The sequence below is a fragment of the Sorex araneus genome, chromosome 11 (assembly GCF_027595985.1).
Source record: "Sorex araneus isolate mSorAra2 chromosome 11, mSorAra2.pri, whole genome shotgun sequence".
In the NCBI taxonomy this organism is placed as follows: Eukaryota; Metazoa; Chordata; class Mammalia; order Eulipotyphla; family Soricidae; genus Sorex; species Sorex araneus.
The window spans coordinates 25,163,619-25,274,137 of NC_073312.1; the positions used below are offsets into that span (position 1 = coordinate 25,163,619).

Below are 110,519 nucleotides of genomic sequence, written 5' to 3' on the forward strand. Positions count from 1 at the left end.
GCGGGGTTTCCTTTCCGGCCCGGCTCCGCCTGCACCCTCGGACCCCAGACTCGCCGCCGAGGGTTTAGCGGGTCGCTGCAGAGCCGGTGTCGCTCCCCGCACTCCCCAGCTCACCCTTTCACCGGGTGCCTCCCCCGGCGGCGGAGAGGAGGGGGCGGCGGAGGGGGAGCCAATCCCGGCAGCGCCCAAGGGGGGAGGCGGCGGTGACAGCCGCGGGGAGGGGGCGGGCGGAGAGGCGGCTCGCTCGGCTCCGCACTCGGCTCCGCTCCGCCGCGGCTCCGCTCTCACCTACTGCCCCGGCCTCCCGCGCCTGCCCCGGGGCCCCGGGTGGGCCCCCGACCCCAGCCCCTGTCCGCCGCCCGCCGCCCGACCCGACCCTCCGGGCCCTCAGCCCCGGCAGCACGCTCCGCCACCAGGGGGCGCCGTGTGAGCGCCCCATCCCGGCCGCCCGGCGCCCCCTCCCACGGCCCGGGCGGGACGGGAGCGGGGCGCCGGGGGCCATGCGGGGCCAGGGCCGCAAGGAGAGTTTGTCCGATTCCCGAGATCTGGACGGATCCTACGACCAGCTCACGGGTGAGTCGGTGGCTCGGGGGCCGAGGGAGGGTCGGAGGTAGATTCCACCCTGCACCCCGAGCCCCTTCCTTCTCGCTGACCCCTGCCAGGCCCTTGCCCACACACTCCCCATTTCCCAGGCAACCTCCTGGCTCTCCTGGGTGGCTGCACACTGGAGTTCCAAACCTTGGGTCCCATGGTGGGGGGTGGGGGCGCTCGGGTGGGCGCCGGGTCCGCCGGGGCAGGTGGGGAGAGGCAGCAGGAGTGGGCGTGTGTGACACAAGGCTGGGAGGGGCTGAGCACTTGTCATTCTGTGTGTGCCTGTGTGTGGATATGTGGTTGCCATGTGCCCCATGGCGACAGCCAGGCCGCGTGTGCCTGTGTATGGCTGCGTGCTCGCATGATCCCTGATGTTGTGAGGATCCTGGTTGTACTCGTGAAGTTGTTGTGAGTGTGGTGTCTGTGTTCTGTGTGCCGCAGTGTGCTCTGAGTGTGGCTCTGTCTGGAGGGATGTGTGGCCGCGTGGGTCAGGCGGCACCTCAGGGTGGTCCAGCCGACCATTCAGAAGACTTTTGGGACGGTGGGCTTGGTGGAGCTGCGTTGTGTTTTGTGACGGGGATGCCATGTGGCTGCCCTGGTGGGTGCGGAGATGCTGTGTGTTGGCGCTGTCTGCAGTGAGGGGCGCTGAGTGCCCGACACGCTTGCCCTTGCTGCCTCTCGGGGTTCAGAGCAGGCCGCGCTGCTCCCTGCATCTTCCACGAAGTGCCCGGGTGACCCAAGGAGAACTCCAGTGTCCAGCTGCCTGTCCAGGTCCCTCTGGGGAGACTTTGCTTAGTGCTGGCCCACGCCCTCTGGCCCCCTCAAAAGTTCTGAGGTCAATTCTTACAACTCAAATTCCTCCAATCCCTAAGAACCCTCCAGAACTTTGCTGAAACCCTGTTAAAGGAACCCCCCCCCCCTTTAACCTCCTCACCAGACCAGGGGCAGAAGTTCTGGGCCTGGGCGGGGCATCCCCTTCAGCTGGCCCGTCACTGCCCAGCGCCCTCTCTCCCACACCAGGACGTCTGTGCCGTGTCTACGCCTGGCTCATGTGTCTGTGTGGGAGACTGTGTCACCTGTGTACAGCTCCATGTACATGTGTGTTTGTCCCTCTGTGCAGCTCACCAGGAACTTCAGCACCCAGTCCCTGTTGTCCCGTGTTTGAAAACGCTGGCATGTGGCCAGAGGCCAGGATCTGTGTCGGCACTGAGAGGAGTGAGCGGAAGGTGGCAGTGGGAGGGGACTGGGAAGGCAGAGCTTCAAGAGTGTCTCTCCCACTCACCCAGAGAGGGCCTGGACGCTGTGCCAAGACCTCTGCCCTCGAGCAGAGGGAGCTTTTTTCATTCAGGCAGGCCCACCTGGTGGAATAGGAGGTGCCCTCGGGGTACCTGATGGACTCTTAGTGGCCACTTGTCCGCTTCTGATCATGCCCCTGGATCCCCTGAGAACCCTAAAGGTCCCCAGGCATGCACCAGCCCCACTCGGTCTTTGCTTCCTGCTTTCCCTGATGGGCCCCCTTAGAGGACTCATTCCCTCCCCATTTGGCTGTTTGAATCTGGAGCCCTGTTGGGAGAGGGGAAGCATTCCTCTCCTTGAACCTCAGTTTTCTCCTCTGTAAAATGGGGGTTGCTGCCTGCTTCCCAAGGTAGCAGACAAGAACGATGTTGCCCAAGTCCCCCATCCTTGCCATGGAGAACTTCGTACACGGCTCGGGAAGTACGAGTAGGACCTCCCGGGGCACCTCTTGGAGGAGGATTTGTCCTAGGCAGGAGAGAGACTGGGCTCCGTCCGACTTGGCCCAATAATGCTGCCCAGGGCTGTCCCGAACGTCGAGCTGGAGCGGTCAGGGGAGTCGTTGTCCGAGGTGCTGAAGAGTGAGCGGGACCTTGCAGGCTCTGGGATGCCTTCCCGGTGCAGGAACTTCTGGAATGGCCAGTGGGAGTAGGAGGTCTTCTGCCTCCGTCTTTCAGCCCAGCTCAGCTTAGACTTCTGGGCATCCTAGGACCCCACTGCGAGTCATTTCCTTCCCCGAGCCATCTCCGGCTGGAAACAAAGCTGCAGGAGACGGTTTTTTGGGGATGGGGAGGTTTGTTGGAGAGAATCTACGCTGCACCTCTTCCCGCATCTGATCCCCGCCCCCGCTCCCCAGGTTTTCTCAGTCCAGAAGGGGCAGGTAGTGTGACAGGACCACAGGATCCAACACTCAGCGGAGATCCTCCCCGAGTTAAGAGCAAAGAAAGGGCAGGTGCGGCGTGGGGAGGTCTTGGGTGCAGCCTGAGCTCCCGTCCCTGCGCCTGAGTTCCCAAGACCCGGGACCCTGCTGGTATCGTTCCCCGGAGTAGGGCGCCCCCGTGTGGTCTTAGCGGAGACGTGCCTGCGGAGCGGGTTCGGGGTGGAATTGTCCCCAAGCAAACGGATTTGCGTGGAGTTGAGAGGTGACTCTGACCTCGCCAGCGTTTGGGCTTTCTGCCCCAGCTGCGGGATCCCACCCAGAGGAATGGGGTATCCCCCCCACACACATACACACACGACCCCCGGAGGCTCTCCAGGGAGTTTAGATCCCGGGAGGGTTTACTCGGGGATCTGAGATGAATGAATCCGGGCTGGGAGTCAGGGCGGACACGAGGGACTCCTGGACGCCGGAGAGTCTGCGTGGAGCCTCAGGATCCGCAGGGTGTGACACAAATGATAACAGGGGCGCAAGGGACTTGAGGTGCAGAAGAGCGCGAGCATTCGCCGGACGGGTGCACTGGCCGCTGCCTTCGGTTCCTCTGTCTCGGTCCAGATGTGTGGGCAGAGGCGGGGTGGGGCGTGACCATGGCAACCGTGCCCGCTTTCACCGTTTCCCGGGTCTGCACCCCGGTGCGGCAGCGGAGGAAGCGGGATGCTCAAAGCCTGCTCAAAGTGTCCCCCAGGAAGCGTGATCGCGAGGGCTGCGGGGGAGTCTCTCCGGGAACTTTCAGGGCTGGTGCGGTTCGATGGGCGCGGAAGCCGCGGGAGAACTCGGGGTGCGGGCGGGGCGGGGCGGGGCGGGGCGGAGGGGGGCCGGGGCGGGGCTGCTGCGGCCTCTGCTGGCGCCGCTGACCATGAGCCGCTGCCCGCGCAGGTGCCGGAGTCCGCTGGGCCAGGCAGCGCGATCCCTCTACCAGCTGGTGACCGGGTCGCTGTCGCCAGGTATGAGGCAGGGAGGGAGGGAGGGAAAGGACTCCTCCCGAAGTGGGCCGAGTGGAATAGCGGCGGAGAGGTGAGGGACAGAGGTGGAGGCAGCAGAAATCAGGGGAGAATGGGGGAGGGCGGGGGGACAGGGTGGGTAACGGTTCTGACCTGACCGACCATGGACAGAAGTGGATCTCGATGAGAATCCCTGATCCCGAAGGCAGAGGGGATAGGAGTCTTCCAAGACAAAGCAGAGGGGCTCCCAGGGTCCCTCATGAGGTGGAGGGCGAAAGGCTTAGGTGAAGATGACGGGGTCAGCATCCAGAAGGGGAGGCCCTGAGGTGGGCTGGTGCATGCCGGGATAGATGGAGTATGACACAGGGGTGTATGGTTGGGGGTACAGGGGGAGTGCGGGGGGGGGGTCACTGGGGCACCCTGGGCTTTCATATTTCTGGGATTTCCTGGCACTGACCACACACCTCTGGAGTTCTATGCTTTAGTACTGGGTTGGGGGTCCCTAGCACCCTCGGTTGTGTCGCCTTCATGAGCCGATGCCTAGGTGTGGGGTTTGCAGAGTGCCAGGGGGGTTGTGTGTCTCCTCCTATCTCGGCATGGCTGAGAGTTGCATACAACGCACGTTTCCCCAGAGCTTCCCGGGTAAGGCCCGCGGAACCCTGCACGCCCTCTCCCCTGGGCCTCCGGAGACCAGAACAAACTAGCCATGGATTCCGGGATCTGTGGCACTCTCCATGGGATCCCCTTAAACGCTTAGAGAATGACCAGGACTTGAGTCCTCTCTGTGCCATATGTTCCCCCGAGAGAGGGGAGATGGGACTGAACCAGAGTCACGCTAGGAAATCTCTTGGGGAGCATGCGTCCCTAGAGCCCCTTGCTTGCCTGTCTCGAGTGACAGATGGCCAGAGCCAAGCTGGGCCAACTCTCCATCATAGCACGCTTGACTTCCAGGCCCCAAAATAGCCCCAAGGCTTAGGGAGGTCATTAATCACCTGAGACAGCAGAGACTGAGGTGCCTTCTGGCCTGGTGAGAGGAGGACAGGGGCTGGACCCCTGAGAAGGGCACTGAGGTCTTCACTGTCTGTGACTTAGGCAGTATGTGCAGGCGCTTCCTCCACCAGGCAATGTTTGTTCCTTGGGATTTTAACCGTGTGAGGGAAACTCGCGATAGGAGTCTATGGTGAGATTTGAGGAGGCTGGGGCGGGTCCGGCTGATGTCCCCAGACAGTCATTCCTTGAGCCCTCGCTCCAGTGAAGTCTTCACTCATTTGAGCACAGAGCTAGGTGCTGCCTGAATGCTTAGGGAGAACAGGTCTGGGTCCTGACGCGCTTCTCATGGGGTCCTGAGCCCTGAGGAAGGGAAGCAAGAGTCTCTAAGACAACTCTCTGACAGACTATCCCACCGAGAACTGGTCCATGTAGGATCCTGAGTCCCTGTGAGGTGGGTGGAGGTCTCTGAAGTAAAGAGTGGAGGTGAGAGGTGGAGGAGGAGAGTCGGGGGGGGGGGGTCTGTCCATCTGTGAACCTGCCGCAAAGAGCAGAGAGGAGGGCGGAGAAACAGGACAGCAGGCAAGGCAGTTGCCTTGCACACAGCCCAACCCAGGTTTGATCCTGGCATCCCATATGGTCCCCCAATCCCCGCCAGGAATGATCCCCAAGTGCAGAGCCGGAAGGAAGCCCTGAGCACCATCAGGTGTGGCCCAAAATCAAAACAAAAGAAATTTTCAAATGTCTGAGTTCAATTATGCATCATCTCTCCTTAGCTAGGTGGCCTTAAACAACTCCCTTTGTGTAATCAATAAACTATTGTGTGGCTGTGAGCTGCTTCTCCACCCCAGCCTGCAGCCATCACCAACAGATGCATGAAGGAGGGAACCAGGCTGGTTGGTGATCAGTCGCAATTTATCCCTATTTTGTCTCCCTCTGCCTCCTTTCAGTCTCTCCCACTCCCATATTCCTCCTGTCCCCCATGCTCGTCTCTCCGTGCCCCCTGTCTCACAGCCTTATAGAGCCCACTCTCCGGCACTGGGGGCAGTAACTACACCTAAGTCAGATAGCACAATCACCATAGGTTAAGCCCTTCCCTTCCTTCGGGAAGGGAAGAATCTCCTGCTAAGAATTTGCTCAAGGGCGGAATTTCACCTAAGGACATTCTTCTCCTTTCCTTAGTCCATAAAACAATCATCTTAGATTTACTAACTTCTTAAGACTTAAGGGAAGGAAAAAAAGCAACATTTCACTAACAAATACAAAATTCGGAGTCCTTCAAGAATCTGACCTTACAGGTCATGATAGGGTCTGATTTGGGAATAAAGGAGATTAACCACCAATAGGGGAAGCAGAAAACAGAGAAGAGGTTAAAGATAAACAGAGGGATGGGCGTGCCCCAGGAGCACTGTGATGGGTGTAACCCAATAAACCGAAGCTCCCTGTGGCAAGGGAGGAAGGACAAATCATGTCATCCCACACCCTTTACTTCCCAGGACCTTAATTACTCCATCAGTGAGTGACCACAAGAGTAATCACACTCCGTCCCTGTGGGATTGTCAGGAGATTGAGATGTTCAGGAAACAGCAATGTTTGTGGATGGGCCGGGATGTGCTGGCAGAACAAAACAAGTGTTTGTGGAAATGACGTTTTTTGGTTTGGGGATCACACCCCGTAGCTTCAGGCTCAGTGCTCAAGCGTCGGTCCAGGCACAATCTTCACATTCCCAATTTCCATAGCTCCAACTCTTTGAGCTATCTCCCAGCCCGTGTGGAAATGTTTTTCAAATTGTTAAAAGCGATGAAAGTGCACAGTGTGCGTGTGGTAGGGAGGTTTCCTGTTACTAACACTGGTAGCAAACAGTTCAAAACTTACTGTGTCAGGAGGTTTTCTCCAGCTTCCTGTGTGCTAATTCATTTGTTCCTCCCAGCATCTATATGAGATGGGAAACTGAGGTACAGTGAGTTTCAGAACTTGCCCAGCAGGCTGGAGCGTTGGCTTGGCGGACTCGAGCACATGAAAAGCAGGAGGGAGCTTTGGGTCTGATCCCTGCACTGCAGATTCCCCGAGCAAGGCTGGCATCAGCGTCCAGCCCCTAGCCAGGAGTAGCCCCTAAGCAACAACAGGTGTGGTCCGAGAAACGAGAGAAAAACTAAAATAACTTGTTCTGGGGCAGGTAAGAAAGAGTTCAGGGAGGAGTACGTGGCCTGCATGCACAGAGCCCTGAGTTCAATCCTAGCCCCCTTCGGCACCCAGCACGCTGTGTGTGACCCTGGAGGTCCCAAGAAGCACCACATCTAGCCTAGTGGCTGAGTGTCACCGAGAATGACTCGGGTCCACTGAGCACTGCTAACTCTCCCCCCATCATCGCCCGCCAAAGGAAATGACTCTGTTAAATGCAAGTGGCAGACCAGGAATTTGGACTCAGGGATTCTGACACCAGGACCTCTATTATTACCTACCTCCTTTATGGCAGATGGGGACTCGCACCCAGAGCAGTGTCCTGGACTAAGTCCTGGCTCTGTGCTCAGGGGCTACTCCTGGTGGGCTCTGGGGACCCTACAGGGTGGCCAGGATCGAACCTATGTTGATAGCATGCAAGCCAAGTGCCCTGGCCGCTGTTTCCTTTCGCTGTTGCCACTCAAGGTTGATCCTTTCACTGTTCCTACTAAGAATGTTACAGGTGTTAAGTTTGTGGCAATGAGTTCAGGAAATCTAGCTTGCTGAGAAACCAGAGAGCTGGAGGTTCTAAGAAGGAGGGAATTGGAAGAGGAGGGAGTTGGCGCTGCCACTAAAGCTGTGACCTTCAACTATGCGTCCACCTTCCTGCTGGGCTGTGCATGAAAATCACTGGTCTTACTGGAGTGCAGGACAAGTGCCACTGTGAGGTTGAGGCTGAAGAAAGCTGCTCTAAGGGCGGGGCAGAGCACACATGCCCCGATGCTCCCAGGAGTGCGGGAGTGCCCCCTCTACCCCCTTGGCTGCTGGGTTCCAAGCAGCACCTTTGAGAATGGCCCCTGTGAGCCCTGCTGGGAGGCGTCTGCCCAGAGTAGGTGCTCAGCCGAGAGGGCTTAGCACAAGTGGGAGCTCGTGCTAAGCCCCTAAGCTCCTGCATACACACACACACACACACACACACACACACACACACACACACACACACACACACACACACACACGACTTCCAGGAAGGAGCTGGTCCTGGGAAGAAGACAGATGAGACAGAGGGGTGGGGTACTAGGGGGTCTGTGGCTCCTGTGTGCAACTCACAATCCATTCCTACTCTGGGTTTCCTTTTCATTCATTTTTTTGGGGGGGGGGGCAGGGTTTGTGACACCTAGCAGTGCTCAGGAGTTATTCCTGGCTCTCCACTCAGGAATTGTTCCTGGCGGTGCTCAGGAGGCCTCCACCTGCTGTCGCTCCAGCCCCATCCACTGCATTTCTTTTCTGGCTCACAGAAACCAGCAGTGCCTGGTCCTAAAGTCAGGTCACTGGGCCCTTCCTCCTCTCTGGCAGTTGGGCTAAATGGCCTTTTTCCTGCTTGAGCTAGGGATGTCATCTTCCCTCCTTTGGGCCTCCGTTTTTCTGTCTGTAGCCTGTGGGAAGTGACTGCTTCCTGCCTTATCATCTCCGTGGCAACCATAATCAATGCCGCTGTTCCTAACCAGCGAGGTCAGTGTCTTTTCTCGCCTCGATCCCAACGTTCCATGCAGTTAGCTCCACAACCCACAAACCTGGTGAGAGGACACAGTCACATTCCCAACTTCCATAGGCACGTCCCAGTGTCTCCCGAAATTTGCACACCGAAACCCAGAAACACGCTCATGCGCCCTTAAACACAAGACACACTCAGAGGACTGACACTCTCAGTGCAGACAGACCCGGTTCTCCCCGTCGACGCCCGCCCCGCCCCCGGGAGTTGCTTCCTCACACAGGCCCTGCCCCCAGCCTGCCCTGAGCTGCCTCCTCCCTCCACCCTCCCTTTGCCCGAGAGGAGCGGTTGACTGTCCCGGAGGAGGTACCAGCCTCCCTTCTGCAACCTGTCCAGGGGAGCTTCCCCGCCAGAGGCCAAGGTGAGGTGCAAAGAGGCTGTGGCTGGGGACTGAGGCCTGTGGCTGATGAGGGGAGAGGGAGGAGACACCAGGCAGGAGAAGGGGCGGGCAGCTGCGGCCCGTCCTGCTCAGGGCCAGAGTCTGAGGGGCCGCCTGTGTGAGGCGAGCTGGCTGGGATCCCTCAGTGGGCCGGGGGCCGTGCACCAGGCCCACCATGAACCTGGAGGGGCTTGAGGTGGTTGCTGTCCTGGTGGTCCTCGCTCTGTTTGTCAAGGTCCTGGAGCAGTTTGGCCTCTTTGAGCCCGTCTCCCGGGAAGGTAACTGAGGCGTGGGGCTGTCGGGCTGCCGGCCCCCAGTGCCCTGGAGTGGGCCACTCTGCCCTTATGAAGGAGTTCGAGGTGGACAGGGCCACCTGGGGAGGGGAGCAGAGTCTGGGGCGTCTGAGGTAGGGAGAGGGAGACAGACAGAATCTGTAGGGAGGTGATGAGGGGTACAGCGTGGGAGGGCTGGAGAACAGAGATGAGAGGGACATTGGAGTTCTGAGGACCTGAGGAGAGGCCCAGGCAGGGGTGCAGGGGTGCAAGGATCTGAGAGAACTTCAAAGTTTGGGGAGTCCCTTTAGGGACCAGGAGCTGACAGTGGCTCTGAAGACTCCTTTGCGCTGGCAAATGTGTTGGGGGGGGGGCGGATGTGGAAGGACGAGGTACGTGACATTGGGAGCCGTGTGTGTCATGTCTGTATGTCTGTGATTTGTGATGGTACTGACGGGGTGTGGAGTATGGTGGAGTCTCTTCTATACCAGAGTGTGTGTGTGTGGCTTTCCCAGAGTTCCCTGGGGTGGTGCCAGCAGCTCCTCCCAGGCTTGTGTTGGGACAGGAGGACGCAGTGAGTGTTCGGCACTGGTCAGTCTCTCGCTGCACCCAGTTCCTGCCAGGATCCACGGGCCGGCGAAAAGCGCTCCAGGGCCTCGACTTTGGGTGCGGAAACCACTTCAATACCAGACTTAGGGAGGGAACATGTTCTGCCTTTCTGGGTTGTTGGTTTTTAGCTTTTTGGCCCCACCAGGCTGTACTCAGGAGATGCTCTTGGCTCTGCACTCAGGAATTCTACCTGGTGGTGCTCCAGGGTCTGTATGGGGTACCGGGGATTGAACCTGGGTTGGCTGCATGTAAGGCAAATGCGCTCCCCGCTGTACTACCGCTCCGGCCCAGTGTTCTGCATTCTGGAGGGTTTGGGCCTCTCCCTTCCACCAACGAAACGTGCAACTGCACAATGTAGCTTTTGCCCCATGTCCGCCAGGGACCAGGAGACAGTCAAGAACCTGCTGGCAGGGCTGCAGAGTGGACACTTGGGGAAAATGAAAAGACATGCAGGGTCCTGGGCACGCGAGGAAGAGCCATGGGCTGCCTGCAGGGGTTCAGGAAGAGCAGGAAATGAGCCCGCCTGGCATCCTCCGCTGTGTTTATTGAGATGGGTGGGAGAAGGGATTGGTCCTGGATGAACTGGCAAGGCTGGGTGAGTTATAGTTTTACTTTTTGTTTTCAGGGCCACACGTGTTTGGGGGGCCAGGGTTTACTCCTGGCTCCATACTCAGGGATCAGTCTGGCCGGACTTGAGGGACCATATATGGTGCAGGAGATCAAACCCTGGTCTGCCATGTGCACGGCAAGTGCCCTGCGCACTGTACTATCGCTCCTGGGCTGAGTTGTTTTTAACCTCAAGGGTAGGCTCAACTGTCTAGGCTGTCTGGTCGGGAAGGGTTCCCACCTGGGCATCCTGTAGGCTGAAGGCAACACTTTTCTGTTCCCATCTTTGCAGGAACCTGGAAATTGTGTCCTGAGAGCAGACAGGGGGATGGGTGTGTGGAAGATAAGTTGGGAGAGACCCCCATTTCACCCTCACCCCCATAGAGCAACTTTGTCACCAGAGGCTCCAGGCACAATCTGGCCTTAGCAGACCAAAGTCAGGACTAATGGAGCCCCAGGCTGGAGGCCAGGCTGCCTTCGATCCTTCCTCTACTCTCCCTCCCTAGTCTCTGTGGGTGGGGTGTGCCGAGGGGAGGGAGGCAGCAAGGACACACAGATGGAAAAGCTTTGACTTCAAGCAAGTACTTCCTTGGAGGAAGAAAATCACCTCCTGAGGGTGGAACCTTATTTGGAGGGACAGAGTCCACCAAGAAACTGGAGTAACCGAAATCAAAGTGGGTGCATCTCTCTAGTAGACTGAAGCCAGCTTTAACAGAGTACCAGGTCTCAGGGACTCTGGCCATAAAGTCTAGAGGTCTGATTGGGGGACAGTGAGACAGACAGATGGGGACACACACACACAGACACACACACACAGAGGAATTCTAAAGGTCTCTTCGTGATGCAATCAGAACTTACGACATGCATATGCAAAAATAAAGGGAAATGGGGGGCTATCATCTATGTGCTGTGATTACCCCACCAAAAAGTTCCTTCCAAGGCCTATCATGGTCTCAAAGTCTCCTCTCATTTCCCCCTCTAAGAGCAAGCCATGCTGGGAAGGGCTGGGGAAGGCACACTTCCAGATTAGTGGCTTCACTGGAGGGGGAACTCCTTTCCTTTGGCAGGAAGATTCAAGGTGCCTTGGGCTGACAGGTGACAGAAAGAGAGGCAGGTGTACCCCAGACAAGTGTGATTTGACGCCCTGGCACAGTCTTAGATAGTTAGATGGCCAGGGTCACAATATGAGTGTTGTGGTGACTGAAGGGTTGTAATATTATGGGGCATGGTGAGTCATAGTATCTTTTTTATTTTTTGCGACATCTGGCTGAGCTCAGGGCTTACTCCTGGCTCTGCACTCAGGGATCACTCCTGGTGGAAACATTCAAGGTGCTGGCCACCGACCTGTATGCAAGGGTCAGCTGTACATACTCTACTATCTCTGTACTGCAAGAGTATCTCCTTTGGCTGCTGTTGTTTTGGGGATCATACCTGTACTCTTGGTGTGGTGCTCTGGGGATCCTGTAGTGCCGTGGGCTGCTCCCGGGGTTCCCGCATGAAAGCATGAGCCCCTGCCCTTTGAGTCATCACCTTGGCCTGAGTCACCATGTCCTGAACGCAGTGTCCAGATGTCCCAACTTGTGTGGTTGGATCATACCATGTGTAAAGTGATCTTTTTGTGTCATGATTTTCTTGGTCACATGTATAATATTATCTGTTTGGTGTCCTGGGCCAAAGGTGTGTGCACATGTGATCATGGCTGTGTCTTTGCTATTAGAAATGAGTGATGGGTATGGAAATGTCACTGTATGGTACCCATCAGTGATTCTTTGTGATGTATCGTTCCAGTCGCTGTTCATGTCTGCCAGCTTGTGTGTGTGAGAGAGGCAGTCCCGCTGTGCCAGTTCTTGGACAGCACCCTCAGAACTCTCAGCCTGGGAGCCAGGGGCCCTGGACAGGCGGACATGGAGGCCGCCACCATCTCCCAAGCCACCTTGTTGTCCCTGAATTCGTCCCCTTGCACAAGGTGGCCATAGCCAGGTTGGATTTTTCCGTGTCTCTGAAAGCTAGTGGCTCCCCAGCCCAAACCCTTTGCCGTCTTCCCCAAACCCTCAGGCCCAGCCGCAGTTTGGATTGGTTGATGACTGGTGGGGATGGGTCAAGGGACAAAGGGACAGAGGGGGTTAATGTGACCTCCCGGGGTCTTCTCTCTTCTCAGGCCACCCTCCAGGGCCCGCTAAAAAAGCGCTGAAGCAGCGGTTCCTCAAGCTGCTGCCTTGCTGCGGGCCCCAAGCCCTGCCCTCAGTCAGTGAAAGCAAGTGTCTCTCCAGTGCTTCCGGGGCGGGGCCGAATGCGTGTGGGTGTGGCCCGTGAGAGCGGCGGTCCTGCGTGTGTGGGCGTGGCCAGCGCAGCCTCGGGGCGGGAAGGGGCGTGGCGACCTATTGTGGGTGTGGTCAGCCAGGGGCGGGGCCCGAGTTCAGAGTGTAGTTTCAGGGCAGAGAAATGGGCGGGAGCCTGTGTGTGGTGTGTGGCGGGGGGTGGGGGGGTCTGGGTGTGCGTGTATGTGTGTGGGGGTGTGAGGCTGTGAGGTGGGGGGTATGTGTGTGCGCTCTGGGGGGTGGGTGAGTGGAGGTGTGTGTGTGTGGGGTGAGTGGGAGCATAATGTGTGGGTGTGGGTGTGGGTGTGGGTGTGGGTGTGGGCGGGCACCGCAGCAAGCACTTGACCAGGTGGTTGTGTGAGTGGTCTAGCTGGTTAGCGGCCAGCGTCTGAGGGCGCCTACGGCCCCTGCCCCTCGCTGCTCTGAACCTGGAGGCTGGCCTCTGACCGGACTGGGTGCGTGCAGGGGTGGAGGGAGTCGCCTTCCCCCAGCGGCCGGGATTCTCGGGCCAGCCTGCTCCCCGCTTGAGAGACCTTGATTCTAGTTCTCTTTTCTTAGTTGTAGCAATTCTTTGGGGGTCGTGATCGATTTCAGGGGGTCCCTCCCGAGACAGATTGGGGGGAAAGACAGGCGTGAGAGTTCCCGCACGCACGGATGCGGGGCGGGACCCCGGGGGGCTGGGGTGCGTGCCGTGCCGTCGTGCGAGTGTGGGGACGAGTGTGTCTGCAGATGGCCGGGCCTTCCGCTTTCTCGGTGACAGTTCACTCCCTCCAGCATTAGCCGCCCCAGCCTCCCTCCGCCCCCACAGACCCCGCCCGCTGGACCCAGGTGACTGCCCCTCCTGGTGGGGCGGGGGCGCGGGCACCTGCCTGGGGACTGGGCCGGGGCGGGACTTGGCTGAGGCTTGCGGGGAGAGGGGCGGGGGCGGGGCTGGCATGGCTCGGGCATGGCTGGAGGGAAGGGTCTGGGCCGGGCGGGCGAGGCTGGGCGCCGGGTGAATCTGAGCTCCGGGAAGGCCGGGAGCTCGGACCTTCAGCCAGCCCCGTGGGGAGCCCCTTCTTTTGCTACCCTTCCTTTTCTGGGACACAGATGGGGGTCTCGGGGACCGTCCTCCCCGTCCAGGGATCAAGGGCTCAGGGGCCAGCACCAGTTGGGACCCTGGCACTGAGGCCTGTGATAGACCTCCAAGTGACCAAGTGCCGCTCTCCTTGCCCTGACGTCCTTGGCTTGGGGGTCCCAGGAGCTGGCAGGCTGCTCTCCTGATGGGACGGAGGGTGGGTGGGGAAACTGGGGGGAAGGAAGGGCCAGTGGTTTTGAGGTGGGGTCGTGGGGCCCCGGCCTGAGGCGGGGCTGTCCCGTTCCCCGCCCGCCCCCGCAGACAGCGTGGAGGATGAGTTTGAACTGGCCACGGTGTGTCACCGGCCGGAGGGGCTGGAGCAGCTGCAGGAGCAGACCAAGTTCACGCGCAAGGAGCTGCAGGTTCTGTACAGGGGCTTCAAGAACGTGAGTCTCCGGGGCGGCACGTACAAACGAAGCGGGAGGGGGCGGCAGGGGGCGGCGAGGGTTTAGAGGGGTGAGAGGAAGGGAGGGGGAGGCAGAGCCCCGCTGTGTCCCCTAAACCTAGCGGGCAGTTCTGCAGCAGGCCCCTTTAAAGGCTTCGGTGGAGACTGGCCAAGCGGCTCTTTTCCTGCGGGCCGGGGAGAAGTCTTGCTTCTCATTAGAGCACCCTGGCAGGGGCCTGCAGGCTGAGATCCCCTCGGCGGAGTCTCTGGCCACAGAGCCAGGGTCTGAGTGGAAGTGGGCGTTATCTCTGCTCTCAATCTGCTCCCCCCACCGCCACCCTAGGAGTGTCCCAGCGGAATTGTCAACGAGGAGAACTTCAAGCAGATTTACTCCCAGTTCTTTCCTCAAGGAGGTGAGAGGTCGGAAGGCAGGAGATGCAGCTGTCCATCTCGGGCTGAATGGGGCAGGGGGTTTTGGGAGGGATGCAGGAGCCCCAAGGAGGGGGCGGGAGGCCTCCTGTCTCAGAAGCCAGCTTCCTGCCCACCTCCATTTGTCCTACAGACTCCAGCACGTATGCCACTTTTCTCTTCAATGCCTTTGACACCAACCATGACGGCTCTGTCAGTTTCGAGGTGAGCCGGAGTTGGGGCTTCGGGGTTCAAACTCAGAGAGGGGAGTGGGGAAATGGGATCCAGAGACACAGTTCTCCCTGCCTCTTCCCCAGGATTTTGTGGCTGGTTTGTCGGTGATTCTTCGGGGAACCATAGACGACAGGCTGAACTGGGCCTTTAACCTGTATGATCTCAACAAGGACGGCTGCATCACCAAGGAGGTATGAGGCAGCTGCTAGAGGGGCTGTGTGTGTGTGTGTGTGTGTGTGTGTGTGTGTGTGTGTTTGGGAGGGCATGTCTAAAAGGGCATTGTGACTCACATGTGCACCACCACCTTCGAGGAGGCCCACCGGAGGCCCACCTGGGGCTGTGGACTCCTGATCCGAAAGCTGGAGGCTGAGGGGCAGCTTCTTCTCTCTTGGTCCCCTAGGAAATGCTGGACATCATGAAATCCATCTATGACATGATGGGCAAGTACACATACCCCGTGCTCCGGGAGGAGGCGCCAAAGGAACATGTGGAGAGCTTTTTCCAGGTGCTTGGGACTGGCTAGGCTAGGAGGGGCCAGGGCTGAAGGGAGAGAGGCAAGGTCCTGGGGGTTCTCACCTGAGCTCTGCTGTCCCTCTCCTCCTCACTCTGCCTGTCTCATTCCCTTTGCAGAAGATGGACAGAAACAAGGATGGTGTGGTGACCATTGAGGAGTTCATTGAGTCTTGTCAAAAGGTAGAGACCCCTGCCCTCCACGTGTTCATGGTCTGAGTTCAGGGACTGTTTCAATGGTGTAGGAGAGGCCTCCTTGGCGAGAGACCCATCTCATTCACTCACTCCCACGCCCCATCCCGCCCCACACCCCCACTCAGGTGTCACTTTCCTCTCTGTTTCTCTCTGCTTCTGAATGTCCCCATTTCTGACTCAATGTCCCGACCCAATCTCTGACAAACTTTTTCTTTCTCTCTCTCCAATCTGCCTTTCTCACACCACTGCTACAGGACGAGAACATCATGAGGTCCATGCAGCTCTTTGACAATGTCATCTAGCTCCCCAGGAGAGGGGGCCGGTTGTCCTGGGGTGGGGGGATCATACTCTAGCCCTAGTCCAGGTGGATCTCACCCTTCTTTTCCCAAGTCTGTCATCATTCAAGCCCTGCCCCGAGGGCTGTAGAGATCCAAGGGTTTGGGGATTCGGTGGCCCACGTCACTGGAGCCGAAGGGGCCAGGAAGTTGGTCAAGTTCATTTTCTGAGTGTTCCCAACTTTCATCAGCTCCCACCCCTTTCCTGCCTGACACTCAGTTATGAGAGTGCCCCTGCTAGAGGAATCGAGTGATTCTTCACCTCTCCCCCTCTAGAAACCACAATAGACAACATGTCTCCTGCTATGGTGCTCTCCCCCTCCCTGATCTTGTAACACTTTCCCCTAAGACTCCCTGCTCAGAGAGGATGGTACTGACTGGCCTTGGAGAACCCTGTCGGACGGTGGGAGGGGGGCAGAAATGTAGAGGGTTCTTAGGCCTGAAGTCGAGGTCAGGAGGGAGTTAGAACAGAGAACAGAAAGGCCTAATGATTATCAGTGAGAGCTCAGGCACGCAGGCTAAAGTTCTTCCAGTCATCTGCAACTCCACACCATCAGGAGTTCCCAGGCTCTTCAGAATACCCTGCCTTTGTAGAAACATGCCCAGAAAATGTCCCTACCCTCCGAGTATTAGAGAAGAGCCAGGAATTCTTTCTGATGAGTGGCTTGCCCTGGAATTCTATCTTCTCTTCCTTTGTTTGTGATGGCGAGAGTGGGAGATGTCCTGGTTAATTGCTGCTGTAATTTCAGCCCTGAAATCTCCTGGCTCCAACTGGAGTTTTCATTTGCCATGTCCTTTATACTTAGAGGCACTGAGTGAGTTAGGGACCATCCAGTGAAAGCAAAGAGGCAGAGGAGAAAGGAGGAGATTAGACAGGAGACAGGCATTTCAGCTGAACCTTGTGGAGGAGCACTCATTAACTTATCTGACCAACCCAGGCTCTACTCCAATCCTCAATAACCTGCGTTTCCTGCTAGGGGTCTCCTTTTGCTCTATTCAGTCTACCCAGAGATGCCCCTGAGCACACCTAGAAGGCAGGGACCATACGACCCAGGTCCCATCTTATTGTCAACACCCTTGCCACTCTTAATATATCTGCTTGTCTCATTTAGCTCACCCAGTCAGTCAGGTCTGAGGGGAAGGGCCCCCGGGGACCCCCTTTCCCATCAGAACACTGTTGACTGCTTTGCATTTTTGACTCCTCTGTATATTTTATAATAGAAGGAATATACGAGATCCAATAAAATACAATGGCTATGCACAGGCTACCGTCTCTACCTTTGTGTCCCTCCGAGCCCACACAAACAGCACGACCCATAATATGCACCTGCAGCCTTTCAGATTCCAAAGAAAGCACTTTTCTTTGGGGCTGGAGTGATAGCACTTGCCTCGCATGAAGCTGATGTGGTCTGCGCCTCAGCATGTTGGGTGTGGCCCCAAAGTCCCAAAACAAGACACCTATTCCAAGACGGTGAGGCCCCATGTGAATCTCCTGCATCCTGAGAGGAGACAAGACGGGGACAGAGTGTTCATGTCCCAAGATGTTGCCAAGCAAACTGTTTAATCACAATTTTTTTTTAATGTTTTACTAGTGAATTACTGTGAGGTACAGTTACAGACTTACAAACTTTCGTGCTTGCGTTTCAAGTCATACAATGATCAGGTACCCATCCCTCCACCAATGCCCATTTTCTACCACCAAAGGTCCCAGCATCCCTCCTACCACCCCCACCCTGTCCCCTCCACCCCACCCCACCCCACCTCTGTGGGAGGGCATTCCCTTTTGCTCTGATTAGACATTCTTAAAGTTGAATATTTTCTTTTTTGAGGGGCAAATCCGATGGTGCTTAAGGCTTACTCCTGCCTCTATTCTCAAGGATCACTCCTGGCACACTCTGGGGACCACATGGAATGGTGGGGATTAAATCTGGGTTGGCATCATTACTCTGGTCCCTGAATCAATATTTTCAAATATATGTGCTTTCTTTAAGGGGAGGGAATTCCCTTTTTATGGAAATACACTGTGTCCATACTCCAGCCGAAGGGCCAGAGAGATGCACAAAGTATATGCTTTGCATGTGACAGCTCTGGGTTCAGTCTCTGTCTGGTGCCATATAGTCCTAGAGCACCACCAGAAGTGGTCCTTCCCCCACCTCCCGAATATGAAGCATACTCCAGCCAGGAATAATGGGGGTCAGATGTAGTGGACACAGACAGGTCACTATGGAACAGGTGGTCCAAACGGTAATAGAGACTTCCTGTGTAGGGAGGGAACTTTTATTTCGCGTCTGACGGCATTCAATGGTATATTTCTCTCATCCTTTTTCTAGGGTACTAGTATGTGGTGACTTAGTTCCTCCATCAGAGGGAAGGGGGAGGTTAAGCCTTCTTTTCCATCACTATACCCACTGACAATGTCAAGGGGGGGAGATACAGTGTCTAATAAATAAAAACGCTTCCTGAGTCCACCATTTTGTCATGTTTCCTGCTTACATTATTACAGATTCTCCCCAAATCCTTGGGTTTATTTGGGTTATAACTCCTCTGGAGGATCTGAGGCATCTGATAAAAGCTATAGGTATACAGTCCAGACTGCCCCCCCACCCCAAATAGCCTATTTCCCCACACAGTTTTGTATTCCTAAAGCCCCTCGATGGGCCTGACCAAACTTTGATAGTACAGGAGGGGAAGCAGGCCTAAAGGAGGGAGAGGACTTGCTCAAGGCCTCAGTGAGTTTTTTACAGAAGAGCAAAGCCTAGTTCCCTAAGTGTGCAGTGACTCGGGCACATGAGATCTGTGTGGGAAGGACTATGATATGTCCTGCATAGCCTAGACCAGGTAAGTCTGGTTCTCATGGAAACCAGCTCTTTTTCTTCATGGCACTTATGTAACCATATATATATTTATCTCTTGTCTGATACACTGAAGCGTGTGGCGTTCCCTAGGGCTTCTGAAGTGCCTGGACTAGTTTTTTTTTTTTTGTCTCAGTATCCTATTCTTGGGCACTCACACATAACAGGCATTCAATAATTATATTAGTGGATGGATACGAGTTAGGTATGGAGACAGTTTTTTGATGTTATTTTTTGCTGCTTTTCGTGTTTCGTGTGTTTTAGAGCCACACCCAGCAGTGTTCAGGGACTATTCCTGGCTATGAGCTCAAGAGTGACCCCTGGGCATGCTTGGGGACCATATATGGTGCCAGAAATTTGAACAAGAGTAGGCTCCTTGCTAGTCAAGCACTTGAACGTCTGTACTATCTCTCGGCCCCAGCTGTTTAATTTTTGGTTTAGGGGCAACATCTGGGAATGATCAGAGCTTAGTCCTGGCTCTGTATTTAGGGATCACTCCTGATGGTGGCTGAGGTGACCATATCAGGTGCAAAGAACTGAATCTGCATCAGCATCCTACCTACTCTACTCTCTCCGGCCCCCAACTCTGTATTTTAAAAATAATTATTTTGTTTTGGGGCCACACCTGGTGGCGCACAGGGATGACTCCTGGGGTGGGTTCTGGGGGCTACTTGTGGTGCGGAGAATTCCACCAGGGTCGGCTACGTGGAAGGATAGTCCTTCACCCCTGTACTATCGATCAGGCCACACTCCCAGCTGTTTCTTCTAAATTATATTCTAGATGATATATTAAAATTCATGGTAATGAACAAATTTACTGCAACTCACCTTCAGCATAGTGTCCATGACCCTCCTCCTCACTGTCCTTATGTTATTTCTGGTGTGATTTTTCTCCTCCCACCCCTCCCATTTGTTAATTAGTTTTGTAACCCAAGGCCTTGGGTTTGCCATTGTCCAATACCATCTGTTGTTCTGTGAGGCTGTTTTTCAGGACTTCACATGTATAAAGTATATGCTGAACCGTTCAGCTTACATCCCAGGCCCAGCCTGTTTTGTTGTTTGGCAAACCTGGCTCTGTGTTCAGAGCTGACTCCTGACTGGGCTCGGGGAACCATAGGCAGAGCTGGGGATTAAACAGGGATTGGCCGCATGCAAGGCAACTGTCCTATCATCGAATTATCTCTCTGGGTCCCCGCCTCTATTTACTAGAGTAGGCCCAAGTTTAAGGGAAGTTGATGGTTGAGCCAAGAACTGAAAAATACCCTTAGTAAAGGTCAGTATTTTGACTTTTCTTTTTTATTTTTTTGTCGGGGGGAGGGGGGAGAAGGGGTGGCAGTATTATTAGCTGCTTCATCTTAAAACACATTACTCTTCTGGATGATAAAAGGTAGGGTATTTGCCTGCATGCAGAAGACCCAGGTTTGGTCCCCAGCATCCCATATGGTCCCCCGAGCACTGCCAGGAGTGAGTCCTAAGTGGAGAGCCAGAAGTAACCCCTGAGCACCACTGCATGTGACCATGAAAGCAAAAAAGAACCCCCCCCCCCTGCAAACAAAACCAAACCATACTACTCTCTGACCTTCCAGTATTTCATAATTTCCTGCATTCCTTCTACCTTTGTGGTCATATCTCCTCAGCTCTCCTTTACAGGACTCAAGACTTTTTAGGAATTTTTCCTCTACCTCCCACCACCCCCCAGTGCTGGAGAGGAAGCCAGGGCTCACCCATGCAGGGCAAGCCACACCCCTGGGAACCTGTGGAATTCTAAATGCTGGACTCCACAGCTCTTTCCCCTGTCATAACCGAACCTATGATCTGTATTCAAAAGACCCTTAATGTTAATTCATATTCACTTATTTTTTAACCAAATTTTAGTGATTCACTTTTAGTTTACAATTCTATAAAATTTGGGGCCACAACTTGGGGGTGCGGTCTTCCAACTGTGCTCAGTGGGCCATGAGGTGCCAGGGGTTGAACCCGGGTTCCATACACATCTTACATCCTCAGAATTCTCTGAGTTCCAAGACTTATATGCCCAGTTGCCTACCGGACATAATCATGTGGACCTTCAATGGTCAAACATAACACATTCAGGATGGAGCTTTGATCCATACTTTCTCATCTCAGTAAATGGTACCATCACCTTGTTGCTCAGTCAAAATTAGGGAGTTTTTATTTCTTCTACCTCTCCCCACCTTCAAGTAATCACCCAGTTCGATGGCCAGCGTTCCTCCTCTTTCTGCTGTTCCCCAGTGTGTTCCACTCTCATTGCTACCTAGATTACTACTTCTTCCATCCGAAGCAGCGACTTTTTTGCTGTGGTTACTGTTTATCTTAGCTACTCATTTCCTGCCTTCATTGCACTAACCACAAGCCATTTCTCTGTATGCACTGAATTGTTAGTGTCTGTTTTCCTGGCTAGAATGTACACTGGAGGCAGGGCCTCATCTCATTCCTTCCATACTTATCATAGTTCTTATGAGTCCTGATGTAGATGCTGGTGTGAGAGAGAGTGAATGTGTGAATGTGTGTGTGTGTGTGTGAGAAAGAGAGAGACAGAGAGAGAGAGAGAGAGAGAGAGAGAGAGAGAGAGAGAGAGAGAGAGAGAGAGGAGGGGGGTTGGAGAAAATGGGTGTCAAATGCCTTTTAAGGTGTTTTTATTTTATGTTTTTCATTTTTGGGCCACACCTGGAGGTGCACGGGGGTTACTTCTGGTTCTGCTCACAGAAATCACTCCTGGCTGCCTTGGGAGATTCATATGGGATGTTGGGGATTGAACCTGGATCAACTGAGTGCAAGACAAGCACCTTTCCTGCTGTACTCGCTGTCTGACCCACTGCCTTTTAAGTTTGAGAAGCACAGATAGGGAAGGTGCAGCGGGCCTGGCCCACAGACCCCAGAATCTGGGCCATGGCCAATAGGTTTAATTGTGACTGCTGACTTGTCAGCAGCTGCCACAAGGTGAAATGTGCGGACAGTGGACAGTGTCAGGAGACTTACTAGGATCAGTCCCCAGTTTCTCAAGCACTTCATTAACCAGGGCAGCTCTCCGGGCTCCCAACTGCTATCACAGGGAGATCTCCTAAGAAAACGCTTGTCTCAGGGACTGGGAGATAGCACTTGCCTTGCAAGTGCTCAAATGTGGGTTTGAGCCTCAGCACTACACATGCTTTAGGTCTAGAGAGATTGTTCAAAGGGCTGGGGCACATGCTTTGCATGTAGGAGGCTTTGATCCTGGCACCGCATGGTCTCCTGAGTACCTTCAAAAGCAACTGCTGAACATAGAGCCTGGGAAACCCAAATAACTGTGAATGCGGCCCCCAAACAACACAGAAAAACATTACCAAAAATGCTTGTCTCAAACTCACATTTCAACTCTCCAAGACTGAAAACGAGAAATTTAGGAGTCCTTGGAATTATAATCTGGTCTATGGCTAAAAGAGTCAGCTATGAGATTGAAGTGTTAAGGTGGATAATTCTAATTTGTTTTTATGCTTTGTTTTGGGGCACACCCAGTGGTGCTCAGGGCTTACTCCTTGGCTCAGATCACTCTAGGCAGGGCTTGGAGGACCACGTGCGGTGCAGGGGATGGAACTCCTATCTGCTGAGTGCCAGGCAAGGGCCCTACCCATCTCACCCGCCTCCAATTCTAAGTTTTAATAATCAGAATATGGACTCAAGAGTTCAATCAGACGCATGTTTTGCACGGAGAGGCCAGGGGTGATTCACCCTACGTCCCCTAGATCAAAGCATGAGTGACCCTGAGTACAGAACAGGAAGCAGGTCTTCCTATTTGCACCTTCTCGTGTGACGCCCCCCCCCCCCAAAAAAAAAAAAACTAAACAAAAATCAGAACGAGACCGAGATGCTCATTTCACATTTAGACCTCACAAGTCAAATCTTTTTAGACAAATCTTCAACATTAACGCGGGCCCTGAGACGGAGGCCAATGGATAGGGAGCGTGCCAGGATTCACCCAGGTGTGAATCCCAAGCACCATATTCACTAGAATCCCCGCACGGAGTCAGCAGTAAACCCTGAACACCTGCAGGTCTGCGCCTCCCAAACTTGAGATATTAAGTGCACATGACAGGACTCCAGGGGTCAGGACCCTCGTCTCTTAGGGGACTGGGGGGTTTGGTGGTGGTGGTGGTGGTGGTGAGCTTTCCCACCCAAGCAGGTTCCGGGGGAGGCGCCAAGGTCAGCTTGTTCCCTTACACGCGTGGCAAGCTCCTCATTTTCTCAGTCCAGCCCGTTCATCTCTTGCTCCCATTGGATTCTGGTCCACTTGCCAGCAGCGCCTCCACCTACTCAGCCTTCACAATTCAGCTCGCCCAGCCGCCTAAATCCGTTTCTCTGAGCTCCCGCAACCAGGTCACCGCGGGGGGCTGAACAGGTCTCCCCCGCCCCCCAGCACACTGTGAGCTCATAGAGGCCCAGGAGCCCAGCACGAGGCCAGCTCCAGAGGGATGGACGACAACTGCATTTCCAAAAGGGGTCGGCGCCAAGCCGAGGGCAGGTCAAACATGAGTCTAGGGATGAGGGGTGAGCTGAAGCCGTCCTGGGAGTTGTGTCTTTACACAATCGAGCCGGGGGCGGGCAGATGTAATGGACCCACCTAACACACCGAGCCTCACCCGAAAGTAGGTCACGTCCTTCGTATCTCTTTAAGAGCGAGCGGCCGCGTTTCCGCGTCTGCGCACTCGCAGAGTAAACACCGCTTTTTCCCCTCCCCCTCTCCCCGCCCTGCCGCCCCTTTTCCCGGACGAGCCGCAGCCCCCTCCCAGACTCCCCTCCTGCGGGTGGAGGAATGGTCCATTCCGGGCCGCCCGGTTCCGCCTGGAGGGAGGCGAGCGCTCATGGTACCGTCCTCTGCCTGCGCCGCCGGCCTCTTCTCGCGGCCTCTCCGTCCGCTCCCCCCTCCCGAATGCGGCGCGATGGGCCGGTCCCAAAGGAGGAGGGGGAGCCGGGCCGAGGGACCGGTCTGAGCCGGTCTCCGGCGCAGGCGCAGTGCGGATAAACAGGAAGCGGGCGGTAGCGGCAGCGGCAGCGGCAGCGGCGACCTAGGGGGTTTCGGAGTAGGGGGGAAAAACCAGTGGAAGGACCGGGGTTACCGGGACGGCGACAGACACTCGCTGAGACGGAGAGACGGCGCTGCGGCCCTCCGCCTCCCCGGGACGAGAGGTCGCCGCCTCGCTCTCCGCCGAGGTTCTTTTCCAGCTGCCCGGCTCGGGCTGTGGCAGCGGCTGACAAAGGGCTCGCGCCGGTGCCGCCGCCCTTCGCATCCGGGCATCCGGGTCCCCGCGGAGAGGGCGGGGGCAGGGCGGAGGGGGAGGGGAAGGAGCCCGCGGGGCGCGCGCGCTAGGAGCCGAGCCCCTCTCCCGGGCTCCGGGCCGGCGGCCCAACGGACGGAGGCCGACGAGGACCCGCAGAGGTGGCGGCGGCCGTGGGCAGGAGGAGGATGGTGCAGAAGGAGAGCCAGGCGGCGCTGGAGGAGCGGGAGAGCGAGCTCGGCGCCAACGCCGCCGCCTCCGCGGGGGCCTCGTTGGAGCCGCCGGCAGCTGCGGCCCCCGGAGAAGACAGTCCCGGCGGGGCCGGGGGAGCCGTGGTGGCCGGGGCGGCCGGGGGCGCCCGGAGGTTCCTGTGCGGCGTGGTGGAAGGTGAGCGCGGGGGCGCGGGCTGCCGCCCCGCCCGGGTTCGAACACATTCTCTCCTCGTGGGCCGGGGGTGGCGGCGCTGCTTTCGGGGCTTTCCTAGGCGGGGTGGGGGAGGTGGGGGTGGAGAGGGCTCCCGCCTGGACTCTGAAATTGGACCCTGCTGGGAGACGGGGCGCTCCTGCCCTCTGTATCGTTGGCAGCTTCGGGTTCCACCCCCCCCCCTTTGGCCCCCCTGGTCCCCGCCCGCGTTTGGCCGGGAGCCCGCATTCTCCAGCAGAGGCGGAGGTGCGGGGCCGGGATTCTACGCCCCGGCTGACCGCTCGGGACTGGCGGATGCCGTCCCCCCCCATCCCCCAGGAGCGTCCAAGGGGGGGAGGTGGCTCGGCTGAGATACCCCGCCCTCGGTGGGGAAAACTGCCCACTCGGACGTGCTTGTGCCTCGGGAAGAAACAGAAGCACAATGGGACATTTTTGCAAGTTGGTCTTTGCCGAGATCATTTCCTTTTCTTTGCTCTTGCTGGCCAGCCAGCCCCCCCGCCACGCGCCTTTGACGATTCATTTGCTGCCCAGTTAAAAATGGACCTTTGCCGACTGCTGTGCTTTGCACCTGAAGGATGGTCCTTTCACTTCAGTAAATAGTCTCAAAAGTGTTTGAGGTACGCGGCTTGAGTACAGTCACTGCAGAAGAGGCCTTAAATGCTCTCAGCTCCTCCCTTTCCATTTCCGTTTGAAAGGAATGATAGACTTTTTTTTTTTTTTTTGGTTGGTTGGTTGGTTGGTTGGTTGGGGAAAACTCCTAGATCATGTCACAGTTTGTGAATGTTGATGGACCAATACCGGACCTATCGAAGGCCAGATCTGTTATATTATTTCTTGAAATAATTGTATACGTTTGAATTTTCTGCTGTTTGGGCCACCCGGGATTTCCTAGCTGTCTTTAGTTTTCTCCTGTAAAGGGTCTGTTCAGATGTAATGCTGTGTGAGGATTAGCCTTCATATCAAAATGAAAAAGTATTGGAAAGGGATTGTCTTTTTGTCTGAGCTTTAGCTTTCCCAAGGATACTGGTGTATTCATTAGATGGGTGGTGATTATGATTTTATTTGGAATAAAGTTTAATTGTGGGGAAGACTGGGCTAATTTGCAATTTTCTAGAGTGAGGAGTGAAACAGTTCTGCAGAGTTAACTGTTTCGCAGAGTTTAGGGGGAGATAGTGAAAATTTTACTCTATTTGACTGTAGTCAGTGTGTTATGAAATGTGTTTGCTAATGTAATAGTTTGGGTTGTTATTCCTTTTTTGGGGGACCAGGGCTTGGTCCTGGCTCTGCACTCAGGAGTCAACTCCTGGTGGATTGGGGGGACCATATTGGATGCTGGGGATTGAATCCCTGTGGCCCCCGGCACAAGGCCGTCACCCTACCTACGGTAGTATCACTCCAGTGCTTTGGTTCTTATTCTTTGATGTACTTATTGTGCATGTTTGGCAGGACCGTCCAGACAAAGAATTATGTATTCTGTGATCAGAGACCTTGGTGTGGAGGGTAGAGAAGGAGTGCTGGGGACTGTAGAAATTCTAGAGCTAGAATAGAGTGACTGTAAGGAAACTTGCCTCATAACTTGGATGAGAAGAAAGTTTGTTTTAGCTAGATTAATTGGCTTGTTTTTCAGTAGAGTTGAAAGGGAATTATTCTTACCGTAGGGAAGAGTGCTTTTTACTTTCTACTGTTTTTCTTTTTTGGTTTTTTTGTTGTTGTTGTTTGTTTTTCTTTTTTGAACCACACCCAGCAGTACTCAGGGATTATCCTGGCTCTGTATTCAGAGATCACTCCTAGTGTTGGTTGGAGGGCCATATACAGTCCCAGGGATGTAACGGGTCAGTCACATGCAGGACAAGCGCCATTAACCCCTGTCGTATCTCTCATTCCTTCCGCAATATTTTCTTTCCTTTTTTGGTTTTGGGATCACATCTGGTCATGCTCGGGTTACTCCTGGTTCTGCTCTCATGTATCACTTCTGGTCGTGCTTGGGGGGAGCCATATGTGATTCCAAAGATTGAATCCTGGTAGACCGTGTGCAAGGTCTAGAGACAGTACAGCACGCAGTCTCTAGCCCCCTTGTGCATTTTCTTGATGATTGGGCACTTGATTTTGTTAAGGTGGGGTATGCCTGGATAGATTGTTGAGGGTACCGTATCGCAGTGGTGCTAGGGGACTATGCCAGGAACTGCTGCATCACCCATGAAGGTTGTGTTCAGGCCTATTGAGCTATCTCTCTGGCCCCTGATTTTTATTGGGGGAGAAGGCCCAGGGCAGGGGGGAACTTCTTATTTGGCACCATTCCTAAAATGAATGATAGGAAATAAAGTATTGGCAAGAGTCCTTTTTCTTTTTCTTTTTTTCTTTTGCTTACAAACCTTTGTTTTTGTTTTAGTGTGTGTGTGTTTCTGGGCCACACCCGGCATTCCTCAGGGATCACACCTGGGTCCTGGGTTGGTGGACCATATGGGGTATTGGGATTGAACCCTGGTCAGCCTAGTGTAAGGCAAATGCCCTACCCACTGTACTATAGCTCCACCCCCACCCCATTGCTGTTTTGGTGTTTGGTTTTGGGGGGGACACACCTGACGATGCTCAGGCATTATGCCTGGCAGTGCTCGGGGGACCATATGGGATACTGGAGGATCAAATCAAGTTAGCCACGTAGGCTACCTAGGCTGCCCTAGTGCGTAGGCTCCACCTCACCCTTTGTTGGTTTTTAACTCCTAAGTAACAACAGCCAAAACCTTGAAGTTTACTCTCAAAAAGGGTAGTTAGGGTCTCTGAACATTAAAAAGTTGAATACACAATCCTTATTGAAGCAACTAAAGGATATCTAATACCTAATATTTAAGAGGAAAAGAATTTTAAGTGTAGGAAAGCTGTAAAGACTTGGCATACTCTTTTTCATTGGTCTCACTGCCTTAGTGCTGTGAAGTAACCATCCTGTCTAGGGACTAGAGCTTAAAAAATACTTATTGAAAGTACAGCTCTTATGATAGCCCAGCAGGTAGGGCTTTTGCCTTGCACGCGGCCAACCTGGGTTCAATTCCCAGCATCCCATATGGTCCCCTGAGCACCGCCAGGGGTAATTCCTGAGTGCAGAGCCAGGAATGACTCCTGTGCATCGCTGGGTTGTGACCAAAAAAGCAAAAATAAATAAATAAATTACAGCTCTTTATTTTTAGGTAGACTCTGAATAGTAAGATCAGAGTATTTTGTATTCAAAATGGCCTTTAACCTTCTTCATTTCACTTTTGAGAGGTTGTCCTTTACCTTTCACAGATGGTAAGATTGGGGGTTGGTGGCTGTGGTGGAATAAAAGCAGTCAGGCCCTTGTGGAGTTCTAGTGAGCGTGTCAGGTCAGTCCCCTGACCAGTTTACATAGACCAACCCTCAGTAGGGTTTGTAACTCAGAATCCTTTGTTTTGATTGCATTGTTTCTTCTTTCATGGTAAGATTTAGATACTCCTTTCTATTTTTAAATGTTTTTGGGGTGGGGCTACACCCTTGGTTCGAAGGGTCAAGTGGCTTTTTGGCAGTGCTTGGAGGACCATACTTATGTGCCAGAGATTCTAGTCAGATTCACAGCCGAAATGACCACATGCAAGGCAAGTCCCTTTTTTTTTTTTTTTTTTTTTTGCTTTTTGGGTCACACCCGGCGATGCACAGGGGTTACTCCTGGTTCTGCACTCAGGAATTACCCCTGGCAGTGCTCGGGGGACCATATGGGATGCTGGGAATTGAACCTGGGTCAGCCATGTGCAAAGCAACTGCCCTACCCGCTGTGCTATCACTCCAGCCCCAACTCCCTTATTTCTTGTACTTTCTGCTGCCTCTAAATATTCTTCTAAAAAGATTCAGTGTGGTACAGTGTGGTGGGTAGGGTGTTTGCCTTGCATGCGGCCAGCTCAGGTTCAATCCTCCGCATCCCATCTGGTGCCCTGAGTACTGCCAGTTGTGACCTAAAAACCAAAAATTAGATTGGGAGATGATTAGTTTTTATTGGTATGAGGAAAGGAGAACGTGATTTCGCTGTGTGTGTTTATTGAGGGGAGGGACTCTCACTGGTGCTGGCTGTAACCAGTTGTGGCAATGCCCAGACCTTCCATATGCACAGCCTGCACTCAGCCTGTGGCTGACTTCTTGGCCCTGCCATAATTTTACTGTACAAATAATCTGTTTATGGAAGAAATTTACCAAGAAAGAGGAAATAAAAATCACTTCATTAAACTCACCACTCAGCGATGCCTTGGTGTTTTACTAAATATCCTTCAGATGTTGATGCAGTGTACACAATGTGTGAACATTTATTTATTGATTTGAAGTTTTTGGGTCACACCCCAGGATGCTCAGTGGTTACTCCTGGCTCTGCACTCAGGAATTACTCCTGACGGTGTTTGGAGAACCATAGGGGATACTGGGGAATCACACCTGGGTCAGGTGCGTGCAAGGCAAGTGCCTTACCTGCTATATTATCTATATATAACTGGATGTAGTTAACTGGATAGTCCTATTTATAGTTTTTTATTTTATATATATTTTTTATAAAATAGAGTTTTGTGTTTCGTAACCTCTTTTTCTTCGTGTGCATTTTTCCTTTTTGGCCAAATCCACTGGTGCTCAGGTGCTACTCCTGTCTCTGTGCTCAGGGGTCTCTTGGTGGTGCTGGGGAACAATATATATGCCAGGGATTTGAACCTATGTCTGCTGTGTAGATAGCAAGCACCTTACTTAATTGGGTCTCTACAGCTTATTTAAATTTTAATTTTTTAGAAGAGTAGGGACCAGAGAGAGAGAGAGAACAGGAGGTAAGGTGCTTGCCTTGCATGTGGCCACTTTGGCCCGAAACCTGATTCAAATCTCTGGCGCTTAATGAATGGTCCCCCAAGCACTTCGATGGGCTGACTCCGAAGCCTAGTCGGGAATAGTTCCTGTGCACTGCTGGATATGGTTTGTTTGGACAGGTCCCCAAACCAGTCACCCTACACTGAAAAGTAAGAGAGTTCTAAATCTTACTATGGTAGAAGAAGCGAAGCAATTCAACTGTTAATAATAGCAATTACTACCTAGGAAGATAATTTGACAGCTTTTGTTTTGGGACCATACTTGGAGATGCTCAGGAGTTTCTCTTGGCTTTGCACTCAAGAATCAGGTCTGGCAATGCTGGGGGCGGAGGGACCATCTGGGATGTCGGAGATGGAATCCGGGTTGGCTGTGTGCAAGGCTGTGTGCCTTACTCCCTGTAGTATTTCTCTGGCCCGAGAATCTGTGTAATACAAGTCCTATAATCTTTTGTTTGTTTGCTTTTGGGGGCCATACCCTGCTGTGCTCAAGGCCTGCTACTGTCTCTACTCAGGAATCACTTCTCCCAGTGCTCTAGGGACCATGTGGGCTGCCGGGCACTAAGCCCTGGTTCGCAGTCAGCCGTATGCAGGGCAAGCACCCTCCCTGCTATACTATCTCTCTAGTCTCTAATCTGCTTTTCTTGATTAGGGGCACCTACCACATTTTGAAACTTGAAATTAATTTAATTCTTGCTTTGAATTTAGGATTTTATGGAAGACCTTGGGTTATGGAACAGAGAAAAGAACTCTTTAGAAGGTAAGTTTTCATTGTTGAGTGTGTTGGGGGTCAGGGTGGGAAAGCGTAGACTCTTTAACATTTCCTTTTGTTTAAAAAAATACTAATATCGAAAAGGCTAGGTACAGTTTGATAGTTCTGAGTTGGAGAAATTATTGAACTGATATCTTACCTCTCTTTTACCTACGGGAAGCTGAGTCAATTTTTGGATTCACTTACCTTCTGTGGGCTCTCGTGTTTCTACTTGAACTGTTTCTCTTCTCTTTGACATTCTTTATATTATTTAATTTGGAAGGTGTTTGGATTACTCACCTGATGGTCTCAAGCACTATTCCTGACTCTGTGCCCAAGAGTGACCCCTGGCAGTGCTGTGGGACCTGAAATTGAACTGGGGTTGGCTGTGTGCAAGGCAGGGCATAGTAAAATAATATGAAAAGTTATTTCCCATTACAGGTATTAGCTCTGTAAGAGATAGGAATGGAAGATTCAAGCTATACGTGATGCCAACAATGTAGCTTAGTGGCACAGCATTGCCTTGTCTGTGTATGACCTGGGCTTAGTTTCTAATTCTGGAGGGAAGAATTAGCAGACTGCTATGGGGTCACTTGCATCCTAACTCTGGGTGTCTAATCTCTCTATAGCACTCACCTTGGATTTGCCCCTGTACTTGTTTAGGGCACGAATTTCCTTTGCTTTTGACCTTTGATCTCTCCTCTCTCCTTCCCCTCTCCATTCTCCTTAGAATTGCTGTCCTCCCTCAATAAAACTATTTTGCTTCAAAAAATAAAAACCATGCCTGTTTGCATGTATATATCTGTGTGTGTGTAACTTTCTTTCTTAAGGCTCCAGAAATGGGAATTAAATACATACTTGTATGCCCCGAAAGATGACTACAAACATAGGATGTTTTGGCGAGAGATGTATTCAGTGGAAGAAGCTGGTAATCTTTCTTTTCCTAATACGTTAATGTTAGATATATAAAATTGTTTTCAGTGTGTTTGCATAAGAATTTTATTAAGTATTTTCTTTCTGTAGTAGTTTCTCTTCTGTGTGGTGACTCTGAGTTAATGTAGATTGAAATCCTAACTGTTAAGATCACAGTGTGATTCATGTACACAACAATCTGATTCCATCTGTAGTCGAACAAACTCCTTGCCATGTGTATTCTTAGGTTAAATTAATTTAGAAGTAAGGCTGGGGATGTGACTCAGTGGTCAAGTGCCTGCCTGCCTTTTTTAACTGAATATGATCAAACACCCACCCCTCCACCAGTGCACATTCTCCACCACCAGTGTCCTCTTTCCAACTCTCCCCCTTGCCTTTATGCAGACAATTTCCCCCATATTCTCTTTCTACTTTTAGTGCCTGCCTTTCTTACATGAGATCTAGGTTTGATCACAGGCATCACGCACAAAATAGTATAAAATTAAATCACACATAAGGTAGTACCTCATTGTGTTGTGATATTCTTTTGGCACTTGAGTGAAGGGAGAAATTCTTTTATACTTCAAATTAAATGCTACACAGAAAGTTTTCTTGCATTATGAAGAAGCCATTAAAACTTTTCATCTAGTGTTGTTTAACTGCTCTATATAATTTAAGTACGTCTTCAGTTTAATCATTTTTTGGTGGTGCTGGTAATGAAATTTAATGTAGTCAGTAGTCAAAGTATAGCCAAATGAGGTACTACTGTTATTTAATGATACATTCTTGGGTATGAAATAGTATTTAATTTAGGAAAATTGTCTGCTACATTTAAAAACATGACTGTATAATTATATTTTTTGTAGTTAGAAAGATGAGGGGTCGGGATTCTTTTTTAGTTGTTGTTTCGGCACCACACCCTGTGTTGTTCATGGCTTAGTCCTGCACTCAGGGATTACTTGTACCAGTGCTTGGGACCTTTTGGTGTACTGGGATCGAACATACCATATGTTGGAGAAATTCACTTCTTAAGACAAAAGTTGAGAATTGTTTGAGCTTTCTGTCCTGCTTTTTAAAAACCTGGACTCTGTTCTTTAGAGCAACTCATGACTCTCATCTCTGCTGCACGGGAATATGAGATAGAGTTCATATATGCTATCTCACCTGGATTGGATATTACCTTTTCTAACCCCAAGGAAGTATCCACATTGAAACGCAAATTGGACCAGGTAATTTCCTTTTTAATTATTTTTTCCTAAATTGGTAATTAAAACTAAAACTTTGAGTTGCTTTTAAATTATGTTTTCTAAAAAGGTATACTTTTGTTTCTGAGCCAGTTTAAAAAAATTTTGCCAGAGGAATATTCAAAAGTAAGTTGGAAAAGTTTTCCTCCAATATCATTCACAGATGTCAGTTTGCGTAAGAATGCTTGCAGATGGTGTTTGCTGATGAATAGGCTCTCTCCTAGAGATTCTTATAGACTTGGATTGGGGTTAGGAATGTAGGTGATTCTGAAATATCACTGGATCACTGTCAATCCCATTGTTCATCAATTTGCTCGAGCAGGCACCAGTAACGCCTTCATTTGTCCCTGTCATGTGCTAGTGTAGCCAAATGTTGTCTGCTCGCTTCAGGAATACGAAGAGCACATTGTTGTTACTGTTTGTGGCATATTAAATATTATGAGATATATGGGCCAGAATCAGAATTCCGTTTTGAAAAACTACGCATATATGTACACAGACACTGTTGGACATTTGACTGAATTTGAGGTTATAGAGAGAAAAGATTTTTGCATCTTTTCATCAGTTCCTGGGGCCCAAGTGATAGCACAGTGGGAAGGGTGTTTGCCTTGCATGCGACTGACCCAAGTTCCATGCCCAGCATCATTCCATATGGTGCCCCAAGCACCGCCAGGAGTAATTCCTGAGTGCAGAGCCTGGAGTAACCTCTGAGCATCCCTGGGTATGATCCAAAAAACAAAACAAACAAAAAAAAGCATCAGTTCCCTTTGTTATACGGAGAAGACAGTTCAGTCTGAAAATGATTCACTCATTTCCCAAGATGAGAAGAAAAACAACAGGTAAACATGAGCAAATAAGAACTGGATTTTATTTTATTTTATTTTATTTTATTTTATTTTTTTGCTTTTTGGGTCACACCCGGCGATACACAGAGGTTACTCCTGGCTCTGCACTCAGGAATTACTCCTGGAGATGCTCAGGGGACCATATGGGATGCTGGGATTTGAACCCAGGTCGACCGAGTGCAAGGCAAACGCCCTACCCACTGTGCTATCACTCTAGCCCCAATAACTGGATTTTAAATATAAAGCCTAAAAATGGACTGGATCGAAGTCAGTTCTACTTAAAAGTTGCTCTTTCTCTGGTAAAATAAGCAAATTGGTTTTTAATGATCTATGTATCTTATGTATGTATGTGTTTAGACAAAAATTTTATATTGTGGGCATTGAAATACCTGATAAAAATTTTACAGTACATTTCCTTAAACATTTCCTTAAACTGTGCTTAAGTGGTTATTTTCCTGTTTGGTTAAATTCTGCTTTGTTTTGTTTCATGGCTCCATTAGATTCATATGCAATGAGATTAATTCAGATCACTGTTTCTTTTGTAATTAGAACAGACCTTGGATTTTCTATTTTTTTTAAACTATGTTTCTGAATTTTTCTGACTGGCCTCTGTAAACAGCAGCCAATAGAGGCAGGATTGTCCATGTATGTTGAACCACACTGACATACTGCATTGAAATCCAAGCGGCAAATGAGTCGCCAAACTGTCTAGTGCTCACTTTAGAAATTACAGAATAGATTTGGTTTTCAGCGTTCTACTCAGGATTAAATTTTAAGTATATATTTTAATTTCTGGATTCCCTCCCCCCCTCCTCCTTTTAAGATGGGTTAATAAAACTTCTTCCTGTTTTTTTTTTGTTGTTTGTTTTGTTTTTTTGTCTAGGTTTCTCAGTTTGGATGCAGGTCATTTGCTTTGCTTTTTGATGATATTGACCATAATATGTGTGCAGCAGACAAAGAGGTATTCAGTTCTTTTGCTCATGCCCAGGTCTCCATCACAAATGAAATCTATCAATACCTAGGAGAGCCAGAAACTTTCCTCTTTTGTCCCACAGGTATTGTATAATTTTTTATTTAATTAAAAGTCTTGCAGTGATAACTTTCAAAGACTTCACCCGGGGACTATTGGTCTCCTGCTTCTTTGCCCTTCCCTCTTCCCCTTGGTTTATAAAAGCAGTTATTTTTCTAGAAGATACTTATCAATATATATATATTTTCTCTTTTTGGGTCACACCTGGTGATGCACAGGGGCTACTCCTGGCTTTGCACTCAGAAATCACCCCTGGCAGTGCTCAGGGGACCATATGGGATGCTGGGAATTGAACCCGGGTTGGCCACGTGCTAGGCAAACGCCCTACCCTCTGTGCTATTGCTCCAGCCCCTTATCAATATTTTTGTTTTGTTTTGCTTTTTTTGGGGGGGGTCACACCCGGCGATGCTCAGGGGTTACTTCTGGCTCTGTACTCAGGAACCACTATTGGCAGTGCTTGGGGGATCATATGGGATTCTGGGGATCGAACCCGCGTCGGCCACATGTAAGGCAAACGCCCTACCTGTTGTACTATCACTCTGGCCCTTATCAAGATCTTAAGTTGGATATGTTTTGTTTTGGGGGTGTTTGGACCATACCTGGTGACGCTCAGAGGTCACTGCCATGGACCTCGGGACCATGAGGTGCTAGAGATTGAATTTGCAGCTTCCGCATGTGAAGTGTATGCTCAGCCCTTTGAGCCATTCCCTGGAGAAGTTTGAGGCTCATAAATGAATATGCAAAAGGTTTTATGTATTTGTGTTAAAAGTATGTGGGACTGGGGAGATGCTCAAAGCACATGCTTTTGTGGGAACCCTGGGTTTGAGCCTTAGCACCAGGGACTGTTGCAGAGCACCATGGAACCTTGGACAGCACTGGTAGCCACCACTGAACAGGGAGCTAGGAGTAGCTCTCGTGTGCTGCTGGGTGTGGCCCTGAAGCCAAAGATTCTCAGGATTAATGTAGAAGGTGTGATAAGATCAAATAAAAACTAGGAAAAAAATTACATTATTTCTAATTCAGTCACTTTTTGTTTCCTCCTACTTGTTTCTTTTTTCTGCCCATACATATCTATCTTTTTTCACTCCTCCTACTTCCATCTGTAGTCTCATTTCCAGTAGTCAGTAAAGAAAACAATAATTTAACTTAATTTTCATCTCTTCCCTCCTGGGTCTTATTATTGAAAATGCTTTAGTCTCCTTCAGGCACCCTGAGAGATAGGTACAGTCGGTAGGGAGGGCTTTTACCTTGCACGCTGCCGACCTGGGTTTCTATCCTGTTCCACTTGAATTCATTCTTTTTGTGTGTTTATTTTTGGACTATGCCCACAGTACTCAGAAGCTATTTCTGTCGCTGTGCTCAGGGGGGACAAGAGTGTGCAAGGCCCTTCATTCTTAAATTAACTATCTACTTGAGAGGTTTTTTATTGTCCCTCTCTCTACTTTGGGTAGTGACCAGGTACTGTTATCATTTGGATGGAAAGAATTTAGAACTGAGGGGCTGTAGCGCAGATCCAAGCGCAGGGGCTGAGTGCAGATCCAAGAGTAAGCCCTGAGTACTGCTGGGTGTGGTCCCAAAGTGAAGGGAAATAAAATAGAATTTAGAATTGATAATTTTTTCCCTATTTAAAAATTCATGATGGTCTCACATGTTTTATTTAATTTTTCCGTACATTCAGAATACTGTGGCACTTTCTGTTACCCAAATGTGTCCCAGTCGCCTTACCTAAGGACTGTGGGTGAAAAACTTCTACCTGGGATTGAGGTGCTTTGGACAGGTAAGTCTTCAGAGGTTTATACAGTAAACCTTTATCCAAAAAAATATATATATATTTTTCTTTGGTCAATTTTTTTTCCGAAAGAAATGGGTTATTTTGGTACGTTTAAAAATTGAACCTCGTGAATCAATAACATAAAAAAAAAATTAAATAAAATTAAAAAAATTTGAAACTTAGACAATTTGGTTAAGATTATTTCTTTTATAAAGTATGCATTCTTCCCTTAGTGTAAATACGTATTTGAGAATTTTGCAGTAATTATAAGTACCAGTTAACTGATAGATACATACAGAAAACTTGCTGAAGAGTTTTGTTGCTCATAGCCCTTAGGGATATATATATATATATATATATAAAGTGAAAACTGTTGTGCTAGATTGCTGGCTAGTAACATTAACTTTTAGTTTAAGGAAAGAAATCTTGTGTTTAAGCTAATTGGGGTTTGTCTAATTAGGATATGTTGAATTATAATGGATAAAGAAATTGTTAATTTACATATCTGTTCTTTACTAATAGCAATTTCAAGATTGTTGCAGAAGTTTTGCACTTTCATTTGCTGACTAGTTCCATTCCTAGAAATCTCAACTTGAGGTGTATGAAGGTTGGGGCGGGATGATAAAATTGAACAAAAAGACATGTTGCCGTGCTATTTTTTTTTAATTGTCGAGTATCCATATAACAAGGTATAATAACAATTGATTTATTGTTTTAGAGAACCACATGTGAAGATCTTTAACAAATGGTGATTATTTCTAGGTCCCAAAGTTGTTTCTAAAGAAATTCCAGTTGAGTCTATTGAAGAGGTTTCAAAGATTATTAAGAGAGCTCCAGTAATCTGGGATAACATCCATGCTAATGACTATGATCAGAAGAGACTCTTTCTGGGCCCATACAAGGGACGCTCTACAGAACTTATTCCACGGTTAAAAGGAGTGCTCACTAATCCAAATTGTGAATTCGAAGCTAACTATGTCGCTATCCATACCCTTGCCACCTGGTATAAATCAAACATGAACGGAGTAAGAAAAGATGTAGTGATGAGTAAGTAACCCTCTTCATTCTTGATCTGAATGGGGTGGGTAACTAGAGCCATTGGCAGGTTTGTACTTTTTGTTTGTTTTGGTTTGGTTTGGGGTCACACCTAGCTGTGCTCAGGGCTTGTTCCTGGCTTTGCTCTCAGGAATCACTTGTCTGGGCTCAGGAGACTGTATGTGGTTCCAGAAATGGAACCTGGGTCAGCCACCTTCAAGCGCTGACCTGCAGCTCACAAATGTGTATTTTTTTTTAAACCCCCACCCCCAACAGTATTTAGGCCACACTTGGTGATACTCAGGGCTCTGAACACAGGGATCACTCCCAGTGGACTTGGGGGGCCATATGGAGTACAGGGGATTGAACCCTGGTTGATGCATATAATTCAAGAGCCCTACCTGCTGTACTAGTGCTCTGGCCCAACACGTTTGTACCTTTTTTTTTTTTTTTTTTAAGTTTTTGGGTCACACCAAAAAATCAGGACTTCATCATTACTTTCTGCTCAGGGATCACTTATGGAAGGCTTAAGGGACCAAAAGAGATAGATGTCAAGGATTGAATCATGGTTGGCTAAGTGCAGGGCAAGTTCTATATCCTCTCTGCTTTTAAGGGATATTACCTCTGCCTTCCTCTGCATGCTTCATGGTGCTGGGGACAACTACTGGCTCAGTGCTTTGAAGTCCCTGCTGGCTGTTGAGGGCCTAAACCCATACTCTTGCATGCAAATCATATACGCCAGTACATTGAGCTCTCTCCTTGGTCCCTCTCCTGCCTTAACTACCTATGTCTGACTTTTTATTTGGAGGCCACGTCCAGCAGTACAAGCACTCTGATTCTGGCTCAGCACCTCTTTGGTGCTGGGGATGGAATCCAGGTTTTCTGTACACAAAACCTGCATTAGCCCTTTGAGCTAGCTACCCAACTCTTACATTGAGTCAGAAGCACATCAAGGTGTATTAGACATTAGCCAAATTATTTGTAGGGAAATAAGAAGAAAAGCTAAGACTTAACAGGATTTGAATGCCAAGCCAAAGTAGTTCTAACTTAAATTACTCAATTTTTCTTTTCTCTTTTTGGGGCCACAGCCAGTGGTCTTCCTGGTTTTGCACTTCGGGGTCATTCATGGCATCATGGCAGTGCTTGGGGGATCAAATGGGGTGCCAGGGCCCAAACCCTGGTCGGCTGCATGCAAGCCACTGCCCTGCCCACTATACTCATGCCGACCCCAATTTGTGTTTCCTGTTTATTTTGGGACCACATTTGATGGTACTTGGGCTGCTTCTGACTTGAAACTTGGGGCTCATTCTTGGTAATGCTTGGGGATGTGCGTGCTATAGGTTAAGCAAGCGCCTTAACCTTAGTACTGTACCTTACCTTTTACGTTATAATTATGGTGGAATAGGAAATGCTTTTTGCTTTCCTTCTGGGGTTGTAACCACAAACTGATGCTTGGAGAGAATCCCCAGGTGGTCCTGGTGAATCAGACTTGGGCCTGGCAGCGCATGAAGAGTGCATATATACAGCACCGTTTCGTGTATCTCTTCCCCCTCTCACCCCCTTTTCTTTTTCCTTTTTTGATACCCTGTGGTGCTTGTGGTCTCCTCGTGGCGATGCTTGGGGAAACCAGGTGGTGCCGGGATCAAACTTGGACCTCCTGTGTGCAAGGTCCGTCCTCCGCCCAGGGAGTCCCACTCATCGAACTATTTCTGTTTCCCTTTTAAAACCAAATTTATTGGCTGGAACGATAGTACAGCAGGTAGGGCATTTGCCTTGCACGTGGCCGACCCGGGTTCGATTCCCAGCATCCCATATGGTCCCCTGAGCACTGCCAGGAGTAATTCCTGAGTGCATGAACCAGGAGTAACCCCTGTGCATCGCTGGGTGTGACCCAAAAAGCAAAAAATAAATAAATAAAACCAAATTTATCATCAGTTTACGACATAGAATTTCAGGAGTATTACTAAAGATTCTGCTATCCATTACTCTCTACATTTCTTTCAGATAATCATAAACTTTCTTTGAATCTACAAATTCTTTTTTTTCTTGTCAATTCATTTGCTTGCCACCTGGTAGTATTTTTTCCACACACTTGCTGTTGGAGATACTTTGTTGTTGCTGGTGGGCCACACCCTGGGCATTACCTTGGGAGTTGCTCCTGAGCTGCTGGGGATCCACATCTGGCTCCCCCGTGCAGAGTGTGCTCTGGCCCTGGAACCTGCCGGGATTGACCAGTATATGTGAAAGCCGGGATTGAGCCTCGTATATGTGAAAGCCCCCCCCCCCAAAAAAAAGCAAAAAAAAAAAACATTTTCCCTAATTCTTTTTTTTTTTTTTTTTGGTTTTTGGGTCACACCTGGCGATGCACAAGGGTTACTCCTGGCTCTGCACTCAGGAATTACTCCTGGCGGTGCTCAGGTGACCATATGGGATGCTGGGATTTGAACCCGGGTTGGCCGAGTGCAAGGCAAACGCCGTACCTGCTGTGCTATCGCTCCAGCCCTCATTTTCCCTAATTCTAACATTAGTGTTACTGCAATTGAGATTTTATGTTTAGCAGCGCATTTAGATGACAGTCAAATGAAGTGAGTGAATGAAGAGTCTGAGTCTTCCTTATATTTGCCTGTTTTTTGTTTTGTGGTCAAGGATTGAATCCAGGGCCTCACAAAAGCAAGGCAAGAACTATTTCTGAACTACATCCTGAACTCATGTTATTGTTTATGGTGTGTGTGTGTGTGTGTGTGTGTGTGTGTGTGTGTGTGTTTTAATTTTTATTTATTTATTTATCGTTTTGCTTTTTTGGGGTCACACCCGGCGATGCACAGGGGATACTCCTGGTTCAGGCACTCAGGAATTACTCCTGGCGGTGCTCGGGGGACCATATGAGATGCTGGGAATCAATCTCAGGTCGGTCGTGTGCAAGGCAAACGCCCTACCCGCTGTGCTATCACTCTAGCCCCTCAATTTTTATTTAAAAGTATTCTGAAGACTCCACATTGGTGCTGGTATCCCTGTGGCAGAGAACGGAGCCTGAACCTCCAACACACAGGGCTTGTGGTTTCTAGCCCTTTGAGCCTTCTCCCTGGTCTGAGTTTGTTACTAGTCTTCACCTCTCCAGCTGTACAGAAAGGAAGCTTTTTCATTTATTCCTTTTATCAGGAAAATTTTGTAATTTTTTTTTTTTTTTTTTTGCAGCTGATAGTGAAGACAGCACTGTGTCAATTCAGATCAAGTTAGAAAATGAAGGCAGCGATGAAGACATTGAAACTGATGTCCTCTATAGTCCTCAGATGGCTCTAAAGCTAGCTCTAACAGAATGGCTGCAGGAATTTGGCGTACCTCATCAGTACAGCAGTGAGTTTGGCTCATGGGGCTTGGATCCTGTGGTTGAGACAAAAATAAAGAGCTTTTATTATGCTCTGCTATTGTTCCTCTGGGTAATAAAACAAGATAAAATGAAATTTAGGGATCTAGAGCAGTGGTTTTCAACGAACTGCTGGTCTGCAGGTATAGAAAGATAGAAAATCACTGGTCTACCCCCTTGGTTATAACTACTGGGCTGTGGACCCGTGTGCAGAACACGTGCTGGTCCACTGGTGTAAAATGATAGAAGAATGTTTATCTAGAGAATCTTATGTTCCTGTAATCCTACTTTTGGTCTTAATAGGTTTTATCTTGGTGTAATACTTGTTTTAAAAAATCTTTTTTTAATGATTATTTTAAATGTTTTAAAAATATATCTTCAAAAGACAAGATAAAGCCTGAAACTCAATTATAAATATCTTTGTACCTTTGTAATTCATAGTGATTCGATTTAACAAAAGAAACAATAGGTGTTGGCTTGCTTAGGGATGATGATCAATTTTTCCCTCCATACATCTTACCCCACCTCCCTAAAGGTTTAGAGAAATTGCTTTTTTCTCAGCGTTCAAATTATTTGGAATGCCAAATTGAATTTCAGGTTAAAGATAGGAACACCTGTTCTCTGCCTGATTTGTTCTGTTTCTAATGTTATTTTTGGCTTTTTTTTTTTTTTTTTTTTTTTTTTGTAGGTAGGCAGGTTGCACACAGTGGAGCTAAAGCAAGTGTGGTTGATGGGACTCCTTTAGTCGCAGCCTCATCTTTAAATGCCGCTACTGTTGTTACAACGGTTTACCAGGAGCCCATTATGAGCCAGGGAGCAGCCTTGAGTGGTGAACCGACAGCTCTCACGAAGGAAGAAGAAAAGAAACAACCAGATGAGGAGCCCATGGATATGGTAGTAGAAAAGCAAGAAGAAACAGATCACAAGAATGACAATCAAATATTAACTGAAATTGTTGAAGCTAAAATGGCAGAGGAATTGAAACCAATGGATACCGACAAGGAGAGCATAGCTGAATCAAAATCCCCAGAGATGTCTATGCAGGAAGATTGTATTAGTGACATTGCACCGATGCAGACTGATGAACAGACAAATAAGGAGCAGTTTGTGCCTGGTCCTAATGAGAAGCCTTTGTACACTGCAGAACCAGTGACTCTGGAGGATTTGCAGTTACTTGCTGATCTGTTCTATCTTCCATATGAGCATGGACCCAAGGGAGCACAGATGTTACGGGAGTTCCAGTGGCTTCGAGCAAATAGCAGTGTTGTCAGTGTCAATTGCAAAGGAAAAGACTCTGAAAAGGTGAGTGTGCCTAAGCTATTTCTTTAACCTGCATGGGTCTTCCCTCTGGTGATTCGGCAGTCTTAAATGGTGAATATAGTGGAAGCCAATAGAAAATTGACCACATTTTAGAATCCACTTTTCTTTTTCTTTTTTTTTTTTTTTTTTTGGCTTTGGGGCCATACCCAGCTGTGCTTAGCTTTTTAGGGCTTATTCCTGGCTCTGTGCTCAGATATTCTACTGCAGGCACCCTACCTGCTGTATTATCTCTCTCCAGGCAGAATCCACTTGTCTACGAAAAGGATGTGGTCAGTTCCATAGTTTGACATACCACAGTAGTAGAAAAAAATTAGTTGTTTAGGAATGTGTTGGTTTTGGAGAGAGACAAACCATTTTAGTGGCAGGGAGGTGGGCGAGCACTCTTGGCCAGTGCTTGGGAAACCATCGGGACCGAGCTCCTGTTCTAGCCCTTTGAGCTGTCTTCCCAGCTGGAGAAACACTGGCTTCTGATTGCTCATTTAAAGTTGTGTTTCTTAACCATTTGCCAACTTTTTTTCTTGGCTCCTTATTTTCACCTTTTACTTCCGTCTGTGGTTAGTTGCTTAAAGTGGTCCTGCATTTTACACTTTTTTACCTGTGGCCCCCTTGGAATTCAGAGGGCGTATATGACCCCTGTTGAGAAACTCTTGGTTTAGAGAGTTTTAGTGCTTTTAAAATGTGTAGATAAATTAAAGGTACATAGTAGCTTAAACAGCTCAGCTTGTGTGTCTCAGAACTGTGTTTCCCAAAGTAGGTAATACTGCCCCCCAGGGTGCGCTCGAACCCAGGAGGGGGGTAGTAGCCTGGGGTGCAGTTGGTGGATGCTTCCCATTTGTTCACTTAAAAAGGTAGATTTCCAGGGGATATGGAGTGATTTTTCTTTCTCTGAAAAAGGCTTGGTAGGCCAAATTAATTTGGGAGCTAATCTAAAGTTACCTGTTTTAGACTTTTGGTTAAGCTTGCAATTTCTTAAAGTCCCGTTCATTGATCTTTAATAGATTGAAGAATGGAGGTCACGGGCAGCCAAGTTTGAAGAAATGTGTGGACTCGTAATGGGCATGTTCACTCGGCTCTCCAATTGTGCCAACAGGACGATCCTTTATGACATGTACTCCTATGTTTGGGATATCAAGAGTATAATGTCTATGGTGAAGTCTTTTGTACAATGGTTAGGTAGGTGCACTAGGAACAGTCTCTTCTCCTAAGATATGTTGTCTCTTTTAAAAAGACAGATTATCCCACAGGGAGAAAAAAATAGGGAATTGGCAAATTTCCAATCCTGTTTAAATTCTTTGCCCAGATTTCTTTTAAAGATCTAGCCATTGTTGCAGACTTTAGGTGCAATTGTCAGTAAATATTTTGACTACATTGATTTTTCTCCCTTGGGCTAATTCAACATAAATTATCTTGAAAATGTGTTAGAAAGTACTGACTTTAACTTGCTCTGACTGAATGCTTCCTGGATGGACTCTTGTATACCACTTTGATCTGATTTGGAGACAGACACTGTGAAATGTGACTCTGTTAAGCTCTCTGCTGCTTGCTGTGTCTTATAATATTGATGCTGTGTTTAACAGAAAATTGCCGAAATGACCTAAAAGGGCCTGGCAAGAGGAAGCCGTCCTCCCAGCCCTGTGCGCATGCGAGCTTTAGTTGGCAGGCTATTCTGGTGCTACTTGGTATTAGTTCATGTGGCTTTTTCTTTATCCCTCTACCAAGTGATTGGTTTTAGCAGGGGATGAACGTTACAGTCCCCTAAAAACTATTCTCCATAAAATGGACTTCTGTATGTCTTTTAGGAAAAGTGATTTTTTTTGGAAATTTCTCAAACTTGGTAAAAGCACCAGCATGGCCAAGTTTCTCCAGGGACCTCATTTCATTTCCAGGTTTTCAATCCAGCTATAAGGAATGATGGACTTAGAGAGCACACAGCAGGCAGCAAGGCTAATGGCCTGTCATACTTTTCATAGTAGTCACAAATCTGTGATGGGTTCTGTGGTCTTGGTGTTGAGACAGACAAGTCAGAACTGTGAGCTTCCATTCCTCACACTCCCTGCTCGGGGCCAGGAGCAGTGAGAGTCCTCACTTTCTGCCTCTAAGTACTTTTGGACTCAAATATTAAAAAGTATCAGTTTTCCTGAACTGATTAGCAGCAGAAAGTAGAGTCTGTTAAATCTAAACTATAGATCTGTGTGTTCCAGAATATATAGCTCAACAGGCAGAGAATTTTGATCTTTTATTAAGGCAGAGTCTAAGATGCCTCTTTTTTTTTTGGCAGTGCTGAGGGTTTTAATTTTAATACTGGAAGGCATATGTTTCACTGTCGGCTACATCCCTGGCCCTTTAATACTTCTCTTCTGTGATAGATGCATGTCCCGTCAACATACAGGCTTCCGGCCAGGGGCCTGTAATTAACCCATACAGCCTTTAAAAGCTTTAAGTTCTAAACTAGAATCTGGATTATTGAGTTTGGAAAAGCCTCACTTAAAACATTTGGTGTTCATTTTTTAATTTAAGGATTATTAAAAATTAGATTCTTAATGAGACAGCACTGCTTTTTACTCTAGTAGGGCTTTTCCTCTGTGCTGTCTGATAATGGGGCAGCAGCTTTCTCAAACTGTGGATACCTGTTCTGGGGTCTCAAGGTCAGATACTTTAGGGGTTCATGCCATTATGGCACCCCTATAGTGTTACAAGAGCTCACAAAGGAGACTGTTGTCATTCTTCCATAGTAATTTCAGGGAGTTGCTGATTAGTACCCATTGTTTTCCTGTTCTCTCCAGTCCAGCTGGCATTCAGTCCTTTAAAGAATGTGGCTATGCAGTACTTTTGATTACTAACGACTTCTATTATCTTCTTCCCCATTGTGTACAGATGGGAGAATCCTCAGCACAAGTGTCTACTACTATTGGATGGACAGCGGCAGATGCTCACAGCGCGTCATGATTAATTAGTTTAAATTGAAAGGTTCTATCTGTGAGGTAGCTCAGGTAGATTTAAGGATAGTAGGCATGAACTGAAGTCACGTTTGCGCAGCGACTCAGGCATTAACCATGTTTTCATTTACACAGCTCTTCGTACATGCAGCTTTTTATTGTAATAGTTGTAAGTGCTAGTTATGTTGTAGTCTCAAAGTGGGGGGTAGGGGAAATTGGCTGATCTTAAAAGTTTGAGAGATAATAGTTTTTCCCTGCAGTGTAAATTTGCACTGAGCTATGGAATGGGGCAGTTTCTTTGTGTAGCCTAAATTTGGACCCTATTTCATACTTATTTTACAAATACTACATTATTATATTCTTTTAACTACCCCTACCCCTGAAAAAATGACAAACCTGGATATAATCCTAATGAACCTGAATTACCAACCAAAAATTTTTTTTGCTTTGGGACTGTCTGACTAGCACACTATATTTTGTACTGATGAGATTGTTAACTTGAACAGGAGGTAGAATGCTGTCTTCAAATGGAAAAGAACTATACTGCGCTGCTTTATCTTGTCAGAAGACTAGGCAGTTGATTTTGATTTGGCCTCTTGAGTATTTGCCTTTAATTATCTCATATTGGTTGCATAACATCTGTGAAAGTTGGTTAAGTGTTTGCCTTAATGCTGACTCCTGTAATGCATTTCCATGCATGTCTTCAGTGCACCATTAAGTTTGATTAGAGAAGCCATGTATTGTCATACTTTTAAAAAGTATGTCTTCACTCTGGTAAAATTTTAATTCTCATACGCTGACAGACTGGTATTACTACTGACCAGATCTGAATTTAGACATCCTTATCAGAAAAAATTTAAATTCTCATAATTCTTAACAGATGCTTTTTGTTTATTTGTTGACCTTAGTTTTCTGACAAGATCAACCCTTTCCTCTTTATTCCCCTCTCCTGTACCCTTCCACCAGATGTAAAATGTGACTTCAGACAGGTTTAATTCCTTCATGGGCTGTGATAATAAGATACCATTATTTTATTCATTTGCCTTTATAGTAACTATAATTTTACTTCAGAGCAAGCAGCTAGCTTAATTTTCATACTTGTATCTAGGGAATTTCTACATTTGACCTAGAGAGACTTCAGATTTTCCTTCTAATAACTTATGGTTAGAAGGATAGAATTCTTAAAAAAATTGTTTTCATTAATCAGAGGAAGATCAATGTTTAAATTCTATTATAACTGAAAAAATTATTATCACAGCCTTGTCCTGAAACCCTGGATTATTATAGTTAGAGAGCTATTTCCACAAGTGTTTGTTAGTTTGTTGGACGTGTTAGACCCCAGGAAATCCCCTTTCTCGTAACGTTCTCCGCTTGGATCTGATCTCAACAGGGTGTCGTAGTCATTCTTCAGCACAGTTCTTAATTGGAGACCAAGAACCCTGGGCCTTTAGAGGTGGTCTAGCAGGAGAGTTCCAGGTATCAATATGAATTCACAACTGAATTGACATTTTCTTTGTTTTATGAGAAACCTTATGTTGCGCATCAGATGGCTGGAAGGATTGGTCTGCCGAAGGCTCTCTAGTCCCAAATTCAATTTAGTTACATAGCTGAATTTTAAATTAAATTTTCCTCCTCTTTCACAGTAATTTCTGAAGGAGATGCTGCCAATTCCCCCGCGCCTGCGAAGCGCAAGCGGCTCTAGGTATACACTTCACATTGTTTCTTTGCAGGTCGCACAGCATTTTAATCTGCGCCCGCAATGCACAATGCGCGCATGCTTGTCTGCCAGTGGAAACTCCATGAGCAAAAAAGATGACTGATTTTGCACGATTGGTGAAAGGGCCTTTGGATACTTTCCCAGTTATCTTATAAACAAAATTGATAGACGCAAAGAGCAGTTTGATAAAACTTAAAGCCTTTTGGTGTTGGAATTTGTTCATGGACTTTTCGGGTGCTCTCCTTTTCTCCCCCCAACAGGTGCTCTGCTGCGCACAGCAAACTGAAGCGCATTGCTTTGGGGATATAGCGTCTCCTGGACAGATAACCCTCTTCAGACCAAACCTCTCCTCCTGACATTCTGTTCTGCCATCTTTTAGTAGAGATGGTTGATATAAGATTGGTTTTTTTAAAAAAAAAAAAAAATAGAAAAAAATTGTCATAATTGGAATAGTTTTTTGGTTTTGTTTTTATTTTTTTACTGTAAATTTAAATTGCTATTAATATGCAACAAAAGCTATGTAACTCAATTTGGGTAATTTCTATGCAGAAGCAACCCCCTTCCCCAGCAAAGAGGTGTTTATATTAGTAAAGCATAGTACACCCCTCCTCTTTAGGTCTGCCTGCAGTAGGCAGTTAATGTTAAGTTGGTAATCTGCAGTGTACACCCATTTAAGGGAATGACTCTCTTCTGAACACTAATTCATCTCCCTTTTTTTCCTTCCCACAGCGTTTGCTGCCAATTGATGGGGCAAATGATCTCTTTTTTCAACCACCCCCACTGACTCCCACCTCCAAAGTTTATACTATCAGACCATACTTTCCTAAAGATGAGGTAATTGTTTACCCTCTAGCTTGGTATATAATGGTTGTGATGCATACTTGTTTTTTTGAACATAATGCTTAGAAGAATCAGTTCTGTGTTTAAAATAGGAGTTTGCTTTAAGTTTTGGGGCCGACAACCAGCACTACTCTGGGGTTACTTCTGGCTCTGTGCTCAGTGATCATTTCTAGTGCTCAGAGAACCATATGCAGTGCTGGGACTGACCTAACTGGGGATGACCACATGCACAGCAAGCACCTTAATCCCCGTGCTGTCTGGACCTAAAATTTTATTTTATTTTATTTTATTTTATTTTCCCCAGCAGGAGAGGGGCGGGAAACAGCTGGTGATGTTGGGGGGACTCAGTGCTGTTCAGATCATGTGGTACCAGAGATCAAACTCGACTTCTGCATGTAAAGCATGGCTCTAGTTCATTGGGCTTACCAGTCTTAGTATTCTGCAGTTTGGGGTTGTGAAGTGTCTACAAACTGGGAAATATCTTCAGGTAGCTACAGTCAGCAACTGAGAAGCAAATCTGTGTAGAGTCTAACTTTTTGTTAGACTAAACCTAGCAGTGTTCAGAGATTTCTTTTAGCTTGGTCCTGTGTTGGGGGTATCACTGGGTAGTGGTATCAGGAGTCTCTGCGGTGTTGGGGGTCCAGACTTAATCTCCTGCCTACAAAACAGTCACCACAGCCCTATTGACCATTTTCCTCGCCCTCAAGATATGTTTAAAACATTTCAGGTGTGTAGAAAACTGGAGACTTAGCTTCATAATTTGTTGGCTTTTATGGCCATTTTAGTTTTATTTATTTATTTATTTGTTTTTTGCTTTTTTGGGTCACACCCAGCGATGCTCAGGGGTTACTCCTGGCTTTGCACTCAGGAATTACTCCTGGCGTGCTTGGGGGACCATATGGGATGCCGGGGATTGAACCCGGGTCGGCCGCGTGCAAGGCAAACGCCCTACCCGCTGTGCTATCACTCCGGCCCCTTTTATGGCTATTTTAAATTTAATTTCTTCCTAAAATTATCCTCTGCAAAATTAGTTCTCAAATGTTTACTATAACCATGCTGTTTTCTACTGTGTTTTCAAATATGACTCAATCCTCTTTTTTTTTTAGGGGTTCAGGGCATTGGGCCACATCTGGTGGTTCTCAGGGGGCTACAGCTGGCTCTGTGCTCAGGAATGACCCCTGGCCGTGTTTAGGAACCCTATGTGTGGGAGATTCAAACTGATACTGACTGAATGCAAGGCAGATCAAGAACCTTAACTCCCTTTACTATCTCCCCAGCTTCCAGTCAGTAAATCTTGACTTCAAATAGGAGTGTCATGTATGACAAGTCAGGCATTCATTACTTCTAGAGGTCCAGTAATACTGTTAAGATTCTGTGGCCATTTTTTAGATGCGTCGTTTAACTGGATTGTATTTTCAGGCTTCCGTGTACAAGATTTGCAGAGAAATGTATGACGATGGAGTGGGTTTACCTTTTCAAAGTCAGCCTGACCTTATTGGAGACAAGTATGTGATGGAATAAATTTGGATTGTATTGTTCAATTGGGAATAGATAATTTTTTGGCCAAGTTTATCAAGGGGAGCAAAGACTGAAAAGTATTTTCTTTAGAAACTTCACATTAGGGTTTTTATTTTATTTCTTTTGGGAGCCACACCTGGCCATATCTGAAGCTGCTTAGAGGTTACTCCTGGCTCTGCCTTCAGGAATTACACCTGGAAGTGTTGGAGGGACCATATGGGATGCTGAAGATCAAACCTGGGTCAGCTGCCCTGTCTACCGCTGTACTAGCCCATCGCTTTAATATGCATTTATTTGGAAAGGGGCGTTAACCATTCCTAGTGATGCTTAGGGCTTACTCCTGACTGCTCAGGGATCACTTCTGGTGGGCTCAGAGGACATAATGGTGTACTCATGTCAGCAGCATGCAAGGCAACCCTCATCTGTCTGCTGTACTATTGCTCCAGGCCCTAATATGCATATATTTTTAATGTCTTAGGCTGGATATAATTTCCACTGGTTGTCACTCGAGTACACTGGTCTTAAGTCACTAAAATCTGGAAGTGTGTATTAGTATCATGAAAACTCACTCTGTTCCTTTTCTTCTGAGCAGGTTGGTAGGAGGACTGCTTTCTCTCAGCCTGGATTACTGTTTTGTCCTAGAAGATGAAGATGGCATATGTGGTTATGCCCTGGGCACAGTAGATGTGACCCCCTTCATTAAAAAATGTAAAATTTCCTGGATTCCCTTCATGCAGGAGAAGTATACCAAGCCAAATGGTGATAAAGAACTTTCTGAGGCTGAGGTAATCTGTGGGTTAAAATTAGTCTGGAAGGTGGCTACCGTGCTGCCCTCACTCCCACCCCCCATGCCCATAGTGGTTACTATTGAAGTTGCAGGGATGGGTTTGCATACACGCCTGGCTGTGCTGCTCCTCACGGTCACAAATTGTGATGTGAGCTCACTGAGGTTTGCACTCCTTTTTATTTTTGTTTTTGTTTTTGGGCCGTCCCAGCAGTGCTAAGGGCTTACGCTTGACTCTTGTTCAGGGATCATTCCTGGCAGTGCTCAGTGGACTACATGGGGTAATGGGGATTGAACCCTGGTCAGCTGTGTGCAAGGCCAACACCCTACCCGCTGTACTGTGACTGGGCCCTTGTACTCATTTAGTTGTAGTTCTTACACATACGGTCATGGGTGGGGCGTGGGGGTGTGTCTCTTGGTTGAGGCACACAGGTTATGGCTATGGGGCCATAACCTCTTTTTGGTTACATTCACTGGTGGTTGCATCTTTTATTCTATTTTGGGGCCACACCTATGACATTCAGGGGTTATTCCTGGCTCTCCTGGTAGTGCTCCAGAGACCATACAGGATGCCAGGGGTCAAACCCAAGTCTGTCTCATGTAAAGCAAGAAGTGCCTATCCACTGTATTATCTATCCAGCCTTGCACCTCTTTTTTTGATATGTATACTTGATGACAGGACCAGAAGTCACTTTTGCAATGTTAGGGGACACAGAAATCAGCTCTTCAGATTGTGCCTGGTGCACACAGGAGGCTGGGATTTGAACTTAGGCTGTAACAAGCTTGCAAGGAGGCAGCTCAGGCACCCATTCTGTCCTTTGGAATATGGCAGCTTTTGTTTTCTCCAGTAATATACATATTAAAAAATAAGCAGAAACATTGTCAGATCACAGTGCTTTCTGAGTTTGTTACAGAAAATAATTTTTAGGACTTACTCTTAACATTAGGGATCATTCTTGAAACATTTTCATTGTTTTCTGTAATGTCCATTTTATTAAAGCAATCTTTTGTTTTCCTGTTGTTTTGGGGGATATCATGAATGGTGGTTATTGTGGGGAAGGCTGGGTATGTAGTACCTTGGGGTGTTTTTTTTTTTTTCTTCTTCTTCTGTATTTTGGGCCACACCTGGCAGTGCTCAGGACTTACTCCTGGCTCTGCACTCGGGAATTATTCCTGGCTGTACATGGGGGACCATATGGGATGCCAGGGATTGAATCCAGGTTGGTCACATTCAAGGCAGGCGCTGTCTGCTGTAGAATCTCTCCAGCCCTGGAGAGTGAACCTTGGGCCCCATGAGTGGTGAAGATGTGCTCTCTGGAGCCATATCGCAGGCCCCAACACAGATTAGGGAGTGTTAGTTCTAATTCTTGTAAAAACTCGGTAGATAAGGCCCATGTGTAGCTCAAGTGGAAGGCTGTGGCTTCAGTCCCCAGCACCTATGGCTACTGGGTTCTGGAGCACTTCTGGGTGTGAGACAGAAGCTTTTCCCAAGCTTTGAGCACCAGACATAAGAATATTACATCTTTTTTGGTCACTCAGGGTAAGGAATTCAAGTTTCTCAGTACAATTAAAATAGAATTTAGGTTACTTAAGATATGGAGGTAGAGGGAGGCGGGGTTTTTACAAAATTTATTTGGTGATTAGGCAGCTCACTTGCTCTCCCACATTGTAAGTATAGAGAACATAGGGCTAGAGAACATAGCTCAAGAGCTTGTGTACTGGCTTTGCTTGAAGGAGACCCAGGTCTGACCCTTGAGCTCAAGTCAGGAATAGCCTCTGAGCACTCTCGGGTGTGATCTAGAAGAAACCCCCGAATAAATCCAATACAGAACAGAGATTGCTCAACTCGGCGAACCAGGCTTTGTGCGTGGGAGTCCTGGCAGTACATTGTTCCCTTCAGCAAAGCCTCGATTAACCCTCAGCACAGATAGGGAAGTACGCGGTAACCCCTGAGCATTGCCAGAGAGGCGCCAAACTAAGAGTCACGGGGTAAGCTGCTCTTGGGAGTCACTTTCTGACAGGAACACGTGCATGATTGTGCTGTTCTCGCATTAGGGAATTTCTTCTCTATAAATGTTCACATTCCACATTGGTCAGTTTAGTCTACAGTTCAGCAGATCAGTTTTGGGGGAGGGACTTTCCCCAAATGGTATTCAGAGACCTAGGGGCTACTCAGCGATACTTGGCCAAACTGGACTGGGCCAGTTTACTGCAGAAGCCTAAGGTTTGGAGCTGCTCTGGCTCTGTGGTGCCAGGGACCACCGGGACTACCCTGGCAATGTGACAGGGCCTCCAGGGTCATACCCACTGGTGCTTAGGAAGCCACATGGTACCCAGGTCCAACTACATGCTTTGTATGTGCCCCTGACCACTGAAGTATCTGGCCCCAGTACATTATAAATAATTTTGGTTTTTGGTTTGTTTGTTTGGGGGCTATACCCGGCAGTTCTCAGGGCTAACTCTGGGCTCTATGCTCAGTGATTACTTCTGATGGAACCTGGGGGACCATATGCAGTGCCAGGAGTTGAACCTGAGTTCGCTGCATGCAAGGCAAGTGTCTACAATCTCTGTAGTCCCAAGGAGTTTTATTTTGATCCGGGCCTGTTAACACCTAGAGTGTGCACTCTGCCCCTTGAGCTGTCTCCTGGCTTCCTTTGAGTTGCTAAAATGTGCTTTAAAGCAGTAAACTTTATAACCCAACCTCTTGCTGCTTCAGTGAGGTGGTTCACTTGGTTGTAGTTCTGCATACATGGTTATCAGGGGTGCACACACTTTGCTGTGTTCCTGGTGATTCCAAAGAGCTGAGTTGCCAGGCAGTGATGGTGTCAAGGGTCAAATCTCATACCTGTGGTAGAGGCACACCCACTGAAACGATTCTGGGTCCTGAAGTTTCTTCTTTTTGTTTTCTTTCTTTTTAGAGGGGGGAATTGGTTTTGGGGCTCACACATGGTGGTGCCCAGGGGTTATTCCTGACTCTACACTCTGGGATCACTCCTGGTGGAGCTCTGAGGACCATAAGGGGTATTCGGGATTGAACCTGGGTCTGCTGCATGCAAGGCCAGCACCTTACTTGCTGAATTATCTCCCAGGCCCCAAGTTTTATTGAATAAAACTTGCTTACAAAGACATTGGAGGAGAGAAAGAGTAGAAATATATGTTCAAGTGAGAACATGGCCTTCTCCAGAGTGGAAGGAAAGAAAAAAGGCCACGGTACAATTAGCAAACGAGACACATGTTTAGGGGATAGCATAGGCTTGAAGAGTAAGGCACAACAAACCTTTTAGCACGGAAAATGCTTCAGCTAAAATTATCACTGTATCCCGTTGCTCATTGATTTGCTTGAGTGGGCACCAGTAACATCTCCATTGTGAGACTTGTTACTGTTTTTGGCATATCGAATATGCCACAAATAGCTTGCCAGGCTCTGCCATGTGGGCGAGATACTCTCGGTAGCTTGCTGGGCTTTCCGATAGGGGCAGAGGAATCGAACCCAGGTCGGCTGCGTGCAATGCGAATGCCCTACCTGCTGCGCTATTGCTCCAGCCCAGCTAAAATTATAAACAAATTTATCTGTGATCATTATACAATAACTGGAAGAGTTATTAAATATAAATTCTATTGTTAAATTCAATACTTGGATTATATATATGTGTGTGTCTGTATATGTGTGTGTGGTATATTTCCTTCAAGAGATTCTTCCTGTTACAGAAAATAATGTTGAGTTTCCATGAAGAACAGGAAGTGTTACCAGAAACTTTCCTTGCCAACTTTCCTTCTCTGATAAAGATGGATATTCACAAGAAAGTGACTGACCCAAGCGTAGCTAAAAGCATGATGGCTTGCCTTCTGTCTTCATTGAAGGCTAATGGTGAGTACATTTTTGTGGAGTTCTTTCTGCTTGAACATGGTAGGGACAGGATTATATTGTAGGGGTTAAAATAAAAGTTAAAGGACAGAGAGATAGACCAGCATGTAAGGTGCTTACTTCTCATGTGGCTGACCCCAGTTCGATTCTCAGCACCCCATATTTTCTTTTGAGTACCACCAGGAATGACCCTTAGCAAAGAATCAGGAGTAAGCCCTGATCATAGCCAGGTGTGGCCCCCAAAAATAAAAGCAGAGAAGAATAAATCAGAACAACCCTTTTAACTGTTGGGTGACACAGAAATGAGCATGTGGTTAATCCCCATTAGAGAATGGTTGTATGAGCATGAACACAGCTTATTGTTGCATCTTCATCATTTGCGTCATTCATATGAAGTACTTTGAACAGCTGAAGAAAGCATAATTCCTTAGAGTTGGGCTTGGAACTGAATTATTTAAGTATGAGGTATGTCTTAGAGTATATAACACTTCCAGGTTTTATTGACTAAAGACTGAAAGTTTCTGCCTTTGGTCTCGCAGAAGTTCTTGACTAAAAAAATGGTGAAGGTGTCCTTTGCTTTGAGTTTTCTTACAACCTCTTCTCCAAAGGTTTTCTTTTCCGGGGATGTTGTGCTCATGTTGAATTTTTATCTTTTCTTTTGGGGCCACACTTGGTGATGCTCAGTGGTTACTCTTGGCTCTGCGCTCAGGAATTATTCTTGGTGGTGCTCAGGGAACCATATAGGAGGTTGGATAGAACCCACATCGGCCACAATGTAAGGCAAGCGTACTACCTGCTGTACTATCACTCTGGCCCCACCTGTTGAATTTTTACAATTTTTAATGGAGGCCCTTTTGACAGTTAAGACTTTCTTTTTTTCTGGAACAGAGAGGTAGTACAGAGGGTAAGACACTTGTCTTGCATGCGGTGAACCAAGGTTCAAAGTTAAGAATTTATATATATGAAATGTAATAATTTGAATCACATTCTAAAATGGGCTGGCGACCATGTGAAAAATGAACCTGGGCTTCTGCATACAAAGCGAGCACTTATCCTGTTAAAGTATCTCTCCAGCTCCAAGAATTACATTATGGTTCCAGGGAGAAAGCTTAAAGGGTTCAGCAAACACTTACCTTTCACGAGGTTGACCCCAGCATCCCATATAGTCTTCCGAGCTTGCCAGGAGTGATTCCTGAGTGCAGAGCCAGGGCTCTAAGCATCGTCAGGTGTGACCCAAATACAAAAGAAAGAAGAAACATGGGCCAGAGATACAGTACAGAGGGTAAGGCTCTTGTCTTGTTCTCTTTTTTGTTTTGCTTTTTGGGTCACACCTGGCAATGCACAGGGGTTACTCCTGGTTCTGCACTCAGGAATTACATCTGGCAGTGCTCAGGGGACCACATGGGATGCTGGGAATTGAACTCGGATTGGCAAACGCCCTACCCACTGTGCTATCTATCGCTCCAGCCCCAAGGCACTTATCTTGGCATGTGGTGAACCCAAGTTCAGATCCTCAGCATCCCATTTGGTCTTTGTGCAACGCCAGGAGTGATTGCTGAGTGCAGAGCCAGAAGTTACCCCTGAGCATCACCTGGTGTGGCCCAAAAACCAAATAAAAGGGAGATGGGGTAGCTCCAACACTTGCTTTGCAGACAGAAGCCTCAGGACTATATGATACCTTGAGCACTGCAAGGTACCCTGAGTTGGAGTATGGGAGTATAGTCCCTGAGCATTACTAATAGTGTGGCACAAAAATAAGGAATTTTCTATATTTTAAATAATAATCACCGCATTCAAATTACTAGGCCTATCACTTAGTTAGTTTCCCCTGGGGCCAGGGTAGTCGCTCAGTGGGCTGAGCTAATGCAAAATATGCTTTTCATGCTGGAGGCCTGGGTTTAATCTCTGGTTCTGTGGCTAGTTGGCACCACTGGACCCAGCCAGGTATGGCCCAACACTTCACCAGAGAGAGTTTACCAGGAGTGCACCAAGTAAAAGAAGGCCCAATTATTTGATGATCTGTACTGCATAAATTCCATCTCACCCAAAGCCCTGCCAGGAGTGGCCCTAGAGATCTGTGTCACCAGGTCCCAGCATTCAGCTATTCCATCCCCATATCCAAGTTGATCATCTCTGGGAGTGTCCCCCAGATCCCCTGAGCCACTGTGTGGGAAACCCTTCTCCAACCCCCCATTCAAAGATAGTATTTTGTATTGTTAAATATTATTAAATTCTGAAGTAAACTACTGTGATCTAATTTAAATATTTGGTTATAATTTATGTCCATACATTTTACTTATATTTTGAATATTTGTTTTGTTTGTAGGCTCCAGGGGGGCTTTCTGTGAAGTAAGACCAGATGATAAAAGAATTCTGGAATTTTACAGCAAGTTAGGCTGTTTCGAAATTGCAAAAATGGAAGGATTTCCGAAGGATGTGGTTATACTTGGTCGAAGCCTGTAACATTTATGTCGTAACTGTAAACTGTCCAAAAGTCTCTTAACTTCACCTGGTGGGTGGTGTTGGAGGGTCTTCATGCAGTTTAGCCTCTGGAGTGACAGCAGATTGGCCAATTGGGATTGGAAACAAAGAAGACTATTGAAATCTCACTCAGACTACTCACAGGTTGGAAGAAGATAGTATTGCCTCAAATCTTACATGAAGCAGAGATATGGGCCTCCTTATTTTGTGTCTTGAATTAGGTGTCAAGACTTTTTACTTGGGCTTATTGGGAGGGGGGGCCAATAAATGTAGTTGGCACTGTTTTGTGCATCCAGTGTGGTTGCATTTCTCACCTAAGAGTGATCAACATTTGTCATCCTCCTCTGCTTAATTGAATGAAGTATTTTTCATTCTTTGGGGATTTGGCAGAGATAAGATTTAGTGAGCTTCAGAGGCTTCAAGGTGGCGATTCTCTGTGGGATGGCTGTAGCATAGTTAAAAGCTGAATTAAACACTTACAGTTATGGAAGTTTTTCTGCTTTTTGTAAGCCACAGCCAGTCGTCTCCTGTAATGACCATTGGTTCAGGCATGTTGTGCTTTTGTAGGGACAAATGTGCAGTTGTTTGTGACAAAGCCTAAAAATGACAAAACTTGTAAAATTTTTGTACATAAACTACCTGTGACCTAACTATCTTTTGTGTTTACTGTTTCTGTAATTTCTTTCTTTGAAAATGAAAAGGTGTGGTTCAGGGATCCACCTTGAATAATGTATATCAATGGAAGGTGGATTTTCTTTACCTTTGTCTTTTTTTTTTTTTTTAAGACGTTTTATTTTTGAAGTGCCTCCTACCTAGGCCCAGGCTGTGACCACTTTGGGTAGAGAGCCTAACTTCTTAATACTAATGGTTGCAGAGTGCAGTAACTTTTGGAAATTACCCTCAATGCAGGTCAGCATGTGAAATGTTAATTTTGACATCTGCCTGGTAGGGTGCAGGGACTGATTGGTGGTTCCTTTTGCCCTCTGGTCAGTTGTCCTTTAATTTCAAGACCTGTTACTACTGGTTTTATTAAATCAGTCTAATTCTTGCATGTTTGTATGTTTTTAAAAGAATGAGCACACTTTTAACCAATGCTTATGGTTGTCCTTTTCTTTTTCCTTTAACCACAGATTCTGAGAACTTCACGTATTTTTATTTAAATTTGGTGTTTTTAAGGGTTATGAGCATGAGGCTTAACAGGTATCCTCTGCAGGAATCACTTTTTCATCATGGCTGGCTGACTTCTATGACCAGAAATTCATAACATTAATTTGTCATCTTGCTTCCCTGCAGTTTATTGTTTTTAATCAGCTGTTTAACTTTGAGCTGAGGTGGGAAGAGGCAAGGAGAAAACCACTTGGATCATTTTTCATCATAGAATTCCATCAATGTGGGCATTGAGTATTAAAGCATTGTACCTAATGGTACCTAAGTGACTTTAAGACCTGTGAATGTGCATTGAATAGGAGAGGTGGGAGGAAGGAAGGATCTTCATTTTTAGGCAGAACCTTCAGCACATAGAAGAACATGGTGTATTGGAAAACTGGAACCTGTTTTTTTCAAGGACTGAGGTGAAGGAAAGATCTATATTGTTTTAAATGACCTAATAATCATTTGATTTTTATCTTTTAAGTACATTTTGTACATTTGTGGACAATTCTAGTATTTATCTGGAGGATTTCAGGGTCAGCCTCCTATGGAATCAGGATTTTTAATAACTCTGCTTACGGCTTTATCTGGGCTTTTAATGATCACTTTGGCTGGTTTTCTGGTCACAGATGCCAGCAACGAAGCTGGTGTCCAGGCCTGTACCTTCATCACTGTAGGATTGTGTAAAGTGCTATGCTATCTTCTATGGTTACGAGTATTTATTAAGGTTGGAATGACATTTCATTGATTGTTTAGATCACAGCTCAGTTCCTGTAGAAAACAGACTGTAAAACTATCTGAAGACCATGCAAGAGGCAAAATAAAACTTGAAGTCAATGTGGTGGTGTTCTTTATAAAACTCCCTGTCCTTTCTTCCTGTCAATCCTGCCTCCTCTTGGAGCAAGTGTGCTACCCTTCCCCGGCCCTCCAACAGGAACCGGATGTTCAAGGCAGCCCTTCCACCCCTCAGCTTTCTAGGAAAAGGTTTTCTCAAGGCAAGGCAAAGGCTAAGGAAAGCAGACTAGCTCTTGACTTTAATGGTTATAACTTGGATGTGAATTAGGCAGCCCCTTTGTGTGAGTTCCTGCCACATAAAGAATAATGACCGAAGTTTGTCCATGCCTCAGTAAAAAGGTGTAAGATGGGAAAAGGGCAAATTATGAAATCAAGGAGTCCAAGGCAGAGGGCACTTGAGGGTAGATTTGCATTTATATGGTCAAAAGAGGGGAGAGATTGGGTAGGATACTTGCTTTGCAGGCAGCCAGCCAGGGTTCAATATCTGGCACCCCATAAGACCTCCATAAGGAGCCTGCCAGGCGGGGTCCTTGAGCACATCATCATAGAGTAACCCCTGAGCACCTCTAGGTGTGGCTGAAAAACCATACCAAAACAACTGAAAAACGTTTATGTCCACCAGGAGCAACAGTGCCACAATCTGGGCTAATATCCTTAATAAGGGCAAGCTCCCTGCCAGGAAGATGGGCATTCTGGGTTCTAAATCCAAGCCCGAAGCTTACTAGGAGAGAAGAGTGGGTTGAGGGTCAAGGCGTCTTCAGGCTCCTCGCCTCAGAGCAAAGACACGTTTGAGTGCACTCCCTTTGCTTAAATAAGAAAGCTGTCCCGAGACTTGCCTTCGTTGGAGAGGCCGGATTCTTCCGTTATCAACATCTTGAACCTTTGTTGCAGGAGAGGGGGAGGTAGAGGGTAACGAGGAGCTAGAGGCCAAGGGAGACGGGAGCCGCCCAGAGAGCACCTGGGGCGAGGAAATGACCGAGGCTCTAAACTGGAATCCCAAACCCGCGCTTCCGCGCTGTGATCCCCTCCCGCGGCGGTACGCCGTCGTCAGGGCGAGGGAAGCCCGGCCGCACTCGCCCTCTCGCCTCCGGAGCGAGCGGCTCCTTTAAGGGGCGGGGCCGGGGCCGCCGGGAGTCCGCGGCTTTGTACGTGTCGGGGGCGGAGCTCCGGGACGGCCCTTGCAGCATGGCCGCTGGCGCCGCCGCCGCCTTGGCGTTCCTGGGCCAGGAGAGCCGATCCCGGGCGGGGGCCGTCGGGGGTCTGCGCTTCCCGGCGCCCGTCACGATGGACAGCTTCTTCTTCGGTACTGAGGAAAGGGGCGGGGGTTCTGACGGCGCTGCGGGGGAGCCGGGGAACAGCTGCTTGTCTGGCGTGCGTGGGGGCGGGCGGGGGTCTGGGCGGCGGCGGCGGCAGCTGGAGCCGAAGGGGCGGGTGGGACCCCCGGGCGCCAGGGACGCGGGCCCGCGCCCAAGCTTCAGCGCCCCGGGTGTCGCCGAGAAGTGGGCGTGTAAGTGGCCGGTGGGTCCGGGCCGCACGTGAACCCCCGCCCCCACCAACCGCCGCCGACACGCGCACGCGCGCGCGCGGACCCCAACTTGTGTCTTACAGGCTGTGAGCTCTCTGGCCACACCCGCTCTTTCACCTTCAAGGTAGAGGAGGAGGACGACGCTGAGCACGTGCTGGCTTTGACCATGGTGAGGGCCGGGGGTGGGGGGGCCTCCGGATTTCACGCCCTCCGTTTCAAAAAACGAGGACGGTTTTCCAGACCTATAGATTGAGCAAGTGCAGGGGGAGCAGCCACCCCTTCTGGTGTCAGTCGGCCCCTGGGCAGACATCCCCACACCCCTGTACCCTTCCCAGCTCTGCCTCACCGAGGGGGCCAAAGACGAGTGTAACGTGGTGGAAGTGGTGGCCCGGAACCACGACCATCAGGAGATTGCTGTCCCTGTGGCCAACCTCAAGTTGTCCTGCCAGCCCATGGTGAGTTCTCTGACCATGCAGGGTGCGGGAGTTGGGACGGGGTCAGCTTCAGGACGGCTTCGGGATTCCTCCGGAGATGTGCTGAACCAGGCCTGGGTGTTTGTCTTTCTTCCAGCTCAGTTTGGATGACTTCCAGCTCCAGCCGCCAGTGACCTTCCGTCTGCAATCAGGGTCTGGTCCAGTTAGGATCACTGGGCGCCACCAGATCGGTGAGAGCTGTTTGCTTCCAGAGAATTGTGCATCGGGTCCCTGCCTGCCCCACCCTCTGCCCCAGTGCGGAAGCTCTCCACCAGTGTCCTCCGCTTCCCTCCTCCCTGGAGCTTATCCCAGGGCAAATGATAGGGACTTGGTGCACTGTGTTCACCTCGTTTATCTCTTGAGTTCTGGGAGGCCAGGGGCCTTGTGAGCCTAGGACTTGAATGATGATGTGGTGTGGAGTGGGTGGGTGATGTGTGTGGGTTTGGGCCACACCCAGCAGTACTGGTGCTTCACTTCCGTGCTTGCAAAGCCAATTCTCAGTCCTTCGGGCACCTTCCCAGGCCCAAGAGGGATCTCATTTTAACAGTCTCTCTTTGTGTGTCCCCCAGTGACCATCAGCAATGATGTTTCTGAGGAAGAAGAGAGTGAGGAGGAGAGTGAAGATGAGGTTGAGTTGTGCTCCATCCTGCCTGCTAAGAAGCAGGGGGGCAGGCCCTAGTCCTGGGTGAGTGGGAGAGGGGTGCTGGGGCCAGGGAGGGAGGAGCAGGTGATGGGCCGATGCTGACACCCCCGTATTCACTCTCCCCAGGTCAGCGGATTCCCTGCTGTGTGTGCCATGCACCGTGTTCCTGTACAAGTTCTGAAAATCTTAAATGTGTCTTCTCCTTTGAAGAGGAAGGTGGGGTGCTGGGAGAGAGTCGTGTTGTCTACAGGATCCTGGTTTTGTTCTAAGCCTCTGCCAAACCTATCTAGGATTTCCTTTTTCCCAGGGAGGAATTCTGAACTTCTGCCCTGGTACTTTCTCTCTCTTCTTGTAGCCCTAGCTCAGGGCTACATATTTGTAACACTTTTTACATTTTTTGGATAAAGGTTGAAATAAAGTGGCCTGGAGTGGTTTTTGCAATTAATTTCATTTGTGTGGCTTCTTCTCCTGCTGGGGTGGTATTCCCCTAGGGACCACCAGGTGGCACTCTGGCAGCACCGAGTGTGGCCCTGGGCTTGGGGGAGGTTGGGGGAACTGGGATTCTGTTCCCTGGGCCGGGTTTCTACTGCCTTGCTGGGAGTGGACCTCCCAACCTCAAGCCCATTTCCAGCCCCTCCAGGTGGGGGAGGGCCGATCCAGGAGGTTATCAGCATCCAAACAAGCAGTCTGCGCCTCTGTCAGCACTCAGGCTGATGGGCAGGGGAGCAGATAAGAGGGCTTAAGCAGCCCGAGGAATGTGCATCCCTAACCCACGAGGGGGCTCGGCCCTGAGAGTGCCTGGGAAGGGTAGGGTGGTGGCCAGTCCCCGCTCTTCCTTTCAGTCTTGCAGACAGTCTTTGAGCTGATCTGGGCCTTTAGAAACTTGATTCCGGGGACCAGATGGAGGGGGCTGGCCAGATTGGGTGACAGGGAAACTAGAATCCTGGTGGCCTGGCATATGGGGGCAGAGCGGGGGCCCCTGGGAGTCAGCCTCCCGCTCACACCACACGGCCCGGTCTGGGTGGCTCTGTTCTTGGACTCTGATGGTTCTGGGCTTTGCTGTTTCAGAGCCAGGAAGAGAAAGATGGACCTGATGGGCTCCCATAGTGTCTGTGACCAAAGCCGGGGTCAGCAGTTCATCGGCCCCTGGGGGGGTGGGAGGGCTCAGTGTCCCACAAACAAACACAAAAGGTGACCTCCTGAGATAGCCTGGGGCCAGACACACTGAGAGGGACAGAATGAGCTTGGCAGGGCCAGACCTATTCCCACCCACACCTCTTGCTGGGCAAATTAGTGGACAAGTAGAGAGCCACTTGATAACAGCCAAGAGCCTGATGTTGAGGACACTCTCTAGAGTGTCCCTGCAACACTGGAAAGGCAGTCCTCTAATGCATCCTTAGAGGACCTTCTCCCCTCCAGTTGGTGAAGGGTGTAAAGGAGGTGACCTGTCCCTGTCTGTTGCAGGGTTCAGGGCTGCAGGCCGCTGTCTCCTCTCCAGGAGCTTTCAGACGTGCTTCCACAGGAGCCAGGGTGGAGGGGCAATGCGCCGTGGACCGCACACCTTCGCGTGGCTGCCGGCTCGGGCGCGAAGGGGAGGTGGCGCCGGCGCCCTCTGGTGGGCGAGGTGGGACCCGCCGGTGCCCGCGACGCTACCACACTGCCACCTCTAGGGCATCTGCGCTCGGGGTCGCGGCCCGCGCGTTCCCCGAGTGTCCCGGGCGCCCAATATTAAACAGAAGGCCGGGAGATGAGTCGATAAGCCCGACTTCTTCCTTCGTGCGTCCCTTTCTTCGCCGGGAGGGGGTCCTGTTGTTGGTCCTCTCCGTCTTCCTCTCGCCCTGTCGCACCCAAAGTTTCGGGCAAAAAAAACGGGGAGGTGCGGCTGCGTGGCGAGCGCTCCCGGCGAGCCGACCCGTCGACCCCCCGCGCGGGGCCCCGCCCCGATATTTAGCCCCCGCGACGCCGCTGATCCCTCATTGTATTCCTCGGCGCCGAGCGCGCTCCTGCCCGCAGTGGGGGCCCAATCCACATCTCCCTCTGTGCGCTGGAGCTGGCCGGGCCGACGGGGCGCCCCGCAGACAGCCTGGAATTTTCATCCATCCCCGCCCCCACCCCTCCATCCCCGGGTCGGCCCATTGCACACAGTAGGAGCTGCCGTTTCAGCTTGCCCTCGGCGCAGAGGTGAAAGCGGCCGCCGGGACAAGCAGACCTCGGGGGTGGGGGGAGGGGCAGACCCCTTTTAGGGTGGAGGGGTGTCGACTCCCAGAGGGGGCCCCCCCAAGTGCTTAACGCCGACTTGGCGATTTGCATTTGAACTGTAGGCGGAGGGTCCGCGACGCTTTGAACGCCGGGTGCGAGCGGCGCGCGTAGCAGGGCGCGGCGGCCCCGGCGGCCCGCGCCCGCCAGGGAGTGTGGATTTGAGGGGCGGCGGGAGAATTTGGTGGGGGGCGAGGGATGCTTTGGGAAGAGCCTGAAGTGTGTGTGTTTGGGTCCCCAGAAGGACGTGTTTGCGGAGAGGAATTGTTTGTGTTGGCGAGGAGTGTGTGTTTGTGTTTGCAGGAGGCTTGGGCGTGTGTGTGTGTGTGTGTGTGTGTGTGTGTGTGTGTGTGTGTGTGTATTTGTGTTTGAGGAGTGTGGGGGCGGCCGAGAAAGGTGGCCGGGCTGTCACTCAGCGATCAGGTTGACAGGCGCTCGCTCATCTGGGCCCAGGAGCTCTGATTGCAGATTCGAGGAAACAAAATAGCGATTGTAATTACGGGGCTTTGATAAGATAAAGGAAGGAGAAGGCTGGCCGGGAGAAGAACCAGCGAGCCGGGGAGGGAGCGGGCGGCCTGCTGCGGCACCGTCGGCTTATTTGCATCTGTCACTCACTGGGGCGTGCCGGGCAGAGCCGGCCACTGCTGCGAGAGATGTCCCCGTGTGCCCCCCACCCTCAATACACTGGATTTTTGGGAAATGATAAGAAAAAACAAACCCACCTCTTCAAAAAAAAAAAAAAAAAGTAGGACGTGCTTGTAGAGGTGAAGAAAAGTGTGAAACTACAATCCTCAACTCCTCACCCTTCAGGCCCCAGACTGCCCTGCAGAGGGAGAGGGAGGTGGGTGGATTAAACTCACCCAGGTTATGCGGCCAGAGAGCAGAGCAGGCAGGGAGTCTGCCTTGCAGGCTGCAGATCCGGGTTCCGTCCCTGACCCCTCTTATGGTTCCCCAATCCCTCCAGGAGTGACCCCTGAGTGCAGTGCAGGAGTGACCCCTGAGCTCCGCTGGGTGTGGCCCCCCAAAAGCAAGCAAACAAAAAGATCATCTAGGTTAGCAGGCTGGTTTGAACCAGGCCTCTGGACTCCCAACAAGGCAGGTGCTCAGAATGAGTCTGGTGAGGCTGTAGAACTATGAACACCCACAGACGGGCTGGTCAGCCTCACCCCGGTCCTGCGTCCTGCTCCCCATTTTTCTCATCCGACTTTTCATGGGTATCCCTGGTGGAAAGGTGGTTTCTTCCTACCTACTGCCCTGCTCTAACCTCAGGCCTCATTCCTTCTCTAGTGCCCTACACAGATACTGTCAAGGGCAGGAGGCTAAGATGGGGAGTGTCTTGCCTGCTTGCAGCTGTGCATCTTCAGGCGCTGGAGACGCTCCACACACGCCTCTCACCAAGGGGAGCAGTGAAGGAGAGAGGTTGTGCAGTGAAGGAGAGAGGTTGTCCTGGGCTACATACTGGCAAGCACAGGAAGCCCTCAGCTGACTCCAGGACTGGGCCCAGTGGGACTCAGAAAAGTGCAAGCCAAGCCCTTGGCAAATACAAGCGCCCCAATACATGGGGGTGCTGCTGTCTTTGGAGGGGTGAAGGCAAGTCTCCCTGTGCAAGCTGCTCAGGGCAGCGGGCACCCTGCTGCGGTACCGTAGCACCCTAGGCCCACGTGCATCCTCGGGCTACTCACTCAGGGCTGGGGAGGTGGCTCAATGGGGCTAGAGTACATCCCTGACATGCCCAGGGCCCAGGTTTAATCCCCAGCACTGCACACTTTTGAGGAGCCCCTCCAACACACCTCTACCCCTGCCCCCACAAAGCCAAACCTCAAACCAGAACAACTCTGACCAACTCTGGGCCATGAGCTGTTAGTTCTGGGCTAGTGAGATAGCTCTTTGCTTGGAATTCTGTGTGGCCAGAGCCAGCTCAGTGAACAGAGTCCTGGACGGGCTGGCTACAGGGGGGCAGCCCGTGGAGGGCCCCAAGATCTGAGCTGCCCTCTGCTTTCCCAGCTACAACTGGTGTTGGCGTTTAGGCTGGGCTCGGAATGAGTAGGTAGGCCATAGTTGCTCTTGTGTCTCTGGCCGAATGATTCTGGGAACTAAACCCTCAGGCCCCATCAGCTCAGATGTGGGGGGCTGAGGGAGAGGGAGGTCAGGAGAGATGCATCCGTGCCCCCACTTGCTCCTCAGAAGTCACTGGGGCACCCAGAATGCTCAGGAAGAAGTGGGCGGTGGCCTGGCAGTTCTAGTGTCTGGGGGCACAGTCCCGGGCTGGGAAAGACAAGACCAGGCCCCACTCCTGACTAGGGCTTGTTCTTTGTGATGGTTGACAAGAGGCAGAGTCCCCTGTACACAGTAGGACTGTCAGCACCTGGAACTCGCCAAAGCTGGCGGCTCCCCGGAAAAGTGGTCCCATTCTTATTTTTGTCTTTTATGCCCCCCCCCCCCCCGGCTCTGGGTCTGTGTGTGTTTGGCACAGGCTTTGGGGGTGTGAGTGCCACTCTGAGGTGATCTTCTGGGCTGGCCCCTTGGGTGGGTGCGGGTGTGCTCTTGGCTCTTCTGAACTCTCAGGACTGATGTGTGTGACAGGGACGGGGGTGATGGGGTACTGGATGAGGAGGAGGAGACATTTGTCACTCACTCTTGGGGTCTTGGGGACTGAGTCGGAAGGGCAGTAGGAAAGAGGACTCAGCAAAGGGTGGGGGTGGGTGGGGTTCTGGTCTCAGCCGCACGCACGGCTAGCGTCCCGCGCCCCGTCATTCATCCTGGTGCTGTCGGTCACTTCCCCGGGGACAGAAGGGTCGCAGCCCCCTGTGAGGAGCCCCGGATCCCACAGTGGAGACCTGACATTGTCCCCCTCAGCCGGCCCGGACAGACGCGACCCGGGTGTCCCGAGACCCCACGGAGCTCGCGGTTGCAAGGCGCCCCCAGCCCCGCGCGTCCGGACCCCGGGAGCGCGCGACAGGAGCCGCGAGGGGACCGGGGCAGGCGCCCACCCGGGCCGCCCCCGGCCCTCCCGCGGCTCCCCAGACCCCTCCTCTATCTCAGACCCCCAATCCCAGACCCGCCGGCCGCCCCGCCCCGGCCCGCCCCGCCCCCGCCCCGGGCGGCGTCCCGGCCCCCCGCTCCCCGCCCGGGGCTTGCGGGCTCCGGCCGCCCGCCCCGCGCTCCCCCCCTCGCGCCCGGTGCGGCGCCCCCCGCCCCACCCCTCCCCTCCCCCTCCCACCCCCCCGGCCGGCCCGTTACCCTCCCGCCCGGCCGGCTCCCGAGCAGCCAGCGGCCAGCGGCTCGCGCGGTCAGCTGCTCGCTCCCCGGGACCCGCGAGCCGCGTCGCGATCGCCGCGGGGCTCCCGCCCGCGCCCCCCTCGGCCGCCGCCGCCCCGGCCGCGCCATGGGCAGCCCCCGCTCTGCGCTGCGCTGCCTGTGAGTACGGCCGCCGCCCCGCGCCCCACCCGCCCGCGCCCGCGCCCGCGCCCTCACCCCGCGCCCCTCTCTCTCCCGCCCGCTTTTGTCTCCCACAGGCTGTTGCACTTGCTGCTTCTCTGCCTCCAAGCCCAGGTGAGGCGCCCCGCGCGCAGGCGGGGGCCCGGCGGGGGCGGCGGGCGGACCAGGTGGGGCCGGGCCGCGGGAACCCCCGAGGAAGCCCCCCGCCGCGATCCAGACAGGGGGCGGGAGCTAGGACACAGAGAGGGAGCGCCCGGCCCCGGGGTCACACAGCGAAGCCCAAAGCCCAGGTCCGGGGAGCCCGCCCGACGCCCGTCCAGCCCCGCTAGGCTGCGGTGGAGGAGGGGGGACCCCGGCGGGCAGCCGCACCTGGACGCTGCGGAAGGGCACGGGGTGGGGGGCGATCGCTGTCCTAAGCCGGAGGGTGGCCGCGGGGACCTTCTCCGCGGCGCTCTGGGCATCGGGGAGGTGCCGAGGCCCCCCGCGCGCCCCGCGTTTGCTCGGTCCGCGTCTTCGTACATGTCAGGGGTCGGGGAGCGCTGGCTCCGTACTGAACAGCGCCCTGCTCTTCTAGGAAGGCCCGGGCGGGGGGCCTGCGCTGGGCAGGGAGCTCGCTTCCCTGTTCCGAGCTGGCCGGGAGCCCCAGGGTGTTCCCCAACAGGTGGGTCCAGATCCCCCCCTCCTCCCCCGCCCCCCCCAACCCCTGGCGCATCCATGCCTGCATGGGTCTGCCCGGCATTCCCGGTCGGTGGGGTGGCCTGAGCTGGCATGTGGGAGGGGAGGCACCCCCAGCCCCTACGGGCTGCTTGGGAAACGGATGGAGGTGGGTGGGTACAGGGCCCTGGGGGCCACTGAGGCCCCTGGGCAGAGTAGCATTATAATGGCGTGTTGTGTATTTTTCAATTTCCTAAAGGTAACTGTTCAGTCCTCACCTAATTTTACACAGCATGTGAGGGAGCAGAGCCTGGTGACGGATCAGCTCAGCCGCCGCCTCATCCGGACCTACCAGCTCTACAGCCGCACCAGCGGGAAGCACGTGCAGGTCCTGGCCAACAAGCGCATCAACGCCATGGCGGAGGACGGCGACCCCTTCGGTAAGCGGGAGCCGACGCAGGAGGGGACAGGAGAGTGTGGAGCGCTCCCCTGGAGCCTGCGGGCCCCTCGGCCCCTTCTGGTCCCTGCTGACCAGGTCTGCTGGCCTCGCAGCTCAGACGGGAAAGGGTTAAGGCCAATAATAATAGTAATAGTAATAATAATAATAATAATAAAAGACGGAGGAGGGGGGACTGGCAGCTGGCGAGGAGCTGGTTGGGGAAGGGACTGTGGGGCGGGGGCACTTTGGCCCACAGGTGCCTCTCCCTGGCCAGCAGCTGGACGAAGCCAGGCGTCTCCCTTTCCAAAACTCACCACCCGGCTGCAGGTGGAGGCTGAGGGTGCAGGCGGAAAGGGCCCAGGTTTCAGGGAAGCTCTTGAAAGAGGATACGGCACTGGGGTCCACAAAAGGCAAGTGGGAAAGAGCAGGGAAAGAGAGAGTCCCCTAACTTTTTCGACTCGGGGTGCCGTGAGCCTTTCCATACTTTGAGCTGATTAGACCAGGGGACCGCGCTTGGAAAAGGACCCTCCCCCCTCCAAATCCCGGGAACCTAGGAGGTGGGGTTTGAACGGCTCCCCGGCTCCCGTGGGGTGTCGAGGACGCGGAGCTACCGGCGGGCGGCCGAGAGGCTGAGGACGGATTGATTTCTTAAACATTCAATATTCCTGCCTGGAGACAAGGCCCATTTCCAGAGTCCGGGATGTACCAGGAGAAAAGCAAGCCCTCTGGGCGGCTGGTGTTTTTAGAGAGTGATTATTGTGAGTTTAAAAACCTTTAAATAATGACCAAGTTAAACAAGCATGAAAGGAGAGGGGCAGACTCTATTAAAATGTAATAAAAAGGTGAGGCATTTTAAGAGCTAGGAAGCAAAATGAAGAATGATATAAAACAGAAAAAGAGCGAGCCTTTTTTCAGATGTGGAGTTTGAAAGGAGTTGCAAGTCTGTAAATGTTAAAAAAAGAAGTTCAAGATTGTTCTCTATGAATCTCTGGAGAGACCCCCGCGTCTGGCAGAGCGATTAAAACTCTTCTTACTTTCACCTTTTTTAACATTTCCTGAATACTTTCTCCTCTTCTCCAGCCAGTTTGGGGGATCGAGTATGTCTCGCTGCATTTTTTCTGCATCGACGTAGCTGACTTCCCTTCAAAGCTGGAGAAGGAGACATAATTTTCCTGGGATAAATCTGTCACTGGGGTGGAAGGATAGGTTTGAAAATGTTAAGCTTTCCAAAAACCCGGTTGGGAAAGCCGCTGTAAACTGCGGCCCCCACTCTCCAGACCCATCAGGGCCTGAACTGGGGGCTGCGGGGGCAGGGGTGGAGTGGGGGGTGGTGGGGGAACCTGCCCGGTGGCCGCGCTCCCCCACTGGGCTGGCAGGACCAGCCGACTATCCCTTTGTCCCTCAAACTGCTCGCTGCCCTTCTCAGCTTCCAAGGGAAGGGAAGGGCTGCCTGGCTCCCCCAGGCTCCTCCATGGGAGCAAATGGTCCTGCATTCTTGGGTTTTGCCAAGGAGGGTGGGGGGTGGGGGGGACGCACTTTCAGACCCCCCCCCCCAGGTCTGATGCCCACTTTGTGTTTTGCAAGTAGCTGAGGTTCCTGGTTCCTGCCTCAGGGCTGGAGGAGGAGCCGGAGGCTCTCAGCAAAGACTGAGGGAGGCCCCCCAGGATGGGAAATATTTAGGGTTCGTAGATTGTTTCCTAATGGGCCCCAAGAAGGGAGGGGGGCTTCTCTAGGGCTGTCTGTCCTCTCCCCGGCCTCTAGGAGCACCGTGGTGCCTGTCCATCCTCTGGGAGATGACCTGGCAGGGTCCAGGAGGAGGTGGCAGAGGTGACAGCTGTGTTCTCCCGGGGACCTAGGGCCAGCCTGGGGCCTTGGCTTCTGGGAGGGCGGAGGGGGGAGGGAGTCACAGGCTGGACAAGGGCGGCCTTGCTGATCTTGGCATGCAGGCTGCACCTCTATTAGTTTCAGGCCCAGAGAAGGGGCCACAGAGGCAGGGCAAACCAGGAAGCAGCCCTGAGAGCCCCCACACTGCTTTCTCCAGAGCTGGAAAGGGCAGTAGAGAGGACGGGATGCTCAGAATTTCTGTCCCCTTCCATACAGCTAAGTCACCCTCAGTGGCATCCTCTGGGGACAGTCTCAGAGGGAGATATTGTGTTAGGTGAGAAGGACCAGAATTCAGCATAAGCCACCCCCCCACTCCCCACTGCCGAAGCCCTCCGGGGTTAGAAGCGATCACTCTGATGGCCCCTTTTTGGGGGTGGGGGTGGGACAAACTTGATGGTGCTGGGGACTACTTCCGGGTTGGGGTCCTTCCTGGTGGTGCTCAGGTGATGCCTAGGATTGAGTCCAGGCCAGGCCTCTCCTGCATGCAAAGCCTGTGCTCAGCCCTTTGAGGCATCTCTGGGCCCTGATTTCACTTCCTTACCACTAGGAAGAGTTGGGCCACCTGAGGGGGAGGCCCTGCTGCTCATCTGTGGGAACCGAGGCTGGGCTTCTGGGGAAGAGGCTGGAGCCTCGCACTCAGGGCACAGAGGCCATATGTGGGAGCGCAGCCCCCCTCCCTCCATCAGATCTCCTTTTCCAGCAGAACTGGGGGCTGTGGGGGGAGGCACAGAAAGACCTTGAGAAAGACGGATTGTCTTCTGTTATGCAGTGCCACACTGGTCTTGCTGCATGTGACTTGAGGCCTTGATATAAAAGTCTTTCCTGCCTGCTTTTAAAAGGGTCTTTTCAGCTGTCTTACACTCCACCCCTCCCCACCTCCCACTTTACTGAACCCAGTATGTCCCCCATGATCTTGCTCACTCCCCTCTCTATAAACCCAGGAAATAGGTGACCCAGGAAAGGGTCTTGGCTTTCCCAGACTGCTCAGCAGAGCGGGGGAGCCCATGTCTCGGGTCCCCAATCCCTGGGAGGGGAGCAGGTGTGGGTGAGGAGGTGGCCAGGGGCCATCAGGAGGACCTTCCAGTAACTGTTCCCATTTGTCCCGACAGCGAAACTCATCGTGGAGACGGACACCTTCGGGAGCAGGGTCCGAGTGCGAGGTGCTGAGACGGGCCTCTACATCTGCATGAACAAGAAAGGGAAGCTGATCGCCAAGGTGAGGCCTCAGCGGTGGGACCTGGGGGGGTGGCCTGGGCTTCTCCGGGATCTCCACAAGGTGGCCCAGAGACACAGGCCCACCTTGGGGTGACCTAATGATGGGGGAGGGAGAGGGAGGCTGCTGGAGAGATGAAAAGCTGTAAAGGCAGGAGGAAGAAGGAAGGGCAGGGAGGGGGCTCTGTGTGTGTGGGGGGGGGGTTGGTAAATTCCATATATCTTTTTAACAAATCGCCAAATTGCTTTGCTATTATGTCCAATTACATGGTACCAGCATTTGGAATGTTCAGTAAAGCCGCAGGCCCAGCCCCTCGGCCCAGCTCTGAAATGGCTCCATTAGTCACGGTCCTCTCCAGCCTCAAGCCCTGCTTCCTGGGCTTGGGGGCTCCTCACGCGCCTCCCCTCCCCCTGAGGGTGGCAGCCTAGGGGCCCCGAACTCGCCATTCTGAGGGGACCGAGGGGGGCAGGTGGGGAGAGCCGGGGCCAGACTGGTGGGCAGGAGGCCAGGCGGCCGGGGCTGGGCCCTCGCCCTGCTTTGCAGGGTCGGGGCCCCTCGGCCGGCCATGTGTCACGGCTGCCTGGGGGACAGGAAGCTGCCGGGTGGGCTGCGGGTTGTGAGGGATTAGAGAGCGGGTGCCCGGGCAGGGGGTGGGGCGGCCGCTCCTGCCCACCTCGCCATCTGCTGGGGTGCCCACCTGCTGTCTGGGGCCGCCTGCCCTCTGCCTCTGAGGGGGGCTTGGAGGGGGGGGCTGGCGAGCCAGCCCAGTCAGTGACTAGGTGCCTGCCTCCCCCCCATCCCCCCTACATGCAGAGCAACGGCAAAGGCAAGGACTGCGTGTTCACGGAGATCGTGCTGGAGAACAACTACACGGCCCTGCAGAACGCCAAGTACGAGGGCTGGTACATGGCCTTCACGCGCAAGGGCCGGCCGCGCCGGGGCTCCAAGACGCGGCAGCACCAGCGCGAGGTGCATTTCATGAAGCGCCTGCCCCGCGGCCACCACACCACGGAGCAGAGCCTGCGCTTCGAGTTCCTCAACTACCCGCCCTTCACGCGCAGCCTGCGCGCCGGCCAGAGGACTTGGGCCCCCGAGCCCCGATAGGCGCCCCCAGCATCTTGGGGGCGTCCCCCCTCCTCCCCCCCGGAGAAAGCCGAGCAAGATGAGGTCTGCGCTACTGAAGGCGGGGGCAGGAGTGGGGGGGCCCTGAGGGAGCCGGTGGGTGATCTTTGTTTGCTGTTGGGTTTTGTTTTGTTTTGTTTTGTTTTTTTTTAAACAAAAGAGAGGCTCTATTTTTGTATTCCACTTGGCTGTGGTGTCTGTCTTCTTACTCCTCAGGATGGCTGGGAGTGGCCCCAACTGGGATCCTTAGGGGGCTCCCTAGGGGTGGGGGGGTGCTTTTTCTCATCCTGCAGGATCCCCCCACCCTCCCTCCGGCAAGCTGGCCAGACTAACCCCCACTCCACTGCACCCCCCAGTGGAGGCACGGAGGAAAGAGGTCCGGGGTCCAGGAGGGAGGCTGAGTATTTGATTAAATGGTCAAGTATCTTGCACTTGTGAGTTAAAAACATGGCTTGGACAGCGAGGGAGGGGAGGGGCGGTAAATTGGTTCGGTTCTGTCACTGCCCCCCCCTCCAGCTTCATGTCTGTGAGCTGTCACCAGAGAAGCCTAGGAGGACCTGGAGGGGGGGAGAAAAAAAAAAGAGAGACTCTTAGCAGGTTCTGTTGGCTCTGAACATGTCCCCTGGGCACCCCTGGGCCAGCAGTGACACCTGAGCAGGGCCAGGACTATGGGGCTCTGAGGATGCCTCTGAGAAAGGTCTCTGGGCCGGAGAGGTAGGACAGGGCTAAGTTGCCTTGCGTGCGGCCGGCCCTGTTTGAATCCCCAGCACCGCATTTTGTCCTTGGAGCAGAGTCAGGAGTGAGTCCTCATCACTACTGTGTGGCCTCCAAACAACAAGAAAATCCTTTCCCTTTGTGGCAACCAGGATGGAGATTCCAGACCGCCAGAGCTGGGGACTGCCAAAGCCGAGGTTGGCCGTTGTGATAAGGAACGAGTGTGAACTTGTGGAGATCAAGTTAGCGGGGAGCCAACGGTGCTGAATTCAGATGTTGCAAAGGTGTCCGAGGTCAAACCGTGGCCCTGGCTGACATGGCCTGGGATGGGCAGGGACAGTCACCTGCCGGAGCAGGGCTGGAAGCCAAGCCGGAGGCCGGGGGGTCTGATGTGGACGGCAGCTCATGAGGCTGCTGGGCTAGGTGGGAGGAAGCCCAGGTGACACTCCGGCTAGGAGAGATTCGGTCAGTATCGGCCCAAGGCCAGAACCGAGACAGGTAGCTGGGTTTGGAAGTGCACTGGGAAGGTTGGCATCACCCAGAAGAACCCAGCCCTGAGAGAGCATGTGGCCCAAGGGCAGCGCGGGCCCAGCTGGTCATTACCCCCCTGGACTGGCATATCTGAGGGTACCCCTGGGCCCACGGCCATGTCAATGCTGAAACCTCTTCCCTTTGGGCCTCTCACTTGGTACTTTTGGGTGGAGACAGACTCGGAGCCCCAGAGTCGAACCAAGGGCCAGGCTCAGGCCATCGAGGGGCTTCTAGGGCTTCAGGGGGAAGCTGCGGCCTGGGAGATTGGGGTCACCTTGGGGCCTGTGCATCCCCCTTGTGTGTGCTGTGGATCTGTGGATGAAGGCTCTGGGTGGAGTAAGTTCTCTTGGTGCTCGAGCACTAGGGGGTGGGGGGGGGCTCCAGACAGCTCCCGGGCTTCCAGTGCCTCCTCCTCAGCTCCATTCCCCTCCCCTCCTCCTTTAATGAATTCTGGGTGAGCAGCCTAGCTTTATTGTGCCAGGAGCTGGGGTCTCACTGTGGGAAAAGTCACACCTTCTGAGCAGCTTCTGATGCCATGCAAATGAAGAACCGTCCAGGAAACGCTTTCATCTGCAGCCCCTGTCCAGCCCCCAGCCCCGTAATTACCCACATTTCATTTGTTCGAGAGCAATTCCTGGGGGAAGCCACAGGGCGGGAAGGAGTCTGGGGGTGGGGGGTGGAATGTCAGGCTCTCCCCTGCCTGTGATCCTGGCCACAAAGTGGGGCCAGGCTGGTCATGGGCTGGGCCCTCGGCTCCTCCTGAAGGTTCCCTGCTGGGGAGGCCTGAGGAGTCCGTATTGGGGGTGGAACCAGGCCAGGGTGGTGGTCAGGGTGAGGCCATCCATCCCCAGAGCCAGCTGCCCTCCAGACCAGAGCAGAGCGAGGCGGAGGATGGAGACAGATGGGCGGGGCTTGGGGCAGGGTTTCCTCCCGGTAGCACCCCAAGCCCAGGACCCAGGGGAGCAGAGGTGGCCACAGTGGGGCTGGACTGGACTGGAGCACCCACCACCTTGTTTATCTTTGCATCGCTGCCTCCACAGAGCCCTCGCTAATGGGGTTTTACAGCCCGCTCAAGCCGCAACTGGCCAAGAATCAATCATTACCGGCACTTAGTGGTCTGATAGTTAACAGCCTGAACTGAAGCCAAACTGGTTGTTAACTGTGATAACAACTGATTTCAAGGGGTTATTGCCGGTCCAATATGCTCTGCCCATTTATTTTGGGGAAAACAAGCAGGGGACTGCTGCGAAGCCCAGAAAAGGGAGGAGGATGGGGATGTCTAAAACCAAAAGGCCGGCCGCTCTCTGCCGGGTCTCGGAATGGGTGCTGAGCTGAGGTCTGCGTGGAGGACAGACCGCCTGGAAGCGACGAGGGACCTGTGCGTGCCCAGGCGATTCGTGCATAAGGCCTGACAAGTCCTTCCTCCCGGCTCTTCCCTGGCCCTAACTCCCTAGCTATCTGCTCCTTCTTTTCCTGGGCACTGCTGCACCCAGGCCCTCAGGACCAGCTTCTCAGGAGGTGCGACCTAGGCCGTGGCCAGCACCCCCTCCCAGGTCTGTGAAGTCCAAGCTAGCACCCACTCAGCCTATCATTTGAAAGCTAGCGAAGATGCCACCTGACTCTTGATATTTTGGTTTGTTTCGGGACCCCACCTGGCTGTGCTCAGAGTTTACCCCTATAGTCAGATATCATTCCTGGCGGTGCTCAGGGGACCATATGGGGTGCTGGGGATCGAACCCCCTGTACTACCTCTATAGCCCCTCCACCTGATTCTTGGGAATGAAGGAGTGAATTTTTCCTCTTCTCTCTCCACCGGGTCCTGTCTACCCCTGTCTTCTACCTTCAGAGGAGAATGGAAGCTGGCAAGATGATGTCCAAGCCCCACTCTAGAATGTTGTTGTCCCCTCAAAGAAGCACACAGTTCACCATTTGCAGCTAGATATAGTGGACTCAGAAGTCACATAGCAAGTGTCAAGGCCAGGACAATCGTTCTCACCAATGTCCTCACTACGTTTGAGACATTGTAATTCAAGTGAAAGAATGAAACCAGGTCCTCCAATAATGTCATTTCATTCATCCCTGGCAAGATTCTGCCCCCATAATTTCATTCACGGTAGAATGAAATTAATTAGAATGAAACAGGGGCTGGAGCAATAGCACAGCGGGTAGGGCGTTTGCCTTGCACGCGGCCGACCCAAGTTCGATTCCCAGTATCCCATATGGTCCTCTGAGCACCCCCAGGGGTGATTCCTGAGTGCAGAGCCAGGAGTAACCCTTGTGCATTGCCAGGTGTGACCCAAAAATAATTTAAAAAATTAGAATCAAACAATCTTATTTGAAAACTTGCTATACTAGGCCTTAAATATCCAAGCCAATGGGGCTAGAGCGATAGCACAGTGGGTAGTGCATGTGGTCGACCCAGGTTTGATTCCCAGCATCCCATATGGTACCCTGAGCATCACCAGGAGTAACTTCTAAGCCAGGAGTAACACCTGTGAATTGCCAGGTGTGCCCCCCCCCCAAAAAAAAAGGCTAATATCTAAGCCAAGTGTCTCTTGAAGATGGTAGATAATTCCCAAACTCCATTCATTCATTCATTTATTTTTATGGAGTATGTGTCAGACTCTCCATTTTGTAGCAGACAAAGCAGAAACGTCCTGTCATTATGGACTTATATTCTAGTGGGCAAGGCTGGGTACAGGGCAAATATACATATATAAAAACCTTTAGAGTTATAGTTACCACTAACCTGAAGTGCTTTTTCTTTCTTCTTTTTGGGTCACACTCAGCGATGCTCAGGGGTTACTCCTGGCTCATGCACTCAGGAATTACTCCTGGTGGGGAGTAATTCGGGGGAACCATATGGGATGCCGGGGATCGAACCTGGGTCGGCCGCATGCAAGGCAGATGCCCTACCCACTGTGCTATCGCTCTGGCCCTTAACCGGAAGTGCTTTTATTTTGGTTGAGGCTGGGGCTCTCAGAACTCCCAGCAGTGCTTGAGGATTGTAAGGTGCCAGGGAGTGAACCCCAGGCTCCCAAATGCTAAGCATGCATTTCAGCTATACGAGCATTTCCCTGGCCCTAGGGAGTTGCACTCAGTCCTTTCAAGGCAGCAGACCTGAGCTGGAAAGTGGTCCCATCAAGCCATCCCATCATGCTCCTCCCCCAGATTCCCTTCCCTTCCGGCTGACCGGGCAGGGACTGATGACTCCATTCCTGCTCTGACCTGTGGGAATTATTTTAGGCTTGGTATACTATTTGGGGTGCTACGGAGTTGTTTTTTTAGAGCGTGAGGATACTCACATCCCCTGCTCCCCGCTCCCCCCGGGTCCCCATAAATGAATGGTAATTGCGTCTTTGCTCTATGCCATTGCAGTGGTGAGAACAGATTGGGATTGAGGACATTTGGTAGGCAGTAGAGGTGACAGGATTTTCTGACGGGTTGAGGTGTGGGTTATGAGGAGCATCTAGGGGGTTCCCAGGTTTCTCCGCTGAGCAACTGCAAGGATGGAGGCGACCTTTAGGGGGCTGGAGATTCAAGTTGTGGCAGATTTTGAGAGGGACAAAATGGCTTTGGTTTTGGCCATGTCAAGTCAATAGAGCTGGACAGGTGCCTCACAGGTTTGCCGGAGCCCTGGTAGAGGATGGACATCCTAGGACTGGGCTGGGCCACACAAACCCAGTAGCAGCAGACTGCCTCCTCTCCCCGTGACAGAGGGGGGTGGGGAAGAAAACATTCGAGTTGAGAGGAGTAGGCAGTTGCATTCGAGTTGGAAATGAGCAGAGAGCTCAAGCCGGAGCCCTGGTCCACTGGAAACACGCAGAGGTCAAGGTGAAGGGGGCCCAGGAAAGCAGACTGGGAGAGTGGCCTATGGACATAGGAGGGCAGAGGCCGGGAGTGAATGGAGTCTGATGGTGGAGGCAAGAGGGGAACTGACTGAGCCTGAAGCTGTAAGTGGGGCCGGGGGAACGATTTGCTGTTATCCACCGTCTCCCCTACTCCAGCACCCCCAGATCCCAGAGGAAGTGGGCCGCAAACGGGGCTGATTTAACATCTCCCTGGCTTCTCTCCAGCCTCCCCTGCCTTTCCTCTGTCTGCCTTAACCTCTAGAACATATCCCTGTGCGCCCCTCTCAGCAGCCACCGCCTTGCCTGGTCCCAGCCACCCTAGCTCTTAAAAAATTATATATATTTTATATATCATACACACATATGTACATGCATATATATTTAAATCACCATGAATTATAAAGTTATTCACGACTGGGTTTCAGCATACAATATTTCAACACCAATTCCTTCACCAGTGTTCATTTCCCTCCACCAATGCCCCCCCACCCCACCGTGCCACCGTTTCCCTCCCACCCACCACATCCTATCTCTTTTTTGTGGGGGCTATTCCTGGGAATTCTTAGGGGTTACTCCTGGCTCTGCGCTCAGGAATTACTCCTGGAAGCACTCACTTAAGGACCGTACCCTATGGGATGCCAGTGATCAAACCTGGACTGGCCATGTGCAAGGCAAATGCCCTTCCTGCTACAGTATGGCTCTGGTCCCACATCGTAGCTCTCCTTTGGCTAATGGCAGCCCCCCTACCTGCTCTTCCAGGTTCTTCTCTCATCCCCTCCATCCCCTCCAGTTCCAGGAGTCAGAGCTTCTGCAGCCACAGCCAGCACTGAGCCCTGCCTCCCACTGCAGCTGGAATTCTCGCTCCTTCTAGGCCCTGCCCATCCGCCTCAAACTGCATGCGTCTCTGCTGGGCCCACTGCCCTCTCACCACCTCCCCCCTGCCAGCGTCAGGCCTCTTATCTGCCTTGGAGTCTTTGCACTCCTTCTCTTCTCTTTTCTGTCTGGACTGTTGAATGTCAGACGGCTTAGTTCTTCATTACACTTATCACTCTCTGGCAGTCTTCGTTTTGTTTTGGGTCACACCCCATGTTTACTCCTGATGTTGTGCTCAGGGATCATTCCTGGTGGGCTCAGGGGGACCACATGTGGTGCTTGGGATTGAACCTGGGTTGGCTGCGTGCAAGGCTAGCACCCTACTTGCTGTACTAACACTCTAGCCCTCTAGTAATATATATATATATATATATATATATATATATATATATATTTAGTTTTAATTTTTTTATTTTTAATGAATCACCATGAGGTACAGAGCCTGGCAAGCTCCCCGTGGCTTATTCAATATGCCAAATACAGTAACAATACCGGGTCTCATTCCCCTGACCCTGAAAGAGCTTCCAACATGGCACTGTTTGGAAGGATGAGTAAGGAGAGGCTGCTAAAATCTCAGGGCTGGGACAAATGGAGACGTTACTGGCGCCTGCTTGAGCAAATCGATGAACAACAGGATGACAGTGATACAGTGATACTCTGAGGTACAGTTATAAACATAGTATAACATATAAACATAGTATAACATAGTATAACTGTACCTTATGTAAGTTATAAACTTACATGTTCCCAGTATCCTTCCCGCCAACCCCCACCCCCCCTGACTCTGTGGCAGGCACATTCCTATTTATTCTCTCTCTCCTTTTGGATGTTACCGTTCCTCTAGCAATATTAAAAAATATTTTAAAATTTAAAAAAAAATAAAAATTTCAATATTTAAAAAATAATGTTTTTGGTTTGGTTTTTGGGCCACTCCCATCAGTGCTCAAGGCTGACTCTGGCTCCACACTCAGGGATCACTCTTGGCAGGCTCTGGGAACCATATGGGTTGCTGGGGATCGAACCTGTGTTGGCAGTGTACACAGCAGATCTGTACTATCTGTACAGCTCTGTACCTGCTGTACTATCACACTGTCCCTGTCTCTTTATTTTTGAATTATTTTCTTGACTTGGGTTTATTTCTATCTCCCAAAAGATCAGGGACTTTGACTTGCTCCCTGATGGATATCCGGAGCCTTGAACAGTGGTGGGTGCTCATCCACACCAAGGGTGATGGGGGCCATGGGGCAGGAGGCAGGTTGTTCGGCATCTAGAACTATTGGGTCTGACTTCAGCAAATGCCTGTGGGTCAGGAAGACCTGAGCATGGTCCTGGGATGGGTGGACACACACAGTGTCACCAGCAGACGCTTTCAGGCCAGATGACCCAGCCTAGTGACTTGAGCTGCTATAAATGTGTCCCAAGACCTGGACATTGGAACATGGATGCAGGCGTGTCAGGGTAGATGTCTCAGCGGCCCCCTCCCCGCCCAAATTCTGCTTTTCTCCCCCCCCCCTCCAGGTTTCCATAGCAACCAAGGGACTTCAAAGGAGAGAGAAGGGGGGAATTAAGAGCCGGAGAGAGCAGGAGGAGGAGTAAGTGGTATCAAGACAGATGGGGAGCTGGCAGGAACTCCAGGGGGATCCCCAAGTCCCACGTTACTGTGGAGGGCTGTTGCCAATAGGTCCCTTTGGTGGTCCCCCTGTCCCATCTGGAACACTTGCTGACCCTCAAGAGCTAGCTGTCCATCTGGGCAGGCCCCAGAGCTGACCTGCACGCGTGCCCGCTCCTACAGGCTGGCAGCCCTGCTCTGGCCTGCCCATCATTCCCTCTTCAGCTGCTGCATGCCACAGTGAGGCAAGCGGGGCTCCCCCAGGGAGCGCCATTCTTCTTCTTCCTCTTCCTTAGCTGCGGGCAGGGCCAAGTCAGGTCTGAGCTGTGAGACAAGGGAGGAAGCCACCCCCCAACCATGAGGTGCTCAGATCAGGGGGCCAGACCTGGGCTCTGTCTTGAGGGGGCAAAGGGAAACCAGGACCGAGCCCCCCATAGTTAGTCATCTCCCCCTGCCCCCAACCTGGAGCTCAGAGACGAGAAAATGCCTGGGCCAGGACCCTGGGCCTCCAGCCAGCTGTCTGGAGACGCAGCCAAGGATGCTCCTCACAGGGGTGCTCGAGGGGGCCAGCGACCCCCACATTCTCAGTGTCCGTCAGTCGGCTCAGAGCATCCAGCTTCAAACCTCTACTTTTGCAGACCCCCATACCCACTACTTTTTCCTGCTTGGGACATGTCATCATCTCAGCTGGATAAACACCCCCGACATCTGCATGGCCTTTATTGGGGGGAGCCTCCTCCTGCCCATCATCACCCCCATCACCTGTCTCCAGACCCCTACAGCATTTCTTCCTACCCTTCAGCCTGCCTCGGGCTGCCTCCCGACGCACAGCAAACTCATGAAACATTCATCAGGGGTAACCCGCCTGCCTGTGTAGAAGCTGCCTGCTCCAGGCCATGATGGGGGGGCGGGGTTAGACTGGGGGTTCGGGGCTTGCACTGAACTTCTCCTTGGGTGCAAGTTGCAGTCACTTCTGTTTTGTGCGGGTTGAACCTTCCTGGCTGTGGGTTGGATGTGTCTTGGGCAGAGGAGAAGGGGGTCCCTGAGGATAGGGGCAAGCTGGCCAGTATGGAAGAGGGATTTCTAGGTGATCCTGGCAGGGGTCTGGGGCTCTGAGTCTGAGCCGGAAGATGAGGGAGCCATGAGCAAAGGTGAAAGGAAACTCGCGCTGAGATGAGCGAGGGTCAAAGCAGAGCAGAGCATGTGGGGCTGGGGGTGTTGACTGAGATACAAGGGAGACAGTCTACCTCACAGTCTGAGAGGCCGCAGACTTGGGCAAGAGGGCAGGTAACATTTTTTTTTTCTTTTTGGGTCACACCCAGCGATGCACAGGGATTACTCCTGGCTCATACACTCAGGAATTACCCCTGGTGGTGCTCAGGGGACCATATGGGATGCTGGGAATCGAACCCAGGTCGGCCGCATGCAAGGCAATTGCCCTACCCGCTGTGCTATCGCTCCAGCCCTAGGGCAGGTTACATTTTTGAATAAAGGTGAGAACTGATGGGAGGGTCTCTGAGAAGGCCAACCGCAGTCTGACTCTTCTCTGTTCCGACACCCAGGAGGATCCTGGAAGAAAGCAGGGGCTCCAGGAGGTGCGTCTTCCAGGGAAGCTGGGGCAGCCCAAGAGCCTGGGGTAGCCTGGAAGCTGCACAAGACCAAGGTCCTCCGGAGCAGGAAGCCTCACCTCACCGTCTCTGCCTCTCCTCCAGCAGCGGCTGGTGCTGCCAAAACTGGGGTTGTCAAAACTGAAGCCTGGGGAAGAGGGGGCCTTCCTGTCCACCCTCAAAAGCTGGCACATAGCCCCTTCCCACTGACTGCCCCCCTCTCCTCTCCCAGGCACCCCCACAGCCCATGCCACTTGGGGAGAGAGTGGCAGCTGAGGTGCAGGAAGGGCTGGTGCACTGAGAATGGTGGGGGGGAGTGGGGGGCTTCCCCTCCCTCTTTCCTGCCCCTCGCTCCTCTCTCTCTCTGGCCAGGCAGCCTTTTCCCTTCCTCAGGGACAAGTTTGGAGGCATTATAAGCAGGTATGGGGAAATGGTGAGCAAGTGGGACAGATCCCTGACTCTCCAAGCCTCCTGGCCACACGGCCACCGCTGGGCAGTAATTTCGGGGAAATGGAAGGAGCCCAGGATGGTGGGGAGCAGGGACTGCGAGAGGAAAGGGGACCGAGGGGAGACTGCAGGAGTGGGGGGCCGAGGCCACGCTGACTCTGGGGGTCCTCACAGGTCTGATGCATCAGCTCCTCTTCTCCCAGCCCAGTTAAATTCAGTGCTGGTAAATGTGGTTGCCATTCCACCAGCGGGCACCCTTCTTGACTGAACCATCAACCCCATCACTGGGAAGATAGGAGTTGAGAATGAATTTTCATGGACGCCTTAAAAGCATTCATCATTCCTAAACTTTTTAGGTAATATATATATATATATATATATATATATATATATTTTTTTTTTTTTTCTTTTTGGGTCACATCCAGCGATTCTCAGGGGTTACTCCTGGCTTTGCACTCAGGAATTACTCCTGGCAGTGCTTGGGGGACCATATGGGATGCCAGGGATTGAACCCGGCTCTGCCTCGTGCAAGGCAAACGCCCTACCAGCTGTGCTATCGCTCCGACCCACAAAAAATATTTTGTTTAATTAAAAAAAATTTCTTTTGGTTTTCTTTTGGGCCATACCTGGAGATGCTCAGGGGTTACTCTCGACTCTGGACTCAGGAATTATTCCTGGAGGTGCTCCTGGAGGGGGCCATATGGGATGCCAGGGATTGAATCCGGGTCAGCAGCATGCAAGGCAAGCACGTTGCCCACTGTACTAGCTCCAGCCCTCAAAGGTCAAAGTTTTGAACAAAATTATTTGCATAATATTTTTTCCAGCAGAAACTAATTTCCTGGAGAAAATCATGTAGAAGCCAGTTTCCTAAACTAGAGGGAAACGCTGTTTTCTTTGCTGCTCAGAGGTTGGGGTCCCGAAGCTTCTTCCTTCATGCCTGACATCTCAAGGCAGGCAGGAGGGGAAGGCCAGGGAGGGTCTGAGCTCTCGGGGGTTCTCTCAGGCGTCCGAGGGAAGACGACGGCCAGGACCCTCCAGGGAGCAAGGGTTGGGTGGGCCCCAAGCCCTGGTCTTGGGCCACCCCCTCTGCCCCTCTGAGAAGGGGCCGCTGCGCCTGCTCCCTCCTCCCGGCACCTGGACAAGTGGGGCTGGGAGCTTCCCAGAGCCACTGACCACTCACACCCAGGGATTAGCCCCACCAGAAAGTTCCATTTGGAACAAAGCTCCCAGGAATGCAACCTGAGCTGCCACAGAGGGGCGCGGGGAACTGGGAAGTGGCTGGGAGCGGGAGGGAAACCTTGCGGGCACCCGCGCCTCAGGCAGGCTGTGAAAGCTGAAGAGAAACAGCCAGTGGCCTGGTGCCTTGGAGCTGCCACTGCTTTCTGCAGAATCAAAGGTCAGGCTGAGCCCGTGGGGAAACGGGGCCTTTCAAGGGGAGAGTAATTGGTGCACCTGTGGCTAGCCAGGGCCGGCTCCCCCGTGAGGCCCTCGGGAGCCCCCTCCCTTCCCCTCGCCCCCACCCCCTCCCAGCTGCTTCCACTTACTTGCTTGGGCTTAGGGGGCTGGCGGGGTGGGTGGTGCGGGGTGGTGGGGGGAGACCAAGGCCTGCCCGCACGCCCGACTTGGGAGAGAGTCGCTGTGGTTGCTGTTTACGGAACAACCACCAGGTGCAGTGCAGGCAGACCCTACAGGACTGGAGCACCAGCCCATTTTCCCGATGGGGAAGTTAAGGCACGGGAGGTGAAGCAAGGTGCCCTAAGTGAGGTCTCCCAGGGATCTGGCAGGGCTTTGGGATGCTCCGGAATGAAAGCTCTTTTTTTTTTTTCTTTTTGGTTCACACCCAGCAATGCACAGGGGTCACTCCTGGCTCATGCACTCAATCACCCCTGGCCGTGCTCAGGGGACCATATGAGATGCTGGGATTTGAACCCGGGTCGGCCGCATGCAAGGCAAACGCCCTACCCACTGTGCTATCACTCCAGCCCCGAAAGCTCTTTCTGCCCAGGCACTCTTGGTGATTTTCCACATCCCACCACAGACCTTAAGACCCAAGTTAATTTCAGTATAAAAGCTTTTGCCTTATAAGCTGGGGTGGGGGTTCGGGGTGACAGGACATTCACCAGGTGCCCATTCCGGGAGTGAGCCTTTGCGTGGTCGCCTCATTTGAGTTCCTAGTACTGCCTACTTAAGGAGCGGTGCTGAGAGAACAGCTCTAGGGCCCAGCTCTGAACTCCCCGAGAGGGGCTGCAGCCACAGTGCAGTGGGTAGGGCGCTGCCTTGCACGGGGGTCAATCCCGGGCATCCCTTATGGTCCCCTCAGCACCACCAGAGTAATTTCTGAGTGCAGTCAGGAGTAACCCCTGAGCATCACTGGGTGTGGCCCCCAAGTAAACAAGCCAAAAGACCAAGAACTCCCCAAGGACACACCCATCACTGCCCAGTGCTCAGCAGGTTGCTCCTGCCCTTGTGGGCAGCAGTGCAGAGCCCCAGGAAGAGGTCCTGTGCAGGAGGAGCGAGTGACCCTAAACTCGCCTCCCCAAGGCACCTAGTGGTATTCTGGGGGCCTCCGCGCCCAGTCTCAGAGCAGCTCCAGGCTGTCTCCACCTGAGGAAGGCGCTGAGAGGAGCTGCTGCTTGGTGCAGCTGCAATCCCAGTGCAGACGGCCCCCCGAGTCGCTTTGGAACTCAGCCGTCTGGGGGAAAGGAGCGAAGTCAGCCCCAGGACTGGACGGTCCAGTGGGAGACCCTGGTGCCCTGGTGGGATGGCCGAAGGGCAGGCAAATTTAGCTACTAAGAAGTTGTTATTTAGGGGCTGGAGCAATAGCCCAGCAGGTAGGGCACTTACCTTGCATGCGGCCGACCCGGGTTCGATTCCCAGCATCCTATATGGTCCCCTGAGCACTGCCAGGGGTAATTCCTGAGTGCAGAGACAGGAGTGACCCCTGTTCATTGCCGGGTGTGACCCCCCAAAAAAAGTTGTTATTTATTCCTTTATTCATTTGGGGGGTTCGATCCATACCTGGTGGTGCTGAAGGGCTATTCCTGGTCGGTGCTTGGGAGTGACCCTAACAATGCCCAGGGGACTGGGTGCAGTGCCAGGGATTTGAAACAGGCTCAGTGAAATGCAAGACAAGTGTCTTAACCCCCAGGCTCTCTGTCTGTCCCCTATTTCTTTTGGGGGGAGGCCCCCTTGGCAGTATTTCTGGGGCTACCCTCCCCCACTTGCTTCTCAGGAGTTTCTCCTGGGATTCTATGGGGCTGGGGATGGAACCCAGGGCTTCCACCCCTGAAACAGGTGTTCCAGGTGGGGAAATTGGCAAGTGGGGTGTGGAGAGAGAGAGAGAGAGAGAGAGAGAGAGAGAGAGAGAGAGAGAGAGACAGACAGACAGACAGAGAGAGACAGAGACAGAGACAGAAAGAGGAAGAAGAAATAGAGAGACCTGAGTGAGTGGGACTTGGGCTAAAAGCTAAGGACTAAGAAACTCAGCTACGTCCTAGTAGCTATGCCTGAGCCCCTCGGGTCAGTGAAAAGTGGCAACTGTGATGGGTTAGGGAGCTGGGCCAAAGGCCGCCTCCCAGCTTGGCTTCATGCAAAATGTGGGAGTTTATTTATTTATTTATTTATTTATTTATTTATTTTGCTTTTTTGGGTCACACCTGGCGATGCGCAGGGGTTACTACCGGTTCTACACTCAGGAATTACTCCTGGCGGTGTTCAGGGGACCATATGGGATGCTTGGATTTGAACCTGGGTCGGCCGCGTGCAAGGCAAACGCCCTACCCGCTGTGCTATCGCTCCAGCCCCGGGAGTTTATTTATATATGTGTTATTGCGTGCCACTGGGCAGTGCTCAGGGTTACTCCTGACTCTGTGCTCAAAGGTCTCTCATGGCAGTGTTTGGGGGACCATTTGTGTTGCCAGGGATTGAACCAGGGTTTACAGCATGAAAGACAAGCAAGCACCTTAATCCCTGTACTAACTCTCTGGTGCCAGAATGTGGAATTTTGGAAAAACCCACAGTCGAGGTAGGAACTGCTGCTCCCGGTGACAAGAGACGCGGGAGCCTGACTCCTCTCCCATGGCCCTGGCGTGCTGAGATGTGCATGTCAGGTTGGTGCAGGTCTTCTGTGCTGAGCCCCAAACTAAGCTATCAAGGTTAATAACAAGGCGAACCCAGGGACTGGTTAGGTTAGAGGGGAATCCGTCAGGAAGGTTAGCTGCAGCATGTGGTTAAGGACTATGGCAAAGAATCAGAGGCCAAGGCTGTCTTCTAGGAATACTTCAAATGTAAAAAAAAAAAAAGGACAAATAAAAATTTGGGCTCTTGTTCTTAAAAAAAAAAAAAAAATCTCTCCAAGGATTGGAATGTGGCTTGTGGCAGAAGACATGCCTTGGGGCTGGAGCGATAGCACATCGGGTAGGGCGTTTGCCTTGCACTCGGCCGACCCGGGTTCGATTCCCAGCATCCCATATGGTCCCCTGAGCACCGCCAGGAGTAATTCCTGAGTGCAGAGTCAGGAGTAACCCCTGAGCACTGCCGGGTGTGACCCAAAAACCAAAACAAACAAACAAAAAGAAGACATGCCTGTGTGTATAAGGCTCTGGGTTGATCCCTGGCTCTGCCAAAAGAAAGGGGAAAATTGCACAGCAGGTAGGGCGTTTGCCTTGCACGAGGCTGACCTGGGTTCGAATCCTCTGTCCCTCTCAGAGATCCCGGCAAGCTACCAAGAGCTACCAAGAGTATCCTGCCCTGCACAGCGGAGCCTGGCAAACTTCCCGTGCAGATTCCATATGCCAAAAACAGTAACAACAAGTCTCACAAAGGAGATGGTACTGGTGCTCGCTCGAGCAAATCAATGAACAACGGAACTACAGTGCTACAGTGCAGTACTACTACAGTCATGTGCAAAGGCCAAGGTTCTGGGGGCTGAAGCAATAGCACAGCGGGTAGGGCATTTGCCTTGCACGTGGCCGACTCCAGTTCAATTCCCAGATTCCATATGGTCCCCTGAGCACCGCCAGGGGTAATTCCTGAGTGCAGAGCCAGGAGTAACCCTTGAGCATCACCGGGTGTGACCCAAAACAACAACAACAATAAAAAAACCCAAGGCCAAGGTTCCATCCCACTTAGTGTGTACAAGAAGATCAGTGGTTTCGTTCCTATTCCTGGGTAACGTGCAGGCTAGTCAGAGAAAGCAGACATCCAAAAGTCAGTGGAATGTGCAATAGGCATTTCAGGTGAGTGTAATTTTACCACAGACAGTGCTTGTGTGAGCCACATGGTATCATTACCCTTTAGAGAGACAAAGATCGAGGCAGAATCAGAGAGAGAGAACAGGGTAAGGTGCTTGTCTCGCTCTGTGTGCTGCTGGTCCAAGTTGGATCCAGACATTGCATGTGACCTGAGCATTGTTTGGAGTGACCCCAGAACAAGAGGCAGAAGCAGCCCCTCTATACTGTGGGGTGTGGCCCCACGCCCCCCTCAATAATAATGGAATATTTTTATTAAAAAAAAGAAAGAAAGAGGGGGCTGGAGAGATAGTACAGAGGGGAGTGCACTTGCCTTCCGTATGGCCAATGTGGGCTTGATCCCTGGCACCCCATATGGTCTCTCAAGCTCAGCCAGGAATGTTCCCTGAGTGCAGCTGGGTGTGGCCCAAAAACCAAAAAGAAAAAAAAATCAAGGCATAAAAGAAAAAGAATTGATAAGAAAGAACCGGGGACATGTGGAGGATCCCCGTTTGGTCCCCAGCCCAGCAAAAACCAAAAAAATAAAAAGAAAAACAAAAGCAAAACAAAAACAAAAGGAAAAAAGAAAGAAGGCACAAATGAACTTAGCATTTATACTGATCTATACCCATAAGTGACAAGTTAAATGAATGCCTATGTACCTAGATCTGTGTGTGTTTGTGAGCTTAGGTACACACACATCCCTGCCCACATTTCCCTAAATATTTTAATATTTCTGTCTGCTTCAAGTGTTGTGTTTACATATTTTATTTCAATTATATTTTAATTGACCTTCTGATGATCTGTGTTAGTGATTAGTAGTTCAAATTATAGAGGAAAAAAATAGACTTCACAGGGTTAAATCATGACTTTCAGCCACGTGGCTGGTAAGTGTCCATGACAGCATTTGAAGCCAAATCTGCATGCTCTGGCCTTTGCATTCTGCCAAGGCACACTCATGGCTTAGAATGCAGAACAGAAATGCCCTAAAAAATAAAAAATGACCTAAGACAGGTACTAATATGGTGCCAAAGAATTTCCAGGAGGGAAGAAGTACCAAGGAGCAGAACTGGCTGGTCCAAGATCAGCTACTGTGGCTAATTTCAAGGCTGTGAGATCAATATTCATTTCCAATACTACTGATGAGATTTCTCCTCTGTTCCTTATTATTATTATTATTATTATTATTGCTTTTTGGGTCACACCCGGCAATGCACAGGGGTTACTCCTGGCTCTGCACTCAGGAATTACTCCTGGCGGTACTCAGGGGACCATATGGGATGCTGGAAATCAAACCCGGATAGGCCGAGTGCAAGGCAAACGCCCTACCCGATGTGCTATTGCTCTAGCCCCCTGTTCGGTATTATTATTAAAGAAGGAATTCTGCAGTCTGTGAAAGTCCCTCAGGACCTGTGTGAAATTTTGATGAATAAACACATACCGGGGCCAGAGCAGCAAGAGCAGCAACAGCAGGTTGAGCATATGCCTTACACGTGGCCAACCCAGGTTCAATCCTTGGCATCCCTATGGTCTCCCGAGCACTGTCAGGAATAATTTCTGAGCACAGAGTCAGGAGTAAACCCTGAGCACTTCTGGGTGTGCTCCTCACTCCCAAGAAAATGAATCCAGGGAGAAATACACGACTACCTCTAGCCCTCACTTAGCCACTGACTGTGTGTGATATTACATGAATTCCTCTGCTTAAAAGTGTAGTTAAGTGTCTATAGATTAAGCACAATGATAATAAGGAAAATACTCGCAATGTAGGATTTTTGTTATTTTTTGGCGGGGTGGGGGGTGTTGGGGTTATACCAGTGTTATTCAGAGCTTACTCCTGGCTCTGTGCTCAGGGGTCACACTCAAGGGACAAAATGTAGTACCAGGGATTGAACTAGGATCAGTCACATGCAAGTGCCTTAACCCTTGGATTATCTCTATAACTCAAGCTTTTGGGTTCCACAGATTTTTTTTTTTTGTCAACTGTTCCCTGGATCCACATTCTAGGATGAACTGGGCTTTTGGAAATGCTCACAATGGTGTATCATTTTGAGCCTACTTGCCAATGGATGGCTCTTTGCGATTTACTTATTGTTTGGTGCTACGGGATAGAGCCCAGGGCCTCACACTAGCAGGAAAAGTGCTCTGCCCCTGAGCCACCTTCCTGACCCCTGCCTGCTGATTAGGTCATTTGTGTGCCAACAGTTAGGCCAGAATAGTCTGGGCATCCCTCACTCTGGGTGTTTTTGTTTTGTTTTGTTTTGTTGCCACTTAGAGGTACCCAGGGATTACTCCTGGCCCTGTGCTCAGAGATTATTCCTAGTGGTCTTGGGAAACCACATGAGGGAACTCAAATCCACCGCATGTAATCAAAGTGCCCTACTTGCTCTGCTATCTCTCTAGCACCCTTCTCACCCTGTTTCAGTAGCACAGGGTTAACACTGATAAAATTTTACTTATATGTTTTTATAGCTTGACAGATATATGTCTCTTTGTTTCATTTTTTTTTTTCTTTTTGGGTCACACCCGGTAATGCACGGAGGTTACTCCTGGCTCTGCACTCAGGAATTACCCCTGGCAGTGCTCAGGGGACCATATGGGATGCTGGGAATCGAACCCAGGTCGGCCGCGTGCAAGGCAAACGCCCTACCCGCTGTGCTATTGCTCCAGCCCTTCTTTGTTTCATTTTACCAACGTACTGACTTCTCAGGCCCAAGCCCAATTTTGGGGGAGGGGGTACACATGGCAATACCCAGGGCTTACTCTTGGATCTGCTACTCAGGGATCACTCCTGGCAGACCTCCAGGGACATATGGGGTACCGGGGATTGAACCCAGTCGGCCTTATGCAAGGCAAGCACCCTGCTCACTGTGCTATCTCTCCAACCCCTCAGGACTAAGTTTTGTACCATTTATCTCTGCAGCACAAGGTCTTCCCGCCTGGCGTGTGCTGGAAAAAAGGGAAGGCTGAGCACCTCCTGTAGAACATTCTCATGTTTAGGAAGTATTTTCTGATGAATTGTCTGCCCAAGACTCCAAGGACCATGTGGGGTCTGAGTCAAGCAATCAGAACCGGTGTGGGGGTGCCCCAGACTACTGACCAGGAGGCAGGCCCCTGAGCAGAGGGCGGGTGCAGGGCAGAGGCTGGGAGGCAGTCCTCAGGGGAAAAAAGGAGGCGGCGGGACATGCTAGCCAGGCCTGCTGTGCTGAAAGCAGCAGACGGGTAATTTCCAAATGACCATTTCAAAGGAAGGTTGAATTTCTCCAAGATAAGAGGGAGAGCAGAGAGCATGCCTATATCTCTAACCCCCTGAGCTCAGGGCTGTGATAACAGCTGTGGGCTTGGAAACTTAATGCTGATGAAAGAGTTAAAGGGTGGCAGCGGGCAGCTATCGGTGACATGCTAGGAACGGAGCATGCTCCCGCGCACGGCTGGGGACGGCGCTGACTCCATGAATAGAGGCCACTCTCAGGGAGTTTTTCCTAGAACAGAATGGGGTCAGGGAGCCTCTCGGGGAACAATGGTTGCCACCGACGAGCTGAATTTCTTACAATCACACACCATACCCCCTGATCAAATAGCCCCTTTGTCCGGCTGATATAAAAACATGTCATACAATGATGATTTGGAAGAATGACACGGGTTTGCCTTTCACAGAGATCAGAAGGGCTTGTTGTGCAGCAGGGGGAAAAACATCAGAGTCAAGGAAAACCCGGAGAATAAAAGGAGCAAATGGAAACAGACCGCAACAATAGGCAAGGGCTGGGTGGCTGGGACAAGACTAGAGCTTGGTTACCAGCCGGGAGACCGCCACCAGGCAGCTCTGCCGGCCGCCTGTGACCGGCTTTACAGCGCCCCCTGGAAGCCCTGCAGAAATACCACTTGGAGGAAAAGGGGGGACCTGAGAGACCCTCCAACCCATACTTCGGTGGGGTCCACTTTGGACCACACCTGGTGGCGCTCTGGGCTCTGGCTCCATGCTCAGGGGTCACTCCTGATGGTGCTCCGGGGACCGTATGCGATGCTGAGGATCAGTCTGGGGTGGCTGTGTGCAAGGCAAGTGCCTTACTCCTGTTTTAGCTCTCAGATTCCAATCTTCTATTTTACAGATGGGGAAACTGAGTCATGCGAGGGCCAGAGATTTCGCCATTTACTTGGCTTGTCAAGGTCAGTGGGCTTGCCCAAGTGGGCAATGCTGTTTTCCCAGAGTTACTAGAGAGATCCTTTTGTTGGGGGGCGGGGGGGGAGTGGGCCTGTAGGAGCCTGGGGGAAATTAGAGGGCTCTTTCTGTTCACTAAAGAAAGTTGATTTCCAGGGGGTGCTGAGTGACTTTTTTTCCCCCCTGAAAGTCAAACCTGTTTGGAAACCTCTGTTTTATTAATTTTATTTATTTATTTATTTTTGCTTTTTGGGTCACACCTGGCGATGCTCCGGGGTTACTCCTGGCTCTGCACTGAGACAATATGGGATGCTGAGATTCGAACCCGGGTTGGCCGCATGCAAGGCAAACGCCCTACCTCCTGTGCTATTGCTCCAGCCCCACCTCTGGTCTTGTTTTAAGCTACTTCTCTTGTTCTTTGGGGTGTGTGTGTGTGTGTGTGTGTGTGTGTGTGTGTGTGTGTGTGTGTGTGTGTGTGTGTGTGTGTGTGTGTGTGTGTGTGTGTGTGATGTTGTGTTGCAGTGCCAGGCATTAAACCCAGAGCCTCACACATGCAAGGCAAGTGCTCAGCTGCCTTGGACATCCTCAGCCTCTGATGTCCCTGACTTTGAAGATGGCAGTGAGGGAGCTTCTCTAGCAATCTTTGTTCAGAGAACGAAAGAGATGAGTTTTAAGGGTTGAGCGGGGACTCCTGCTGGGGCCAGTTCCTCATGTAACAGAGTTCACGCGAACAGAAGCACTTGCAGGCACCGCTTTACCCATGGGCAAAATGAGGGCACTCCTAAAGCCGCCTGCCACTGTTAGTTTAGCCGTTGTTAATGACATCGCTTCTGCCAACCTGCTCTGGACTGAGGATGGGAGAGTGGAGGATGGGAGAGGCACAGGCCCTGGAATCAGTTGAGCCAAGCCTGTCCCAAGAGACCATTCGGGAGGGGAGGAGGCAAACCCTGCATCACTGCAGAGACCTGTAATTGAGGTGTGCAGGTTTCCTGTCTGCTTCTGTAGGTCAGACCGAGACTTTGTTGTTCTAAGACAGCCGGCTCATATAGCAAGATTCCTGTAGCGGCAGGTCATCAAGTCGGTTTACCGAGAAAATGACAATTGTCACTGTCACTAATTAACATTCGTCTTTAGTGCAGCCACTGTAAATGGATCTGAAGCCTTCATATTAGATTTCCCTAGAACTATGTGGGGCTAAAAAGCAGGAGTATTTTGTGTTAAGATATTCTCTTTCATTCCCAGATCCTGAAATCCTTTACCAATAGATAGCCAGTTCTCAATGCCACCCCTGGGGGCACGCGGCAAGTGCTGCTCTCCTGGTCCCCAGCTGGGAGGCCTGGGTCACAGAAAGGTTCTAAGTCCCGGGGTGGGGATGGAAACCAAGACATCTCAGCTCTGGCTTGAGGCTGAGGAGAAAGGTGCTGGGCAGAAAATAGGTAAGTAAATGCACCGTGGATCTGGCCACTCCGCTATGTTTAAAATTCTATTAAAAAAAAATAGGGGGCTGGAGAGATAGCACAGCAGGTAGGGCATTTGCCTTGCATGTGGCCGACCCGGGTTTGTTTCCCAGCATCCCATATTGTCCCCTGAGCACCTCCAGGAGTAATTCCTGAGTGTAGAGCTAGGAGTAAACCCTGAGCATCGCTGGGTGTGACCCCCGCCCCAAAAAAAAAACATGAAAGGGGCTGGAGCGATAGCACAGCGGGTAGGGTGTTTGCCTTGCACGCGGCCGACCCGGGTTCGAATCCCAGCATCCCATATGGTCCCCTGAGCACCGCCAGGGGTGATTCCTGAGTGCATGAGCCAGGAGTGACCCCTGTGCATCGCCGGGTGTGACCCAAAAAGCAAAAAAAAAAAAAAAAAAAAAAACATGAAAAAAAAAGTAAATAAAATTCTATTTGATCTCTAAGTAGATGATATCTGTATGCCATATAGTTCTTCAAAGGAGTGAGAAGTGTCTCCAGAGTCTTTGTCTTTGCACACAGTGTTGAGAGAACCAGAAACTAGTTTCTTTTTGTTTTATTTTGTTTGAGGGCCACACTCAGTGGTGCGCGGGGCTTGTTCTGCTCTGTGCTCCGGATCACTCCGCATGGATCCAGGGAGGACCATACATAGTGCTGGGGAACAAACACATATTGGTCCCACGCAAGGGAAGCACTCTAGTGGCTGTACTATCACTACAGCCCCTTTATTACTTTTTTTGAGATATCTCCATGCTGTTTTTCCATCAGGTTGAACCAGATGACGTTCTCACCATGAATGATGATTCTTTTTTTTCACCACATCCCTGCCAACACTAGTTCTTTCTGGTTCTTTTGATATATGCCAGTCTCACTGGTGTGACAGCTCACTTTCGCCTTTTTTTTGGGTCACACCCGGCGATGCACAGGGATCACTCCTGGCTCATGCACTCAGGAATTACCCCTGGCGGTGCTCAGGGGACCATATGGGATGCTGGGATTCGAACCCGGGTCGGCCACGTGCAAAGCAAACGCCCTACCCGCTGTGCTATCACTCCAGCCCCGACAGCTCACTTTCATTTTGACTTGCGTCTCCCTAATAATGAGTGATGAACAGATTTTCATACACCTACTAGTTATCTGTATGTCCTTTTGAGGGAAGTATCAGTTTATCTTCTCTCCCCATTTTTGTTTTTGTTTTTGGGCCACGTGTGGCTGTGCTTAGGGCACTACCCTGGCTCTGTACTCAGGGATAACTCCTGGCCATGCTTGATGGACCATATATAATGCTGGAGGATGAAACTTGGGTTGGCCACATCTGGCCCATTTCACCATTTTTTAAAAAAATTTATTTATTTATTTTGTTTCACACCTGGCGATGCACAGGGATTACTCCTGGCTTCGAACTCAGGAATTACTCCTGGCAGTGCTCGGAGGACAATATGGGATGCTGGGAATTGAACCCGAGTTGGCTGCGTGCAAGGCAAATACCCTACCCGCTGTACTATCGCTCCAGCCCCCTCATCTGACCATTTTGGAAGACAAACTCTGTAACTTTAACACAGGATCTTACAGGTCTAATTAACCTTTCTCACTTTTGTCTCCTACTTAAGGTTCCACAGCCATGACCTAGTTAGTTCTCTGAACATTCTGGGCACTTTCAGCTCCAGGCCTTTGTATTTGCTGTTCCTTCTTCTGGGAATTCTCATTTTGCATTCTCTTTCACTTGGCTAATTTCCTCCTTGTTTTGATCATTACTTGAAACATACCTCTCCAGAGGTATATTTATTCCAACCGACTTTTATTCCAAGCGCCCATGTCCCCGCCCCCCCCCCAGCCCCAGCACATATGCTTTATTCTATATGATGAGTTCCTTGGAGTCAGTGATAAAATTAATTCATGTATGGCCCCCAGAATCTCACATAGGGCCTGGCGTCCAGGCTGAAATAAGTGAGGAATGAATGAAAGTATTGATGACTGGCTGGAAGAGCCAGGATTTAGAGGCCTTGAATGGGGCCTAGGTGCTCTGTCTGACCTTAGACCCTTCCTTTTCTTGCCAGCTGCTGCCTGATAGTCTTGCAATTTCTCCCATTATTTGGAATCTCTTCTCTGCAACGTGACCTTGATTATGTGAGTTTACCTCTTTGAGACTCAGTTTCCTCAAATGTAATATGAGAAGGTAGGCATATATGATCCCTACTGTCCCGTCCAGATCAAATGTTATACGAATTCATGCTGCTTGCAGAGAGAAAGAATTTTTTAAGCGCTCTGTGTCTGTGGGTGTGTGGTGAGCATGCAGATCACAGTTGGTGGTAGCAAGAAAGTTTCAGAGACTCCAACTTAACTCTGTACTCAGGGCTTGGCAAAGTATGGCCATGTGTCAAATTCTTCTTTCTGCTTGCTTTGTGCGACCTGTTAAATTAGAACTTCTTTTTAACATCTACAAATGATTTGGGACATCAAAGAATATTTCATGATCCTGTGAGATTCACATTTCAAAATCCTATGTAGAGTTTTATTGTTACTCCATGCGGCTCATTTGTTAATAGTTGCTTTCACACTCAACAAAGTTAGTTGTAAGACAATACAGGGTGCTAAGTTCTGGAATAATTACCAACTGATGAGGGCCAGAACTATAGTACAGCAGATAGGGCCTTTGCCTAGCATGCGGCCTACCCGGTTCAATCCCCAGGATTCCATATGGATGGTTCCACGAGAAGTGTCAGGAGTAATTCCTGAGTGCAGGGCCAGGAGTGACCCCTGAGCATTGCCGGGTGTGAACCAAAAAGCAAAAGCAAAAAAAAACTCGCCAACTGATGATTCAGAGGCAGCTCAGTAGTAGAGCTCATGTTTTGATGTTTTACTTATAGAGACCCTGGGCTCAGTGTCTGACACGAACATAAATAAACAACAGAATAAAATGAAATATTCATGATCTGGCTCATTTTATGTGCATGTATGTATGTGGTGTGTTGTGTGTGTGTGGTGTGGTATGTGGATGTGTTTGTGTGGTGTGTTGTGATGTGTGTGGGGTGTGTATGGTGTGTGGTTGTGTGTTTGTAGGATGTGTGTGGTGTGGTTGTGTGTGGGGTGTGTGTATGTGTGGAGTGGATGTGTGGGGTGTGTAGGTATGTGTGTATATAGTGTGTGTGAGGTGTGTAGTGTGTGTGTTCCTATGTCTGTGTGATATGCGGGGTTGTGTGTGTGTATGTGTGTGCTTGTGTGTATGTGTGTTCTCCTAAGCACTGCTCAGGAAACTTGGGGACTACTTCCAGCCGGGTGCTGGTAAGGCCCACAGTATTGGGGGCCAGCAGGGATCCATGCAGTGCTGGGAATTGAACTCCAGGGCCTCTGCATGTCAGGCATGCGCTCCAGCCCTTTCAGCCATCTCCTTGGCCCGCTTACATGGCTTTTCACAGAAAATATTTACCAACCTCTCTTCTGACCCAAGAATCTTCAGTGGCTTTCCACTCTCTGTTATAGTCCTGTCCAATAAAAATATGAGTCAGGTATGTCATTAAAATTTTTCTAGAGGGGGCTGGAGAGATAGTAGAGTGGATAAGGTGCTTGCTTGCATGTGGCTGAACTGGGTTCCATCTTTGGCATCTCATATGGTCCTTTGAGAACCACTAGGAGTGATTCCTGAGTGCACAGCCAGGAGCAACCCATGAGTGTGGCCTAAAAACAAACAAAAAAAATTGTTTTTCTCAAGCAAGCATGTTAAAGTTAAAAAAAAAAGCAGATGCTTTTATTTATTTATTTTGGGGGGAGCCTCTCAAAGCAGTGCTCAGGAGGCACTGAGGGCCACCCTCAGCGATATTCAGCCTGGCTGTGTGGGCCAGGGTTCAATACTTGAGCCTGGAGCTGGAGAGATAGTACAGTGGGTAGGGTGCTTGCTTTGCACAAGGCCAAACTGGGTTTGACCCCCAGCATCCTATATCACCTCGAGCACTACCAGGAATAATTTCTGAGTGCAGAGCCAGATGGTAATACTGAACATCACTGAGTGTGGCTTCAAAACAAACAAAAAATAAATTCTTTTATCTTTAAAAACTTTTTATTTGGGGGCTGGAGCAATAGCACAGTGGGTAGGGCATTCGCCTTGCACTCGGCAGACCCGGGTTTGATTCCCAGCATTCCATATGGTCCCCTGAGCACTGCTAGGAGTAATTTCTGAGTGCATGAGCCAGGAGTAACCTCTGTGCATCACTGGGCGTGACCCAAAAAAGCAGCAACAACAACAATTTTTTTAACTTTTTTTTTTTTTGGCTTTTTGGGTCACACCCGGCGATGCCCAGGGGTTACTCCTGGCTCATGCACTCAGGAATTACTCCTGGTGGTGCTCAGGGGACCATATGGGATGCTGGGATTTGAACCCGGGTTGGCCGCGTGCAAGGCAAATGCCCTACCCGCTGTGCTATCGCTCCAGCCCTTAAAAACTTTAAAAATTTTTAATTTTATTTTATTTTTATAAAATAGTTCACAATATTTGATTACATTTAATATTTGAACACCAATCCCACCACCATTACACCCTCCCACCACCATATTTTTGATGTTTTTATCGTGAACCGCAAGCCCTCCCCAAAGCAGGACTGAAATAATTTATTTCGCATTGTTTGTTATGAGTAAACCACTGAAATGCTCCAAAACACTTTCCTTAGAGGAGAGTGTGTGAAGATTATTGTACTTCACCCATGGGCCATTAAGAAAGAAATTCTTGAGCCTGGTAATTCGGTGTTGTAGTTCAGGAGCCCACAGCATCACACAAACTTGAGGGGAAATGGGGCGCTAGGGATAGAACTCGGGTTCTCCTGCACACCAGGTATGCATTCCAGACTCTTGAACTATCTCCCCAACCCAAAAGAAATATGATTTCTTTTTTTTCTGGTTTGTTTTGGGGCCACACCTGGTGGGACTCTTGGCTCAGTGCTTGGGTGATCATGTGTTGGAAATTGAGCCTGGGCCTCCTGCAGACATATCATGTGCTCTATCTAGTCTACTGATCTATCTCTCAAGCCCATAACATGACTTTTTTTTTTTTCTTTTTGGGTCATACCCGGCGATGCACAGGAGTCACTCCTGGCTCTGCACTCAGGAATTACCCTGGCGGTGCTCAGGGGACCATATGGGATGTTGGGAATCGAACACAGGTCGGCCGCGTGCAAGGCAAATGCCCTCCCCGCTGTGCTATCGCTCCAGTCCCCCATAACATGACTTTTAAAGGCAAAACTAATAACATTTTACTTAATCCAACATTTTAATATGTAAACAACATTATTATGCCAACATGTAATTATTGTAAAATTATTAATGAGCTTTTATTTTTTTTTCTTTTTGGGTCACTCCTGGCGATGCACAGGGGTTACTCCTGACTACTCATGCACTCAGAAATTACTCTTGGCGGTGCTCAGGGACCATATGGGATGCTGGGAATCAAACCTGGGTCGGCCTCGTGCAAGGCAAGCGCCCTACCCGCTATGCTATCACTCCAGCCCCAGTGAGCTTTCTTGTGTGGGGGTGGTGCTGGATATCAAACTCAATGATATCTGCAAGGAAGTGCTCTATTGCTAAGCTACATTTCTGGCCCAATAAAAAAATTTACATATTTTTTTCCATAGTTTGTCTTTCTTTTGGTGGGGTTGTATTTGGGCTACAACCGGAAATGCTCAAGGGTTACTCGTGGCTCTGCATTCAGGAATCACTCCTGGCAAGGCTCAGGGGATCATACTGGATGCTTGGGAATGAATCTGGGTCGGCTACATGCAAGGAAAGCATCCTACCCACTGTACGATTGCTCTGGTCCCCTTTCATAGTAAGTCTTGAAAAGCCAGTGTGTATTTCATCCCTGCAACTCACCTTCATTTACATGAGTCACATTTAAAAATAATTTTATTTTTTATTTAAAACCTTTTAATTAATAATAATAATAATAATAATAACTGGAGTGATACCACAGCGGGTAGGGTGTCTGCCTTGTATGCGGCCAACCCGGGTTCAATTTCTTTGTCCCTCTCGGATAGCCCGGCAAGCTACTGAGAGTATCTCGTCCACATGGCAGAGCCTGGCAAGCTACCTGTGGTGTATTTGATATGCCAAAAACAGTAACAAGTCCCACAGTGGAGACATTACTGGTGCCTGCTCGAGCAAATCAATGAACAATGGGACGACAGTGCTACAGTGCTAATAATAATAATAATAATTTGGATTTGGGGCTACAGTCAATGGATTTGGGCTATACTTAGCTGTGTAGCAGGGGTCACTTCTGGCAGGTCTTGGGGGAGACCTATACAGTGTCAGTATTGGACTTAGGTTGGTTACCAACAAGGCAAGTTCCTCATCTACTAAACTCTCTGGCCCTATTTTATTTTTATTATTTTAATTCCCTCCTGCCCCCCTATGGATCTGAAGATTATCTTACTGAGTGAGATTAGTCAGAAAGAGAGAAAAATATACAGAATGTTCTCCCTTATATGTAGTATATAAAGAAAGCAAGGGAATAATGAATGCGGGAAGGCAACGAAAGCTGAGAACTGGTCTTTAGAAGGAAGTTTACCAGTAATGGGTGTGGGTAGGAAAATACTAGAGGTGGTTGGGAGGGTGGAGGGGAGGTGCTGGTGGGGATAAGAACTGGGACAGACAGTAGGACAGGGAGGAGGACACTGGAATAAAGGTGAAGACAAGCAGACTGGTGGAGGATGTGGTGCTGGAATGTGTTATGAATGAAATCCTGCCATTAACAGTATTATAAATCATAGTCCCTCCCCAAATTCTCCCCTTGCTTTCTTTCCCTTTTTGTTTTTGTTGTCACAGTAACCTGGGGTCACAGATGCTTGAGTTGTGGTGCTTTGCGCACATGCTGGCCAGGGGGGTACATTCATTTAGTTGTGCTGCTTGCACATATCTGCTCCTGTGTCAGAAACTACATGCTTTGTTGTGCCGCGGGGTACAACAGCAGGCAGCAACAATGACGGGACATCAGGTGGGCAGCACGGGGGAGCGAACCCTTGGCTTCAGGCTTGCAAGGAGAGGCTTTTAGCCACGGGACCATCCCGAGTCCCCTAATTTTATATTTTATTGTGGTAACATTGTCTTACCAGCTTTTTCCCTGGCCCCAGCTCAAGGCACGTGTTGCAGGTGGCTGGCTCCTGGAGCCTTCAGAGAAGAGCAAGATCCGGGCTCCGCTGAGAGCTTTCTGATTGGCTGCTCCTCTGATTGACCGCTCCTCTGGCTTTCCCCATAGGCAGCTGGGGCAGAGCAATAGCACAGAGGGTGCGGGGGGGGGGGGGGGACATGCCTTGCACATGACTGACCCGACTCCCTGCTGATTCTCTACTGTGCCAGCACACGGTAGGCACCCAACGTTAATCTTGATGCCATGCTTTCTGATGGCACAGGTCAGCTTGAGTGTTTGAATTTCCCCTCCTTTTTAAATCCTACACTACTAACGCTTGCTTAAACAAGTGTTTGAAAGTACAGGTGTTTCTGGGCTTCAGAGAAGCTACTCTTCTGATAGACCCATGGAACGTTAGGAGTAGGGGATGTGGAAAATGTTTCCGGAGATCTGGGCTGAGATGCTCAGTAGCACAAGAGATGCCCCTGTTTTGGCCCACCTAATGAATATTGCTTCACACACTCCACTCTGGCACTGTTGTGAAAGGGTCAAGTCCCAAGTGGAATCATTTGAGCCTTGGTAAGGTGGGACCCAACTATAAAAAGTGAAAACAGGGGACTGGAGCAATAGCACAGAGGGTAGGGCGTTTGCCTTGCACGCGGCCAACTTGGGTTCGATTCCCAGCATCCCATATGGTCCCCTGAGCACCGCCAAGAGTAATTCCTGAGTGCAGAGCCGGGAGTAACCCCTGTGCATCGCCAGGTGTGGCTCAAAAAGCCAAAAAAAAAAAAAAGTGGAAACAGGGATTTCTTTCCAAGTTTCACTGCCCTTCCCTCCCCACTCAGCGTCTAGGTGGAAATATGAGCTCTGTGTGTATCTGCGCTTTAAGCACTCGTGCTGTTGTAACAGTAGGAGTAGTAGATGTTAGTTGATCAAGTTAGTAGATATTGCTTATGTGTGCTATGTTGTGTATTCTCTGCATTCCACAATAGTACTGTCATTTCCACTCACGTGAAAATAGTCTTGGCAATCGTGAGTTGGCACAGATTTGTTAAGGGTGCGTGCCTTGTATGCAGCAGACCCGGGTTCAATCCTGGTCATCACATAGGGTCATCAGAACATTGTTAGGGTGACCTCTGAGCACAGAGCCAGGAATAAGCCCTGGGCACAGCCGGATATGGCCCCACCCTCACCTCTTAAAAAAAAGAGAAACTGGCCTCATGAAAGATAAAGAGTGTGCCCTCAGTCTTGCTGTTGGAAAGCAAGTGGGGGTGTTGGCATTTGTCTTGGAATCTCACTTTGGGCTTGCATGCAGTCTCTGCACTGGACCGGGTACTTTTACATGTCAAGTCTCTTCCTTTGTGAGAATGGTTGAAACTCTCCAATAATAAACTCTCCAATAATTGTCTAGATCCTATGCAAAACTTGGAGTAGATATTTAGGAGACTTCTTGGGAACCAGCAACCCCATTGTCAAGCTGCAAGTGCTCAATAATACGAGTGTCCATCTGCAGGGCATGGGATGCCACCCAGCTAACAGGCATTTTCTCCACCAGTCTTCACAGCAACTCTGTAAATTCAGTGTTTTGAGGATTCAAATTCAAGCCGGGAATGGTGCTATTTTCACCTTTCCCTTTGCTTTTCTGTAAGAGGCAATAGTCACTATTAGTGACTGTAGGTGCCAGGTACTCTGTTGAGATTCTCCCTTGATTTTTTTTGGGGGGGCGGGCACATAGGTGTGCATAGGGTTTATTCGTGGCTCTGTGCTCAGAGATCGTTCCTGATATTGCTTGGGGGAGCGTATATGATGTTGGGGTTTGAACCAAAGTCAGCCGCATGTAAGGAAAATGCCTTAACCCTATACTCTCCCTCTCTCTCTGGACCCTAGCTCTCTTGATTTTGTGTAAAAGAAAAATACCCATAAGTCACAGACTTATGGAGCTGGAAAGGACTTTGAAGGATAGTGACTAATACAATCTTCCATTCAATGCTTCTGTATACTCCAGTTTTTATTTTTCCATCTCTCAGGTTTTCATAATGTCATTTTTTTTTCTTTTTGGGCCACCCCTGGCAATGCTCAATGGTTACTCTCACTTTGCACTCAGGAATTACTCCTGGTAGTGCTCGGAGACCATATATATGGGATGTCAGAGATTAAATCGAGTTGGCTTGATCATTGTATCACTGAAACATAGGCACAAAAGTTTGTAAGTCTGTAACTGTACCTCACGGTTATTCATTTAAAAATTAAAAAATTAAAAAAAAATCCAGTTGGCTATGTGCAAGGCAAACGCCCTACCTGCTGTACTATCGCTCCAGCCCCTACAATGTCTTGAGTAGGAGAGATAGAATAATGGGAATGTAGAATAAGAACTGGAATAAATGGTTTCTGGTTCTGAACTTTAATTTAATTTTTGTTTTGTTTTGGGGCCACACCTGGTGCTGCTCAGGGCTTACTCTTGGCTCTTAGCTCAGGGATCATTCCTGAGAGGACAATATGGGATGCTAGGGATCAAACACAGGTCAGCTATATGCAAGGCAAGCACCTTATCCATTGTACTTTTTTTTTTTTTTGCCTTTTGGGTCACACCCGGCAACGCACAGGGGTTACTCCTGGCTCATGCACTCAGAAATCACTCCTGGCAGTGCTCAGGGGACCATATGGAATGCTGGGAATTGAACCTGGGTTGGCAGAGTGTAAGGCAAATGCCCTACCCACTGTGCTATCAATTCAGCCCCTCCATTGTACTATTGCTCTGGTCTTTGTGTTTTGTTTTTTGGGCTTTTCATGTGCCACACTGATGGTACTCTGGGTGTTTGGGGGATAGTTCATGGCAGTTCCCAGGGCAATATAATATGCAGTGACGAATAAAACCCAGGTCTCCTGAATGCAGAGCATGTGCTCAACCCTTTGAACTGTCTCTTGGGCCCTGGTTCTGAATATGTTAAGTGAATAATTCTCTAAATATAGTCTGAGGACCCCTGTAGGTTCCTAAGATCCTTTATGGCGTCTGCAAGATCAAAACTACTTTCAGGGGCCAGAGAGAGAGAGTTCAAAGGACTGGAGAACGTACTTCTCACTTGGGACCCCTGGCCTCTACCCCCAGGACCACATGGTTCCCCAGCACCACCAGCCATGGTCCCTGAAACAGACCAGGGGCAGCTCCAGTGCAGCTGGGTGTGACTAGAACAAAACCAAACTTTAAAAGCAGAAAAAAAAATAAGCCAACCCCAAACTGTTTTTATAATAATGCCAAGACTTTTTCTTGCCTTTTCACTTTCATTCTCTCAGCAGTATACTGTGGAATTTTCCAGAAGCTACAGAATATGAAGCTAGAGAAGATTCATTGCAACAGCTAAAACTAAGAAGCCAATATAAGAATCATGTCTTCTTTTATAAAAATAGAAAGTATATTTGCAAAAAAAAAAAAAGTGGAACAATCCTACTCAGCTCACTAATTGCTTTTAAAATATAGTTAAAAAATTAAAGGGGGGCAAACCAGGCAGTGTTCAGGACTTACTCTCGGCACTGAACCCAGGGATTACTCCTGGTGGGGCTCAAGCAATCATATGGGGTTCTGAAGATTGAACCCAAGTCAGCTGGATACAAAGCATCTGTCTTATTCACTATACTATCTCTCTTGTTCCCTAAAATATTGTTTTTTTGGGGGCGGGGGTTGGGTCACAACTGGTGATGCTCAGGGATTACTCCTGGCTCTGCACTCAGAAATCATTCCTGGCAGTGCTTGGGGATGCTGGGGATCGAACCCAGGTCAGCCATACGCAAAGCAAATGCCTTACCCTCAATATTATGACTCTGACCCCAAATACAGTTATTTTATGTCATGGCTGTTTATGTTGTGTAATGGGTGTATTATTTTGCAAATGAATCAGCTGTCTTTAAGAGAAGTTCTAATGAGTTTCTGAAGAGATAGTACAGAGGTTAAATCACCTGACTTGCCTGACACCAACCCCAGTGAAAATCCTCAGCACCGCATATAGCACCCCGAGCACTACTGGGAGTGATCCCTTAGCACAGAGCCAGGAATTAACCTGATCACTACCAGTGTGACCCCCCAAAAGCATACAAATAAACAAACAAGAAATTTTAAGGTGGTACATATTGATAGATATTACCTACATAAACAAAAGCCCTTTGAAGTCTAATTTTTTTTTTGCTTTTAGGGTCACACCTGGTGATGCACAGGGGTTACTCCTGGCTCCGCATTCAGGAGTTACCCCTGGCGGTGCTCATGGGACCATATGGGATGCTGGGAATCGAACCTGGGTCGGCCGCGTGTAAGGCAAACGCCCTGCCCACTGTTTATTGCTCCTGCCCGGAGTCTGATATTGTTAAGAGTGTATAGTGTTCTGTGGACAAAAGATTTGAGAAATGCAGGGCCAGAGAGATAGTACAAAGGATGCGGTGCTTGTTGACCCTGGTTAGATGTCACATACCATATGATCACCCAGTACTGTTGGGTGTGAACCTAAACTTCCCCTCGAAATTTTTTTTTCTGTTTTTGTTTTTTGCTTTTTGGGTCACACCCGGCGATGCACAGGGGTCACTCCTGGCTCATACACTCAGGAATCACCCCTGGTGGTGCTCAGGGGACCATATGGGGTGCTGGGAATCGAACCCGGGTCGGCCATGTGCAAGGCAAACGCCCTACCCCCTGTGCTATCACTCTAGCCCCCCCTCGCAATTTTGATAAATGCTTTAGGCCATTATTAACATCATATTGACATTAGTTCTCATTGCAAGATTCCTAGATCAACTACTGATCTGCTTTCTATCACTTTGGCTTGCATTTCCTATAACTTTAGATATATGGAGTAATGCAGTGAGAACCCTTTTCTTCTTTTTTGTTTTATTTTCTGTTTTGGGTTCTACCCAGTGGTGCTCAGGGCTCACTCCTGGCTCTTAGTTCCCTAGTGCTTAGGGAACACTCCTGGCAGGGCTCGGAGGAACGTGTGTGAAGCTGGAGATCAGACCCATCTCGGCTGTCCTGTACTGTATCTTCAGTCCTCTTTTTATTTTATTTTTTTTACATTTGGTCTGACTTTTTTAACTCTGCAGGATGATTTGATGATTTTAAGGTTTGCCCATCTTACTGTGCTGGGGAGAAGATTAGAACTTCTTCCACCTACCAACTGGGTGACATTGGGGAATTACTGAGCCTGTCTGCTCTTGGGAGGAGGAACAATGAATGACTTTTAAAGTTCACTGTGGAGACCCTGTTTGGTAGGTGCTGGGGAGGGGTCGCCAGGGCCGTATTTAGGCGTGTTTTGGGGGAGAGGTGGGCGCTGCAATGCCGAGAATTGAACCAGGGGCTTCACACATGCTAGGCGTGTGCTCTACCCCTTGAGCCACCTCCCTGGCCATAAATAACTTCTATCTTGCATAGTTGTGGAGATAAAATGAGTCAATAAAAGTAAATAAAACAGAGTCCAGTTCCTGGTACTTACTGGGTGCTTGATAAATAGGAGTTATTTTTGAATTATGTTTGGGGTAGGAATTAAGGAGGGTAACTAGTACAGCATGGGGATAGGGGAGAATCTTGTTTAGACTAATTTGATTCATAGCTCAGATTTAACTATTTGTTGAGCCATTTCTCACTTGCACACTCAAAATCTCCACACATAGTATCCTGACCAGGAAATTTTTCTTTAGTGAGGCTGGGGACATGGAAATTTGTAGCTTTGAAAGCCTTTCCATTTTGGAGTTACCCTGTTGGAAAAAACCAGGATCCTACTAGGCTGCTTTGAAAATAGAAGAGGCGGATTCCTTCTTCACCTTCCACTCCAAGCCCAACTGGCCAGGCTTGCTAAAACTTGGAATGGAAACTCCTTCGCCTGTGGATGGGGCGGGCTTAGAAGGTTCTTGGCCAGAGGAAGGGGGAGATTGAGGTTTTCTCTGTCACTCTGTGGCAGAGCCTGGGACAGAAGCTGAGGAGTTTCTCAGAGAATCCGAACAGGATCTCCTGCTTCTTCATCTCTCTAAGTGCCAAGGGCCATGGGGACCTGTTACAATCGTGTTGTGTTAGCTGCTGGCGACCGAAGCTTCTTGTCTCCTCACTCTGCTGGGAGGTAGCTTCTTTTTTTCCTGAGGAGGCAGAGAGAGACAGAGAGAGAGAGAGAGAGAGAGAGAGAGAGAGAGAGAGAGAGAGAGAGAGAGAGAGGGAGAGAGAGAGAGAGAGAGAGGGAGAGAGAGAGAGAGAGAGAGAGGGAGGAAGGGAGAGAGGGAGGGAGAGAGAGAGAGGGAGAGAGAGAGGGAGGGACAGGGACAGAGAGAGAGGGAGGGACCTCTCTTTTAGGCACAAAGAGGACCTAAGAGAAGAGAGGAGGGAGGGTGAGGGGCTGAATTGATTGCTGACTGTTCAGGTCTAGCTGGAAAACACAATGAGGTGAAAAGGCTTCTTGGTTCTGTGCTTTTCTTCATGTTTTTCCCAGGGTTTGAAGTGGGGAGGGAGGGATGGGAAAAAAAGAAAGGAAGAGGTGGAGGACAACCAGGCCTGAGCAGAAGCAACATGAAAACTGGGAAGGGAAAGGAATTCCATGCCCCTGAGACCCCCTTGGCTCACCCTCTTGCTGGTCAGTCTTTTTCCTTCACCAGACACAGTGACTCCAAGTGGCCAGGATACATTTTGAATGAGGACAAATCAGGTGGCAGGAGCTGAGTCCATCCCAGGCTGAGGCATAACACCCTGCAGCTTTCTTCCAGGTAGGGGTGTGGTGGGGTTGATGTTAGGTCACCCCCCCACCTCCCACACCCCAGCAAAGTATTTGCAAACTTTTATTGAGTTCTTACTTTAGCCCCAGTGCATCACAGGTATTTAATTCTTTGCAACTACCTGTGAGAGGTGGGTTCCATTATTATCCCCATTATACAGATAAAGAAACAGACTTTATTAAGTAATGAACCTGAGGTCATAGAAAGAGTGAGTGGCAGAATCAGGCTTTGTCCTCAGGTCTGTCTGAATTCTGAGCCCACATTTTCTCTCTCTCTCTCTCTCTCTCTCTCTCTCTCTCTCTCTCTCTCTCTCTCTCTTTCTGGGGGGGTACACTCAGCTACATTCAGGGCTTACTCTTGGCTCTGCACTCAGGAATCATACCTGGTGGGCTCATGGGACCATCGGGGGTTTCAGGAATTAAACCCAGGTCGGTCACATGCAAGGCCAGTTCCCTACCCACTGTACTCTCTCTCAGGCCCCTGAACCCACATTGTTAAGCCATGCAGGATGCAGTATTTAGATAAAGATTCTTAAATAGCTTACACTTGACTATTACTCGGGCAGAAGGAGGGCTAAACTTAGGAAAAAGGAAGATAGTAACATGTGGAAGCAACTAGATGATGTCTTATGTGTCATACTGGTAAACTGAACTCGATGTTTCAGGATAAGCCTGGAATAGTAAGTGCTGGGGGACCATGTGGTGCAGGGGATCAAACCAGGATCTGTTGAATGCAAGGAAAACTCTTTTAACCCTTCCGCTCTCTCTCCTCTCAACTTAAAAAGAAAAATAAAAAGATCCATATCCCCTTACCTTATTGATATTGTGATGATGGGGCTGCACAGACTCCAGCTATTGTGCTCACTGGGAAGTAGGGGAAGAATTGGAATCCTTGTGCACGGTTGCTAGGATTTTTCAATTATTTTGCTGCTGTGAAAAAACAGAAGAGCAGTTTCTTGAAGAATCAGAATCTGAATTACCATTGGATTCAGCAATGCCACCCCTAAAGAATTGAAAGCAGGGTTTTGAAGCAGCCTGTGTGGATAGCAGCATCATTTGCAATAGTCAACAGGTAAAAACAACCCCAGTGTGCACCAACAGCTGAATGGATAAAATGTGCATAGAATGGAATATTATTTAACCTTCAAAAGGAAGGAAGTTCTGATGTTTGCTCCACTGTGAATGAATCTGGATTACATTTTGCTGAAATAAGTGAAATAAGCCAGACAAAGGACAAATATCATGTGATTCTGAAGCGGTGGATGCCTCCTAGCTTCCGGGTTCTTGTGAACAGTGTGTAAGTTTAGGGGTAGGAATGGTAGTGTAATGGGTTGACCAGAGTTCAATCTGTGTCACCTCACATGGTCCCCCGAGAGTGCCAGGAGTGCCCCCTGAGCACAGAGACAGGAGTAAGCCCTGGGCATCGTGGGGTTTACTCAAAAAAAACAAACAGATTCAGACTCTAACCACTGGCTATTTTTAGTATCCCAACTCATTTATTGAATAGCTCTTAATTTTATGGCCCAGATAGGTACATCCCTGCAATGAGCAGCAGCCCTAGAAATAGGCGCCTGCACATTGGGGACCTCAACCCCAGTCGCTGCTCATGGTTTTATCACTTGGCTTCCTGCCCACTGTCTGCTGATCTGATCTCCTATGCAGTGACCTATTGTTTACATTTATTACTTAGTTCAGCCCTTAGCTGCTTCTGCTATCTGAATATTGTTTGCCTGAAACTCAATCATGAATAACTTTGTAACTCTGTAATTTGTGGTGACTCAATAAAAAACCTTTTTTTTTTATTGGTGTCTGGCCTCATTTTATTATATTTTATTACATACATTTTTTTATTAGTGGATCACCGTGAGGTACAATTACAGTTATAAACTTTTGTGCTTGTGTTCCAGTCACAGAATGATCGAGTATCTATCCCTCCACCAGTGCCCATTCTCCACCACCAATAATCCCAGTATCTCTCCCACGATCCCCACCCTATCCTGCCCACCCCCCACCCCGCCTCTGTGGCAAGGCATTCCCTTTTGTTCTCTCTTTCTCCTTTTGGGTGTTGTGGTCTGCAATAGAGGTACTGAGTGGCCATCATGTTTGGTCTGTAGTCTACTTTCAGCACATATCTCCCATCCCGAGCGGGTCCCCAGAACACATTTTACCTGGTGTTCCCTTCTCTACCTGATCTCCCCTCTCCCCCTGCATGTGAGGTCAGCTTCTAAAACCATTTTGATGTGGTAAAAACAAAAAGAATAAGGAGAAGAAAATCAAGAGTTCAAGGCTCTCCCCCTTGGCCACTCTCAGTGGGCACGAGGCTAAGGCGGGCCAGGGCATTCTCTGTCTCCCGCCCCGTGTGTACTCATTGCTCCCTCCCCTCTGGGGAAGCCTGTGTTCTCTCTTGAGGATGTAGGGCCCTCTCTCTCTATTCATGTTTCTCTACATAAAACTATTTGCTTTGGTTTTTTACCAAACCTGGCGAAGCTCAGGGGTTACTCCCAGGTTTTGTACTCAGCAATTATTTCTGGCGGGCTTGGGGGATCCTATGGGAAGTTGGTGATCGAACCTGGGTTGACCATGTGCAAGGCAAATGCCCTACACGCTGTCTTATATCTTATGTCATACTAGTAAGCTGAACTCGAATTATCACTCTGGCCCTATCTACATAAAACTATTTTACTTCTCTATTGTTACCTCCTGATATATATATATATACATATACATACATACATATATATATTTTTTTTTCTGAGAGAGAGGATAAGCCTGGGTAGAGGATTGGACTGATTTCTCTTTTTCAGCCAAGAGCACTTTCTGGCTCCATCCTGGGCTCACAAGTCCCTGAGAAATCTGTGATGTGGATCAAGTGGACTCCAGACACAGTCTGGTCATTGCCTGGTGTGGCTGGGGGATGGGAGTGTCTAGACTCTGGAGGAACTCATCGATGCTGGTGGCTGACTTTACTAGCCCTAACCCTCTCCTAACCCTCTCAGGCATTTCTCTGGGCAGGGCAGGTAGGCTGGATGATGGTGGACTTGTGTCCACAAAACAACAGTCTTATCTGTGTGGTAATAAAAAAAGGATTTTTTGTTTGTTTGTTTGGTCTGGCTCTGCACTCAAAGATCATGCCTGGCAGTACTCAGGGGACCATATGTGGCTTCAGGGATCAAACCAGGGTCAGTCTTGTGCAAGGCAAATGCCCTACCTACCATACTATCATAGCCCCAAAAGGGTCTTTCTAGAGGAAGGAAAGAAAGAATGGGTTGCGACCCCATGGGTACCCGAATGAACAAGAAAATCCCTTGGGGACTGGTCCCCTGAGGTATACTTCATCTTGTTTACAAACCTAACCAAAGCAAGGACAAAAATAAGAAATTTATCCTAATCTTTTTATTTGGGTCATACTCCTGGCTCTGTACTCAGGAAACACTTCTGGGATGCTGGGGATCGAACCTGGGTTGGCTGCACGCAAGGCAAGTGCCCTACATGCTGTAACATCATCTGAATCCCAGAATTTTTCTTTATCTTTAGGGCTTTTTGTAAGCAAGTTAGGACTAGTATTCTTGTCTAGGAGTTTGACATTCCTAAAATGGTTTTTAATTGAATCACTGTAAATTACAGAGTTACAAAGTTATTTACAATTGAGTTTTAGGCTGGCAGTGGCCAGCGCCAATACTTGCAGTAGTGCCCCCTTCCTTCCGTCCGTGGCCAGTTGCCCTCCTGCCCCCTAGCCTGCCTTTACAGTAGTCACTTTTGGGGCTGGAGCGATAGCACAGCGGGTAGGGCGTTTGCTTTGCACGCGGCTGACCCCGGTTCGATTCCCAGCATCCCATATGGTCCCCTGAGCACCGCCAGGAGTAATTCCTGAGTGCAGAGCCAGGAATAACCCCTGTGCATTGCCAGGTGTGACCCAAAAAGCAAAAAATAAATAAATAGAGTAGTCACTTTTTCTTTTTTGTTTTGTTTTGTTTTTTTTTGCTTTTTGGGTCACACCTGGCAATGCACAGGGGTTACTCCTGGCTCTGCACTCAGGAATTACCCCTGGCGGTGCTCAGGGGACCATATGGGATGCTGGGAATCGAACCCGGGTTGGCCGCGTGCAAGGCAAATGCCCTACCCGCTGTGCTATTGCTCCAGCCCGAGTAGTCACTTTTTCATTTTTTCTTTTAGACACTCTGGTTTGTTTTCCTGTTACTGAAGGGGTATCATGCACATCACTTTGCCTCCTTTCAGCACTCAGTTCTCATTCAAAGTGACTACCTCTCCCTATCATTCTCACAGTAGTCTGTTCCTTGTCCTAACACCCCTCCCCACACTGTGACAAGTTTCCTACTAAGTACCAGTTCTCCTGCCCTTTGTTTCTATTGTCCCTTGGCATTATTCTCCTACTATGTTTCTTTATATCTGGCAAATCAGAGTGATTTGCAAATAGACAAATCTGAGTCTATTCTTCTCCCTCTGACTCATTTCAGTCTCATTAGATTCATCCTCTTATTAGCAAATGTCATGACTTCAGTTTTTCTAACGGCTACATAGTATGCCATAGTGTAGAGTACCATAGTTTCTTGTTTTTGTTTATTTGTTTCGTTTTGTTTGGGGGCCACACCTGGAGATGCTCAGGGAATACTTCTGGCTCTTGCTGAGGAATTACTCCTGGTGGTGCTGGGTGGACCATATGGGATGCTGTGGATTGAATCCATCTTGACCTATGCCCTACTTGCTATACTGACACTCCAGCCCATACCATAGCTTCTGTATCCAGTCATTTCTTCTAGGGTACTTGGATTGTTTCCAGATTTTGACTATTTTGAATTATGCTGCAATGAATAAAGGAGTGCAGATGCCTTTTTTTTGCATTGTGTTTTTGGGCCACTAGGATATATTCCCACGAGTGGAATTGCTGGGTCATATGGAAGTTCAATTCCTTGTTTTTTGAGAAATTTCCTTATTAGTTTCCAAAAAGTCTGGAGCAGTCA

General features: G+C 50.2%; 4 protein-coding genes across 8 annotated transcripts; all 4 read left to right on the top strand.

The window, feature by feature from the left end:
• Positions 1–225: 225 nt before the first annotated feature.
• Positions 226–17,095, top strand: KCNIP2 (potassium voltage-gated channel interacting protein 2). Of its 3 annotated transcripts, XM_004616327.2 has the most exons (10): positions 228–573; positions 12,486–12,581; positions 13,420–13,473; positions 14,024–14,148; positions 14,491–14,560; positions 14,710–14,780; positions 14,873–14,980; positions 15,190–15,294; positions 15,420–15,482; positions 15,749–17,095. In XM_004616327.2, exons 1-10 carry the CDS (start codon positions 501–503, stop codon positions 15,794–15,796), a joined length of 813 nt encoding a protein of 270 aa, XP_004616384.1. In that variant the 5' UTR covers positions 228–500; the 3' UTR covers positions 15,797–17,095. The 3 variants fall into 3 exon arrangements, with proteins under 3 accessions (XP_054975438.1, XP_004616388.1, XP_004616384.1); XM_055119463.1 differs by lacking the exon at positions 13,420–13,473 and having other exon boundaries at positions 226–573; positions 12,486–12,585; positions 14,028–14,148; XM_004616331.2 differs by lacking the exons at positions 12,486–12,581; positions 13,420–13,473 and having other exon boundaries at positions 227–573.
• Positions 17,096–23,683: 6,588 nt separating this feature from the next.
• Positions 23,684–57,614, top strand: OGA (O-GlcNAcase). Its single transcript, XM_004616334.3, has 16 exons — positions 23,684–24,341; positions 29,924–29,975; positions 30,797–30,894; positions 31,977–32,107; positions 33,851–34,022; positions 35,676–35,774; positions 36,531–36,815; positions 39,999–40,157; positions 40,856–41,469; positions 42,486–42,660; positions 45,814–45,899; positions 46,870–46,974; positions 48,400–48,485; positions 49,091–49,283; positions 52,991–53,150; positions 55,474–57,614. Exons 1-16 carry the CDS (start codon positions 24,143–24,145, stop codon positions 55,608–55,610), a joined length of 2,751 nt encoding a protein of 916 aa, XP_004616391.2. The 5' UTR covers positions 23,684–24,142; the 3' UTR covers positions 55,611–57,614.
• A 1,053-nt stretch (positions 57,615–58,667) lies between these two features.
• Positions 58,668–60,646, top strand: NPM3 (nucleophosmin/nucleoplasmin 3). The gene is made up of 6 exons (XM_004616336.2): positions 58,668–58,875; positions 59,181–59,266; positions 59,433–59,552; positions 59,668–59,761; positions 60,140–60,255; positions 60,340–60,646. The coding sequence occupies exons 1-5, from the start codon at positions 58,758–58,760 to the stop codon at positions 60,247–60,249; spliced, it is 528 nt and encodes a 175-aa protein (XP_004616393.1). The 5' UTR covers positions 58,668–58,757; the 3' UTR covers positions 60,250–60,255; positions 60,340–60,646.
• Positions 60,647–65,811: 5,165 nt separating this feature from the next.
• On the top strand, positions 65,812–71,236 carry FGF8 (fibroblast growth factor 8). 3 transcript variants are annotated; one of them, XM_055119424.1, is made up of 6 exons: positions 65,855–65,886; positions 65,985–66,021; positions 66,482–66,568; positions 66,821–67,001; positions 69,994–70,100; positions 70,911–71,236. In XM_055119424.1, exons 1-6 carry the CDS (start codon positions 65,855–65,857, stop codon positions 71,199–71,201), a joined length of 735 nt encoding a protein of 244 aa, XP_054975399.1. In that variant the 3' UTR covers positions 71,202–71,236. The 3 variants fall into 3 exon arrangements, with proteins under 3 accessions (XP_054975400.1, XP_054975399.1, XP_054975401.1); XM_055119426.1 differs by having other exon boundaries at positions 66,854–67,001; XM_055119425.1 differs by lacking the exon at positions 66,482–66,568 and having other exon boundaries at positions 65,812–65,886; positions 66,854–67,001.
• Positions 71,237–110,519: the final 39,283 nt, after the last annotated feature.

Excerpts from the sequence above, each read along its gene's own strand:
- KCNIP2 (XM_004616327.2), top strand. The coding sequence starts at position 501 with ATGCGGGGCCAGGGCCGCAAGGAGAGTTTGTCCGATTCCCGAGATCTG. Across the intron at positions 14,781-14,872 it reads ACGGCTCTGTCAGTTTCGAG|GATTTTGTGGCTGGTTTGTC; the intron begins GTGAGCCGGAGT and ends CCTCTTCCCCAG. Across the intron at positions 15,483-15,748 it reads TCATTGAGTCTTGTCAAAAG|GACGAGAACATCATGAGGTC; the intron begins GTAGAGACCCCT and ends CCACTGCTACAG.
- OGA (XM_004616334.3), top strand. The coding sequence starts at position 24,143 with ATGGTGCAGAAGGAGAGCCAGGCGGCGCTGGAGGAGCGGGAGAGCGAG. Across the intron at positions 29,976-30,796 it reads AGAAAAGAACTCTTTAGAAG|GCTCCAGAAATGGGAATTAA; the intron begins GTAAGTTTTCAT and ends TTCTTTCTTAAG. Across the intron at positions 36,816-39,998 it reads AAGAAAAGATGTAGTGATGA|CTGATAGTGAAGACAGCACT; the intron begins GTAAGTAACCCT and ends TTTTTTTTGCAG.
- FGF8 (XM_055119424.1), top strand. The coding sequence starts at position 65,855 with ATGGGCAGCCCCCGCTCTGCGCTGCGCTGCCT. Across the intron at positions 65,887-65,984 it reads CGCTCTGCGCTGCGCTGCCT|GCTGTTGCACTTGCTGCTTC; the intron begins GTGAGTACGGCC and ends TGTCTCCCACAG. Across the intron at positions 70,101-70,910 it reads AAGGGAAGCTGATCGCCAAG|AGCAACGGCAAAGGCAAGGA; the intron begins GTGAGGCCTCAG and ends CCCTACATGCAG.
- NPM3 (XM_004616336.2), top strand. The coding sequence starts at position 58,758 with ATGGCCGCTGGCGCCGCCGCCGCCTTGGCGTTCCTGGGCCAGGAGAGC. Across the intron at positions 59,267-59,432 it reads ACGTGCTGGCTTTGACCATG|CTCTGCCTCACCGAGGGGGC; the intron begins GTGAGGGCCGGG and ends TACCCTTCCCAG. Across the intron at positions 59,553-59,667 it reads AGTTGTCCTGCCAGCCCATG|CTCAGTTTGGATGACTTCCA; the intron begins GTGAGTTCTCTG and ends TCTTTCTTCCAG.